This window comes from Ruditapes philippinarum, unplaced genomic scaffold (genome assembly GCF_026571515.1).
Source record: "Ruditapes philippinarum isolate M1 unplaced genomic scaffold, ASM2657151v2 ctg2835_1_1_1_1, whole genome shotgun sequence".
NCBI lineage: Eukaryota > Metazoa > Mollusca > Bivalvia > Venerida > Veneridae > Ruditapes > Ruditapes philippinarum.
In genome coordinates, this window is record NW_026854598.1 from 340134 (window position 1) to 484312 (window position 144179).

Sequence of the window (144179 nt, forward strand, 5' to 3'; positions counted from 1 at the left end):
AGTTATTAATGTTCTCTCCCAATGGTATCTTTAAAAATCACTTTTATAAATAGGCTAAGTCAAAATTTTGTCGTATGAATTTTACGAATATTGAAATTTCAACTACCTTATCTCAGAAATGTTTGAATTTTTGGAGAAAGGAACAGTTTCTTTTAACAACCAATTTCAAAAATCTGATAACAAAAATATTTTGTCTAGCTTTCAAAATGCTGATCATATTTTTATAACATTTTTAAGTGCTATAAATTGTAACACAAATATGCATGGTTTGTTATTTGAGTTTAACTTCATTGATATGTAAGGGCTATTTCGTGTTTTAATAAATCAGTCAAAAGTCACTGCTTGTGATATTTCGCCTTTAGATTATGAAATTATGCGCATGGTATTGTCCATACATTAGCTTCAATCATTAACATTAATCTGTTGTTTAACCGAGATTAAAATTATTTCCGTAGAGGAAAGAAGACTAGCCATAAAATTTGCATTTCAAGTGATATGTAGCAATTAAAGAAGTCTGTACACAGCATAAAGATAGCTATCATTACGTAGCGGTGACGAGAATAACATTCATTCTGACGCAATTTAGTAATTTTGTCTTATTTTGCCATTATGTACAATTTAAAGATCTTCAACGATTAGTTGTTTATTCAAATGTTACATTATCAGCTCTCATTCGAATTCATCAGTCAAAATGAACCTTTTTTTGTAAAAGGCTTTAAACCATTAAAAATAGTTTTTAAAATTGCACAAATCTTACCAAGATCAAATTAATAAAGGTCACAGTAAACCAAATGCATTTAAATTGTGTACTGTTTCTTGGTGTCATTAATAAAAACTGTTTTTAATAAACATAAATTTAACTTTTTTCTTTGAAAATTGTCTTTGTATATTGGTTTAAAAATGCAGTGAATCACCCGTTAAGTAAATTTTCATACAAATATTATTTTCAAGTAAAATCCGATTTTTTTTAAATATTGTTCTAGGTACTTATTATGTGATGTGTTTAAATGTCAACATATTTGAGACATTGAACCTTACTTGTGTTAATCATATTTTCTTTTAGCGTAATCACTAACAATGACATTATTTTCAATATAACAATGTAATTGCACAAACCGAAGATTCTAGTCAAGCATCTTTATGACTATGATTTTTGCAAGTTAATTACTTTTCAAATGAACAATGCAGTACTTTGACTATTAACTACAATCACCATAAGTCCATAACAGACATGACTAGCAGTCGGTACAAGTGAAATTTAATAATTTGAGCCGCGCCATGACAAAACCAACATAATGGGTTTGCGGCCAGCATGGATCCAGACCAGCATGCGCATCCGCGCAGTCTGATCAGGATCCATGCTGTTCGCTTACGAAACCTTTAATACAAATATATAAGAATAATTAGATATCTTTATAAATGTACATGAAATGCCTATTTTTGCAAAATGTAGTTAATGAAGAGAAATTTTTTATGTTAGTTCAGTTTTGATTGTCATTTTATCATTTTTATGACTTCTCTCAAAGCAGTCCAAATGTCAAATTAGTAATAAACTGAATTAAAACTCTCTCATATCTTTTATATGTTTTAAAGGATATAGCAGTGTGAAATATAAGTAACAATTGGAAATATGATAACTGACATGCTTAACATGCATGGCGTAAGCTTAAAAAAATTATTGTAGCAGTCGCGTAAACATATGACATATTAATTATGGTCAGACGGTTCTTTATATACCCATTGTATAAACTATTTTCAACTTTTCAATGTTTTTGAAGTAAGACATGCTAGATTATATAAAATACTTTCATATTGAATTAATTACAAAATGATTCACAAATATACTATCCTATATTATCTTTTCCCAGAACACTATGGAAATTTGCAAGGATTTATCTTTTTTATGAAATTGACGTATTTGCTTAAGTTTTATTTATACCGAATACATTTTGGAATAAAATCATTATCAATAATGTAATTTGCAAGACTTTATCCAACCAAGTTACACATTAAACAATATTTCACTTTCTCGTGAAATTTTCTTCTCTACATATTTCAATGATTTTTCCATTTATGCATTTTCAAATATGATAAAATCTGCTTTTAATTTCTAATTGAACAGAGACAAAAGATTATGACATATATAAGTTAAATTATATGCGCAAGGAGCTAGTTAGCTTCTGCCAAACCCTCATTACCCTCATCACAGTCATCGGCCTTATGTTCATTGTATGAACGTCATGAAAAAGTGTCAAATACACACATCTGTACCTGACATCATTATATACATATCGGCAACACAAACAAGCCCATATGTCATAAAAAATGTATATAATTTACGTAGTGATGGCAAACGCAAACAAAACGATATCCAGTACCTGTCAATGAATTCTAAAAAAAATGGGTAAACAATTGCTGGACAATGAAAGAGAAATTATTTCCGAGATTTGATGCTTAAACTGTATTACATAAAACCCGCGTCATTTTCTTTCATATACATATATGATATTTACACATTATAAAAGATTTAATGTTGAAGTAGGTTTTTTGTTTGTTGTTGTAGTTGTTGTTGTTGTTATTATTGTTATTGTTGTTTTTCTTGCTGTTCTTGTTCTTGCTGTTTTTGTTATGTTTGTGTTTTTTAACTAAAACATAGTTAAAGTATTACTATAACAAAGTGTGATATTCAGGTTGTCATTATTTTTATTAAGTCGTGTTTTCTTTCTATTTTAATTTACAATGCAAAACAGTTCAAGTATACAACAGTGACAAATTGGTCTGGGAACACTTCAAATATATTTTGCTTTTCAGATCTGATACGTAACTTATAAAAAGTCTTTTATTCTATGAAATATATGATTTTCTAGCTGGTTAAATGTAGGAAAATGAAAATAAAATACATATTGCTTTCATGTTATATGAGATTTCTAAGACTGAATCATTCTTTTCTAAATTATTTATTCTTGACAAAATCTACTTTTTATGGCACATTTTTGGGAAAGATGGTGCATGCTGAAAATAATAAAATGACAAATAAGGAAAAACTTGATAAGGAATTTGATAGAAAGCCTTTTGCTTCTTGCAATACCGCGGGATTGTAAGCAGTCTCAACAGCAACCTTTTCAAAGAAAAACCTGTTTATATTTTCTTTACAAATATCTTTATCGGCACATTATGCCTCAGTAACAAAAACAAATAACTACTTGAGAAAGGGCAAACATGAATATTAAAATGTTTAAATAATGCTTTAATAAAATGCTAGATGCTTGTTACTTAAAGAAAGTAGCGATAAATGTGAAAATATTTGAAATAATATTATCAAAATATAAACAAAGTAGTACTTTGACTTACATAACTGTACCTAATACAAAAAAAAACCAACAGATAAATATGAACAATAAAATGGTTCAGGTAATTCGCCAATGACTAACTTTTTAAATACTATAAAATATACACCAAAATAAAAAAAAGCTTTGGAGAAACAAAATTTAGGAATATCTGAGGCATAAATGGCCTAAGAAATAATGATCAGTGGTTCATTATGAACGTCTTAGGGGAAAGGAAAAGAATAACAAAAGGGGCCAGAATCAAGTTGTAAAGATTGTTGAATAAAAATAACATTTCCCTAAGTGTGTATTTGGTAATTGCACTCGTCTCAAATTTCAAAGCTGATGCCCGCTCAGCCTTGTTTGTTTGGTTCATGTTTATTGACAACATGTTAAGAGAGTTTGATCATATATCGAAAAATGTGACAAAACCAGCAGGTTACTTACAACAAAACTGCTAACAATAGCCACATGTATTGAGAAGTTGACAAGTCTTCAGAGGAAAACATTTCATAATAATAAACAACATATCTTGAAATATACACCGATAGTATTTGGTAGTAAGACTTCCAGTCTCTCTTCATTTTAAAAGGTAAAAATTAAAGTTTTATATTTTTATTTTGATTAACACATAACAAACATTAGTTTCTTATTTTGTTTCTAGGTGTTCATATTTAGATACTTTGTTTTAAGGTATGTTTTCAGTGAAGAAATATGCAACGTATTTGTAAAGAATATTATAATATATTTTGTTGAAAGAGGTCCTTTCAATTCGATTTTGTATTGCATATTTTATTAGTTGAAACCATTATTCTTCAAGCAATGTTTAACAAAATTCATATTATTTTAAATTCTTAAAGTAACAAATGCTCATTTTTCATTGTCAATTTGGGCTGAATTGTCAATATTGACTGTTTTAATTATGATTGACCAACAGTAAATATTTGATAATATTAACTATAAAATATAAATTTGTTTGAATATAAAAAGACTGGTCGGCTCTTTTTATAAAACTTAGTTATGATATTGAAAGGAATTTTGGCTAAATGTAAACTTATTTTGACTTTCGCCTGCTCCCTCATTATACCATAGGACTGATATACTGTAACTTTAAGGAAGGCATGTTTATACATTAAAAATAATATTTTGAGTGTTTTAAGATGTGAAAGCATTTGTGTAATTTCCTCAATTGCATTGCATGCAGTGATCTGCTATTTTGTTATGAACTATCAATGTTAGACTAGGGCTTCAAAGAACCTTTAAAACATTTTTCTCTGCTGGTTGTTACTAATTTTATTATGTATTTTTTGGTTAGAAACATTAACAGTTTTCAAATAAGTGTAATAAATTTTTTATGATATATTATAACATAATTTCGATTTCAATCACAAAAACGTGTCAAATATTTTTTTCTTCAATATACTACGTTTTTAATGGTTTAACTCAATACATCATTTTTTCATAGAGTTTAACGGGAAGAAAACATTACATTTAATCACTTGTCATCTATCATCTCTTTTTGTTTTTATTGTTACAGTAGTAGTTCTAAGTGCAAGCTTTCATTACTTTCCCTTAATAATATTTAAACACACTGGAATTTTAATTCATTCTATAAATGACAGTATAAATATAATATAATAAGAATTATTACGAGGTACTCATAAGTCGTAACAGCAAAGAGTCGTATTTTATGTTTCTAATATCCCAGATAAACTCGTACTTTAGTGAATCCTCTTTTATCGGTAGTGGAGTGAATCGCATATTAATCACAAACACCCCCGCACGTTTTTAAATTTTCATAAAAACATGCAATTTTCTCAAAAATTTCTAAATCAAAGGAAATATTTCCCGTAATCTTATAAATACATTATTCATTAGTAGCGCACGCCATTTCAAATCATGATAAACTATACATTGATATTGGGTTTTCATGGAATATATTCAGTATTAAAATATGATCGATTTATACCTTTTTAATGAGCAATAATATAATGTCACTATGTAAATCAAGTCGTGAAAGTTTCAGTTTTAACGATTGTGTCATTCATATTTATTTATACGGGAATTTGTTGACATGGTGAGCTTTTATGGTCGTTTTTCGCACGGCGTCCGTCCGTCGTCCGTCTGTTCGTAAACTATTGATTTAAACGATATCTCATCAGAAACCGCTTAGCTAATTTCATCCAATTTTCACAGGAATGTTCCTTTGGTAGTCAACTTTCAAAATTGTTCAAAGAATTTAATTCAAAATAGAATTCTGGTTGCCATGGCAACCGAAAGTAAAACAACTGAAAATCTTCTTTTAGAAAACCGAAAGAGAAAGAGTTTAAATGTTTGACATGAAACATTATCTTGTCAGTGTCTACCAAGTTTGTTAAAAAAAATGTCCTTGGGTAAAAATTGGTCCGCCCGGGGGGGGGGGGGGTCATTCATTTTCCGTATTTGTAAATAGTAAAATCTTAAAAGTCTTCTTTTAAAAATCCCAAACAGCTAGAGCTTAGATATTTAGCATGAAACATCATCTAATGGGTGTCTTTCAAGTTTGTTCAAATAAAAGTCCTGTGGTTGAAATTTGCCCCACCCCAAATGTCATTTATTTTTTCTTATATGTGTAGAGTAAAATCTTTAAAAATCTCCTTATAAACAAGAGGGTCATGATGGCCCTGAGGTCGCTCACCTGTATATAGCCCCCCCCCCCCCATAAGAAGATGTTTCATGCTAAACATCTAAGCTCTAGCGCATTGGGCTTTTTAAAAGAAGATTTTTTTAAGTTTTTACTATATACATATAGTTAAAAACAATGACACCCCTGGGGGGCAGTTTTGACCCCAGGGCTTTTATTTGAACAAACTTTGTAGACACTTACTAGAAGATGTTTCATGCTTAATATCTAAACTCTAGCTATTTGGGTTTTTTTCAAAGAAGATTTTAGCTTTTGCTATACACATATAAGGAAAATCAATGACCCCCGGGGCGGGGCCAATTTTGACCCCAGGTCTTTTATTTGAACAAACTTTGTAGACACTCACTAGAAGATGTTTCATGCTTAATAACTAAACTCTAGCTATTTGGGATTTTTCAAAGAAGATTTCTTTAAGTTTTTGCTTATAATACACATAAAAGTAAAATCAATGACCCCCGGGGCGGGGCCAATTTTGACCCCAGGGCTTTTATTTGACCAAACTTGGTAGACACCTATTAGAACATGTTTGATGCTAAATATCTTAGCTCTAGCTCTTTGAGTTCTTTAAAAGAAGATTTGTTAAGTTTTTACTTTATGCATATAGGGAAAATCAATGACCCCCTGAGGTGGGCCAATTTTTACCCTTGGGCTTTTATTTGAACAAACTTAGTAGACACCCAAGAGAAAATGTTTCATGCTTAACATCTAAGCTCTAGCTCATTGGGCTTTTTAAAAGAAGATTTTTTTAAGTTTTTACTATACACATATAGTTAAAAACAATGACACCCCTGGGGCGGGGCCAGTTTTGGACCCAGGGCTTTTATTTGAACAAATTTTGTAGACACTTACTAGAAAATGTTTCATGCTTAATATCTAAACTCTAGCTATTTGGGTTTTTTCAAAGAAGATTTTAAGTTTTTGCTATGCACATATAAGCAAAATCAATGACCCCCGAGGCGGGGCCAATTTTGACCCCAGGTCTTTTATTTGAACAAACTTTGTAGACACTCACTAGAAGTTGTTTCATGCTTAATATCTAAACTCTAGCTATTTGGGTTTTTTCAAAGAAGATTTCTTTAAGTTTTTGCTTATAATACACATAAAAGTAAAATCAATGACCCCCGGGGCGGGGCCAATTTTGACCCTAGGGCTTTTATTTGAACAAACTTGGTAGACACCTATTAGAACATGCTTGATGCTAAATATCTTAGCTCTAGCTCTTTGAGTTCTTTAAAAGAAGATTTTTTAAGTTTTTACTTTATGCATATAGGGAAAATCAATGACCCCTGGGGTGGGCCAATTTTTACCCTTGGGCTTTTATTTGAACAAACTTAGTAGACACCCATGAGAAAAAGTTTCATGCTAAATATCTAAGCTCTAGCTCATTGGGCTTTTTAAAGAAGTTTTTTTTTAAAGTTTTTACTATACACATATAGTTAAAAACAATGACACCCCTGGGGCGGGGCCAGTTTTGACCCCAGGGCTTTTATTTGAACAAATTTTGTAGACACTTACTAGAAGATGTTTCATGCTTAATATCTAAACTCTAGCTATTTGGGTTTTTTCAAAGAAGATTTTAAGTTTTTGCTATACACATATAAGGAAAATCAATGACCCCCGGGGCGGGGCCAATTTTGACCCCAGGTCTTTTATTTGAACAAACTTTGTAGACACTCACTAGAAGATGTTTCATGCTTAATATCTAAACTCTAGCTATTTGGGTTTTTCCAAAGAAGATTTCTTTAAGTTTTTGCTATAGTTTAAACATATTTTATTTCAAACATTTTCACACAAACATATATTACATACAATCAATAGTTACATAATATACAATGCTGAAAAAGGATTAGATCCGAAAGCATACAATGCTTATAGATGTCTTTTCCTAACACATAATTAATAACTGTAAATTTGGCGGTAAATTACATGTTCGAAATAGTATATAGTGAAGAACATTTTATTGATGATAAATGAAGAAAGATGAGGACAGCAAAAGTGTCTATTCAGAGCTAAAAGTAAAAAAAAATATATAGAGAGTTGAAATACGTTAGATAGGCAATCATTCTGTAATGTGTTTTAAAATCAACATACAATGCTAATACTGTGACCTAGTGTAATGAAACAGAAAAATAGCATATTGAGATTAATGGTCAGAAAAAGGTGAGATTGATTCAGTAGAAATGGTGCAAATACACTATTAAAGAAAAGATATTATTATAGAATCTATTCGTTATGTCAACGGAGTAAGTAGAGTTTGCAAAGGACTATGGAAAACGTTTGCTATCTCGGATATATATTTGAACCGCCTGGAATATACTGGTGTTTATGACGTCACTTAAGTTGTTATCACCTCTCAGTAATATGGGGAGAGTAACATAACAATAAGCCGATAAAGTGTGAAAGAGGCTTTTTCGAATATTATAGTACTGTTGACATTCAAAGAAAAAGTGGTGATTTGTTTCTGGAAGACAACATTGGCACAGTGGTGAGTTTGTTATATTTTTTCTGAATAAGTGATAGTTGAGAGGACAACACTCAGTTCGTAGACGAGCATGGTATATTTGCCATTTTCTGATACCTGTATAAAAATATTTTGGACATTTTGATACAGTCCAAGAAATTTGTGAAAAAATTGTGCACCTTCTGTGAAAAGCATGAAACTTGGCATGGTGTCAAGAAATGGTATTTCAAGTTATTTCAGCCTGGGATCCACTTTTTAAAAATCCAAGATGGCCGCCAAAATCCAAGATGGCCGCCAAAACTAAAATGTACACAGGGCATGTCAAAATGAAGATATTTATGACTAGAAAATGATATAAAGTGACTTTATAGGTCAAAAATATTAATTTCTTGGAAAAATGCTTCAGTAGCATTGGTAGAAAATTCAAAATGACGTCAAAATCCAATATGGCTGCCATTAAATGATGATTTTTTGACAATTTCTATAATAAAGGTAATTTGTATCATCAACACTTTTCATACATATAACAAACTAAAAAAGTGGCAATCTTGCATAAAAACTGCATACACAGATGCACATTTACAGAGAAAAAAAACTTGCATTTATGGATAAAACCATGCGAGCACATTATTTAGCTTGATATTTAAATGAATAGGGAGCGACTGATATTGTACACCAAAGGCGTCAGCTTTACAATTTGGCTAAGTTTTTTCATGCAAGTTGGTTTTGTTGGAATATGTTAAACCCTAATAGACTTATTGTTTAGCATTATAGAAGGTCACCGTTAAAGTTCAATAACTCTTATCATGGATTTTGACAGAATTATGCCCCTGTTAAATATAGAGAATTCTTCATAATCTAGGTTCTTGTTTAGCTTTAAAGCACCGAGAACAGTCGAGTGCTCTATGATGTCCTACCGATAGCTCTTGTCAATGTGCATGATTCTGATACCATGCAAAGCCACTGATTTTAATAATGATCCCCAGTTACCTTATTATCAAAACATAACACGCAAAAATTAAAGTTAAAATCAATACAAAACCAGTTTCTTTATGCGGAAAACAACATATCGTAGAATCACCGAAACAGAATGACTAATACATTATTTTGTGTATCAACATCTACAGAAATTGAATCCTGAGCCCATAGAATGAGGGCTCAGAATGCGTCCTCGAGCTTCTGTAGATGTTAATGCATGAAAAGGGTGAAATAATAATCTATAATTGTATTTTATATTTAAGTGCGCACAATTCCTTAGCTTATTCGAACCAAATGTTCAGTATGATTTATACTACATGTAGTAAGTGTCGGAGACGTAAGGGTTTTCTTCTCCTGTCAATTCTTTTAAATAAATTTAGTTTGCATCATCCTTGTGATCGTCTTACTGCAGCTGTGAGTTCTTTTTTATTAGTAATTTAAGCAGCATATATTTTGTGTCATAGATAACGGAATCAGACTCTTATTATTTCATTATTTTGGCAAAGTCTTGTGAATAAACAAGAAAAGCAGAATGATATTGAACAAAATATCTTTGGTTTTTCTGTAATCAAACTTAAGTGTTTAGCATTATGAAGATTAGTAATTCCTGGCTTTATATAAGATCAAGTTAAGACTTTTGCAGCTCTTTCTATTTGATAATTTTAATATGAGATTATAATTGTAAGATTGAGATGCTAACTTACTGACTTACTGCGAATTTCGGGGCTGCATTTCAGGGGCAACGCTCTTAAATTTCTTGTTAATTTTTCCCTTTTATATTTAAAGCAGTTGAAATGTCTGATTAAGCCTTACATAAGCATATGTCTTTTTTTTATAATCTCAGTTGTTTTTCGTTGTTTATTTTTGTATTTTAAAATCAATGGAAAAATTTAACAAATTATAAATTGTTTACTTAGATTAAATTATTTCTGTTTGGTTTCCAAACTGTCATATAAGGCCTGTACACAAGAACTAGTGAAATCATAATTCATGAGGTTGTCATTTGTTCAGCTTATTTTTATTTTATTTTATTTTTTATTTACTCCTTCTAGAATCACAATAACAATGAACAATTGACCTTAACTTGACAGACTTTCAGTACTAGATCAATAGGTGTAAATTATAAATAATTCAAATTGACTAAAGTTTTCTTGTTTATACTGATTAGTATTAGTTGATAACACTTTAAACATTACCTTGCTTAAGTTAGTATAAAACAACCTGATGTACAACTGTTAAAATATCATTTTTTTCTAACATTTTCAGCAATTTACCAGCCTAGTATCGACAATTTTTTTAAGAACTGGTCAATTTTGACTCTGAACATAAACTACCTCAAGTAGTCTTGAGTTACGTTTAACTTTTGATTCTTATCAAAATACAAATTACATTGTCTGGAATTCTCTGAAATTATTATAATGAAGTGTTTTCTTTTTAGGGAAAATTACATAGCTGTTGGTAAAAATATACAAAAGTTTCTATACCATTCCTTTAGCACTTGCACAATGACCCAATAGGAGGTCAGCTTCATATTATATCATGGAATAAGGCTCAGCTTAGTTTGTTTGCAAGTTACTTGCCCTTGAAATTACCTAAAATTAGCAAAAAGATTTTTATTCAAGGGCAGATAATGAAATTATGAGATGGTTTAACTTCCAGTTTTTGTTTTAAATATTCTTTTGTTTCTTTTGAGTTTTCGTAAATCAAGTAAAATGCTTTTAAAAAATAAATCTGGGCAATTTAATTATGAGCATGTTTCAATATGAATCGGGTGCTTTAAAACAGTTTCATAACTAAATGGGTTTTTGTCACAAAAACATATGTCTCCTAAAACTATGCATGGTCAATCATGTGAAGTATCATTGAAATCCCACCAGTAACTTGACCTGTGAAAGCCGGACAATATTTTTTTATTAATAGCTCTGACGACCATTTTTTGCAGCGAAGCGAAACGTGCTGGTGATGTGTGTGCACAACTAGGGATGGTACTGCTCTCTCCTGTAAAGTTTGGTTAATATTCAACCAGTAGTTTGACCAGTGAAGACCGGGCAAGATATTTCTGTTTTTAGCTCTGGTGGCCATTTTGTGCAGCGAAGCGGAACGTGACGGTGATGTCCACAACTTGGGATGGTACTGATTACTCCATCGTCGGATACCCACGGCCGAACCATTAACATTTCTCAGTTATGTGACATGTTTATCAATCGTGGGTATCCGACGATGTGATTACTCCTGTAAAGTTTAGTTGAAATCCCACCTGTAGTTTGACTTGTGAAGGATGGACAAGCTTAATGCGGACGAACGGACAGACAGACGGCGAAGGCAAATACAATACGTCTCAAAAAAATTTTCTTCATACTGATATGTTTAAAAAACATGTAATATAATGTATTTGTGCTATTTTATACGGGGAAGTCAAAGACCGGGCCCGCGAAGCGGGTCCGGTCTTTGGCTTGCCCGGCTATAGACTTCACGTGTATATTTAAAAGAAAATCAAATAAAAAACAATTCAAAAATATATAGAATTCTATATATCAATAAAATTTTCAGTGTCAGTTCTAGTTGGGCGCCGCCATTTACAATGTAACTCAATGATAATAGGCGGGGTATTCCGATAACGGAACAAATCTCACCTTTTCGGATAAATAATAAACGTCGAGTGTTCCGAGTGAAAACGGAAGCGGTGCATGTAATACCGAATGACACCTTTAAAACGGAAAGAATAAAAGGAATTTCTTAACGACTTCCCCGTTCATAGGCTTTGCCTAATTTCATATTACTAATTGTAAAATGATTACAGCTGGTAAGCTAACATAATCTGAAAATTTCAACATGGTGGCCATCTTGAATTTTGGAAAGCATGTTGGATATGCAAAACCTAGATCCGAGGCTTGAATATAAATATATATGCAATACCAAAATTTTAAATTGGTGCTATTTTATACTGTTCTGTAATGACGACAACAGCTGAAAACTATTACATTCTGAAAATTTTAATATGGTGGCCATCTTGGATTTCGGCAGCCATCTTGGATTTGCACAACCTGGATCCGAGACTTGAATATATATAAATGTGTAATAAAATAAAGTGGTGCTATATACTGACCTGTAAAGAATACAGCTGAAAAACTTTAATATTTTGAAAAAAATAATAAGTGGCGGTCATCTTGGATTTTGCGGCCATTTTGGATTTGCACAACCTGGATCAGAGGCTTGAATATAAATTAATCTGTAATATAATGAACTGATGCTTTCTTTTTATACTATTCTAGGTATGACTACAGCTGAAATACCCAAATATTCTGAAAATTTAAATATATGGCGGCCATCTTGGATTTTGGCGGCCATATTGGATTTTTAAAAAGTGGATCCCAGGCTAAAATGAATTGAAATACTATTTCCTGCCATCATGCCAAGTTTCATGCTTTTCACAAGAGGTGCACAATTCACCATATTTTATGCACGGATTTCTTGCACTAATAGGTCACTATTCAGAAGACTCTTAAAGGATGATAGTGAAGGTGCATTTTGTAATTCAGAAGGGAGGTCGTTCCAGTCTCTTAGAGCAGAAGGAAGAAAAGCATTATAATACAGAGAAGTTCTTGTTCGTATACCGTTAAAATCGTTTGAGTTGCGAAGATTGTATCTTGATGTCTCACCTACTGAAGGGGGGACAAGAGATGAAAGGTAGTTTGGGGAGAGTCCATTTTTCATTTTGTAAAGAAGAATGAGTTTGTGTTTCCTTCGTCTAGACTCTAAAGATTCCCAAGGGACTTCTCGTTTGAGCTCATGCAGAGAAACAAGTTTACTGGCACCAGAGACAATTCTAGAAGCTTCGTATTGGATTTTATCAAGTTCATTTTTTTCATATTGAGTACAATTTATAAAGACAACATCGGCGTATTCTAAAATAGGTCTGATGTAAGAAAGATAGAGAATTTCTAGAGATCTACGATCAAGTTGAAATTTAAGTCTACGCATGATATGTAAACGTTTCCAAGCTATACACATATAGGAAAATCAATGTCCCCCGGGGCGGGGCCAATTTTGACCCAGGGCTTTTATTTGAACAAACTTGGTAGACACCTATTAGAACATGTTTGATGCTAAATATCTTAGCTCTAGCTCTTTGGGATCTTTAAAAGAAGATTTTTTTAAGTTTTTGCTATATGCATATAGGGAAAATCAATGACCCCCTGGGGCGGGGCCATTTTTGACCCCAGGGCTTTTATTTGAACAAACTTGGTAGACACTCAATACAACATGTTTCATGCTAAATATCTTAGCTCTAGCTCTTTGGGATCTTTAAAAGAAGACTTTTTTAAGTTTTTACTATATGCATATAGGGAAAATCAATGACCCCGGGGCGGGGCCAATTTTGACCCCAGAGCTTTTATTTGAACAAACTTGGTAGACACTCACTAGAAGATATTTCATGCTAAATATCTTAGCTCTAGCTCTCAGGGTTTTTTTAAAAGAAGATATTTAAAGTTTTTTCTTTCGGTTGCCATGGCAACCAGAGTTCTGCATGGAATTAAATTCTTTGAACAATTTTTAAAGGTGACCACCAAAGGAACATTCCTGTGAAGTTTGGATGAAATTGGCCTTGTGGTTTATGAGGAGATGTCATTTAAAGTAAAAGTTTACGGACGACGGACGGACGACGGACGGACGACGGACGGACGCCGGACGAAAAGCGATCACAAAAGCTCACCCTGTCACTTTGTGACAGGTGAGCTAAAAACAAAAAGCTAGAGTTCAGATATTAAGCATGCAACATCTTCTAATGGGTGTCTACAACGTTTGTTCAAATAAATGCACTTGGGTCAAAATTGGCCCCTCCCAGGGGATCATTGTTTTTCCCTATATGTATATAGTAAAAACTTTTAAAAAAACTTCTTATTACAGCCCAAAAGAGCTAGAACTTATATATTTATCATAAAACATCTTCTAATGAATGTCTACCAAGATTGTTCAAATAAAAGCCCCTGGTTTGAATTTGGCCTTGCCCAGGGGCTTATATGCAGGTGAGCGATTTCGGGACCATCGCGACTCTCTTGTTTAGATATCCACCAGTCGTTAAACAGAATTATTTTTATTTTTATTTTACTTATCCTTTATTGAAACGAATAAAAAATGAGATATAATTATGTAAACTTCTGTTTTAATTTTTCAATATTAATTATCAAAAATTAGATACAATTAAAGCAAATTAGTTTTTAAAAAGAAAACATTTTAAATCATATTTTGTGCTTCAATAACTATTTAATATAGTGAAAATAACACATAATGAAATAATATAATAGAATTATATTTGTTACGTACATACTTAATATTTGTAACGTGCATACTTGATATTTGTAACTTACATACGTAATAGTTGTAACGAACATAGGTTATATTTGGAATGTACATACATTTACCGATAGTTCCGTCATTTATGTGGTAGTGAGAGAGTGTTGTTCCTTCTCGTCATGAAACACTAAAATATTTACGATAAAGTCATATGTGTCTTAAATACAACTATCTAAAATGAATTATTCATATTATGTAAAAGATAATTCATACAGAAGAAATTTAACAATCAACAACAACAATACATTTTATTGATTAGATCAGTTACATATCATCATCAGACAAATCACATTGGCATACATGTATACGTGAAAGTAGGAGTGTAAAATAAAAAAAAATATTTAAAAAAAATAAAAAAATGATTATTATCGCTCCACGAGTGTTAAATGCAGGTTGAATATTGTATATATCAATTCCTTCCATCCTACATTACATACAGAATTGCAATAATTAAATAAGTTTGCTTTTAAGTTAAGTTGTATAGTTAAAGTATAGTAAACAAATGGGTTAAAATAAATCTTCGCATACGTGCTATTTCTATAGATTGCAAAACAGGAATATATATTTTGAATTCATTTTTGTTTTGCAGATTGTACTAAATCGTCATGTTATATCAAAGCTCATGTAATCTGACAAACGTCATTACAACAGATCCATGTCAATAACAGAATATTCCTGATGGCATGTGTATTCACTTGAAATGATTCTTTGGTAAATGGGAAAGTAGCTCATACACTTTGAGGTTGCTCACGATACGTGTCTTATAAAATTACCAAACCAAAAGGTTTTAGTAAACAAGATATAAACAAAGCGTGGTTTCACATGACATTTCGCTTTGGAGAGGCAGAATAATATAAATATTACAATAAGACAAAATACTATATAATAATATGGATTACAAGGTAGGATGCTACAAGATAATATATTAATATCAGTTAAGGATTTTACTCTTTCTTAAAAAGGGGCATTATCCACAAATGATACATAGTGTTAAAATTGATACATTCACCAACGTACAAGTTCAAAATTGTATTCATTTTCAAATTATATTACAAATATGACACAGTCGTTCATTAAAAGTAACACATTCTGGTTTTCTGAATCTACCAGACTCTGAAGCTAATCTATGAGATGGCATGCGTTAACGTGCTTAAGCTATTCTGTACTTACGGATATTTATAACATTTAGATAATTGCTAAAATTAAATCTAACTTATGTCTTAAAAACAGTGTTCTTGTGGTGTTTTCTAATCTGTTATTAAGGACAATCAGCAAAATATATTTTATCTTTGCTTTTAAATCAATGAAAAATAGTTATTTATTTTCAATACCTTGGTTTAAATCCTAGTTTTATTAGTAAGCTCTTTCCATTAGCAAACCAGTAAGTTACATTTAGTACGTTATCTGCGTCATTCTTTAACATCAAAAAATATTTCTAAGCTATTTTGATTCTGGACATATTAATATTTTAACCAATATTTTATAACAATAAACATTCTATATGATATCAAACTTATTCTAGTAAAAAGATTTGGAAGCAAGGATAAACTGTTGACTTTTAAGATTTTATGAATTTTTCGTTCGTGTTAAGGCTGAGGCGCTCATCTCCGTACAAGAGATTGTTAAGTGTCAGGTGACATGGAAGGGGACGTAAATGCATGATTTCTGATAATATTATAACGAGGGCATCAAATAAAAAGTGATGCACTGTCTTTATTTCGCCACACAAAAAAAATGGAGACTGGATAATAAACTTTCTATGAAGGTCCAAGTTCATGGAGCTACAATCTAAACGAAGACGTGCGTGCATTATTTGGCTTATACAACTTCCTACATTAAATAAGGACTCGTTGTCTTGAGTGTCAGATCAGAGAGATAGTTTGGAGTAATTCCATTGTATATTTTAAAGAGTAAAACTAGTTTATATGGTTTACGCCTTTTGGCCTAACTTAAATCAAGATTTTAATTTCCATCACTTCCCGATAATATTGTGTGCAGACATATATTCTCTATTCATTATCTTAATTCAAAACTTTATTTAAATATGTTGTCTCTTTTTTCTTCGAAAAATTCTAAATAAAATCATCTGAAAAGATTTACTTAAATTGAATATTAGTTTAAACAATATTTTACTTTGTAATAAAAATTTCTTGGAGTAATTTTCCAATATTATCAAATAATCTTGCTAATTCTACTGCTGTAGATAATAATGTTCTAACAAATTTATTCAGTTCAATAATTTATCTGAATTCCTTTTTTCTGTATTATTTTAACTAAGAATGTGCATATTTTGTATTGCAAGTAGCTTATCTTTGAAATGAATTTACGTAAGTCACATTTAACTTGTTTTCCAATCCACGAAATATATAAGTGTGATTGTATATGCTTACGGTATATATTTATGCTGTAAAATAGAATATTGTTTAAACTTAACTTATTCTACCAAGCTCGCCATATTCAAAATCATTTTTTGGGTACATGTAGATGCTTTAACACTAAACAATCATTACAAAAACTTAAATTTGTTCTTTCTACATGTGGCACTTTATTAAACCCCAAACCTCTGATGAATACATTAAAATTGGCATGATAAACTTATCAAATAAATCAAGTGTATGTTTGGGTAATAGATCAATATTTATTCATCTTGTAAATAACTTTTAGAGCTTGTCCAGCTAACAACTTATCATGCTGAATTTATGAACCACCTGACGTAAATAACACACTTGGATATTTAAAGCGTGGTACAAATCTAACTCCTGATCATTATACAAGAAACGCAAATTCTGTGGTCAAATTTTGGGTAAACAATGTGCCAAATTTACTCATTAATGTTTTTACCAGGTAGTTTTCCACGGTAGTTTCCATGTTCATTCTTATCACTAGACTTATGGATCGGAACAACAAAACCCTGACTCCATTGCTCAGGAAAATAACCCATGCTTAAACAACAATTAAATAACACATGAAAGTAACTTTTTAATTGATCAGCACCATTTATAAAAAATTCATTTAAAAACTTTTCTGGTCCACTTGCCATGTTACACTTTAACTGCTTAAACGTTTTGGTAATTTCTGAAATTGTTATTTCGACATGTTATTCTTCGAACATAACTTGTATTTTGTTATTAAGAATCATATCGTTAAAATATAAAATATCATCATCAGCTTGATGGCTATCTGAATTATTAATTGCGCTAAAATAATTCGCAAATGTATCTGCACCTATTTTGGGAGAACTACATTTACTTACAGATCCCTTAAGTAACTTCCAATAAAGTTTTGCATTTCTATATCTTGACTTTATAAACTTATCAATATTTTCTTTTCTATTTCAATATTGTTTGCTTCTTATTATCTTTTTATATCCTTTCTTGTATCAGCCATCAAGTTACGATTGTCATCTGTTTTATTATTATTGAAAATATAAACATTGTTATAAAACTGTTTCCGTTTTCTTAAACATTCCCCATCAAACAAACCATGGGATTTAGTTTTGTATCCCATTTATGAAAAATAACGTTTTTATTTTCATGAACATTTTCTGATAAAAATGCGTCGATCATGTTTACTTTATCGTTATAGAAAACCTTATTATTTTTGTTAATTACTTTATTTATTTATTTATCTATTTATTACTTTATTTATTTATTTATCTATTTAATTTATTTATTTATATATCTATTTATATATTTTTTTATTTATTCATTTATCTATTTATTCATTTATTTATTTATTTATTTATCTATTTATTCCTTTATTCAGTCATTTAATAATTCATTGATTCATTTATTTATTCATTAATTCATTCATCCATCATATATTTCTTGTTTTGTATCTAACAGTGCGATCATAAATTATGATTTGATATCGACATGAACTTTACTCACCTTTCTATTTCACTCCAGGAAGGAACAGAACATAATTGTGTCTGGAGACACGATGGAAAATACTTCAAATACAGATGCCGGAAATTTCAGCAAAGATGCTCACATCAGAAAAGCTGAAAACATGATTGCATCAGTTGAAATGTTTGCTGTACCAGTCATATGTTTGCTAGGTTTGACAGGCAATACGTTTTCAATAGTTGTGTTTACTCGAAAGTGTTTGAGATCAAAGTCATGCAGTGTATTCCTAGCAGCAAGGAGTTTCAGCGACAACGGATTCCTGATAACTCTTTTGGTTATGTGGATATCATCAGTATTTGGTCTGCAGCTTAGTCGAATAGATGGCGTCTGTCGGGTTATTGTCTTCCTCACGTACGTTTTTGGCTGTCTCTCCGTTTGGCTCATGGTTTTTGTTACAATAGAAAATTACATCAGGGTTTGTAAACCATTCATGGTGAATAAATTATGTAATACATCGACAGCAAAATATGCCGTGATATTGTTATTTGTAATAGTCATATGCTGCTACAATTTTCCATTGTGGACAATGGCTGAACAATGTGCTCCACACCCTAATCATCACAACATCCTTAAGATCATGCAGTATGTCGATAGTTTGTTTACACTTTTTGTCCCAATCGCAGTTATGTCATTTCTGGTCTTTAGAATAGTAGTGTCCTCGGTTGTTCTGTATGAGCGGCGGCGGCGTCTAAGTTCAGTGTCCTCACAAATCAGCAATGACCTCACAATGAAGGTCAAAACAATGCTGCTTGCAGTTATTCTTATTTTTATCATCCTGAACCTTCCCTTACATGTGGTACGAATACGCCTTATCGTCATATCATTTATTAAGGATCAAATAGATATCACCACACCCATTGATGTAATAGTTCAATCAATAGCACAACTGATATACTATTTATCATTAACAGTCAACTTTATTGTGTACTATCTTTTTGGCGGTTTATTCCGACGAACTTTTATAGGTCTTTTGTGCGGCAGAGGAAAGAACCCTCCCGCTCAGGCAAACTACAGCGCTTTTATTGCTTTACGAACTAGAAATATCAGAAACTGCTACAAACCTGCATTAAATGATAGATTGGGTAATAACTCATTATCAAACACTAGTTCTAAAGATTTTCCCGAAAAAGAAAGCAGTGATAAAAGTGCTGCCACTTGATAGAAGATTATGAAATACAAGTATAATGTTGTTTTCGTTATTTTTGTGTAAAACATGTGTCGATATTCAATTTTTGATGGCAGTTTGTTTTGTGTGTGTGTGTGTGTGTTTTTTTTTTGTTTTTTTTTGTTGTTTTTTTTGTTGTTGTCTTATTCAAGGGCTGCTTTGTACTTTATACAATAAAGATTTTTTATGTAACTTACAGAACCATCGCAAAAAATATGATTTTTGATCACTCATCATAAAAGGAACATTAAAAAAAGAGTTAACTGTTGCATTTAACAAACATGCAGAAATGGACAAATAATCGAAAGAACAAAGTATTACAATGTATTTTCGACAAATGAAAAGTATATATGTGAAAATAGGTTGTTTCTTATAGACATTGTATTACTTTGATTTCGTTCACCACCATAGCTTGCTTTCATACAAATGTCGATTTATTTGTTAAAAATCTAGTTAAACAAGTGCTGGTGTGCTGTAATGAAAGTCCCAATGGAGTGCTATTTAAAGAACCACTTAGAAATGTTTTAAAGTAAGTGCTATTTTAATGTATGATTAAGATTATTTTTTCAGTCTGAGGATCATTCTGACAGTCGACTAAAGAATTATATCAGCATTGCTTTTGGATATGATATAAGATCTCATAAAAAATAAGCAGAAAATATTAAATGTGGCTGTATTATTGTATCTTTATTTGAATATGTAAATATGATGATATTTTGTTGATATAATAAATTGTTTTATTATTGAGTGTTGCTCACCTATCTATCTTGCTACGCGTCCCTCGACATTAGCGTGTTTGTATTATTAAAGCAAACACACAATATCATAGAAATTTAATACTCTCATTAAAGTGAAATTAAAATGCCAAGCATAGCCTTATTATAACTTTTATGTTTAATGCAATTATTGAACATATTAAGCATATGTTCTCATAACAATAAGATTAGCTGCCCCCTTAGTTACAAGAACACATTGGTTTCGAGCGGTATATATTATTTAGCTGACAAACATTTTCTTCTATCCAACGGACACTATTCCTGGTATAAAAATTGTCGTCAATTATGAAATAGTATTGAACCATTTCAGACATACAACAAAGTGACATATCTATGATGAAATAATGGTATGATAACACTGAATGCATTTTATATGTATTTGATTTTTATATCACCTAACGCTGATGTAAAAGACCACATGAAATCCGTCATAGAACAGGCAACAAAACCATTATAACCGATAAAAAACCTGTACCCGCAGCAAGAGCTTAGCTGATCGCAAGATATGGATGACGGGATATTCTCATCCGTGATACAATAACACAGAAAATTAATGTATCTACATTTTACAACCAGGGCTCAATTTTTTTGTCCGTATGCAACGTACAATGTATATAATTTAATAACTAAAAATAATTAAATTAATTATATAAGGTTCGATTAAGCGAAATAGGAACAACTTTACCCTTTCAGTAGCGCCCGTTGAATGGAAAACATTCAACACAAGTGTAATGCATATATACAAGATTCCCGCCTCGCGAAAAATCGTCCAATCTTCTTAATAATATTACAGCTGTAAAATGACACAAGGCAGTCTGAATGACTGCTTAATCCCCTTCCGAGTGAACATGAATGAGTATTTCTTCACCTTTTGACAGCCACGACCTTGATGATATGCCATGCATATCATAAGCACATAGTTTCATGATGGTGATTATTTATGTCATGTTATTTGAAATCTTCCATAAAGTAAAATAGTTATGGAGAACATCTAACCTTGACCTTGGGGGTAGCAACCTGGATGTTGAACGCTGCAGATTGTGTCATGGTGGTGATCATTTGTGTCAAGTAATTTTAAAACCTTTGAATTGTCAATAAGTTATAAAACGGACATTAAAAATATATGCTTTTTACATTGGACCTTTGAGTGTGACACTGACCATCAGGGTTGTGATTTGATTATTGTGCTCTGCCAATGGTATCAAAATGGTGATCATTTCATAAGTTATCTTAAAAACATTATGTTATAGACACGAAATGTAGACGTTTTAACATTTGACCTGTAAGTGTGACCTTGACCTTGGGTGTAGCAATTCAATTATTGGGCTCTGCACATCGTCTCATAAAGGTGATCACACAGGTGCCAAGTTATTAAAAAACAAACTTTCCGCAGTTTTAAAGTTATGGAGCGGACGCGAATTGTACCCCTCTTTACACTTGACCTTGAATGTGACCTTGACCTTGGGGATAGCAACCAAATTACATGTATTGCCTTCTGCACATTGTCTCAGAATGGTGATCACTTGTGCCAAGCTATTTAAAAAAAACAGAGGTTTAAAAGTAAGGAGGGGACACGAATTGCAGACTTTTATACATTTGGCGTTCAAGTGTTACTTTTACCTTGGGGGTGGCAACCCAATTATTGCCCTCTGCACATGTTCTCATAATGGTTATCAATAATGCAAAGTTATTTTTAACAAATTTCAGCTGTTAAAAAGTTATGGAACTGTCATGAAATGACTTTCAACATTATTCCTTAAAGAATGACCTTGACCTTTTTGGTTACAAGCCAATTATTGCGCTTTGCACGTCATCTTATTATAATGATCAGTTGTGACAAGTTATTTCAAAAAAATTTCAGCGGTTAAAATATTGGGAAACGGTCACGAAATAAAGACTTTTGATATGAAAAGAACACTTTTTAACATTTGACCTTTAAGTCTGACATTGCCCTTGGGGGTAGCAACCCAATTACTGCGCTATGCACATTGTCTCATTTGGTGGTCACTTGTGGCAAAGTATTTAAAAAAAATTAAGCAGTTAAATAGTTATGGAACGGTTACGAAATGTAGACTTTTGATTATGAAATGAAGACTTTTTAACATTTGACCTTTAAGTGTGACATTGACCTTGAGGGTAGCAACCAAATAATTGCGCTGTGCACATCGTCTCATTTTGGTGATCACTTGTGGCAAGCTATTACAAAAAAAAATGAGCAGTTAAAAGTTAGGGAGCGGTCACGAAATGTAGACTTTTGATTATGAAATGAAAACTTTTAACATTTTACCTTTAAGTGTGACCTTGACCTTGAGGGTAGCAACCCAGTTTTTGCACTCTGCACATCGTCTCATTATGGTGATCACTTGTGCCAAGTTATTCTAAAACATTTCAATGTTTTAAACGATATGGAGCGGACACGGAAGTGTTACAGACGGACGGACGGACGGACAGAAAGACGGACGGACTGACAGACGGAGGCCATTCCTATAACCCCCTTTCCCTATGCAGAAGGGGATTAAAAATGGTATGTTACGGAAGTAATAAGACAGCACGACAGATAGAAATATAATGATATAATGGTTTTATCATACATAATTGAGTACAATTCTGAATTTTACTGGACACGTACACAGCTGTCTAAACTATATTGGACGAGTCTGATGTAGATTTTACAGCTGTGTACGTGTCCAATATCACAACAATGTGTAATGACCTCTATATGTTTTCACCAACATTTTGTTTAACATTTTGACAGAAGTTTGTTGTTCAAAGTTAGATAAAGATTAGATATAAATATTTGGACTTGAAATGAAAACAAGGCTACACGGAGAACGATATCCATTTGATATAGATATTTCGGACTCTGAAAATGAAAACGAGGCTACTGGTATATGGTGTACGGTATGTATTTGACACGGATTTTCGGAAAGTGGAAATGGAAACGAATCAAAGCAAATCAATAATAATCACTATCAATTAAAATAAATTGACGATAATAAAATTATGCGATTTTAACCGTATAACTATATCATCGTGTACAAGTTTCAAAGTATTTAGTAATTACAACTTTATGTTAGTTATATTATGTTGGAAGCTACACGCTTATAAATTTAAAGATACTCTCGAATCCGTTCCTAGAACTAACCGGTACAAAGCAATAAATGTAAAGTTCCTTGCTCAATGAAACAACGGCTTGCCTCTGACAGGGTCAATACTCACACGGCCACAATCCTTATATTACAAATCCTACGCGTTTAACAGCTCAGCCACGCCACCACTCAATTGACTTATCAAAGAACTAGATGTTGCATGTTTATAACGCTGCTATTACATTTAATATGACGAAAACACCAGAGAAAATGTTAGTAAAATGTAAATGCTGCAACCAGTCCAAATATTAAAAGCAATTAACTACAAGCGTGTGTTGTCAGTGGGTAATTAATGGTCCTTAAACATTTAAACAAACGCTATTTCAACGCAAACTTTAAGATACATGATACAAGTGAACTATCACAGCACGCAGTAGCTGAACAATAAAAATAGGAAAGTGTGCTAATGAACAGCGATTAAAGAGATGTTTAAGACAGAAAAAAGTCAAGTGTCTTCTTGTCTCTGCATTTCTAAGTGGACTCTTATTATGCGATTACGTCATTAGACAGGACGAAGTTCAATTTATACTGTATTAGACTGTGTCAGGGTATTTTTATCTTTTCGAACCACCTACACTTTCTTGAGTTCTTTTAGAGACAACATTTATGTTCTGAAATCCAGTCAGAAAGATAATTTCATTGATAAATCATTAGTTTTTAATTAATTCAAGGCACATTATGCCCCAAAAAATTCATTTTTATTAAATTCTTTAGAAAATATCAAATATGTGTTTAATTATGGGTTTACACATGTTAGGTTGAGAGTAACGCTGAATGTGCAGTAATTTGTCGAAAACATGTAAACAAAGTAAAGGTAGAAAAAATGTAAACAATCTAGTATTTTGACTTATTCACAATTATTATACTAAGTGCCAGCAAAGCAAAAGGAGCATATACACATGTATAATTAATCTAAATGGCAAATGAGTATTTTTGGAAACTGTTACAAGATACTTATAAATCTATGCTTTGTTTTTCGTCAAAGTAAGTCACATATAAGTTAAAATGTATTTTGACTATCATTTTAAAACATGCCGCTAAAAAGCCACCTTTTCGGAGAGCTTATCATCAAAAATCGTCACTCTTGTGGGGTTTATTATGACAATGATTACCATGAACGGAATTTCGGATTATGAAATATAAATTTCAGATAATTATAGTAACAAATAAAAAACTGTCAGTATCTTTTTATTTTTTCATTTCAGTCTAAACATGGTATGATCTAGTGATTATCGCACAGACTAATAATATAATCAGTATTACCTTAACCTAAACAATTATGTGTTTGTACTGTCAAGCAATATTTTAATCGGTATATATCGTACGAAAAAAAGGTTGTTCGTGACAAACGTTTTTCTATTTTTATTTGTTGTAACTCTTAAATTTTCATCTCACCGTGCATTTTTGTTGATATGACTATATTTGCTTCGAATGATTGATAGTCAAGAATGGTAACTCTTACTTGGTCGTTTCTTTCTTGTTGACTTCAGTTACGTCCCATTGATTACCATTTTCAGCCTGTCTGAGCTAAAAGTCGGTCCCAAATCGGTCATTTGCTGTCATGATCGGTTGTCATGCGTGAATTTATTTCTGGTTTTCGGTATAAACGGCCATCGGTGACAGGAAGCAAATCAAAACGGGTTTGGATCGGGGATAAAAATGCTGAAATACTATCGGTTTTTATCGTTTGTAAATCGGAGCTAAATCGGGCGTTAAGCCTGCGTCACATTACCCTCCGATTATGTTTACGATGGGGTACCGATGTCTGAACGGGCTGAAATTGTCAATTTTTTAAAGGTCTCCGGTCGGTGCCCTCTGGTGTCAAGTGACCGGTGGGGCACCGTACGGGTAATCGGTGAATTTTAGTGCAGAGTTATTTTCTTCCGGCATCCGGTGCATCGCCAGCTCACTGTAGCAGACACGGTTTAATACCCGCCGATACCCGGCCAGGCACCTTTTGTTATCGGTTACATACCGGTTTAAAGTTTCATCTCCTGGGCGCCAAATATTCCTCCTGATTCCAAGCGGTATCTTAGCGGTCACCAAAGGCGTCTCGGCAGGTTACTGACCGGGACCCTGATGGACGCAGTACGTTGCATGTATGGTCCTCAGGCGTCCCGCAAGGATGGCGTTGGGGTTATTAAACAGACCATACGGCAGGTAAAGCCTTTGGACTGTGAATTAGGCGACCCGTGTTCAATTCTCGGACGACGGTGAAGGTCACTTTCGTTGTACAGAAGTTGTCAGTACCTTGTGAAAGTGAAAGAGATTATTACTATTTAACTGCTTGGAAGGATGAGGTGGCGTAACTGTGCTCTGGTATGTATATTCAAGTTGGCTTACTGTCAAAGTTCTCAATACTACCACCATTCTCTTATTAGCCAGTGTGCAGTGCTGAATCGGTAAAATTATTAGACTTGTAATCTGGACATTGTGGAATCGATTCCCGGGATTACCAACTGAAATATCTAAAAGTATTTCGAGACTTTAAAGCGAAGTCCTGTGTATGAGTGCTTAAACACTTGGATAGGTAAAGTTGTTTGGTGTCCTGATTTATTGATCTTGTTTTTCATATTTTTTTCTGAAATTGGGACATTTTGCTATCTGTATCTTGCGCTGTCCTCCAAAATCTAAAACGACTAATACTCTTCTGGAGGGGCAACCGATGTCGAGTATTAAGAGACTCAATTACACACACATGTTCAATCAGTTTTCACACACGTCAATGGAGGTTTATAAAAGTTTTAAAGTTTCATTTACAATATTTGTGGAAATCTTTGATTTCAGAGTGTAATATACCTTCCAAAACAGAAAGCAAAGGGGTGGGGAAGAAATCAGAGGGGAGGAAGGCAAGTAAATATGCCAACAAAAGAGGGGGTGTGAATAACGGCCGGAAAATGGGATATTATGTCATACGAAAACCATCCGACAGCCGACTGGATATCGCACGTAAACTTTACCCTCACTGTACGATTGTTGCAAATAGGCCAGATAACGGAAGGCAATTGGACATTTAACGTACGGTAGTCTGTCGGTTACCTTTAGAATATCGACCGGTGTCAGGAAAGAAGATGCCAATGGTTTTCACCGGGTGACCGGCATTCGGAACTGCCTCGGCTATTATCTATAATAACCTCGGAAACAATACGGATTGAAAGTAGTTCTACCACGTGGTTTCAGATGTGATAATGTAAAACGATTGTAATGTATTTGACATCTAATGTCTGTTCTGGCACTCTTATGCTTGAAAATATGTCTGACAACAATTTGTTATTTAAAAATGCCCACTGATGTTCTATTTAAAACAAATCCGACTAAATGTCAACAGGTTGTTTTTTTTGTACTTTCGGTTTCTACAACCATAATAATAAATATATAAATAATGTATTGTTTGCTTTTCTACCTATGAATTCACTTATTTTAGGTGGACTTTTACTACATATATTGAAAATAAACATGTCAACAACCCCCTGCATTAAAATACTATTTGTTTACATGTTTAGTTTCTTAGCGTAGTTTAGACCAAAATACCGCATCCGTTCTGTGTATTCATACATGCACTATTGTGTTCGAGGTCCTTATCCGAAGACTGACGGAAAGGGCCGAGTAGTTGCGATTGGGTGACTGGGCGAGTTACTTTTGGAAACCGTCCGAATACCTAATACCACAGAGTAATAATGATCGCCCACTTCTTCCCGGACATGATTGAAATGTTTCTCTCCGATCTCAAGTTATCAACGCTGTCCCATCGATCCCTCTATACCAGTCGGTCCCCGCTTGTAATGTGACGTAGGCATAACACTGATTAATCGGTGTTTGTTAGCTAGTCATCAGTGGTTAAACACTTTCCGTAAGATATGGCCGGTGATCTTTATAAGATCGGCGATATTGGTGATTAAATTAAGAGCTTGCATATCTCGTGATATAGGTTGCTGTAGGTTATTTGTAACATATTTTCACCAAAATCGAGAATTTTAAACATGTTTAAAAATCCCTATCGGTAATTTTTCACCGATAAAACTTATCTTTCCCCAATAGCAGTTGATAGGTGGAAAACAGGTCACCAGTAGGTGATATCGGTGTTAAATACGTTGTCATCGGTTCACTCCATAATTTGGCTAAAAAACTACCGATCAATCACCGATGGCTCTGTGTAACACCCCAGTTACACAGAGCCATCGGTGATTGATCGGTAGTTTTTTAGCCAAATTATGGAGTGTATTTAACACCGATATCACATATTTGTCACCTGTTTTCCGATTATCATCTGCTATTGGGGAAATATAAGTTTCATCGGTGAAAAATTACCGATTAGGATGTTTAAACACGTTTAAAATTCTCGATCGGTGAAAATATTTTAAAAATAATCGACGGCACTTTATATCACGAGATATGCTTGCTCTTAATCAACGATATCGCCGATCGGACAAAGATAACCAAATATGAATCACCGGCCATATCTGACGGAAAGTGTTTAACCACTGATGACTAGGTATCAAACACCGATTAATCAGCGTTACGCCCGATTTAGCTCCGATTTACAAACGATAAAAACTAAAAGTATTTCAGCATTTAATCATCGACTCATTCCCGTTTGATGTTGCTTTCTGTCAACGATGGCCGTTACACAAAAAAACAGAAATAAAATCACGCATGACAACCGATCATAACAGCGAGTAAATTTAAAATAAAATGACCGATTGGAGACCGCCCGTCTGTGTAACTGGGCCCTAACTGGGGTGTTAAAATTGCAATATGTACAACAACGTAATGTTTATTTTTTCATAGCCATGTATGTATAGTCTTTGTCTTTGTCTACTGTTAGCAACAGATTCTACCCATGTAACCGAGGAAAATCAAGTTCAGACTGTAAGCTTAATTGGTAGAGGAATTATTTTCTGTGGGAATTGCTGTTTTGTTTTAATTTTGATTCTCTCTGTAAATATTATATTTGTATAATACATTATGTAAACAATTTATAAGAAAAATTGTTTAAACCAAATACCGGTATCATAAAATTAATTTACATCATTTCTGAAAAGGGAAAAACAAATTTGTTTCTGAGGCATTATGTAAATTTAAACTTCGTAAAAGTCAGTATATCAACATAATACTATTATATAAAAAATTGCATTATCAGCAATTGCTATAAAATTGGCAATATCAGATACAGTACATGAACTATTAAATGCCAAACAGTTTGTGAAGTGTGCTAAGTTGATTGACGTCAATGGAATTATATAAGTGCCCCAGATTAGAATATTGTTTTGATGTTTACAGATAAAGTCTTACATAATGATAATCAAAACGATGTATATGTATGTACGATATTGTGTTTGCGAATTTGAGATGTATACACAGTTGCATAAAAGTATGAACAATGTTTACAGGAAAATTTTGAATACTTTTTAAAGTCAAATTTACTGGTATTTGGTATCAAAATTTGCAGGAAAGTATTGACTCCACGATGCTTTACATTTAATAGAGGTCTGATTGTAATATACAGTGATCACATATAAACTGCTGACGGGGTGAAAAAATAAAAGTTGCAGAATTATTATTATTAATATTATTATTATTTTTTTTTATTTTTTTTTTTTTTTTTTTTTTTTTTGTTAATGCGTGTTTGGCTTTGAATCTTTGAATACTTAGTTTGTTCATGGAACATCACTCAAACCCAATTCCATATGACATGACGTGCATTCAATGCAGTCTCGAACATGTACATTGAATCACTTGCGAGATGGACGCAAAAGACAGAGAAGCGTTAAGATTTTCAATTCTGCAACTGAAACCACAACTCTGACAATTAATAAATTTCAATACAAAGTAAACCTTTTTGTGGTCAATACATTTATGCAAATCTTAATAGGAAATAACTAATAGTTTGCTCAATAAGATAACCAAGTGCATGTAGGTAACTTTGTGCATTGCGTACAATTTACGCACACAAACCTCCGTGGTTTCCATAGCAACCATTAAACCAAATTTGGACTGGGAACCATGCTGAGATTAGGGGAATAATAATTCATCGCAATTCCTTGCATACTAATGCATTTTTCAATCGATTGCTTCCTTATATTTTAGAGTCATTGTAGATAGAACACAGCAATGCACAACAAATATGAATAATTGTAAACTTACATAATAATTTTAAAAGCAAAACGTTTAAATTCAGTGAAGAAACGTGTAATTATGCCTCAGTGAGAGGGCAATTCTTGACACTATATATGCCAGGTGGATTTTGGTACTTTTTAATGCGAATTTATTTTGCTTCGAGCAGACCTTTCAATCTTTGTCGCAACAGACAAACATTGGTTTATTCAGAATTTCAGACACGGCATTACTTTGTGAATATATGCATTAGTTTCTACTTTTCACAAAAATATGCAACTTACTAAACACGAGCACATACCAAGAAAAAATTATTACTGCTTAGGATATTTAATTATAATGGAGAACAATTGTCAAGGCGGATTTTGTACATTACTTGTGACTGTTCACATCATATGGCGGCGTCTTCGACGTGCATCATCTACTTTGTTCAAGTACCTTTTGTACTACTAGTATTTCAGAACATTGATGTAAACTAATCTTATTTTCTTAGTTCCCCGACAACGATTTATAGTGCTCGAGGAAATAACATTTTTCCTATTTTACATGCTTTTTACTATTAAATAAACATCTCACTTTGGATAGGCAGTTCTTGTCATTACAACCACTATAATTCCCATCCTTTACATTAATATATGTTATATCATCAAAAAGCATGTAAATCTTACAAAATATTGAATGATACACGGGTCACTGATAAATATCCATGGAAAACGTTAACTACAACACCACCGTCGGTGTAGTACAGTAAAAAGTAGTTTAAAATTAAAGGAACTCCACCGAGACATAAAAGCCTTAAATAAGTTTTGAATATCTAACATAGATGCATAGGGCACTTTAGATAGAAAGAAAAGCAAACGATATTAATAAATGTACTTAGTTTTAATTAAAAATCGTGTATGTAAACAACAAATTATTCTGGAAAAACAAAGTAAGCAAATATCTGAAATAGTCCACACAACCTATTGGTCTAGAACTACATCAAATGGAGCATTTATCTCCAAAAATTATTTCCAGAACATGCATTTAAAAACCTCGTTAGTGAATCCTCTTTGATGACGGTGTGTACTTGCACATTCAATTCTATGACTTGTAGGATTATCCATGGCGTAACGACTGCGACAATCCTGACTAAACAAAATACATTTAACTAAAGAAGAACAAAATACAATGGACAATCCTTAAACGTTATTACTAATTGGCTTATCAGATCAATATATTAAATGTATAACATGTATATAGTGTAGTATTTGATATATATCTTCCAACATCCCACAAAGAACATCATGGTTTTATCACGGATGACATAAACACATACGAAAGACCATGTGCCCCTATTCGTACCATTGTTTATCACAGGCCACAGAATGGAATCGATGATCGTTGGTTTTATACGTCGCCAGTAGTCGCAAGTAATCGTAAGCTCTAGTGTGACTGGGGTTTAAGATAGCCCAGCAAAAAAGAATGTTGTTCACTCAATAACATGGCCGTAATAAACTTGATCATTGGGTCAAAATTTAAAATAGATTTTTGAAATAATCTTACCCTAAATATCGGAAATTTAAGTAATAATAATACCAATTGTTTGAAAATATACTATGCTCAAATTTGATATAAAAAATTGATAATTATACACGGTCTCTTTGTAAAAATAAAAAAACATCTTTTAACTTCAATCTGTTAAGCTTTAAAATGTACACTCTATAGGTGGTTACAATATAAATATATAGTGTTATTAAAAACACTCGCAGTTTATTAATTAATTAATTTATCTATCTATTTATTCATTTATTTATCTATTTTTCAGAAAAGACCAACATTACTTGATCTGTAAAAGGGGGCGCAGTTTCCAAATACAAAATTTATTCATTCTTTTATTCACATTAGACATATTCGGTAATAATTTCGCATATTTCAATACATTTCTGTGATTAAAATGTTTTGCTCATAGATACTCATAGAAGAGCATAATATATCTATTGCAATTACATAATTGGTTATCTTGGAAATCATATATTGGCAAAACGTGCGCTAAGTTTGTTTTGAAAATAACCCGTTGAAAACCACTTGTACCCCTGAAATGAAAGAAATATTTTACAATGCTTTTATAATGCTTTTATAGTCCAACGCATAAATTATGGTTTTATATTTTTGTACCAAAGTAACAAATCAGACCTAATTAGAGTTACGATAATGAAAAACAAAACGCCAAAATTGTTTTAAAGAGTTATTTCCTTGAAACATATTGTTTGATAAAATTTACATATTCTGGTAATGAGATATTGACCAATTTTCCTTTAGAAATAAGAAAATCTACAAATCTGAGTAAAGTAGGCAGGGAACTAGACAATCCTATTTTCTCTTGTTGTCGTGGGGCTAAGGAGATGAACTTTACATAACATTTCTTCACAGAAATAAACTTGTTTAATAGATTTTGAACAGAAAACATCACCATGATCAGTACGAAGATTTTTGTATTTGTAGAGCTATAAACTGACCTATAACCTGTGGGTAAACTAGTGACTTACTCGTATTATTTGGGAATTTGATTGGTTGCTGCATACTTGTCACTATGTAATGATTTTATTTTACATATCACTTCAAATTATTAGTGCCACTCTTAATCAAATGTTTAAAATGCATTACCATTGGACATGTTTATGTTTATAATTCAATCAAATTTAGGATGTTAGATAACGTGACGTGGTGGTGATTATTTGACATTGTGTCAGTACTTCAAAAACCTTCTTTATAGTCAATAAATGATGGAATGGACATTTTAACGTATGACTTCGTACATTTGACCTAAAAAAATGTGGCACGGACCTTGGAGGTAACGACCTATTTTTGCCCATTTCGATTATGTTATAATAGTGATAATTTTTGCTAAGGCCCAGTTACACAGACGGTCGGTCCCCAATCTGTCATTTAATTTCAAATTTACTCGCTGTTATGATCGGTTGTCATGCGTGATTTTATTTTAGGTTTTCTGTGTAAACGGCCATCGGTGACAGAAAGCAAACTCAAACAGGAATGGGTCGATGATTAAATGCTGAAATACTTTTGGTTTTTATCTTTTGTAAATCGGAGCTAAATCGGGCGTAACGCTGATTTATCGGTGTTTGATAGCTAGTCATCAGTGGTTAAACACTTTCCGGCAGATATGGCCGGTGATTCATATTTGGTTATTTTTGTCCGATCGGCGATATCGCTCATTTAGAGCTTGCATATCTCGTGATATAGGTTGCTGTCGGTTATTTGTAAAATATTTTCACCACTCGAGAATTTTAAATATGTTTAAAAATCCCAATCGGTAATTTTTCACCGGTGAAACTTATCTTTCCTCAATAGCAGTTGATAGGTGGAAAACAGGTTACCAATAGGTGATATCGGTGTTAAATACGTTGCCATCGGTTCACTCCATAATTTGGCTAAAAAAGTACCAATCAATCATCGATGGCTCTGTGTAACTGGGGTGTAAGGTATTTTAAGAATTATCTCCATTCCTATAATCACCTTACTGCTTTGCGGTAGAGATTGATTTGTCTTGGTTAACGTTCGTAGTGTAATGGGAAAGAATTCAGAAGATATAAATAAAGAATACCATGCTGGTGTAAAATAATAGAAAATGTATCAGACAAGGCTAAGCAAGAGCAACGCCCTTCATTTTTTCTTGCCCAGCCGAATAATTATAAAATATTAGACACTTGGTACATTTGTATTCTATTTATCATGTTTGCAATTTTAAAATGCGTTTTTTGTTTCCTTTAAATTTTAAATGAAATAAAAAAGCTGTCAAGCGCTTCTCGAGTTCATGACACATGCACTAACATGCAATGGGTCATATTTTAAGAAATGGTCCAAAATGTTCTTAACCATTTAAAAAGGTCGAGGTGTTTTAATCTGAATTTTCATTATTAACATGAAAGGGAAAAATATTAGCTGCCTCTGATATTGAGTTTTTAACATTTTTTCTAACCCTAGAGCAGATAACTTAATTTGACTTTACTCTCTGTCATGTACCATATCTGCCAATTGTTATGTGACAGATTTTATTCAATAATTGCTTGTACAAAATTATAGAAATATATTTTGTTCTAGTTATGTCATGCAGTTTTTGTTTAAGACAACTGCTGTAAGCTTACTTATTCACGGTGATAGGGCGTTTACCTCAACGTCAAAATATCATATTTCTGACCGAGACACCGTATCTTTCTGTCATACAAAATGTATGTCAAGCCTGCATACGACAAGAAAACCGATGATAATTTGCTAAAGATAAGGTAAAATCCTCGCATTTTACATTTCATTGAATGTGTCTTTTAAATGATGCTTATTACTCTTTACTAAATGCTAAATGTTTCACTATCTAAGTCAAGATAGTGAAAACAGTTGGGGCATACTGAGAAAAATATTGCTTTGATTGCGAAAAATAACGACTTTCTAGTCTGTATAGTTTCCTATGACATTATAAATATGTACATTATTGTCGTTTGAACAAGTTACACCACTTTAATAACCTGATTTTTCTATGGTCAATATGGTTTTCATGTTTCCACGTGAATACTTTAGGCACCGTACGACTTGGTGTTGTGCGGTGCTCCAATATTCGTATCAGTAGGACTTTTTTTCAATACATATTCCCAGAAATTTACAATAGAAACACATCTCTTGTATGGAACTTGAATTTATGCTTTTTATTTATAATATTTCTTCGAAATGTGTGACGTTTTGCTCATTGCGCTGTGATAGATTAACGATGAATTGTTTCAAAATTCGATGGAATAATTAAAAAAGTTGGAATAATTTTGCAATGTCTAGCAGTAAGATATCTTATAAGCTATTTCCTACGATTCGGTTAACCGCCATTACTATTTTGTCGAGAAATATAAGATGTCTCAGTCAGAAGTATGTTACGCAGAAAAGTTGTGGTAAACGCCCTATCACCGTGTTATTGAAGCAAAGTTGGTCATAACTTCACCTGAGTAGAACCATCAACGTTCCGTAAGCTAGCTGGATAGGTTTTGTCACATATACAATCCGACGACAACTTAGAATGTTGGTGACATGCAGGAGGTTTGAAGTCAACAACCTTAACCACTCAATTCCGGACGTCCCTTATTAATCATTCAATCGAGTTCTTCTTTCATTTATGTCTTAGAGTGATATATCATGCTAATACTTGGGTAAAATACGTTCATTGCAGAAATTTATAAGAATGCAGAAATTTCTATATGAAAAGGTCTAATCTGAATTAGAGAATTTGAGAAACTGCATGCTCTATTACCCCTTTTCCTGATTTTTGTAAAATATAGTCAAACCTGTAAACAAAGGGAATCCAAAGGAGAGGTCAAACAAGGTCCTCTATACACAAGTGGTCTTTATTTAAGAAGTTATATTGTTCTATTTATTCAATGCAAGACGAAGAAGTACTATGATACAGGATATTCTTTTTTGTGAGGTGGTTTTTAACACAGTTTCGAAGGTTAATTATACTTAAACAATGGAAAGCTATGTAAACATGTACTTAATAATATAATTGTTTACATTTTGTTAAATAAATTTTCTAAACTATCCGTATAAAAGGAATTTTTTGAAAATGCCTTTAAAGGAATATTATGCATCAAAAACGTTTAATTTTTTACATCATTAAAATGGGCAAAAATGATTTTTTTTTTATGTTAATTAATAAATAATGATAAAGAAAGTAGCAATAAATGTAAAATAATCTGTCATTTAAGTAGCAAAATGTAAACAAACTTGTCTTTTAACTTCCATAAAAAATACTAGATCACTGTAACTGTACAAGCTGCCAAAAGCAGCAGATGAAAAAAATGATGCGGGTATTGGCCAATGAGAAAACATTTTGGAAACTATAAAAAGTTACACAAGCATAAAGAATGTACGGGGCCCAACGCTAAGATCTTATTTATTTGTAGTTGTACAAACAATCAAAAGACATTCGTTGATAACAATTTTTTTTTTTGAGAATCGACCATAAGATTATGAAAGCAGCATGATTTTACGTTTTTAGATTTCACATATTTCATAATAAAAAAAAACTTAATTTCCTTCAACGTCATCTGTTTTGAATTATTACACAACAATTCTTTCTTAAACAAGCATAAGAAAGCATGGGGCCCAACGCTAAGATCTTATATCTATTTGCAGTTGTACAAACAATCAAAGTAACGCATATCTTAATGCTTTGACGTAATTAACAAAAATTAAACGTGTTCAAAGTACATATGAATCACCAACCCGAGAAATAATGTATTAAACAGTATTTCTATGTTGTTGTTGATGTTGTTGTTGTTGTTTATTTTGTTGTTTTTTTTTTTAATTATTTCTTTTTCTTGAAATTAAAATATATCCAATTGAATTCACATTAAGAAACTAGGAAACATTCTGCAACATTTGTATCTTTATGAAACTAAATATGTTTACGTGAGGAGAACACCATACTCAAAGAACTGGAAAAGTTTGCAATAATGTTATTTTATTCGACACCTTGCAATATTTATACCAGAAGTAAAATAGTTGTTCAAATTACTACCTGAAATTACTCGTAATTCTAATTGATGAAAAGAAACACATTTCATAAATCTAAGTGCAAAAAGGAGTTAATCATATCAATGACATTTTTGATAAATCATAATACTTATTACCCATTAACGCATTACTTCATCAGCTTTTAGTGATAAAGCTTCCTGTTACAAGTTCAAATTGCTATGAAACGATAAAAATGCTTAAATACTATTCAAAATTGGCACAAATCTTGACTGGACCATAGCCTATTGGAACTCGATCGTAAATTTCCTGTTTACATGGCAACGACGGGACATCTCATCACTATTTTTGCGTTAATTTTTTCCATCAAAACTGATTTCAAAGTGTTGCAACTTCACAATTGATTAGGATAGAGTCAAAAGCTCTCCCTCGTTGGTTACAGGTAACCATACAGGCAACCATATAGTGCACTTGAGGCGAGTTTTAGCAGGTCATTTTTAGTCTCTGAAAAGTTCAACATTTTCTTGGAGATGACGGAGGTCTGCCGATTCCCATTAAACCCCCCGTACAGAAGGGGCACATCCGCCCTCTGGCACCCCTTTGATGGATCTATTTCATAGGGGATGGCACCGAAAAAAGTGATCACTTTCTAATACCAATTCTAAAACGAAAACAAGTGTTGTGGGTTTAAATAGGGTTTTTATATCACTATTTGGTGCATCAAATGGGGGGAGGCGTGAAAAGACGTCTATATGAAGTAATGGGTTAAAAGTTATCAGAAATGATAAAAATATTAAAATTACCCAAACTCTAGTTTTTTTTCATGTTAAACATGGCCTTACACATACTTTGAAGAAAAAATGTAGTTTGCGGCATTTTGTTCATTAACCCATTTCTTCATGGGCATTTTGAGGAAAATGGCTTTTTCATTGAAATCATCCCGTTACAAGTTCAAAATGCAATGAAACAATAAATAATTATTCAATACTTCATACATTCAATACAATTATTAAAAAGCACAAAATAGTTACAACTTGGAATATCTTCCTATATGATATTTTCCTTAGATTAATACCTTTTTGTATAAATATATCAATTAAGGGAACCTGGGGCCAGGTGGTTGAGGTGTCTGCCTCTCAACCCTGGAATCATGGGTCGATCCCTACTCACCATCAATGATTCCTTATATGACAACAGTACTTGTTGGATTCGAAAGTGAAATATAAGTTGCTATAACTTGTTTCCCAATTGAGCTAAAATAAATATGTTTAAATTAAACTTATATTGATTATGTGAAGAAGAAAGTATTTGTTCAATGTGTTTACATCTAGGTTTCTTTTGAGCGTTCTTTAGGGACTTCGGGTTGTTTATAGGTCAAATAGTTCTAAATATAATAGTGACATTCTCTAGACTGGCGTTTTCACTTCAATGTGATCGAGATGGTTTCACTGACAGATGAAATTTTATATCATATATTCCCCTGCTACTGAAAGGTTAATGGCACACAAACGAAAAAAAGTGTTATTTTATACTGCAAATTAGAAGCTAATTATACTTAGTCTGATGGTATAAGTAATTGGAAATTATTCTCACTCGTATTTACTGTTGTGAAGTCAGATGAGTTGTTAGTTAACAAGGGTAATCACTTCATGGAAATATGACAATGTATAACAATTATGTATATTGATGCTAGGATCTGTCATGAGTCTAGACAGTAATTATCTTCATCGACCGTCTGTAAAAAAAAACAATTATTTTCTCTTTTCACCTTTTATATGCTCTCTTTTTTCTCTTGAACAAAGGGTTGAAATTTTGATCTTGTCATATATCAGGAGTACCTATGCACTTCTTTATACGCTAAAAGCAAACAGTGTATATGTTTCATATTTCATACTTTGCTTGAACTAATACGTTTTGGGAACAGAAAGAACATTGCTTAAATTCAATAAAGACAAACAGTTTTGTTATCATGATATTTTAATATCATAAATTTATCAAGCACAATATTGTGTACGACACGTCTTCACAAATCACAATCTTAAAATTCTAATGGACGGAAACATATAAAAAAGTATCTATGTTTAACGCAGTTTTAAATTAATTTGGAACGGTCAACTATTAAGGTTTTTTCTTGCCGAAGCTCTCGAGGAACCACCACTTTGAACAGTTTTCTATAAATGCATTCGGTGTAATTTCTTAAATATTATGTTATCTAAATACACAAGAAAACAAGTAAAAATAGAATTGAGATCTTTCTGTAAAAGTTCACAGACGCATATAATCACACAAATATGAGATCATTACTTATAAGTATTTGTACAAAAACAAGCACAAGTGTGTCCATATTTACAACTAAGGAATGTTTAAAACAATACAAATGCCAATTCATTGAATGAACGGGGTGTCCATGTCTACTAGACCCTTACCGCTGTGGGTTCAAATCCCGACAAAATTTGCATTCATCCATGTGATGGTAGGCTATCGTGCTAGCTAAGGAAAGACGGTGGTTCTACTCAGATGCCTTTATGTCTGAAATAATGAACGGATGGGGCACCATCAGTAATGCTTGAAAGTCGCCATATTACCTTTAGAATGTAGGTGCATCATAAACCCCAACCAAAATAAAATGTATTTAATACAAGAACAAGGCGTATTTGTTAAAGGGAGACACAGGCAAAATTTTCATTTCTTAGTTTTGAATTTTTTCATCCCTAATTCTGTAAATGCCCTCAAAATGAATATATTAGACAGTCAAAGGAACAAAACTTTCCTCCATATAAAGAATAAAATGGTGGTTTCCTAACCTGACCCGCGTGGGTCAGGTTAGAGCGCTAGGACTTCACAATAGTTGTAACAGTGAACTCTGGAAACGTTAAAGAACATGTCAAATGAATGATTTTGACTTGTTTCAATCATACAATATCCACAATATCTGTTAATGTAACTTCAATGATTTGTTCCAGTCACCTGACTTGTTTTAAAATTATTCGGTGATTCTATGGGCGTCTAAATTTTGTTCAACATATAAAGATATATTTATGTGTCAAATCCAAAATATATAGAATTTAAAGAGAAATTCATGCTGAAACTTTTAGAAATGTAATTTTAGCGCGAGTTGAGTACAAAAGATCATTTTAATATTTTTGTCATTATTTTGCCTGAAGACAATCGGACTATGTGAATATTTACAAAAATGAATGTATAAAAATACAAGTAAATAAAAAATACCTTTTTTTACATTTTCCTGAACAATATCACATTTATCACATTACTAGCGAAGCATTTATGGCCACATTGATTTAATAGCACTGTCAGACTATAAACTTTGCAAGTCATACAAAAACAAGCGTCTGCCGCTTTTTTTTAAAGAATCGAGCTTTCGAAACGCCGCAAAGGGAAAGCTTCCTCAGGATATTTGTCGTTGTTGTCCTTGTCAAGTATCTCCTCCATGGATATGTTTACCCTGCGCGTTGGATAAAAGACATCACGCACGTTATGTGTGATAGTTCTGTTTGTTGATTTCCTTTTGAAAATGTCCCTCAAAGTTTTCCGGAATTTTCCACTGAAAACAGAGTAAATCAGAACGTTTGTGGACACAGATAAATAATAAAGCAGCTGGGAAACGGACTGCATCACGATTTCAATAGACAACGAAGTATTCACGTTCTTCTCAACAAAAGCCAAAACCATCAGCCTTAGTCTAACAACGTGATGTGGTATATTCAGTAGGAAGAAACTAAACGTGACCGCTAAAAGCATAGTGGTTACTTTCATCAACGGGCTTTTGACATTGGTGCAGGACGACGTACTTCTTCGGCGGCGGCGTTCGCAAGATGCAATTGTTGTTGCAGCTATTGCCGACATCAGTAAGGCCATAATGATTGCCGGAACAATGAGTGTAAGCACCGCGTCTATGTAAACTAGTATCTGAATGAAATCGTAATATTTTCTGAGTGGAATGCAAGCTCCTCCAATTGTCCAAAATGGAAAGTTGTACGTCAAGAGAATCACCGCTAGAAGAATCAGCATAGATACCTTTGCATTCCTAGTGTTGCACATATTTTGTACAAGGAACGGTCGGCAGATCCTTATGTAGTTTTCAGCAGTTACGAAAACAACAAGCCATATTGAAAAACACCCGAAGACGTATGTTAAGAAAATCAACAGTTGACACATAGGAGGGATGTTTCCAAGGCGGAGGTCATAATAAGACGAGGCCCATATCGTAAGTAACGTTGCGAGAAAACCATTATCTGAGATACTTCTGGCCGCCAAAAACAAGCTTGAAGAGTTTTCCCTCAACGACTTTTGTAGGAAGACAATGGCAGAGATGGTGTTCCCAATCAGGCCACCAACACAAATGACAGGTACTGCATACGCTTCGACTACTGCTAGGGTATCTTCAGGACCGGCAAGTGTATTTGAATACACTGTTGTCATGTTGGTTTGATTCTGTTCAAAAGACGAGCTTTGAATGTATGATGATGAACTCATTTTTTCCGGACTATGTTTTAAATCTTCTAAAACACCTGAAGCAACAAGAAAAGCAGTTTAGTTTCAATTGATTCGAAATGTGATATTTTATTATTATTATTATTATTTAAATTACGAAAAGTTTATTGTATTTTGTTTTAACTAAATGTGTCGTATATCCAGATGATATAAAAGTAGCAAAAAGATGAAAGTACATGTGTTTTAAAATAACTTGAATTATGACCTTCGTGTTATAACAGTTACATTACCTATTGCACAATGGTTAATTCGTAACCAATTAAAACAACTTATTAAATGAGAATATCTAATGAAAATAAAATGTAATATATGATTTAAAATGATAAAATAATCAGCATTCCTTTACTTACTTTACAAGTTTCAACACCCTGATGTGATGAATGGAAATTCCAAGACAATGGTGATTTTCTGAATCGAAATGGAAATTCCAAGACAATGATGGTGGTCAAGTGTTGCTAAATTGTAAATGAGGTATCTTAACGTGCGTTGGCTTCCTTTATACAAAAACTGTTACCATGTGATGTCATCACCCTGTAGCAACCAATGCCAGTAGATAGTCCATCATTATGAATATGTATTGGATGGAAATCGATTTCATGCTGGTGTCCGTTGGTAAATAGCGCTAAATTCCAACATTGTCTATTCACATAATATTATTTATCAGTCATGTAGATTGATTCACTATAGGTGTCAGTCCTAAAGTATGTGACGTGTTCCGCATTAGGGCCGTGATTGGAACTTTTAGCATATTTTTACAAAGGCAAAGAATGATAATTTAAACAAGCGGTGGTAATTCTTTTTAAATAAAGCGCGTAAAGCAATATAAATTATGTTTTGAACTTAAAAAAATACTTCCAAAATGCTTGTATGAAAGAAAAATGGTATTTTATTGGCATGAAAAGCATATGACGAATGCACAAAATGATTGTTAATGGTTGTAGTCCTACTTTAATATCAGCTGGCACATTTTGTGTTCATGTGTTTGACAACTCTTTCAAGACTCGACCACATTACCATGAAAACAATATAATTTTGCTAATTATATTAAATGAAAATAATTCATCAGATATAACTTTATCTGTACCCTTTAAAAACTTTGCACGGTAAAAAATCATGATTTAAACAAAAAAGGTGAAAAAGAACGGGGGGTCATCATCCGCCCTTGAAGTTATCTCTCCTTGAATGTGAGGATGGTTCTTTGTAAAAATTAAATAAACATGTTTTGACTTCACACACTTTACCTGAAATTGGGAACACAGCTTCTTGTACATAGTTTATTCATTCTTTTATTCAAATTACACATACAGTTAGAATTTTATATATTTTAATAAATTTCTGTGATGAAAATATTTTACTTAAGGATGAGCTTATAGTATATCTTTAACTTGAGATTAATGATAGCACGAAATTAGTAACGGTGACTTTGCACGTTTCCGTTTCTTTACATTTGTTTAGAAGCTTAAAATGTTTGACAACTCGCTATGAGCCGTTAATAGTGTAAATTTTGTTAATTTACTCTATCACAAATATCGTATGAATATATTGAACCATCCTAGAAACTGTACGTGTCGGAAAGATGTTTTCCGGCAACCCGAATGTTCTGAAATAAAATGACTTTGATTTACAAAAAAAAAAGTTTTTGAACAAAAATACAGCTACCTCAAGAAATAATGAAATATACTAATAAGTTTGGTTGTATAAAACAAGAACTGCCTTATAATTGCAGGGGAAAGTTAATATTTGAATAGCGAGAAAGTAAGGACCACTGAAAATAATGATATAGTATACGTTTTATCTGGAATAGAGGTATCTCCTCATTTCTTACTTTTTTAGTTAATATTAAACCGGTTTGTCATGTTATTCTAAGCTAAAAACTACAAAAACACTCAACTCTAATGTTCATTATTTAGTGCGTGTTCGTGTGCGGTCATTATAAACAAGTGTTTTTCTACAGGAAAATGACTATTTTTTATAGTACTTAAGTGCAGAGTATGATATTCAGCTTGGTTACTCAGATATCTTACAGTTACGAAAGTATAAATTTTCTACAGTTAACGAAAGCTTAGATTTTCTACATAAATGGAAGCTTGGATTTCCTAAAACTGATGGAAGCTTAGATTGCCTTTAGTAAATCAAAACCAAGATTGCCTACAGTTAATGGAAACTTAGATTGCCTATAGTTAATGAAACTCGTACGAATCATGTGATCATTTATTTTGGCAGCACACATTTTATTTTTCTCCATGATGAACTATAATGGTCTCATTGGCATCCCATGCATCAAAATACTATCATCATTAAAATCGACTTCCATACATATTCAGTATCATTCAGTGAATAAGTGAATTCAAAATATATAGATCACTTTTGGTTGATAGTAACATTTAAGGACATGAATGGTGACAAGTCGAGGGTCCGTGATCTCAGTGCCGGAAACGGCGGATGGACCCTCGTTAAGCCTAGAATACATACACACGCACGCACGCACACACACACACACACAACACACTCACACACACTAGGTATTTAAACACTATAAATAGATACCGAAAATGGGCGCGAATTCCACTTAATCCTGTGTAATAATAAAATAGACAAGATGATATATTACCTATATTTTAGAACACGTTTTGATGAAATAATTACATAAGCCAAGACAACTAGACATGGAAAATAAGAAACGAACATTTATAATAATGTAAATTGGGTAAAACAATGATAGCATGGTAATCAAAATAACATTGTTTAGAAATAAGTTACCTCTTTTTACCATGCCCGAGTGTGTTATACGAATATTATCTTATTGATTATTCTTCAGTATGATATAAAATAATAATTCACAGCTGTATATCAGTTGTTAAATTATTTTATCCTCTTCTTCCTATAATCATCATTACTGACAAAGGTAATAATGGTGACAACGATATATGTGATGAAATTATCTCATAAGTTCGTCAACTTCTTGTATGTGACTTTACGGTAACTTTACTGATCTGCTAAGAAATTTATGAATTCGTATTTTTTCCGATACCTTTTTTTTTGGTATTTGAGATACCTAATATCATTCATCAAAGTTGTTATGATATGGTAAATTAATTCTAGTCTACTCATTAGAAAATGGCAAAAGGAAATAGATTTGGAGATTTATTATCTAAAATTATGATGATCTGCATTGCATATGTTCAAAGAGCTTCTGCCTACATTGTACTGATAACTAACCACATTTATTGGTGGTAGATTAAACATAGTTTATTGTACACGATACAGGCATTAAAGGATTTGGTCCGAGAGCTGAGCTCCTTATAGATTTACATTGCATAAAATACGGTACGACTACGACAGTTTACGTGACTAGCCAAAAATATATCTGATTTCACATCCTTTACTTTTTAGTATCATTATTGTGATTATCCCGTCCGTACACTGCCTTGCAACCTGTCCTATTTTTGTTTTGGGTTCTCCAGGGTTTCTTGCCGCTGGTTTTTGTTGCCATGTCGTTTGGGGGTTGCGTTCATTGAATGCCGCCTTTCCTTGTTGATCTTGTTTATCATATATAATATTTGATAGTGGTCTATGCACAGTCCCCATTTGGGACTATATGCAGTAAAAGTCTGGTAGAATCTGACAAAAGTTCAACTACCTTATAATGGGGAAAAGTTAGCAAACCTCTCCAAACAGTGCCGAATGTAGACAATATAAGGATCTTGGGCACAAAGAGCAAAAAAAATCAAAGACATATATTCTATTTATTCAGTATTTTCATAACATATTACCATGGTAATAAAAGAAAACTTAATAAATTAGATAAATTAGTATAATAATAAATTCAATAAATAAGTAAATAAATAATAACGTTATCAATTATTTAAAGTGTCAAATCATTAATATTTTATATAATTGATGTTATAAGACACACTCATTCCATTTTTTAAAGCCTTGACACAATGATGTATTTCATAGCATGTATATTTTGTTATATGTCTTTGTTTACATCTGAACCATCATAATACTTAAGGTTGCTACAGACTGAAAGATTCCATTTCAAAATGCTACACAACCTTGCAAAAACAAATGACACCAGGTAATTTTGATATTCACTGAGAAGACAAATGAAAATGTCTCCCTAAAAATCTATAAGATATATAAAGAAAAATAACTTATACCGTAACACTTTATCATTTGTTATCCTGAATATGATATAAACAAGAGCTGTCACAGGAGACAGCAAAGCTCGACTAATAAAATACTGGACGCAGTAAGGAGGACAAAACTATGAAAGAAAAATCCATTATGTATAATTATGTATTAAGTTATAGAAGAAAAAAAACATTTGTTAACATTAATTCCAAGATCAAGGGGAATAATTCTAGAAATAGTCATGCTAGAGTTATGGACCTTGTCACACAACATTTGTGTAATGATAAGAAATATATATTTGAAGTTTGAAGTAGATACCTTAAAAAGAAAAGAAGTTATTATATTTCTTAAAGAAAATCCTAAGTTCAAAGACAGATAAATCTGTAAATATTGCTTCAAGAGTTATGAACATTGTCACATAAAATGTAATTGATGATAAGGAATAAGTATTAGAAGTTTGAGGTAGATACCTTTAAAAATAAAAAAGTTATAATAAAAAATAACATTTTTCTAGTAAAAAAATCTAAGTTTATGGAGAGATAATTCTTGCAATATTGGTGCTAGAGTTATGAACCTTGTCACATAAGATGGGGATGATGATAGCGTAAATATATTTGAAGTATGAGGTTGATCCCTTAAGAAATAAAGAAGAAACAGTAAGAAATAGTATTTTTTTAGAAAAATTCTAAGTTCAAGGGGAGATAAATCTGAAAATATTGGTGCTAGAGTTATGAACCTTGTCACATAAGATGGGGATGATGATAAGGTACATATATTTGAAGTATGAGGTTGATCCCTTAAGAAATAAAGAAGTAACAGTCAAAAATAGTATTTTTTAAGGAAAATTCTAAGTTCAAGGGGAGATAAATCTGAAAATATTGGTGCTAGAGTTATGAACCTTGTCACATAAGATGTGGTTGATGATAAGGAACATATATTTGAAGTTTGAAGTTGATACCTTAAGAAATGACAAAGTTATAGTGAAAAATATTTTACTGCACCAAAACTTTAATCTAAAATCTGGACGCGGACGCAGACGCGGACGCCGACGCCGGGGCGAGTAGGACAGCTCTCCATATACTTCGTATAGTCGAGCTAAAAATCGTATATACATGTAGTTCTTAAAGAGTACATCATCTTTTTTCAAGAATTTGATCAATGTCTTTAATAGCACTTGAAGTTCTTAAAAGAGCTTCTCTCACTGAATTAAAACCTTCTAAACCAGAGCATCTCGATTCATTAGACGACCATGCATTCTTTGCCGGTTTAGAATATTGGCCAATAGGATTAATTCTTTCATTTTTTGGCCTGTTAAACGAACCTATCAAATTTGAAGAAACATTCACATGTGAAGATACACTTCCAGTTGGTCTAAATTTGTCAGATGGCGGTGAATGGATTTGAACTGTCCGGTCATTGGCTTGTCCACTCACCTTTGACCTCGATGTGTCTGAATTACGTAATATACTCGGCCTAGACTGGTTATCTGTTGTATTGTAAGGTTTAAAAGCACCAGACTGTGAATCTGCTCCTATCTTTTTCAGCACAGAATTATCAACGATATCTGGTTATCAGGAGTTAAGGAAAATATTTGAGCCAAGTTATTTCAAAATCCCTCAATGTATGACAAAGTTACTGTCCGGACATGAATGAAGTTGGGGCACATAGACGGCCGGACAGACGGTGCGATTAAGTTATGCCTCCCATGGGGGGGGGGGGATAAAAATTACTAATATATCATACCAGTGCAGATTGAAGGTTTGTACTTGTTCTAAGAGTTTTTTTAGGCAGGAGGGGTTGGCTTGGCAGTATTGTCGACTCCTTCACCACCATCGAACGAAGAACAGGTCCAGGAAGAGTCGGCATGAAAAGACGTCCGCGATGAGACTACAACAGTGGACCAGTAAGGACGCTGTAAAAATCTCGGACATATGTCGGCACTGAGTATAAACAATCTTAAACATATAAACTGGCTCATTTACATATAAATTTAATACATACCAGCACTGGGGCAAAATTTAAACAAAATAGAGTGATTTTATTGGCAGACAAACTATGGCGAACTGTGAATATACATATAAAAACTTCTTAAAATAAGTCAAAATTCATTTAGATTCGTTACCTGTACTTTTTGGCATATGAATAAGTTCAAACTAGCTTTGACATTTCAGTAACCTGTATTCTTTTTATCTGGTTAAAAATAATACAATGCAAATGTTAGTTGGTCATCTATTCTTGAAATAATGTCAAAGTTTATATGAAAATGGATGACATATATCGAAATTGATGACGAAATAATATTAAAGGTCACAAAATAAGAAATAACCTAGTAACTTTAAAAATAGTTTAAAATGTTTTTACTTCATATGTTTATAAATTGTGTATATATATACATATTTTTGGTTGGGTTTTACATCGCTTCAACACAGTATAGGTAACACAGTATAAGTAATACGGCGGCGATTTAATTAACTAATTATCTAATTAATTAATTCATTCATTCATTAGTTGGCCAACTAGACGACCCAATATAAAATCTAGAATAGAAATGTATTTGATTCAAATAATAATATTTAATGTTATAAAGGATACAATTAAAACATTGAATCTTCTGTAGCTCTCTTTCAACAGACCTGAATAAAATTACAAAAGAATAATCATGAGCACAAAGTTTTTGTTTTGTTTTGTTGGGTTAAACATCACACTGACATGACAATATTCCCGCTTTACTGGTGGAGAAAGACCTCAGGTGATCCTCTGTGCATTATTTTCAGGCAAAAACGGGTACCTGAGTAGAAACACTGACATTCTGTAAGCTAGCCGGATAGCTGCCTCACATGAAAAAATCCAAAGTCCCTGTTGGAATCCGAGCCTACAGCGTTCAGAGGCAAGTGGTTTGAAGTCAAAAACCTTAGCACTGCCACAGAGGCCCCTTAAATAAAGGTGGTACAAAACTAAACCAATATATCAAATATATCGGTAGAGATAAACAAGAGGGCCATGATGGCCCTGAGGTCACTCACCTGTATAAAGGCACCCTGAGCGGGGCCAGTTTAAACCCCAGGGCTTTTATTTGAACAAACTTGGAAAACAACCATTAGAAGATGTTTCACGAATTTAAGTTTTAACTACACACATATAATGAACAAGAAGCACCGCAATGCGACGAAAACCAGGTTTTCAACCACCAAATTTTGATGTGACTGCAATCAATAGGTCAAAGTACACTGAAGTTATTGAGTAGAAGCTGAAAATTCTATTGTAAGCAAATGACCTTGAACTTGCTCCCAGATTTCTAAGAAGCAATCCAAAGCTGCCACTCAGCAAGTTTATTGTCAAAAGGTCAAAGCAAACTCAAGTTATAACATGAAAACTAAATACATTAACCTTGATCACAGACACCTAGGTAGCAATCCCAAGCTGCCTCTTGATATAAGCTACCCATTCATCAAGTTTGGTGTCAAAAGGCCAAAGTAAACTAAAGTTATTTAGTGGAAACTGAATTTCTATTTTTAATAACAGTGACCTTGACCTAAATCACAGACACCTGGATAGCAATCCCAAGCTGCCTCTTGATATAAGCTATCCATACACCAAGTTTGGTGTCAGTAGGCCAAAGCAAACTCAAGTTATTGAGCAGAAACTTAATTTCTATTTTTGGTAACCGTGACCTTGACCTTGATAACAGACACCTGGGTAGCAATCCCAAGCTGCCTCTTGATATAAGCTATCCATACACCAAGTAAGGTGTCAATAGGCCAAAGCAAACTCAAGTTATAGAGCGGAAACTAAATTTCTATTTTTAGTAACAGTGACCTTGACCTTGATCACAGACACCTGGATAGTAATCCCATACTGCCTCTTGATATAAGCTATCCATACACCAAGTTTGGTGTCAATAGGCCAAAGCAATCTCCAGTTATTGAGCTGAAACTGAATTTTTATTTTTAGTAACAGTGACCTTGACCTTGATCACAGACACCTGGATAGCAATCCCAAGCTGCTTCTTGATATAAGCTATCCATACACCAAGTTTGGTGTCAATAGGCCAAAGCAAACTCAAGTTATTGAGCAGAAACTTAATTTCTATTTTTAGTAACAGTGACCTTGACCTTGATCACAGACACCTGGGTAGCAATCCCAAGCTGCCTCTTGATATAAGCTATCCATACACCAAGTTTGGTGTCAATAGGCCAAAGCAAACTCAAGTTATTGAGCGGAAACTGAATTTCTATTTTTAGTAACCTTGACCTTGATCACAGACACCTGGGTAGCAATCCCAAGCTGCCTCTTGATATAAGCTATCCATACACCAAGTTTGGTGTCAATAAGTCAAAGCAAATTCAAGTTATTGAGCGGAAACTGAATTTCTATTTTTAGGAACAGTGACCTTGACCTTGATCACAGACACCTGGGTAGCAATCCCAAGCTGCCTCTTGATATAAGCTATCCATACACCAAGTTTGGTGTCAATAGGCCAAAGCAAACTAAAGTTATTGAGCGGAAACCAAAAGTTGACGCCCGCCTGCCCGCCGACTTCGGCATTACAATAACCCGGTTTTCGTTGAAAACCTGGTTAATAACAACTGAATTTCTATTTTTAGTAACAGTGACCTTGACCTTGATCACAGACACCTGGGTAGCAATCCCAAGCTGCCTCTTGATATAAGCTATCCATACACCAAGTTTGGTGTCAATAGGCCAAAGCAAACTCAAGTTATTGAGCGCAAACCAAAAGTTGACGCCCGCCTGCCCGCCGACTTCGGCATTACAATAACCCGGTTTTCGTTGAAAACCTGGTTAATAACAACAATCTACCGCTTTTATTTGAACAAATTTGGTAGACACCCATAAGATGTTTCATGCTAAACATCTAAGCTCTAGCTTATTGGTTTTTTTTAAAAGAATATATTTTTTAGTTTTTACTATACACATATAGTTAAAACCAATGACACCCCTGGGGCGGGGCCAATTTTGACTCCAGGGCTTTTATTTGAACAAACTTTGTAGACAATAACTAGAAGATGTTTCATGCTTAATATCTAAACTCTTGCTATTTGGGTTTTTTCAAAGAAGATTTTTAAGTTTTTGCTAAACAAATATAAGGAAAATCAATAACACCCAGTGTGGGGCCAATTTTGACCCCAGGGCTTTTATTTGAACAAACTTGGTAGACACTCACAAGAAGATGTTTCATGTCTAATATCTAAACTCCAGCTATTTTGTTTTTTTCAAAGAAGATTTTTTAAGCTTTTGCTATATATATATAAAAGGAAAATCAATGACCCCCAGGGCGGAGCCAATTTTGACCCCAGGGCTTTTATTTGAACAAACTTGGTAAACACTCACAAGAAGATGTTTCATGTCTAATATCTAAACTCTAGCTATTTGGGTTTTTTCAAAGAATATTTTTTAAGTTTTTGCTATACACATATAAGGAAAATCAATGACCCCCGGGGCGGGGCCAATTTTGACCCCCGGGCTTTTATTTGAACAAACTTTGTAGACACCCATTAGAACATGTTTCATGCTAAAGATCTTAGCTCAAGCTCTTTAAAATCTTTAAAAGAAGATATTTTAAGTTTTTACTATAATATTATGCATAAAGGGAAAATCAATGACCCCCCTGGGGCGGGGTCAATTTTGACCCCAAGGCTTTTATTTGAAAAAACTTGGTAGACACCCATTAGAACATGTTTCATGCTAAATATCTAAGCTCTAGCTCTTAGGATTTTTAAAAGAAGATATTTAAAGTTTTTTCTTTCGGTTGCCATCGCAACCAGAGTTCTGCATGGAATTAAATTCTTTGAACAATTTTTAAAGGTGACCACCAAAGGAACATTCCTGTGAAGTTTGGATGGAATTGGCTTAGTGGTTTATGAGAAGATGTCATTTAAAGTAAAAGTTTACGGACGGACGACAGACGAACGACAGACGGACGACGTACAGACGCCGAAGTAAAGCGATCACAAAAGCTCACCCTGTCACTTTGTGACAGGTGAGCTAAAAATACAGGTACAAATTAACTAACTTTTCTCCGAACTTATAAATAATACTTACATATTGTAATTGCTGGCAGACTTGGCCTTGTAAAATTGTTGTCTCTGAGATGGAGAGCTATTGACCCATTCTGCCCATTCATTTGCTATATCAACATATCTGGAAAAAGGACAATACGTTAAAATCATTCATCATAATTCTATAACTGCATCATATATATATATATATACTGGTGTCTAATAATCTCCGTGTTACTGTTATTTCAAGGTATTTGGCATAAACAGCCTCAAGTGCCCCATAGACTTTATACATGTTTGTCAGGAGTTTTACTTTCACTTTCTTATTGTATTTTCATCAATTTGTTCCATATACAACTTAGAAAACTTATTATTTTATTCAAATGAACAGCAAAATAAATTATTTCACCATTTTACTTTTAGTACCGTTTTATAAAGCAGTTGGTAAACAATCAATAAAATGTTTGAAAAATGCCATAGAGAAAATCCCTACAAACAGACAATGCAAGGTATAGATGTACTAAACAATAGTAAGGTAACTCTTGTTTTTTTGCTTTGGAAACTGTTAAAATGTATTTCAGGTAAAAAACTTTACTCGCTTGGCAGCAGATAGGTGTTTGCAGCCATGTTGTGTACATGATTGCCAATTATAAACATTAAATGAAATAAATTATGATTGAATATAAACATGTCTATCATAATATTTTCCAGAACTTTAATCTTTATTCTTCTAACTTTTGCTGTGTTTGTTAAACAATAAACTACAACAAAAATATGAGGCGCAGGTGTAACTAAACTTAACTGATCAGTTTAGTGGAACCCCATTGTATCGTGCTTTTCATTGTATTGATCTATTTACAAATCTTTAGATTTTTTGCAAAATACGTCAGCTACTGATTGTTAACATTCTCAATACAACAGTGTCATAAAAATCTTTCGCATTTATTTTTGTGCATTAAAATGATCAAAATCATGTTTCCAGTACTGTAAGACGTTGAAGATGATAAATAGACTTATATATAGTGTGCTTATTAAAAGTACATTTGCTGTCTGTTAAAAGTTCCTAAATTTATGCTGACACTTTAAAACAGACATCAATGTTTCTAATTTACTGAAATATCTAACATAAATATGAGTACGGCTTCCCAAACTTTGGCTAACTGAGCGATAATTCTCACAATGCATCGATATAATGGTGTGACCTTATTCATCAACTTGTTTGACATGTCTGTGAATATCCGTATGTTCCAAAGCTAACAAGAGCTGTCCGTAAGACAGCGCGCTCGACTTTTTTATTGCTTGCCAATAAAAAAAGTTTTTGCAGTAAAAGGCAATACAAGAATCTCTGTATTTTTAAAGTGAACAATGGCCATGAGCATTAAGATATTTAGTGAAGAATTATTTTATTATGACATAATTTATGGTAAAGTGAACAAGTGGATAGGAATGAATTTTTTTAGATTTTTTAAGTTTTTTAGTGCTTGCCTATAATACAAAACATTGACAGTTAAGGGCCATAATTCAAATAAAATCTTTGACAGAATTACCTTCTCCTGGACATGTTTGGGAATCATGATTGTAAACAAGTATTCCAACTTTCAAATTAATATCTCAAACAGTTCAGTCAAAAAGTGGACTGGTACTAAAAACTTAACCAAGATTCTAAGTCGATAAAAGGCCTTAATTTTTAAAACAAATCCTTGACAGAGTTACCTTCTCTTGCGTACAGATGGGGGTAATGATGTGAAATAGCATTAAAAGTTTCAAAGCAATATCTCAAAGGGTTAAGGCAATAAGTGGATTTTACCCATATTCAATGTATTTTCTAAGTCAAAAAGGGGCATAATTCTGTCAAAAACCTTGACAGAGTTATGTCCTCTTGTCTGTTGATGAAGGTCGTGATGGTAAACAAGTATGGTCAGTTTCAAAGCAATACCTCCAATGGTTTTGAAATAAAGTGAGGTGGTACAAAAAACTTAACCAAGCTCAATACACTTTCTAAGTCAAAAAAGGGCCATAATTCTGTCAAAAACCTTGACAGAGTTATGTACTCTTGTCTGTAGATGGAGGTTATGATGGTGAACAAGTATGGTAAGTTTCAAAGCCATACTTGTAATACTTCTGAAATAAAGTGGGGTGGTACGAAAAACTTAACCAAGGTGTGACGCCAACGCCGACGCCGACGCCGACGCCGGGGCGAGTAGGATAGCTCCCCTTTTCATAGAAAAATCGAGCTAAAAACTATATATCAGTGATGTTTGTCATGTAAATATTATGGCAATAAGATCAAAATAAATATTCAAGGAGATTTGAATTTTCTAAAAGCAGTTGTGATTTATGGGTAAATAGATCGACTCAACGGGGTTCCAGGCTACAAGATACAAGAAAAAAAGAAAAAGTTCTCAATAATGGATGCCAGGTTGAAATACATGATGTGATTTTTAAAAGTACATGTACTTTATCTTGATTCAAATACCTGATTCACTGATGAATACAGTACATTTCTTTTACTGTTTACTTTAGAAACCACAGAATTGCACTTTTAATAGTTATATACTATGCTCAAATTTGATATTAGAAAAATATTGATAATTGCTACACAGTCTCTTTTTAAATATAAAATAACTAGAAATGTGTCCATAGGACACGGGTGCCCCCACCGCGCCACTGTTCTGTCAATCTTTTTACTAAGTCAAGGGAATTAACTCTACAAATACTGGATAAATCCACAAGCGAAACCCCAGGTGCAAATCTAAATATGCTGAGCAACCTGCCCAATGACTATGTCAAATCCTTTTTTGAGTAACTTGCGACACAAGTTGAAAATTGCAAAAAAATTTTAAGTGAAGGGCAATAACTCTAAAAATGCTAAATAAATCCAGACGAAAATACCTGGTGCACAACTGCACATGCTGATCAATATTCCTGTAAAGTTACATGACTCTAAGTCAAATACTTTTTGAGTTACGTGCGACACATGTTGAAAATTGCAAAATTTTACTAAGTCAAGGGCAATATCTCTGAAAATACTAAAAAATATCCAGACGAAAATACCCAGGTGCACAACTAGGCATGCTGATCAACATTCCTGTAAAGTTTCATGACCCTAGGTCAAATACTTTTTTAGTTACGTGCGACACAAAAGAGAATAATGGACGGACAGAAAGGACAGACAGACGGACAAGGGTAAATCTAAATCCAAAGACCCGGAATATTGAACCCATTGAACCCAAAGCAGTGAGAGGCAATTGGTTTGAAGTTAATGATCTCAACAACTCTGCAGCAAAACATACCCTTTTAGATGACAATATTGTGAACAACAAAAGAGTATTTGAGCACTCATATCATCATAATAATTGTTATTGAACACGGCAAAATGTATTGTTTTGCCGATGAGAACGATATTGAACAAGCAATTATCATAGTATTGCAAGCAATCCATAAGTCCCCTACCGGTAAGAGCCCAAGCAACATTCTGAAGGGCCATTGGCCATTCACTTATGTTTCTATTTTAAGTGATCACAGTGAACAGTTTTTATGTACAGAAAGACAGACAGACTGAAGGACATTCTAAAGTTATTTTTTTAAACATCCCTGTTATCAAAATATAACATTTTTAAAGCAAAATTTTTAAAAAGGGAGATAACGATGTCATACATGATGTGAGTGTAACAAAGAACAATTAGTAATGAAGGTATGAATATTGAATGTTTTTTTTGAATTTGAAGTAAATGAAAGTTAAAAGAACGAATAGGAAAAATAAAAAGTTTAAGGAGGAGATAATTCTGGAAATATGGAAGCTAGATTTATAAACCTTGTCATATTATTGTCATATTATTATGATGTGGGAGTTTGAAGAAAATCCTATCATAATTGAAGAAAATAACCAATTTCTCAAAAAAAGGTCAAGTTCAAAAGGGTCATAATTCTGGAAATAGTCTTGTTAGAGTATTGAACACTCACAAATGTTGAGTGATAATAAGAAACATTTATATGAAGTTTGAAGTAGATACGTTCAGAAAAAAAGAAGTTGTTAAAAAAACAATGTTTTTTTCATGAAAATTTTAAGTTCCAGGGAGATAATTCTGATAAATTTTGTGCTAGGGTTGTAAATTTTGTCACATATGATGTGGTTGATGACTAGCAACTTATATTTAAAGATTGAAGAAAATACCTTAAGAAATAAAGAACTTATAGTGAAAAAACTGAAAAACTAGAATCAGAAATCTTGAAATTCAGTCTATTTGTTGCCATAACAACCAGAATTTTCAAAACAGGAAGATAAGAAAAGAATGTGCATTATTTCCATACTGCCATCTACCAATATGTCAAGTTTCATAAAAATATTTTCAGTAATTTTTGCTTATCACTGGATCCAGGTTATGTGTAAAATTTGCCATATTTTCAGTCTATTTGTTGCCATAGCAACCAGAATTTTCAGCATAGGAAAAAAAGAAAAAGACGTGCATAATCTCCATACTGCCATCTATCCATATATCAAGTTTCATAAAAATATTTTCAGTACTTTTTGCGGTATCGCGGGATCCAGGTTATGTGTAAAATTTGCCATATTTTCAGTCTATTTGTTGCCATAGCAACCAGAATTTTCAACATAGAAGGAAAAGAAAAAGACGTGCATAATCTCCATACTGCCATCTATCCATTTATCACGTTTCATTAAAATATTTTCAGTACTTTTTGCGTTATTGCGGGATCCAGTTTTGTGGACGGACGGACTGACGGACGGACGGACTGACGGACGGACAGACGGACGGAGGGTAAACCTAAAGTCCCCTCCGGTAAACCGGTAGGGGACTAATTACATTTTACAGTAATCATGTAGTGTACTCGATGGACAGTAGATATGAGCTGCATCATGACAAAACCAACATAATGGGTTTGCGACCAGCATGGATCCAAACCAGCCTGCGCATCAGCGCAGTCTGATCATGATCCATGCTGTTCGCTAACAGTTTCTCTACATGTATTAGGGTTGGTAAGTGAATAGCATGGATCCTGATCAGACTGCGCTGATGCTCAGGCTGGTCTGGATCCATGCTGGTCGCAAACCCATTATGTTGGTTTTGTCATGGCGTGGCTCTTATAATCAAGTCTCCATATGTTTTCAATGTGGCTAAACATTAAAACTTTAAAGGCCCATTATACCCAAAAAATGTTTTTATTTTTATTTTCTCAAAAGCTTTTAAAATTTAATATCCTGTTATAGTTTCAAAAAAAGTTACTCATTGGGAAATTTCCTGAACCATCCTTTTTGCTCCTGTTACCTTTTGGCAATTAGTACAGTTATAGTGATTTAGTATATTGTGTGGAAGTGAAAATACTACTTTGTTTGCAATTTGATACTTTTGCGACAAATGATTTCACATTCAGCGATATTTTATTCAGGTGATGAGCATCCAACATGCTCTAAGACAATTATTTAGACGTTATAAAGCACATACATGTAACACCTTTATAAAGAAGGAAAAAAAGTACAAGTATTCGTTTCTGAGGCATATAATGTGCCTTTAAAGCTACTATCCCCTTTAAAGCTACTATCCCACATATTGTAGTTTGGGTTATAATTTTTGAAATAAAACATTATCAAAAGATAAAATTTTACCAAAGGCTCATGTATTTATATGGAACTAGATGTTTAATAAATGTCTTGTGAGAAGAAGAAACATAAAAGTAATGTATTTGCTATTTTGCTATGTTTATGGTGCTGTAATTTTAAACTGTTGCAATGTTTTATTTTGTAAATATTGACTTAAATTACACACACACGTGTTAACTGTTTGCAAGTAGACCAATATATCGTAAAATTATGTCTATAAAAAGAAACAAACAAAACAGAGGTACATAATATTGGTAATACAGTTTAAAACTTAAGTTCTACCTGCATCAAGCTGTCCTATTTGCTACATGTTCACAGTTTTATAAAAGGGTTATTTATATCTCTGTCAAGTGAAACATAACAACCATTTGTTCACATTTATCTCGTTAAAACTGCAAACTTTATGTCTATACATATCTAATTACTTTAAACATAAAAGTTTTATATTTTTAGACACCTTTTGTGTGGGAGAGTAGACTTATAGCTATTTTTAAAAATCAAATTCAAGAAAAACTAAGCATCTAAAGAAACTTAACGCTGGCAAGTAATTAAATTGTTATTGTTCAGACTATTTCAAAATAACTATTTTTGACAAGGGAATTGCCTCCTGCTGCTAAAGGATAGGAATAAGTCAATAATCATAAACCTGTATTGGTCAAAACAACGGAAGCAAGGATTGACCATCTGCCAAACATACATTGTATAATTAACCTCCCTGAAGGGAATCCTTGTAATTTATCTGTCAATAAAACGTGATTGTTCAAAATATCCTATATGCAGTCAAAGACACTGTCAAGTTCTCGAACTTACAACTTTTTTTTCAACATAGAAAAAAAAACTCAAAAAATAATGATAAATGGTGACTTTCCAGCTATAGTGACATACAAGTCATACCCAAACCAAAAGGAAAGCTTGCGCAAGCTTAGATTGGCTATTTATGCTTGCTGTAAGCTTGCACAAGCTCGCCAGTAGTTTCATACAGAATTCTGCAAGCTTGCGCAAGCTTACAAAACAATTTTTATCGCAAGCTTCTTCAAAAGTTTGGACTTAGAAAATTCTGTTAAAGCAGGAAAATGAAAAGTAGTGAAAAATTTCTAAGTACAAAAACTTGGAAATGTTTATAAAAATCATTTTACTCAAACTAATTATCATTTATATAATATAATGGGATTCAAATGAAAACATTTATTTTATAGATTTTATTTGCCTGTCTATAAGATTCATATAACTTTATCAATTTTTTTAATTACTCACTAGTGTTATTAAAATTCTCATTACTTTCTCAAAATTATTAATTATTGCCAACTAGTGCTTGAACTGCAGGAAGCTTGCATCCTGTTTTCAAAAATGCATGCTTTAGATTTGAAAGGCACCACAAGCTTGCGAGAAGCTAGTTGCAATATGTAAAAAAGGACATTGCATTTTCTTTTTCAAAAATGTATAATGATTTTTAAAATTTACATATCTATTAGTTATTTGATTTTTTTCACATTCAATGATTGTAAAATTGTAGAAATGATGAGTGCTTTGATTTTTGGATTTACCCTGTTTTACATAATATTGGACCTGCCCAGGTACACAGTTGTAAGTCTAAAACATTTAGGTTAGCAAGCTGGTGGAAATCACAAAGAATCTACTTGATGTTTTAGGAATTTGAGAGATATTGTTTTGTTTAAGATGTTTAAGTATAGTTATGGTTAATAAGAATGACAAGAAGAATCACCTTGGACAAGAAGATATACAACAAAATCAGGTAAATACCTTTGAGTTACATTTATACAGATACAGGTAATATATTAAACAAGCAAAGTAAGATGGCAGCAAACTAAAATTTGTAATTTGAGAGATCAAGGCTGTTTTTATATTCTAAGCTTCATACATTAGATTTACTAATACTTGAAATTGATTTAAATCTAGAGATTTAATCAGTAGTTTTAAGCAGCTGAAAAAGACGAGGTCATCATAATCATTTAACATTTTATTGTTGTTTTCAATGGAGAAATCTGATATTACATTTTACATACATTGCAGGCTAGTGGGACCAGTTCTTACTTTGAGATGCAAGGTGAATAATGATATGCAGTATTGAGCCTGAAAAGGTATATTTTTCAATCTCTATACTTACTGCTCTAAATCTTTCCCAGAAAATAGCATAATAAATGTTGTTGCAAATAGTGCAGTTAATCAATTCTTATAGAGACTTTTAGCAATTCTTAAACAACAATGGTGACTTGTGCACTAAAATGAGATACTGTGTAACTTTAGTATATTTGTATATGCATAAGCATAAATAGCTAATATAGTTTGATGATATAAAAAACAAGCAATTATCATAGTATTGCAAGCAATCCATAAGTCCCCTACCGGTAAGAGCCCAAGCAACATTCTGAAGGGCCATTGGCCATTCACTAAATAGGTTCCTATTTTAAGTAAATTTGTTGAAAAAGTTCTTTAAAAGTGATCACAGGAAACAGTTTTTATGTACAGACAGACGGACTGAAGGACACTCTAAAGTTATTTTTTAAACATCCCTGTTATCAAAATATAACATTTTTTAAAATCCTATCATGATTGAAGAAGTTGGAGTAAAAATTACCAATTTCTCAAAAAAAAGTTAAAGTTAAAAAGGGGCATAATTCTGGAAATAGTCTTGCTAGAGTATTGAACACTCATAAATGTTGAGTGACAATAAGAAACATTTATATGAAGTTTGAAGTAGATACATTCAGAAAATGAAGTTATTAAAGAAAACGATGATTTTTTCATGAAAATTTTAAGTTCAAGGGAGGTAATTCTGATAAATTTTGTGCTAGAGTTGTAAACCTTGTCACATATGATGTGGTTGATGACAAGCAACTTATATTTAAAGTTTGAAGAAAATACCTTAACAAATAAATAACTTATAGTGAAAAAACTTAAAAACTAGAATCAGAAATCTTGAAATTCAGTCTATTTGTTGCCATAGCAACCAGAATTTTCAACATAGGAAGATAAGAAAAGGATGCGCATAATTTCCATACTGCCATCTTCCCATATGTCAAGTTTCATAAACATATTTTCAGTACTTTTTGCGTTATCGCGGGATCCAGGTTATGTGTAAAATTTGCCATATTTTCAGTCTATTTGTTGCCATAGCAACCAGAATTTTCAACATAGGAAGAAAAGAAAAAGACGTGCATAATCTCCATACTGCCATCTATCCATATATCAAGTTTCATTAAAATATTTTCAGTACTTTTTGCGTTATCGCGGGATCCAGTTTTGTGGACGGACGGACTGACGGACGGACAGACGGACGGACTGACGGACAGACGGACAGACGGACGGAGGGTAAACCTAAAGTCCCCTCCGGTAAACCGGTAGGGGACTAATATGAAATATATCTGCATATACAATAGTACAAAATTTATTCCACATCTTTTTTAATTAATTATGAATTTTATCTTTGAAGGTGAACACAGCCACATGAAGTTTTCCGAGAAAACAGAATCAAAGGACTGAAAAAGAAATCAATAAAAGAAATAGTAGTTTAAATAATCAGAAACATTTGAACAAATTTATGATTTGAACAGTTCCTCACCAACAGACTTCCAGCAAAATCATTGTAGAAATAAAGTGTTTGATTCCAAGAAAACCAGTACCTACAAAAACTTGCTGCTAGAAATAAATATTGTTTTTGTTATAGTGAATGTGAGATGATTGAACTGAAGGATATGTATGTTGTATTTTGTATTTTGCTCATTTATATGACTATGATTAAATTCATAAACATTTTTGAAATTAAATTTCTAAACTTTTATTTTCATTCTAGCTTTTTTGACATCAAGCAACATATATATGACTTACAAGTGACTTATATCTTACTTATAAGTGACTTATATTAAGTCATTTTTATATATAACATATAAGTCACTTATATGTAACATATAAGTCACTTATATATAACATATAAGTCACTTATATGTAACATATAAGTCACTTATATGTTACTTATAAGTTGAGCATATCTTTGACTTACATGTCACATATTTGTGACTTATATATAACTTATACTTCACTTATATGTCAAAATGCCAGACATATACTGCACTTACATCTAATTTGCATTTAAAATAAATATACTTGACTTATAGGTAAATTGACTAAGTGAAGTATAATCTACATATAAAATAGCCTATAAGTGACTTATAAGTGAATTCTGTAAGGGTTATTATCTTAATATCTGTAAATATCTTATACATGACTGTCATAAATTTTAATAATTCTATAGCATTCATTAGCACTTACAATACTGCACCCATGTAAAGTCATTTTTCATTAGATAATCATAATAAAACTTACATACATATCTGCAGACAAAAAAGCATGGTCATTATATAAACCGTACATGTGACAAATGAAATGGGTCAAAACTGGATTATCAGCTCGATTTAGGGCTCAAAACTTTATTTTTCTATTGTCTAGAATTTCAACAAGTGTTCGGCTTATTTGGTATAAAGAACCCATATTATTTCTCTCATAAGAGTTTTTATGATCTTATTCGTGATCAATATAATTTTACAATGAAACAACAAACAAGAGGGCCATGATGGCCCTGAGGTCGCTCACCTGTATATAGGCCCCCTAACCCCCACCCCCAACATTGCAGGGCCAATTTAACCCAAGGGCTTTTATTTGCACAAACTTGGTAGACACCCATAAGAAGATGTTTCATGCTAAACATCTAAGCTCAAGCTCATTGGGCTGTTTAGAAGAAGATTTTTTATAAGTTTTTACTATACTCATACAGTAAAAAACAATGACACCCCTGGGGCTGGGCCAGTTTTGACCCCAGGGCTTTTATTTGAACAAACTTTGTAGACACTTACTAGAAGATGTTTCATGCTTAATATCTTAACTCTAGCTATTTGGGTTTTTTCAAAGAAGATTTTTTAAGTTTTTGCTAAACACATACAAGGAAAATCAATGACCCCCCGGGCCAGTGCCAATTTTGACCCCAGGGCTTTTATTTGAACAAACTTGATAGACACCTATTCAAACATTTTTGATGATAAATATCTTAACCATAGCTCTTTGAGTTCTTTAAAAGAAGATTTTTTAAGTTTTTACTATATGCATATAGGGAAAATCAATGACCGCCCATGGCTGGGCCAATTTTGACCCCGGGGCTTTTATTTTAACAAACTTGGTAGACACTTATTAGAACATGTTTCATGCTAAATATCTTAGCTTTAACTCTTTTGGTTCTTTAAAAGAAAATTTTTGAAGCTTTTACTATATGCATATAGGGAATATCAATGACCCCCCAGGGCGGGGCCAATTTTGACCCCAGGGCTTTTATTAGAACAAACTTGGTAGACACCCATTAGAACATGTTTCATGCTAAATATCTTAGCTCTAGCTCTTTGAGTTGTTTAAAAGAAGATTTTTTAAGTTTTTACTATATGCATATAGGGAAAATCAATGACCCCCCGGGGCAGGGCCAATTTTGACCCCAGGGCTTTTATTTGAACAAACTTGGTAGACACCCATTAGAACATGTTTCATGCTCAATATCTTAGCTCTAGCTCTTTGAGTTGTTTAAAAGAAGATTTTTTAAGTTTTTACTATATGCATAAAGGGAAAATCAATGACCCCCCGGGGCAGGGCCAATTTTGACCCCGGGGCTTTTATTTGAACAAACTTGGTAGACTCTTATTAGAACATGTTTCATGCTAAATATCTTAGCTCTAACTCTTTTGGTTCTTTAAAAGAAGATTTTTTAAGTTTTTACTATATGCATATAGGGAAAATCAATGACCCCCTGGGGCGGGGCCAATTTTGATCCCAGGGCTTTTATTTGAACAAACTTGGTAGACACCTATAAGAACATGTTTGATGCTCAATATCTTAGCCATAGCTCTTTGAGTTCTTTAAAAGAAGAATTTTTAAGTTTTTACTATATGCATATAGGGAAAATCAATGACCCCCCCAGGGCGGGGCCAATTTTGACCCCAGGGCTTTTATTTGAACAAACTTGGTAGACACTCATTAGAAGATGTTTCATGCCAAATATCTAAGCTCTAGCTCTTATGGTTTTTTAAAAGAAGATATTTAAAAGTTTTTCTTTCGGTTGCCATGGCAACCAGAGTTCTGCATGGAATTAAATTCTTTGAACAATTTTTAAAGGTGAGCACCAAAGGAACATTCCTGTGAAGTTTGGATGAAATTGGCTTACTGGTTTATGAGGAGATGTCATTTAAAGTAAAATTTTACGGACGGACGATGGACGGACGGACGCCTGACGAAAAGCGATCACAAAAGCCCACCCTGTCACTTTGTGACAGGTAAGCTAAAAACCAGTCATATAGCCGATGCCATTTGCAATATAACTCTAGCCACTATATATGCAAATAACTGTGTATATAGGACCATATAACCTGCCAAATATAGGGCCATATAACCTGCCAAATATAGGGCCGTATAACCTGCCAAATATAGGACCATATAACCTGGGGGGAAAAAATAGGGCCATATAACCTGCCAAATATTGGGATGTACAACCTGCCAAAAATAGGCAGTGATTTTTTTTAGTTTTCAAAAAAACCTGTGGCTTTCTTCTGAAGTGGAAAATATAGCATAATAAATCAGAAAAGGGGAAAATCAAATTCCAACAATTGAGAATTTAAATTCAATGTATGGTACATAGCAGAGGCTATCTATAGGGACAGTTTCCTGTCTTCTAGCTGATATTAAGTCATAGTTCTGGTGAATAATGTGCACACGGCATTTTAGGGGAAAATATTAGCAATTTTATGGGACAATATACCTATTTTGGGCTAGGGGAAACAGTCTTTATTCAGCTGTAAAAAACAGGGGGAAAATCACTGATAGGGCCATATAACCTGCCAAATATAGGGCTGTATAACCTGCCAAATATTGGGATGTTTAACCTGCTAAATATAGGACCGTATAACCCGCCACACATAGAGCTATAAAACCTGCCAAATATTTGGATGTATAACCTGCCAAACATAGGGCTATGTAACCTGTCAAATATAGGGCTATATAACCTGCCAAAATGTATGGCTATATAACCTGCCAAATATAGGGCTATATAACCTGCCAAATATAGGGCTATATAAGTTGCTACATTTAGAACCATTTAACCTGCAAAATGAATGGCCATATAACCTGTCAAAATAGGGCCATAAAACCTGCTAAATATAGGGCCATATAAACTGCAAAAAAATCTCTGTATCTAATAACTTGATAATAATTACAGTCTCTTATATTTCCAAACATTTGGGGAAACAAGAGAGCCATGATGGCCCTGAGGTTGCTCACCTGTATATAGTCCCCCGCAGGGGGGCCAGTATAAACCCCAGGGCCTTTATTTGAACAAATTTGGCAAACACCCATTAGAACACCCATTATGTTTCATGATGTGAAGTTTTTACTACACACATATGAAACAAGAGGGCCATGATGGCCCTGGGGTCACTCACTTGAACATAGGCCCCCAGGGCCGGGCCAGTTTAAACCAAAGGGCTTTTATTTGAACAAACTTGGAAGACACCCATTAGAAGATATTTCATGATGTTAAGTTTTTACTATACACAAATAATGAATAACAATGACTTTTGCCCCCCCCCCCCTCTCCCTGGCAGGGCCAATTTTGACCCAAGGGCTTTTATTTCAACAAACTTGGTAAACATCCATTAGAACATGTTTCATGCTAAATATCTTAGCTCTAGCTCTTTGGGTTCTTTAATAGAAGATTTTTAACTTTTTACTCTATGTATATAAGGAAAATCAATGACCCCTGGGACAGGGCCAATTTTGACCCCAGGGCTTTTATTTGAACAAACTTGGTAGACACCCATTAGAACATATTTCATGCTAAATATCTTAGCTCTAGCTCTTTGGGTTCTTTAAAAGAATTTTTTTAAAGTTTTTACTATATGCATATATGGAAAATCAATGACCCCCTGGGGCTGGGCCAATTTTGACCCCATGGCTTTTTATTTGAACAAACTTGGTAGACATCCATTAGAAGATGTTTTACGCCAAATATCTAAGCTCTAGCTCTTTGGGTTTTTTAGAAGAAGATTTTTTTAAGTTTTTACTATATGCATATAGGGAAAATCAATGACCCCCTGGGGCGGGGCCAATTTTGACCCCAGGGCTTTTATTTGAACAATCTTGGTAGACACTTATTAGAAGATGTTTCATGCTTAATATATTAGGTCTAGCTCTTTGGGTTCTTTAAAAGAAGATTTTTTTAAGTGTTTACTATATGCATATAGGAAAAATCAATGACCCCCTGGGGCGGGGCCAATTTTGACCCCAGGGCTTTTATTTGAACAATCTTGGTAGACACTTATTAGAAGATGTTTCATGCTTAATATCTTAGGTCTAGCTCTTTTGGTTCTTTAAAAAAAGACTTTTTTAAGATTTTACTATATGCATATAGGGAAAATCAATGACCCCCTGGGGCGGGGCCAATTTTGACCCCAGGGCTTTTATTTGAACAAACTTGGTAGACATCCATTAGAAGATGTTTTACTCCAAATATCTAAGCTCTAGCTCTTTGGGTTTTTTAGAAGAAGATTTTTTTAAGTTTTTACTATATGCATATAGAAAAAATCAATGACCCCCTGGGGCGGGGCCAATTTTGACCCCAGGGCTTTTATTTGAACAATCTTGGTAGCCACTCATTAGAAGATGTTTCACGCTTAATATTTTAGCTCTAGCTCTTTGAGTTCTTTAAAAGAAGATTTTTAAATTTTTACTATATGCATATAGGGAAAATCAATGACCCCCTTGGGCCGGGCCAATTTTAACCCCAGGGCTTTTATTTGAACAAACTTGGTAGACACCCATTAGAAGATGTTTCATGCTTAATATCTTAGCTCTAGCTCTTTGGGTTCTTTAAAAGAGGTTCATTTTAAGTTTTTACTATATGCATTTAGGGAAAATCAATGACCCCTGGGGTGGGGCCAAATTTGACCCCAGGGCTTTTATTTGAACAAACTTGGTAGACACTCACTAGAAGATGTTTCATGCCAAATATCTTAGCTCTAGCTCTTTGGGTTTTTTGGAAGATGATATTCAAAGTTTTTTCTTCTGGTTGCCATGGCAACCAGAGTTCTGCATGGAATTAAATTCTTTGAACAATTTTCAAAGGTGACCACCAAAGGAACATTCCTGTGAAGTTTGGATAAAATTGGATTAGTGGTTCATGAGGAGATGTCATTTAAAGTAAAAGCTTACGGACAACGGACGGACAGACGGAAGCCGGATGATAAGCGATCACAAAAGCTCACCCTGTCACTTCGTGACAGGTGAGCTAAAAAGGTGCAACCAAGCATTGCTATGCTAATTTTTTTAAAGACACTACATATTTATTGTATCGTGGCCTTTCATATTATGACCATCTATAGTGTGTAGAATTTTAAACAAAACAAACCTTTCTACTTTGTGTGAAATCAAAACATATTTATTTTACACCTAGAAAGAGACATTGTAGCAATTGTCTGTTAACAATTTGTTCACTTCTCAATTACAACCAATAACTGTTAATCCGCTAGTTTAGAATGTGTGTCAATATCAACAAAGTCTAATATACGCTGCAAGGCAAGATATCACTATGTATATCTTTCTCATTTTGTATTCATGCGATTGGAGAATCAGAACACATGTTATATCTACAGCAGTTCGCATTGACCACGCATTGACCAATCAGTGACACACTAACATACTGCAGCTATTGTTGACAATAATACAAAATGGCGACAGATTCAATCAATTTTCCCCGATTACATGATTAATAAAGACACCTGCATATACATAATTGTTGATAATTGTTGCGGTGGTATGGTGAGTAAAGATAAACAATGCACAACGACTTTAAGGCGTCAATATGTACGAAATAGAGATGTCATCTGGAGCCGAAACGGCCATCCGGATATCCGAATCAAACATCCGGATACATCGGGATGTTCGGATCATTGTTATATTCTTAGTTGGCTGATATGACGTAACCATTTTTACTCGACCTTTATCAAAGTGTAGTATTTCATTTCATTTCCTTTTTAATTGAATGTTACGGATCAAAATAATTTTGGTATTGATTTTATCTTTTCTATATAAAATATGACTGTTATCGATAAATTGAGTGCGTATGATACTTACGATTTCAAATGAAATTCATCGCCGATTGTCTAAATTCCTTAATTAGTGCTTAAATACACAATAAAACTTGCTCACATTTGTGAAAACAAAATAACACCCATAAAAAAATTAAAAGTTTCCATTGTTCAATAACATGTATACAATTTACACACGATGATCTTTGACAGGTGTGTAGTCCGCTTTTCAAAAGAATCTGCCAATCTTTGATGTTTACCAACATGTAGACCTGGCTGTTTGATTTGAATCATCAAAGAAGTTGCCGAAACTTACATGAATTACACATATTTTAAGTGTTCATAAGTGAAAAAAATAATGTGAAAAAAATAGTTTTTAAAAAAGGCACATGTTTGATTAATACTAAAGGAGAAAGTCATTTTGTCGGATAATTATCGTATCAATTTCAATAAAAGCTGTGATTATTAACATATTATCATTCGTAAGTGCATTTCTTTATTTGCGAATTATATTCTGCAGATTTTTCATTTTCTCAAAATAAGGAGACGACGGGTCGGAAAGCCGAAATATATGAAAAAAATTGCCTAATTAAATATTTGAATTTGAACATAAAAAATGTGAAATCGTTGCCGATGACAATCGCACGGGACTCAGAATATTCATCTTGAATCCTACAAAACTTAAATTTGTTTGGTGTTCATTAACAACATGTGTCACATACAACTCGTAATTATTATAGTAATTACTGATTTTTGGGGGGCCTGCAGAGATTATGATGTGTATTGTCAAATTAAGGTACAATATGCAATATGGTGTCAACACCAAGTCTACGTCAATTATCTCAGCGCATGTGACAGTTCATGTATTTTTCACATTTTCTCAATATTCTGAAAAATTTTATACCAACATCCGGATCGGCTCCGGACACCGAATCGTGATCCGAACGTTCGGATATCTGGACTCCGAATGACATCCCTAGTACGAAAACTGGATCGTTAATACTATTGGAGCACTTATCTGTAGAAATAATGTGAAGATTTGGGTCTTTTACTTTATTAATACATTAAACTCCGTAAGGTAAACACTTTACACTTTTGGTCAACACTCATTATACAAAATTAAATGTCTCTAACATTTTGGCTTGTGGGCAAATCGCTAAACGAAAATTATAGACGATGACCAGTCTGACTCACTGCCAATGACAAGTGGCACTGCTGTATCTGCCTTGAATATTGTTACCAACTAAACATATTCAATACATGTATATGCAGTATATGTAAATATTGTGTTTGCTATTGGTATACATTTATGACGAGTAGATTTATAATAGAATTGTTTTATTTGAGAGGTGTTTCTCATTTCTTTTCTGGTTTGTAAAGTTTCCTAGCTTATAATTCTCCAAATGACGACGCCTTATATGTCTCCCAACTTCTCCCTAAAGTCTCCTCACTTCTCCCTAAATCAGCTGGAGGGAGAAGTCACTTCTCCCTAAAATTTTGACCTAGCTCAAGCCCTGTCAAATTTGAGCAAAATAGTCTTTAAGCTAGAAAAAAACATACCTTTTATAGACACCAGGATGACTTACATCAATCATTTGATACTGTCCGTTAGGTAACAACAAACGACAGGTACCTGACTTTTTATCAGCTAACATCCTGGATGATTCCTGTATTTAAGACGAATCGAAGGAGTGAAAAAAAGTCATTTTGAAACATAATTAAGAAATTATATATCCCTATCAAGGATTTAATCGCTAAATAGAACCACTCACTATTTGGAGTTCAGATGTGAAGAATTATATCACAAAAGCTTAGCACAAGTGATGTAATGCTGCACATCCAAACGACAAACAGTGATTTTATAAAACGATAAAGTCCTTGATAGGGATATATTATTTCCATTCTAACTGACATCGTCAAGTAAATGCTGCCATACCTTATATCAAGCTAAATTGTGTCTGATTTGTTTCTATACTTATATCAATTTTAGTGCATGGCATTTTTTATGGTTACGTCAAATGACAATAAAAACAAGAGGGCCATGATGGCCCTGAAGTCTCTCACCTGTATAAAGGCCCCCGCAGCGGGGCCAGTTTAAACCCCAGGGCTTTTATTTGAACAAACTTGGTAGACATCCATTAGAAAATATTTCATGCTTAACATCTAAGGTCTAGCTGGTCAAGTTTTTTTCTTTACACATATAGTTAAAAACAATGACACACCTGGGGCAGGGCCAGTTTTGACCCAAGGGCTTTTATTTGAACAATCTTTGTAGACACTTACTAGAAAATGTGTAATGATTAATATCTAAACTCTAGCTATTCAGGTTTTTTAAAAGAATATTTTTAAGTTTTTTATATACACATATAAGGAAAATCAATGTCAGCCAAGGCAGGGCCAATTTTGACTCCAGGGCTTTTATTTGAACAAACTTTGTAGACACACACTAGAAGATGCTTCGTGCTTAATATCTAAACTCTAGCTATTTGAGTTTTTTCAAAGAAGATTTTTTAAAGTTTTTGTATAACACATAAGGAAAAGGAATGACCCCGGGGCGGGGCCTATTTTGACCCCAGGGCTTTTATTTGAACAAACTTGGTAGACACTCACTAGAAGATGTTTCATGCTTAGTATCTAAACTCTAGCTATTTGGTTTTTTTCAAAGAAGATTTTTTAAGTTTTTACTATATGCATATAAAGAAAATCAATGACCCCCTGGGGCGGGGCCAATTTTGACCCCCAGGGCTTTTATCTAAGCTCTAGCTCTTTGGGTTTTTTAGAAGAAGATGTTTAAAGTTTTTTCTTTTGGTTGCCATGGCAACCAGAGTTCTGCATGGAATGGAATTCTTTGAACAACATTGTTAAGGCTTCACACAAGTAACATCCTTGTGAGGTTTCATTATGATCTGCCTTATGGTTTCAGAGGAGATGTCATTTGAAAAGTGTGAACGGACAACTGACGACAGATGACGGACGAAGAGTGATCCTAATAGCTCACCCCGAGCATATGCTCAGGTGAGCTAAAATGATCGTCAACAGCAATTTTATTGCATATTTACACTCACTTTCCGTTCTTCTATTTTCAATAGGGAAAAATGCAGGTCATGTAAGATTATGCTTAATTTTATGCCAATCAGACAACTTTAAATATAAGAAATTTTCATCTGCCACTGAACATAATGGATTTGCTGCAATCAAGTGCTTATTTGTTATTTTTAGGAATTTCAATATCAATACCAGAGCTATCAGTATTTCTATTTTTAGCTTAAGCGGCCCCTAAAGAGGCCAATCAAATTAATATGAGCAAACTTGATAAAAGACTACCAAAAAATGCTACAGACAAAGTTTGGTGATCATCCATCCATAAGTTCTGTAGAAGAAAATGTCTAAAGGTTTTCCTATTTTTAGCCCAAAAGACCCCTAGAAGGGGCCAATCAAGTTAATATGAGCAAATTTGATAAAAGACTACCCAAGAATGCTACAAACAGTTTGGTGATCATCCATCAATTAGTTCTCTAGATATAGATGTTTACAGGTATTTCTATTTTTAGCTTAAGCGGCCCCTAAAAGGTTGGGATCAAATTAATATGAGCAAACTTGATAAAAGACTACCCAAGAATACTACAGACAAAGTTTGGTGATCATCCATCCATTAGTTCTGACGAAGAAGATGTCAAAAGGTTTTCCTATTTTTAGCCCAAAAGATTCCTTAAAGGGGCCAATCAAGTTAATATGAGCAAATTTGATAAAAGACTACCCAAGAATACTACAGACAAAGTTTGGTGATCATCCATCAATTAGTTCTCTAGATATAGATGTTTAAAGGTATTTCTATTTTTAGCTTTAGCGGCCCCTAAAAGGGGCTGATCAAATTAATATGAGCAAACTTGATAAAAGACTACCCAAGAATGCTACAGACAAAGTTTGGTGATCATCCATCCGTTAGTTCTGACGAAAAAGATGTCTAAAGGTTTTCCTATTTTTAGCCCTAGAGACCCCTAAAAGGGGCCAATCAAGTAAATATGAGCAAATTTGATAAGACTACCCAAGAATGCTACAGACAAAGTTTGGTGATCATTCATCAATTAGTTCTCTAGTTAAAGATGTTTAAAGGTATTTCTATTTTTAGCTTTAGCAGCCCGTAAAAGGGGCCAATCAAATTAATATGAGCAAATTTGATAAAAGACTACCAAAGAATGCTACAGACAAAGTTCGGTGATCATCCATCCATTAGTTCTGTAGAAGAAGATGTCTAAAGGTTTTTCTATTTTTAGCCCAAGAGCGCCCTAAAAGGGGCCAATCAAATTAATATGAGCAAATTTGATAAAAGACTACCCAAGAATGCTACAGACAAAGTTTGGTGATCATCCATCCATTAGTTCTGTAGAAGAAGATGTCTAAAGGTTTTTCTATTTTTTTAGCCCTAGAGCCCTAAAAGGGGCCAATCAAATTAATATGAGCAAATTTGATAAAAGACTACCCAAGAATGCTACAGACAAAATTTGGTGATTATCCATCAATTAGTTCTTTAGTAGAAGATGTTTTAAGGACTCAGGGTTGCCAGCACTTTGGTGAAATAAAATTCCCTGACTTTTCCCTGACTTTTCACTGACCAATTCATGTTTTTCACTGACCAAAATCATCAAACACATAATCCGCCTCCTGACCTCCCCTATAGCCGTCCAATCCTCTCATTATATTTTTGCATGTAAACTTGTATTTATTTTCCAAAATATAAAACATTTACATCAAAGTAATGATTCAAACATTGTGTTCTACTATTCTTAACTATTTCTATTCAAACACAGTGTGACTGTTGGTCAGTGAAACATGTGAAACATATGACATGAAAATCAGAAGAATCATAATATAAGCATCTGTATTAGAAATCACATAAGTCACTCTTTCCTTCCTAATAGTAACACATAAAACACCAAGACTATAAGAGTAATACTTGTATGACAAAACTTAAAATTCAAACATCTCTAAACTATAAGAACAATAAACATTTAACACAGTTACTTGTATAAGGCATCATGATAAACTCCACTGATTGTGAAAACAAGAACATAGGGCTCATTTTGGCATATCATGAAATAATCACTATAAAATTAAAGACTTTGAATGAGTGAAGTAAGTTAGTGTGAAAAACATAGCATTGCATAATTTAACCAGTTTCCATCATGTTTGCAAGACAAATCCTCTTGTACAATTTCTTAGTGTCAAAGCAAAAAGCAAAGCAGGTTATATGCAAATATGGTAGTTTGGTATACATGTATACTGACTAGATTTTGTTTGTAATTAAAAGCCCTTCTAGTGATCATGCACAGAAAAAGCTAGACCAATACAGAATACAGTGAGTGGCATGACTGTTACATTCAGTCTTTAGGCTGAATGATGTTCTAAGGTAAATAATGGGTATTATAATCACTGAGTTAACATATAATCCTTCTTAATATCACAGTTTACTGTTATTTGAATTTAATGCTTAACTGTGAGAGTGATAAAGCCAAATATTAAATGCCTAAAGACTGCCATAGCCAAGAAAGACCTTCAATGTGTATATTTTTCGACCTTTGAAATAATTTTTCCCTGACTTTTCACTGACTTTTCAGGATTTTCATTTTTCACTGACCAAATTTCAAAATTCTCTGACAATTCCCTGACCTTGAAAAAATACCCAATTTCCCTGACTTTTCAAGTCCGCTGGCAACCCTGAAGGTTTTTCTATTTTTAGCTCTGTTGACTCCTAAAAGGGGCCAATTGAATTGACATGAGCAAATTCAAATGTGACTTCACAAGGATGCTATAGACCAAATTTAAAGCAAATCTGCCCAGTAGTTTCAGGGAAGAAGATGATTGTTGACGCATGACGACTGAGCAACCCCTTTGATACTAATAGCTCACCCTGAGCCTTCCGCTGTGGTGATCTAATAAGTTTTATTTCCAGGGAAAAGAGTGATGATGGCAAAGTATTTTTCAAACCAATTCAATCCAGATTTGTCAAGGTAAAAATTCCGACTTACCGGATATGTAACATTATTCTCAGAATAATTTAAGCTACGTTGAATTCTTCTAGTGAAATCGTAACTCATATCTAAGCATGTTCGATCCTTGAATGCTATACGTATTTGTCCATTAGAAAGAGCAGTAAATTTACCGTAACCATTTATCTCACATTCATCCAACACTGTTGTCGACATAGGTTCCAAGATATCGACTTCCTGGTGCTTAAAAAAAATAAGAAACAGGTCTTATTATAAGTTAACAATTGCATGAAAGAATTTCCTTATAATCAATTAAAAAAATCGAAAGTAGTAGAATAATAAATACAATAAAAACTTGACCCAGTGTTGACAGTGGTTCCTCTTTCTTCTATTTTGTGTATGCTTTAAAGCATGACCTTCTGTCATAATTGAGTAAATGCATAAAAAGGTAAAATATTGTGAAGTGATCGAAGATAACAATTACCACATTGCAAACAGCACTTACAACCCCTGTAAATCAACAAAAATAAGTCAAAATGTGCAAAAATAGCCCTTACTGCATTATTAACACAGTAGAAATATAATGAAAAATTCTGCAAAATTGGTAATAAATTGCACATCAAATATAATTATTAGATCTACTTTAATATTGAATCTTTTACTTTTCTTAAAATCTCAGTACTTTTTTCTCAAGTTTGATTTTCTTGAAATATCTTGGTTCATATGGAGGCATGCAGCTTTTATAAAAAAGAAATGACTATTACTTCAGCATGACTAATACCTTAACAATACCTACATACGTCAAACTCATAAATAAACAAATTTTAAAGGAAGGTTTTTCTCAGTGGGGTATTATTATCATCATTCACTGCATTAACAGTGATAAGAACAAAACATCGCTGCTACATGGCCCACCTTAAATAAGGCTACAACTTCTTTATTTTGAGCTTTGGCTGTGAGTGTTATTAAAAACATTATGAATTATGGAAAAGTGTAATTCAAGTTTCAACGCAGTCTTTTGCTCTCAAGCATATAATTACATAGAAATGCAGACTTGGTTTGATTAAGTCAGTATAGGAAATGTGCAACATTCCTCATATACCCCTAGCACCTGCTTGAGCGGTACTCAATTGAAAACACTTTAAAAACATAGATGATGGGTAATGTATAGATTGTTCAATTAATGCACAAGTCTTACTCTGATAATGAAAGACCTTTCAAGCATGTAAGAGAAAGGCTAGGAAGAATATAATGAATGCTGTACTGGAAAAATGACACCTGACTGTGCAACCTTCAGAAGAAGGAATGTGGTGTTGGAATTATTTTAAAAGTGCATTTCCATGCAATGGATACTACCGTTTCAAACATTTGAGCTGTGTCATGACAAAACCAACATAGTCACTTAGTGTGTTTGCGACCAGCATGGATCCAGACCAGCCTACGCATCTGCGCAGTCTGATCAGGATCAATGCTGTTTGCTTACCAACTCTATTACAAGTAGAGAAACTGATAGCGAACAGCATGGATCCTAATCAGACTAAGCAGATGCGCAGGATGGTCTGGATCCATGTTGGTTGCAAACCCATTATGTTGGTTTTGTAATGACGTGGCATTTGTTGATACTGTGTGTTTTCTTTGTCTTGGCATACTATGTGAAACCACTTGCCACAGGTGTCACAGTCACTAGAGGGATTATCATCAGTGACCTGGGAGATGCTGCACTTCCACAAGGAAAATCAGGGCCAGGATTAGTCTCAGTATCGCAGGAGATAGACAATGGTAAATTAAGCATCAAGTTTCTTGTTGTTTGGTCGTTGAAAAACATAATGACTCATCTGGTAAAATACTAGATGAACTTGTTGATGATGCATGAAGGTCAAGGTCAATGTTGTGAATATGACATGGCTTGAAAAAAACAAACCTACCTACAATCTACAATCAATGTTTGAGAAAAAATTCAAAAATATTATTAAAAGTACTAAAATGTTTCAGTTTTCTATCTAGTAAAGAAAGGAAGAAACAATATTAGTGAACAAATGATGTCTTTGGAAAGACTTTAGACAAGCTTTGTGTTGCAATGTCAGCGTATCCAACGCATGCACCATACGAAAGGACATTAAGCTATATCTAATGAAATATTTTTAACAGAGTTCACAATGCCAAATGGTATCCCTTTAATAATAAAGGAACAATTTCTTGCATATAATTATGCCTTTCCCTCCTCAAATTTACCTTACATCTGTAAAATGAAATCAAAGGTCCTTTTCTCCGGCCGGAATACATATTTCTTTCATGTAAAAAATTTGAAATTGTACCTTACAACATTTTCTAATAATTTTTTTAATTTTTGTAAAAACTCAAGCAGCAGAAGCCAGATATATACATGACTTGTACCTTCATACACTTCAATGTTATTTACAATTTTTATGGCCATTCCCTCTTTTGGAAATTTACACTTACATATTTCTTTCATGCAGGAATTTAGGAATCAATCCTTTTCAAAGTTATCATATAACATTGTTATTTGTATAAACTACAGGGAGCAGGATCCTGATATATTTACATTTACCTTTATACACTTTAATATAAATTATTACAAATTTCATATAAAACAAACAAAATGCAAATAAAAATGCAAAATATCAATAAAGGATCCCTTACATTGGATAAAAACTGTAAGGTCATGTTTCTTAAAACTTTAAAAAATACTAATTAATTCTAACAGTATTTAACTGACCATAAGATTTGTTTTATTCAGGTAGACATAAATTCCAATTTTGAGAACTCAGTAAGATACGAATCATTGCTTAGCAACAAAAATACAATATAATATAAAATGTCTCGGTATAGAAGTACTTATGTAACAGAACAATGCCTGCATGCGGTTATACGTAAGAAGTATTTCAGTTTAAATTAATCAACAACAGGTTTGTCAAGCAGTTTGCCAAATGAGTCACTATGGTTTCCAACTATCAAACAACATGAAACTTAATGCCTCATTTAAATACGTATTTAATTAATTTTTTTTGCCACAGGAAAAAATACAGAAATAAATCCTAATATGGTTTATTTTTCTCTTCTGTTACATAATTATTATGAACAGAAAAATATGTTATGAGATTATTATACAAAGTAGTTTATTAGTTTATACATATTTATTTTGCCTGATTATGAAACAAGCTCTTGCAACTTATATTAATCTCTTTCAAATCTACATCCTGGGACCAACCAGTACTAGTGTCATATGAAGAAACATGGTTATGACCTGAGTAGGACTATAAACTATGATTTTTTCGGTTGAGAGGCTGACAACATGACAACTAGGACACCATTCCCCTTTATTAAGTAAAGTAAAATCCGGAATTCAATTGCACGGATACAAAGATATCAAAACTATATTGAACGAGGTGCAAACCAGTAAACTAGCACTGGTAAACTGTTTGACAGTCTGCCCAAGAACAATGTGGTGGCAGAACTATGCAAAACTATGGGTAACTGCTGTGATAAGGACGATAAACTACCAACACCACCACCATAACAAAAAACCCCACATTTTTTGGAAATATTCCACTGTTTGACTACTTGGTATATTGGTTTTGGTTTTTCTAAAAAGAAAACAATCTTACCTTCCAACAGCAGAGACCAGCTGATGCCGGTAACACAGTCTCTTCTTGTCTCACATAGCCTAAAAATCTGTGGGCTCGACTGATCAAGCTCTTGATAGAGTAGCCTCCCTTGTCAGTAGATGGTGGGGACTTTATAGAGTATGTCCTGTGTTCAAGCTAAGTGAAACAACAAAAGCAAATTACACACACATATATATATATATATATGTAGTTTATAAAGCATTTTATCACATACCTGTTCCCCTTTTTTGGACTCTGTAAAAATGGTTTTGCCAAGCCATGCATATATTTTGACGTAATGTCATTTGTACAAATATAGTGTAAAGACACTCTATACGTAAACGTGTCAATGGAAAATAATTCTTTTTCACTTTAAACAGTCTTCATTTTGGGTATGTGATGAATAGTTATTATATTGGTGTAAGTTCATTACTGAATTTATTGAACTTGTTCAATGAAATAATATTATGCTCCCATAATATAACTTCATTTAGCTTGTTCAATAACTTCAGTATCGAACTTACACTCATTCAATATCCTCTATATATTACTGTTACAAGAGTCCCTCAGATGTAGTTCATAAAGCATTTCTTACTCATCTTTTTTAAAAAAGTACTATAATTATCTTCATACTGTCCTTGGCTGAAACTGTTATTGTAAAACCTTTACAAATACATGTATCATGAATCAGATATAAAATGAAATTAATTAATAAATAAATAAACAATTTGGGATTGGGGATATGTTTTTACCCAATAAAGGATGGGAATTTTATGTTAAATATTTTGACAGAAATGTTGACCAATATATTCATTAATACATGTCTATATTATATTGATATTTGTGATCAATTGGCTAACTTTCAATTATAAATAATCATCATTCAAACAGTGCACTAATTAATACAATTTGTTCAACACTCTCAAGATAACATTCCTTGCTTGCCATTCCATTAATATGTATATCAATATGCTATGATTAGATAAAAAAAATCTTTTACAATTTTACAATTACGTATCCACATGATTGTATGCTGATAAAACTAATTTGATATTGGTGCTGAAATAATTCTAATTTGAAATAATCTATTCTTATTATGCCCTCCAGTGCTGGTGGGAAGATTTAACCCATTTCATTTGGTAGTTTTGGCGATTTAACTTTGCATGCAAAGACTTAACCAAAGTGTGATGCCAATGGCCCAGCAAGTACCACTGTTTTCCCTAATCTTCTAACAGTCAGGCTATTTGATGGTCTTAAATATTTCATAAACAGAACCTTTCAACAGAAGTTGTTTACAGATGATTTTTATCATGCAAATTATCCTTTAACAAGATTGAATTAATATGAATCTAGTGGCCAATCTTACTATTCTTCTCAGTTACAATATTTTACAAGATTTACCCATTTTCTTTACTCAGTTATGCAAAATTGCCCAAAAACTAGAACTGTGTTCAAAGGACACGGATGCCCCCATTGACAACATATATATGGTATATAGTGAAAAAATCAACAAAGGGCCATAATTCTCTTAAATTTGGTCGCAGTTAAAATTCCTTCCTTGACTTCCATCTACACATTAGGGTTGTTCATCCCTGGAAGTTTAAGCAAAATCTACCATCTGGTTTAAGAGAAGTTGGGTTCACAAAATTTCTATATGGTATATAGTGAAAAAATCAACAAAGGGCCATAATTCTGTCAAATTTTGTTGCAGCAAAAATTCCTTCCTTTACTGCCATCTACACATTAAGGTTGTTCATCCCTGGAAGTTAAAGCAAAATCTGCCATCCGGTTTAAGAGGAGTTGCGTTTACAAAATTTCTACATACTGTAAAACACTTATTTTTCAAGAGAACCTTATTTCGCGAATTTGAGGCAAAATGTCCAAAATAATTATTTTGCGTCAACATGAATTTGCGTCTTCCTGAAAAATGTGAAACAGGAAACCCGATGTCATTCGGATAATTTCTGTCCTGTCCATTCACTAACTTTGCGTCGTTTATTGTGCGACAATGCATTTATATCCGTATCGATTTTTCTGATAGCTTGCTAATCTTTTTGTTAAGTGAAAATGTATGTCTAAATATATGTTTACAAAGTTTAATAATTATTTGATATGTGTTCACTGTGTTTGTCATGTATTGTCCCTGATTATACTCCGTGCCTCTAGCATTGATACTAGTAATGCAAAGTGTTAAAGTTTCACTGATTAGCCATTCAAAAGCAAGCAGACGCAAATCAATTAAACGGAACTATAATTTGCCTAACCTGTAGTAAAAAATTATGTTTACCCTGGGGCTTAAACTGTTTGAAGGTTACATATATTGTTTTGTAAACATTTGACAGACTTATGTCTATTAAATAATGTTAATAATTTGCATAAAACATTTGCCTTGTACCATACATCAATTAAACTCCAATTACATACCAAAACAGTTATTCTGAAACACTTGAATAGCTACATGACGTAACTAGAACTGGCTTCGATACTTTCCCGCAGATATATATCCATGCGTACGCATTTTCAGATAGTGTTCATTTTCGGACAAGTGTATAGAGAAAGTGAAATATTTGCGAGAAATAAGAATTTGCGTCTTAGAAAAAATCGCGAATATTAGCGAAAATAAATTTATCGCAAATAATAAGTGTTTTACAGTAGTATATAGCGAAAAAATCAACAAAGGGCCATAATTCTGTCAAATTTGGTTGCAGCAAAAATTCCTTCCTTTACTACCATCTACACATTAAGGTTGTTCATCCCTGGAAGTTAAAGCAAAATCTGCCATCCAGTTTAAGAGGTGTTGCGTTCACAAGATTTCGGGACGTACGGACGGACAGATGTTAGGACGGACGGACGGACAAGTAAAACGCTATATGCTCCCACTTTGTAGGGGGCATAAAAAAAACCCTACAGAGTTTACATAACTTTACAGAGTCATGTCTTTTTGTTATTGTGATAGATGTCAGCTAGCCTGCCATTGCTTTTCAATGAAAAGTTGAAAAATATTTACTTGCTGTTTTAGCTTAACCTTGTTCAATTACTATATGCCTGGGGAAAAGAACAAGTTAAAAAGCTTTTTAACTTTTTAGAAGAACTTTTTATGAAGCACAAAGAACACATAAATCTATGTGAAGTACATACCTTGTCTCCATGTGGTATTATATGCAGAAAAAAGTGAGCGGACATTCCTTGGGAGATAAGAACACTACCATCGCCAGGGTAAACTTCAACAACTTTCATTGTGGGAAGGCGGACAATCCTATACAAACAAATATGTTTAAAAATGATCAGATGTAACAGACAAAAATGTATCACTCATAGACTAGTTTGATAAAACATATAAAACAAGAACATGTTCGGTATACATATGCCCCTGGCCTAGATTCTTGTCATTAACAAAAATTTAAAAGAATACAGTCAGGACTCATTACAACGACACTGTTGGTTCCCAAAGGATATGTCAGTATATCGAATTTGTCAGTATAGTGAATTTCATTATTCAAAATATTGTAATTGTAATGATATGCTTATTCACTGGTATCTGAACATTATGTATTTAGATCTGTAATAAACATCTAAAGTGAAACAGACGGACGGACACCAGGGGGTATAACATAATATGCCCAAAATTCTTATTAATATCACTTTGTGTAACATCATTTTTACTTTCTTTATATGAAATGATTTTGTATTTTTGTTCAAAAGTTAAATTAGTCTGTCAACGTTTAGCTGGAGGTTCTGCCATTATTTTAATAAAAACAAGTTGGCAAGTGTAACAAAATTCAGCTGACACGTTGGTATTGTAATACATGTAACAATCAACTGACCAAGGTACAATACCTGTTTTAACACCTTGCGACTTTTGTTCAAGGCTCATTGATACACGCGCTTGACTGACCAAGTGTCAGTTTAACGGGTATTGATTGTATAGAAAATAACAGGTTTGGTTACCAATTTTATTGTGTCGGAGTCGGAATACAAATTTTCCGTTATAACGGATAATAATAACGTTGAAAAAGTTTGGTTCCCACCAATTCACTGTCGTTATTTGAATTTGTCAGTATAATGGATTCCGATGTATTGAGTCCTGACTGTACCTATTTACTCAAATATGGATAACAAAATTTGCCAAAAGAAAATTGTCAACACAGTTATATAACTTGACAGAGTCATGACCTTTTGTTATTGTGATAAATGTGAAATGGCATGTTATAGCTATTCAATGAAGTTGAAAAATATCCAACTTGCTGTTTTTGGTTTACCTAGTACAGACAGAAAGTTCAATTAGTATATACCTAGGGAAAAGAACAAATTGATTAAAAACCTTTTTAATTTTTTAGAAAAATCTGAAATACTAAGACTATATAAAAAAATTTAATTTTTGACTTAATTAGATCTTTTCAATGACATGCCTTATATAAAAAGTGTGTCCAAGATGTTCTTTGATTAATCAGTTATCACTTTTTATACCAATATAAGGCCTTGTTTCTACCATGAACTTTACTCTAATACATAATATATAGTTTTGTAAACATTTGACAGACTTAAGTCTATTAAATAATGTTAATAATTTGCATAAAACATTTGCCTTGTACCATACATCTAATAAACTCCAATAACATTTGTGGGGATCGAGGTGAATGTCTAGATTGGACATGTTAAAGCTGCATAAAAAAAAATGTTCACAGATTTTTTCCGTCCACTTAAAAACGAAGCATTCTATAGTTATGTTAATGTTTTTAGCAGTATTGATGTATATTTCATTGAATATTCTTCATAAGTTATGATTTTGAAAGGACAACCCCGCAGTAACACTACAGTTCATATACGAATTTTAACATGCAAATAAAGCCAATAACAAGCTTGTGGCACTATGCGCTACATCACAATGGTAAAATCAATTGTTACTATGTGGATCACAGCAAATATGAGATATTCTTGTGTAAAACAAACTTTTAATGTTTTAGTTTCATGGTGCATTAGCCCTGTTGTTCACAAAAAGGTAATCATCTCATAAAAAAGATTGAATTTGTATGAAAACATCCGTAATATAATGCCAAATTATACCATTAAATTTGGACTGCTCCTTTAAAATGTTTGTTATTTTCTTGTTATGTAAGGATGACCAAAAGGCCCTGAAGCAGAGTATCTCATGCAAATAGGAATTGTACTTCCGATTTCGCCACAATGAGGTTGCAAAATTTTAGGCTTATAAAACTCATTTCGGTTGTCTGGACACCAAAATAAGAATGAGAGTCAATATGAAACACATTGATTGTTTTTTGACATGTCAGGACTGGAAATAATTCTTAAAGATTAATGTTCCATATGATGTAGATCCAGACTAATAACTAGTGTGCAAAATTTCAGATCATTCGCTCACTCCGTTTAAAATTTTGTGAAGAGTGACCAAATTTTGAAAGATGTTACAATGCTTTGCACTTACATTGGGCAAAAAATAGCACAAAAATATGATTTTCAATTTATTCACCTGTATGACTTGATTATATTTTGCAAATCTTTCAGTTTTAACTTTTAAGTGCCCCACCGGATCTATGTAAGAAATTAAAATTTCGTGTTTTTAGGCTATTGCACCTGAGTCACTCACCAGGAGTTCCTTTAAGTTAGTTTTAGTTAAAGATAAAACATTTTTTGAATAAACACTCCTCTCTTACAACATTGCATTTGAAGGTTACATTTTAAGATAGATACAACTTAACTTCAACACAGCAACAGATGGAAACAAGAGATGTCATGCAAGTGATGAATGCCCCCAAAAAGATTTCTTAAGCATGCAGGTATTATAAAAAGAAAAGAGAATGAAAGTAACTAATTGCTTAATATTGTTTTTGTGAAATGAAGTGCTATTTATAGCAAACTTTACACCTTGGGACAATGGTCTTGGATGCGACACATCATCTTGATGTGGTAGACATTTACACCAAGTTATTTCAAAATCCTTCAATGCATGACAATGTAACAGTTTGGAAACTAATGTGTACCTTCAAACTCTTCTTATGAGCATAAGTACCTTCAAACTATTAGAGTGACGTTGACCTTCGAGGTAGGAACATTGGTTTTAAACACAACACATCATCTTGATGTGGTTGACATTAATGCCTAGTTATCCTAAAACTCTTCAATGCACGACAAAGTTATAGTCCGGACAAGAATGTGTGTACCTGTAATCTCTAATTGTCATAATGTGAAACTTCAAAATGTAAGTGTGAGGTTGACCTTTGAGGTAGGGACGCTGTTCTTGCACGGGACACATTATTTTGATGTGGTAGACATTTGTGCCAAGCTATTTCAAAGTCCCTCAATGTATGACAAAGTTACAGTCCGGACAATACTGAAGGGGGGACGCACAGACAGACTGACCGATGGTCAATTTTAATATGCGGCCCTTCGTGGGCATAAAAATAAACACTTCAAAATCAGTTTGGTTCTGGAATTTAACACCTTGTATTATATCCCATCTCCACAAATTTATAATAAGTGTTATGAGTGGAAACAAATTTTGTGTTTATTGATAGACATATTTATGACTATTTCTTTACAATGTGTTGGTGCCCCCCAGGCCTCTACAATGTGTTGGTGCCCCCCCCCCCAGGCCTCTACAATGTATTGGTGTCCCCAGGCCTCTACAAAATGAAAATTACTAAACATGTACCTGTAAATCACACCATCTATAAGAAGCACTTTTAGCCGACCTTGAGAAAAAGTTGTTGGATCTTCCAGAGGGTTTTTTCCATCGTCATACGTCATTTTAGCATGCATTTTATGCAGGTGCTGTCCGGGGCATGACAACGGAAGTGACTGTGGTAACTGTGACATTATACACATCCTACGGTCTATTTGCCGCAGTTTTGAAATCTCTGTCTCTTTCTTTCCTTTTACTCCCTTAGGCACTATTTTCCAACATGAAATAAAAGCAAATTAATACATGTACATCACATAGAGTACTGATAAATTATCATACTAAATTCTTACATATTTTCAATTCAAAGTAAGGGGTATAAAGTTTCTTCTGTATTTTTAAACATTCTAAAATCTGTTGACTGAAAAATCATAGCAATTTCATAGAAATTTCTCATTCTGTTTTATATTGAATTCATACATTAGAATAATTGGATCCTTATTTGGTAGAATCAAGTTTAACATCAATCAAATTTAGTCAAAATTTAACACAAAATAAAATTTAGTGAAACTTAGTCATAAAATGAAATTAGACAAGGAAATGTCCTGTTTCTCTAAATAAGCAGTGACTATTTTTACTTAGAATTTGAAAATTCTGGAAAAAAGAGATTGTTCAAGAGCAAAGAAAACAAATAAAGGTGAACATTTCAGACTCAATTTAAATGATAGTATTCATGATATACAATGGTGGTGGTGGTAGTAGTATTCACTGCGGATCACGGCAGTAAGTCGCATTTAATTTACCAGAGCACACATCAGTCACCACATCATTCCTGGGCAGGCTGCCAAGCAATTTATCAGTACTAGTTGCCTTCACTTTCCCAAGGATCTGATCACTTCTGAGCACATGCCAGAGCAGATGTACATTGCGAATGACCGTAGAAAGGATTTCATGATCAATCACAATGATAGTGACCTGCACCATCTGGGAATTGAATCTGGATTGCCCGATTCACAGTCTGACGCTCTACCTATTGAGCTAACAGGTTAAATTTTCCATGATAGACATTGTAAAATTAAACATATGATTATACAAATATAGTGTGGAAAACATTATATAGATCATTTCAAGTAAACACAAGAAGCACTGCAATGCGACGAAAACCAGATTTTCAACAACCAAGCATTGATATGACAGGAATAAGGAATGAAGTATGAGCATGTTGCATGCTTGTTTCCTGAAAAAAGAAGTGCTATATAAAATATCTGTCATAAATGAAAAAAAATGTAAACTATTATTTCTATGGTGTTTATAAGTCAGTTATTGGTGTGACCTTTACCTTTGGACTAGAGACAGGAAACCACCCCAACTAGAAAATATCTGAATACCTGACATCCTCTTAACTTATGGTAGTGTGACAACTGATATTTAAATCCCACCATACATGGGACATATATTTTTTCTAATATTGGTGCTCTAAGAATTTCTCTCACAGTCATGTTAAATAATTTGACTATGCACTTGAATCATATGTTTACTGCATTAATCATCCCAATGTCAACCATTTTAAATAGTTTATTTACCAAAGCAGTGTTAGAGCATACAAAAATTCATTCTTACCACTTCTTTTTTGAAGGTTACCACCACCATTTTCTGCCACATCTTGAACCATTTTTACAACTTGACTCCAATTCATAGGGCATTCATCACAAGATATATGTCTGGTCAACCAACAATATTTACATCTTGTCTGCGTCTCAGTTTCACAACTTGACTGTGATGAAGAACTTACAAAACTTTCTTGTGATATTATTGTATTATCTTCACGTTCATGTGAATTATGAAACCCAGGAAGGTCATATTCTCGTTTATAATTTTGCTGATTTTTTTCTCTATAACTTAAACTGCTTCTTTCAATTCCATTTTGTTCATATCTCATTTTTTCACTTTTATTTCCGGTTGAATTCTTATAATCTTCTCCAATAAAACTACCTTCTATATTTTCTTTTTGTGCAAATTTTACAGAGTTATGTCTCTTTGTTTTAAGGTAATCATTAAACACGGCTGTATCACCATATGGTGTACAAACTGGCGATTCATTATCTTCCAACCCTTCTGTGGGCGTGGAAAAAGGACGGAATTTAGCTTCATCATCTTTAACAAGATTCTGAGGTGTAATTGGGCTTCCACTAGCATTACTCATTGCACGTGGACTGTCTGCACAACTGGCTTGAGTGATCGGTGAAATGTTCAAATCTTCACAAACAACGTCGTCACCGACACATTTATCACAAGAAATCACATCCTCATCGAACCCATGTTTCAACTTTGGCACGACATCTGGCATATTGCCTGAACATTTACTTTGGTACTTACTTCCATCGTCTATCAGTCCTACTTTACGTGGATGAGATTCTATCAGTTTTTTCCGTCTTATTTTAGCTTTTTCTCTACATTTGTCTTGGCTTACAAAAGATAAGTAGCAGATGGTAAAATCTCTCCTATGGGCAGAGAGAATGAGGCTAGCAAATTCATCCTCAGATGTGATGCAAACACTTCCATCCTGGAGGATCTCGATATTATCTCCGTTGGCTGTTTTAGGCCAAGCGATCTCTTTTATTCTGGCAAACAGCGGCTAAATAAAAATGAAGGGATTATGTGAAACTTATAATACGTGTATTATACAGTATATCGATAATTTTTCTTCTTAAAGCTGCATGATACACGATCAGCCAAAATATCACACTTGAGAAAAATGTAAAAGATTTTAAGAAAAGTAAAATTATTCAAGATTCAAGAAATAATTGATATGTTATGTGCAATTAATGACTGATTTTACAGTATTTATAGAATTTTTCTCTACTGCATGACTAACAGAGTAAAGGACACTTTTGCATATTTTTACCTCTTTTGGGTAATAAATGGATTGTACATGTGCTTTTCTCAATGTGTAAATTTACTAAATTACAATGTACTTTGTCTTTGTTCACTTCACTGGAAGCATGCTGCTTCAATAAGCAGTAACCCCTAAGAGCTGTCAGTAAAACAGCTAATTCACTATTCTCAGTGTGTGGTAGCAAAACAAGAGACTGACTAATGTAGAATTTTGTAAGTTCAAACAAAAGCGATCAGTAATCACATGTGTTGCCTCATGATGGCCAATTTCATGTTGGGACAGGTTTTGTGACAGACAGACAGACAGACAGGACAGTGCACAACAAGACTTGGTACTGATCATTCCTGTAAAGTTTGGATAAAATTGCACCAGTAGTTTATGATAAGTAGTCCAGACAAGCTTTTGTGTATCTGGCAACACACAGAAAAAAAACACCTTTTTATGAATGGGCCATAACTTGGCCAAATATCATTCAACCAGAAAACCCATACAATATGCGCAAGGACTTGAGCTACAGATCAATCCTGTAAAGTTTCATTCAAATTGCATTAGTGGTATAAGAGAAGTAGTCCGGACAAACTTTAAAAATAGAAAATATTAAATGGCTATAACTCTTACAAAAATCATTGAACCGGAAAATGCTGACAATATGCACAATTAGACTTGGTACTGATCATTCCTGCAAAGTTTGGATGAAATTGCACCAGTAGTTTATGAGGAGTAGTCCGGACAAGTTTTGTGACGGATGGACAGACGGACGGACAGACGACGGAGAAGTGATCCCTATATGTCGCCACTACTCCATATAGACGACACAAAAAGAGGCACAATTCTGTTAAAATTTATGTTTAGAGTTATGGATCAAGACTGCAAAAAATCAAAGATCCAAAATTATAAATGTATATACCAAAAATGTATTACAACACATCTACGGGCTTTTAAAAATACATTTATTGTCAGTGACCCACCCCTCTTTTATTTTTAAGAGCCAAATTAAAGGGCCCCTTTTCCCCTTACCCCAAAAAAGGGACAAATTTTCCCCCAAAAAAGCCATAATAAAAATCCCCTTCCAAAAAGCCCCTGTCCCACTTCACCAGAAATGGGTTTTACAGCCCGGCTGCTTGTATCAGCTTTTTTAAAAAATTCAATTGGGTGAAGAAAAAACCTGGGCCCAAAAGGGACCTTTTGCTATTACCCTGCCCTGTTTAAAAAGAATGGCCCAAATTTAAAACTTTTTCAAAAAAGGTGTTTTTTTTAGTTTCCTCAGTTATTGGAAAATTTATGAAAGGTTTCCCTCCCCCCTTTTTTTAGATTTACCATGCTTTTGAATTTTTCCCCTTCAAAAAAGCTGCAAGGGATTTTTTTATAATTGAAAAAAAAACACTGATATAAAATAGAAATTTTGAGAAATTGCCCCACCCAAACTTTATCTGGCTCTAGAAGTTCCTCACAAATATAAGGCTGTTCTGCAAATCGGTTTCTAAAATCAAGGGCAGATAACACCATATCTTTGTATGCACTTGTAACATAACAACATCTCTGTTGTACCATTGCCATTCCTGTAATTATTACATTTACTCTGTTTTAAAACCATTGCCATTCCTGTAATTATTACATTTATTCTATATTAAAATCATTGCCATTCCTGTAATTATTACATTTACTCTGTATTAAAAACCATTACCATTCCTGTAATTATGTCATTTACTCTGTATTACAAACCATTGCCATTCCTGTAATTATTACATTTACTCTGTATTAAAATCATTATTAACACCTGTAATAATCGACTGGCATCTAACAAAAATTGTAATAATGACTTTTTATTTATCTGAAAAAAATTACACAATACATCATACCTAAACTGATCATGAACACAGCAAAAGTGGGGTATTCTAATCCCAGGTTTCAAACAAATTTACCATTAAAGGCACATTGTGCCTTAGAAATGAAAAAAAATTCATTCATAAGAATATGGGAAACATTAATTTCATAAAGTGTTTTAGAGCATGTTGCATCCTTATGACCTGAGGAAAGAAGCGTTGAATGTGAAATAATTTGTCATAAAAGTAGCAAATAGTTGTATTTTGACTTCCTAATTGCTATACATGTATCTGTACATATTGGTAAAAAGCAAAAGAAGCGGTGGATGGTTCAGTTGGCCAACATGTAACTTTTTGGAAATTATAACAGGAAAACAGAATTAAAGATTTTGAGAAATAAAAAATAAAAGCATTTCTGAGGCATGATAATGGGCCTTCATGGTGCAAAACCTGTCTTAAAAGATTTGTGAACTAGTTAAGCTTACTGGTATTATTGATATATTTACTAAAGTGTAACTGTAAAAGTTTCTTTGTACCCAAGGATAAGCTGGGGAAAAACCCAACATTTGCAGAGTACCTGAGGATATCTCTATTACTGTATTATTTACAGCAATTTAACAGTTCCGTTAACTTGGTTGAGGAAAGTTCAGAAAATAAAATAATCATTCAATAAGAGAACAGACCTATTACAGTATATTGGTATATAAATAGATTGGAAGGTTATGATTGTAAAACAATAAATAATTATGTTGTATTTATGTAGTATTAAGATACAGACATAAAATCAAACCATGAAAGAATTATATGAGCCGTGCCATGACAAAACCAACATAGTGCGTTTGCGACCAGCATGGATCCAGACCAGCCTGCGCATCCGCACAGTCTGATCAGGATCAATACTGTTCGCTATCAGTTTCTATACTTTTATTGGATTTGTAAGCGAACAGCATGGATCCTGACCAGACTACGCAGATGCGCAGGCTGGTCTGGATTCATGCTGGTCGCAAACCCATTACGTTGGTTTTGTCATGGCACGGCTCATTTATATGGATGTTGTTGGCAAGAGTGAGATACATGATTTGACATTACATAAATCTATATAGCAGATTAACATTTGACTCGAGAATGAATACAATTCAAGTGTGTCAAAAATTAGACAGTTTACAACAAAGTGAATCACCAACAACCAAACATAATAAGCAGTATAAGGTAAGTACTGTGAATTCACTCAATTTCATGGGCCAGAAATATTAAGGTTTTGTCCAATAAGGAATATTTCATGATTCATTAAATTCTTGGTAGTCTGTGCACACAAAAAAGTATAATGCCAAAAAATGCGATTCAAAATAATCTTTATGCAGACAAAATAAAACTTTGTTGGATTTTAAATTTGTGGACTGATCAATCTACAAAAATAAGTGGACCGCAAATTATGATGATGGGTATTATTATTTATAATGTATTTTAGGGATTTCAATTTTTCCACTTATATATCATTTTCCTTCCATCAGAAAAACTTAAATGAATAAGCAAATGACATTGTATTACCCCCAAGTTTTTTTTTCTCACACTCATTTCATCACTCACATGGCAACCAATGTGCATCCTCTCATTAAATAGTCTATACATTAATACACATGACAATATTGACAACCATATATACAACAGCAATTTTGATGACCATACATGTATATATATAGCAGCAGTTTTCACAATTTACGCTTACTTATCAAGTGTGATTTTAGAAAAAGCCCATTCACAATATGGTACTTTTACGTCAATGTGTCATGCATCTGCTACTCTTATAATGTTCAGTTGTAATTATCCTTAAATAAGACAGATTCCATTATGATTTATGACTTAACAATTATTACATCTTTTGGTAATTGGTTTGTGGATGTTTAGGTAATTACTTTAAGCTCAAGACATTGTATAATTTTCCACAGACAAGGTGGCATTCCCTCCAGCAGTACCCTATTCTGTGGCAGAAAGAAAAAGGCCATTGGAAAAACTTGAAATATGATAAATTCTGTTTATAACCACAGCATTTTTCTGGCGGTACTCCAGTATTAAACATATATTGGGATTTCTAAGATAATCGATAATTTGGGGGGAGGGGGGGTACAAACAAATTTTTTACAGTTACAGCTTCAAAATTAAGCACAACATGTTGATATTAAATTTATTTTGAAGGGTAGTGCATCATGAAAATAGTGCATCATGAAAATATATTGTAATGGTAAAAGTTCAAATGCACCGAGGTAATTAGCTTGGAAAAACCCTGATTTGCCACATGCCAGATTACAACTATTGTCTTGACAGAAAACTTTATTACGTCAATATATTCATTTTGAGGTACACCTTAAGTACTGGTCAGCTAAAATAACAATGCAGTAATAACAAAGAATTAAATACTTAACATGAAAAAAATTAATCACCATTTGCAGGGTGTGAATCTTCATGTGGTTTACAGTATGTAAAAGCACTTCCACAGGGTAGTATATTGAGCCTCGAACCATCCTTGTATCTTACTTCAACAGCATCATTTGTATATAATACCATTAGCTGAGGTCGTGCTGGCATTTTTACACGTCTACCAAATTACAGTGTCAGTAAAAAAAAGACTGAAAATATAATTTAAAGTGTGGTGTTAATGAAAAAACTAACAAATTATTATAATTTATACATGTATAACAATTTACTTGAGTACAAAATATCAAATACTAGTCAAGAGAAATAAATTCAAAATATCAATTGAGTTACAGACATTAACTTACTTTTTTTTAAAGTGAAATAAAAGTAGCTCCAATAGGACCCAAAGCCAAAAATTATTTGAATTTCTTACAAATATCAGCATGAACACTTAAAACAGAAAACTGTGCATAAACTAATAAAGGAAAATACTCAAAACCAGGTTGAAATTGGTATTTTTGCACTATTTTAGCCCAATTTCAGTGACAGACATTGCAACAACTTTTCAATTTGGGTCATTTCCCGCATTTAGAATAATCATTCTGGAAAAATGTTATTGGTCTAGACTTAAATCAAATGGAACATCAATCTCAAAAAAATATTTCCAGTCTTGTCATGTCAAGAAACTTCAGTGGAGCCTCTACCAAGCAAAATTTTGACCAGCTGAAGTTCTTCAGGGTACCCGTCTAGACGATCAGATGAAAAAAAAAACATCAACAAGATATGTTTGTAAAACATGTATGCCCCCTATCAGCAGCCAATTATTCATGTGATAAGGTAATTATGCATGACTTTTGACCCAGTGATCAAACAATTAATAAGGGTTATCAAGTATCTACTGGTCATGACCTTGACCTTTGACCCCTTGACCCAAAACTCAATAGGGTCATCTACTGATCATGACCAATCACCATACCAAGTTTGAAGTTCCTAGGCCTTAAGGTTCTTTAGTTATTGATCGGAAACCGTTTTTGCTTACAAGGTCAATGTGACCTTGACCTTTGACCCCTTGACCCCAAAATCAAAAGGGGTCATCTACTTGTCATGACCAATCACCATACCAAGTTTGAAGTTCCTAGGCCTAAGGGTTCTTTAGTTATCACTCGGAAACCATTTGGTCTACGGACCGACGGACCGACAGACCGACGGACCGACAAGTGCAAAGCAATATACCCCCTTTTCTTCGAAATGGGGGCATAACAAATAAATGCTGCTGTACCTAATATCTAGTCAAAAGATATTGATGTGCCAAAGCTAGATTCTGAGATGTTTTTGTTCTGGGTCAGAATCTCACTAGATATTGCCCATACACAAAATATCACAATATCTCTGACATCCCGTAGTATACTCAGTTCGTATGATATCATGGGTTCTATGATATCATGGTATTTACATTTTCTGTGACTGCAAGTGAAAGCAACACATGTTGATGATACTTTTCTTAAAACTGTGACACTGGTCTAAATGGCATAGCATCTGCCAATGAATTTAATTTTGTGAATAATGAATACATTCCTCGTGAAAAAAACTATTTATTTGACTACTATTTCCTTTAATTGTTTTTACACAGTCAATTGAAATATATTATTATCCAATATTCTAGCATATTGACTGTTCATATAACTTGAATTTTATAGTATGTTAGCTGTTGAAAGATTTTCACAACTTAATTTGAAGATTATGACACGTGTATCCTTCCACACATGCATTTTTGGGGATTACCGTGATACCTTAGTAACCTTCTCTGAAATTACCAAAATTGGCAGACAACAGAAATTGTTTAAAAAATGACATTTAAATTGGATCTTCAGAAATAAATTTTTGACAGTCTTGGAAAAGTGTCACTTACTAAATAGAACAAAAATCTCATTCATGTATGATTTTTATATTCAGATATTTTCTGGTAAATGTTATGTACCCTCAAAAATCATAAAACCCCGGGCTACCATCAATTGGACTACTAATATCGTGCTAAACAGCTAAATCTGTAAATTGTGCCTAATTTATTATACTTCGAGTCCTTGGATGTTCACTTACAAGCGAAAAATAACGGTTGTGTTAGAATCAGTAATTTTTGGAGAGAAAAGAGAATTTTATACATGGGCAGCATGGCGCTAAATATAAGATGGAGAAGAGACTGTGATGTCACACAGATAAAATCAGTATAGGCAGAATTGTGTTCACACAAGTTATCATATGTCACGAGATTTTGCGAGATTTGATGCATCCTGAGTAAAAGTAGCCAAATTACTGCCATATTGAATTCCCGGAGGTACATCAACAAACAAGAGCTGTCCGTAAGACAGCGCGCTCGACATTTTTATTGCTTGCCAATAAAAAAAGTTTTTGCAGTAAAAGGCAATACAAGAATCTCTGTATTTTTAAAGTGAACAATGGCCATGAGCATTAAGATATTTAGTGAAGAATTATTTTATTATGACATAATTTATGGTAAAGTGAACAAGTGGATAGGAATGAATTTTTTTAGATTTTTTAAGTTTTTTAGTGCTTGCCTATAATACAAAACATTGACAGTTAAGGGCCATAATTCAAATAAAATCTTTGACAGAATTACCTTCTCCTGGACATGTTTGGGAATCATGATTGTAAACAAGTATTCCAACTTTCAAATTAATATCTCAAACAGTTCAGTCAAAAAGTGGACTGGTACTAAAAACTTAACCAAGATTCTAAGTCGATAAAAGGCCTTAATTTTTAAAAACAAATCCTTGACAGAGTTACCTTCTCTTGCGTACAGATGGGGGTAATGATGTGAAATAGCATTAAAAGTTTCAAAGCAATATCTCAAAGGGTTAAGGCAATAAGTGGATTTTACCCATATTCAATGTATTTCTAAGTCAAAAAGGGGCATAATTCTGTCAAAAACCTTGACAGAGTTATGTCCTCTTGTCTGTTGATGAAGGTCGTGATGGTAAACAAGTATGGTCAGTTTCAAAGCAATACCTCCAATGGTTTTGAAATAAAGTGAGGTGGTACAAAAAACTTAACCAAGCTCAATACACTTTCTAAGTCAAAAAAGGGCCATAATTCTGTCAAAAACCTTGACAGAGTTATGTACTCTTGTCTGTAGATGGAGGTTATGATGGTGAACAAGTATGGTAAGTTTCAAAGCCATACTTGTAATACTTCTGAAATAAAGTGGGGTGGTACGAAAAACTTAACCAAGGAAGGTGTGACGCCAACGCCGACGCCGACGCCGACGCCGGGGCGAGTAGGATAGCTCCCCTTTTCATAGAAAAGTCGAGCTAAAAAGACTAAACATTTTTTTCTTATATAAGAAGTAATAGTTATTTATTCTAAAACGTACAAAACACGTACAAAACACACTTTTCCTCACAAATATTTCTCCGATGAAAATCCATGTCTAATTCACAGATATCGCCGAACTTTAAGCGTTAAAATCGGAGACTAGCGGGAAAGCCCGATTATCACCGAAGCACGCAAAGGATTGTAGGTCTGATTCGGACTCTCGTCTATTTTCAGAGTTTCCTATCCTTTGTTCATATATCTGTGATGGGCAGGTATGATGTTAAATATACTATAAAAGGCAACCGGAGTGGGGTCATCATTAGTCAAAATATATTGACGTGCCAAAGCTTGATTCTGAGATATTTTCGTTCTGGGGCAGAATCTCGCTTTGTAGAGGCGAGATATTGCCCAAACACCAAAATAGCACAATATCTCGTCGCGCAGTACAATTACTAGTTGGACTAGGGTCATCATTAGCAGACAACAATTAGGTATACAAAAGTAGGAATTACAGTCAACCCGGCCCCAAGTTAACCCGGCCCCAAGTCAACCCGGCCTCAAAATTGGTCAACCCGGCCCCAAAATTGGTCAATCCGGCCCCACAGTATTTTTATTTGGTCAATGCAGCCCCAAAATTGGTCAGTGCGGCCCCAAAATCGGTCATTCCGGCCCCAAAATATGTAATTTTCAAAGAAAACTATTCAGGTCATTTTGTTGTATAATGGAATAAAATTATTAATTGAGTATTATTAACTATAGAACAAAAGTTAAAAAACGCGAACTGGCATAAAAGTGTCGGTAAATTTAATTGCGCCGATTAAGACTTTAATACGCAATAGTGATAATGAATAATTATATTACATAAACAATTATATGTAACTCAACATTATTTCAGATGTGATAATCAAACAGTTTAAAGCAATCAATTAACAAAAAAGGTATAGCTGTGAAAACAAATCCTTTAAATTCGATGTAAATTAAAGATGGTTTCATAAGTGTTAATGCGATAATTAGAAAGAAATGCATAGAATTTTGAGTTAAAAGGTTTGCATAAATTAAGTTTACAACATTTTTTTTTCAGTTCATTTGAATGTTTTTATTGAATACGTTCATCAGTATAATTAATATTTGTTTCGTATTTTATAAACTTATTAACAAAGAATATTTACTGTGTAAAAAGCATTGGAATATCAATAAGTGTTTGAGAAATTGATAGTGTTTTGTGTTAAATCATTTTATGTCATTATGACAGATAACTGTATTGATTGTGGATATATTGTGCGTGACAGACAGGAGGCAGTGACTTGCGATACATTTATAATTAATCTTACTTAAAAACTGTTAAAGGAAACACTTTGGTGTGCTTTTGGTCATTTCTTTTTTTTTAACATACAATAACATAGTAATGATTAGAACACATGATTTGTCAATAAAAAAGTTTAGTTTTTTCTTAATACTTCTATCGTTACGGTAGAGAGGTTAAGGTTGAAGACAGACTTCACCTTATTTTCGCGACGGTAAAAACAGTAAACTATGCATGTATTGCTTGTTTGTTAATATTGATAGTTTTTATATAAAATAAATAATAAAAGATATCATCATTAAACTTTTGTTGTTGTTTTTGTTGTTAATTTTTATTTATTTCTTGATAAGTGTTTATATTCTAAAGCAAAATAAAAAATAAATAAATAAAAAATGGGGCCGGGTTGACCAGAAATAATATTGGTTTGGGGCCGGGTTGACCAATTTGGGGCCGGGCTGACTTGAGGCCGGGTTGACTTGTACCGCAAAAGTAGTACTAGAATATACAAATTGAAAGTTTATTATTTCAGCTTATTGCCTTTTAATCGTACATGAAATGCATTACATAGCAATCTTTGAACATTTGTAAGAACATTATTTTTTAATGGTTCGAAAATTATTGTGTACGAAAATAAAGTAAACAAACCTTAAAAAAAAACACAACAGAAAGATACAACAAAAGTCTATACCTACGAATGATTCAATGAATTTTCTTTCTGTATACCTTCAGTATAAAATGGTTGAATGCAGACTGATTTAAAACAGTTGCATTATTAAGACGAAATGAGTTTTCAAAATGTAGCGCTCATGTCAAAACAAGATTTAAGTCCAACAGAATTAATTCCCTTGGCAAGATACTCTTCTCAAAGAAGAACTTTCACAAAATGAAAACTTTTTAATTTTATTTTGAGCAGAAGCAATAGCCGGAATATTTGAGTTTTAAAAGAGAGAATTTAAACAAGTAAATATGAATTTTCCGTCAAAGTCAAATACGCTATAAAACAAAATCATAGGCCTATCTGTCAATTGTAATAAACAAGACTCCTCACCCTGCTCATAGCACAGGAGCTTGAAATTCTATCAATAATCGCTAAAAAGTCCGATTTAAAAAAAAAATCCATACCTATATATGAAAAAAAACACACATGTTTGATATAATTTCAAGCTCCTGTGCTCATAGTCATAATGCAAAACACCACAAAGTACTAAAAAGTCCAATATATCAGACGTTACAGGCTTGTTATTGTTTGTAATTAAATGTATCTCGGATTATTCATTTGGGCCAGATTATGTGCACTCTTGCTGGTCCAATGGTAGAGCCCACATCAACAGGGACTTTTCATGCAGACTCTTCCTTGACCAATTGACAATTCATCGTTAAGTTTGTTGGAGGTCAATTAATTACGGAAAAGTTCTAGCCGTACGTGATTTTAATCAAATCTCCGCATTTAATGTCCTAGTGTGTTCACTTTAATAAAGATGCTCCGCAATTTTGCATACACAAAAAATGAATACGAGTAAGCGTTGTATAATCTATCTTAATAACATTAAGTGTCAAAGTTGCATGTTATAACGTCCTTAATTTTCATGCTTATGATTTGTATGAAAGATGAATTGTTAAATCTGTTAATTAAGCACATGGATCGAATAAATAATGATCGGAGGGGAATAAATAAATAAATAAAAAGAGTATTAAAAAAAAACGGTGAAAAGGAAAAATAATTTAATAATGCAAACTTTCCTAATGATGGACGATGGACAAACTTGTATACCTTCGGTAATTGACGCAATTATCAGAGCCCGACAACAATTATTTTCGGTGTTTTTTTTTGTTTTGTTTTTTTCAATTTAAAAATTAAACTTAATGAAACAAAAAAGGATTATTATCAAAATTTTGTAAACTATTTCAATTGATGTTATTTAACTGCAACCGAACGCTATTGTTCTCGACGTCTTGAGATGACAAAGTACGTACATTCTTTACTGTAGCCAACACGTCGATTAATCTCTAAAAAGTAAACATTCTTGACTAAAATCCTCGCTTAAAGTGATAATTAACATATGCACTTTCGACTTCCATATATTTTTGAAAAGTGCCGTACGGCTAGCCAATACAGTGTGTCCTGGCTAGTCGTACGTGACTCACGTACGGCTAGAACTTTTGGCTAGCCGTACGGGCCCGTACGGCTAGCAACTTCCATTAATTACTGTGACCAGAAAGATTCCCAAATGTTCTTGAACAAGAATGACGAACATGAACCTTATCATTTATACAGTATATAAAATAGCTCACAAAAGTATAGAAATAGATATTTCAAACTATATAACTTACAAGTTACATGTACATTTATGATGGTTAATATTTGCTGGGTAAAATTTAACATTAGATTTATTGTAAATAATTTAGCCACCATGATGGCCAAAATACCGTATATGAATACAAAAGTGTTTTTTCTTCAATTTCTAACCTTTTTTTTATATAAAAATATTTTTGTCACTAATAAACACTGATAAAAGCCTGAAAAGCAGTGATTTTTCTACTTATATAACAGACTCCAAAAAAAGGCCTCTTCCCAATTGAAATTTTCTTCAAAATCATGCAGTTTTCCCAAAAATCTGAACTTAAACCAGCTTTTTCACTTCCCAAATCAGCAATTTTAGCGATAATTTTTCCCAAAATCAAGAGGCTAAGGCCTTTTCCCAATTAAGTGAGAAAAATCACTGAAAAGGAACATTGTTTTAACATAGATGACATTTTAAATTTGCTAAGTAATTTAGTTATTGTGACTTGCTATACTGTAAAATTTAATTTATATTTGTGAATAAGAACGAGGATACTGTATATGAATATTAAATAGATATAAATGAACTTTGTCGGAAATAGTTTCGTAAACAAAGACTATTATTATTTACTTGCAACATGTCATTGAATGAAATTAAATGAATTTAATGCATTGGTTTCAAATTATTGTGACCAGAAAGATACCAGAATGTCAAGAATACCAAATATGAACATTATTTTGATACCGTACACATATTAAAAATACAATACTTATAAAATACTATTTATACTTTATATTTTCAAGTAACAAATATTCACTAAGGTATGTTAATTATAGTGTGAATATTTGACCCTATGCCAAAATTTTATGAAAATAATATTCATATTCGGTATTAGGGCTGTCATTGAATATCATCGATATTCGTCACTCGATATTGATACACACTTTTAAATATTGATACAAGCTAAAATTTATTTATTTCTGTTAGTGAATATACCTTGCTATTTGCCTAATAAGACAAATCACTTTTTTCCATTTTTCTAAAGCCCCAGTCACATTAGAGCTTTAAATAATACGACCACTTAAGACCAGTTGACGATCACCAGTGACCTCTGGTTGGGGACAATCTTTAAAACGTCTTACGACTGTCATTTGTGATCTTTGACAGTCACAGGTTATCTTATTTAGGTCACAGAGAGGTTTTTTTGGAGCTTGCACAAAAACCTATCTGCGATCAAACAGGTAGCTAGTGATCTTATAAGGTCTTAGATTGTCGCACGATCGTCGTTCGAAAGTCTCTAATAATCTTCAACTAGTCACCGCCGATGTCTATGTCACTCGGTCGCAGGTAGTCTTTCCAAAGTCGTAAGAGCATTGTGCGATTAGTGGCGACCTGTCTTGCAATCACCCACGATTACAAATGACAACTAGCGACTTCATTACGATAAGTAGCAACCGTCGTACCATCTTTAGTAACTAGTTTAAGATTTCCTATGACCAGGCACAGACCACATGATCTAACATTATATAAAGCAGGCATTTTTAGGTTCATTCCTCATGCATAATTATGCACTTTTTCTTCCGTTACACCGGTATCACCGTTATGCCACCCAAAAAGTCAAAGTGTAATGGAAAAGTCAAGAAAAGGACCAAACACTTCTCTGACTCTGAGACTGATACTGAAGAGCAAGTTGTAGGCCAGCATGAAAATGCATTACCTCAAGACGTCCCTGCCCAAAACGAGGCTCAGCCTATTCGGCAGGTCCAGGAGCTAGTAGTTCCATCGGGTAGAACATGTCTGTGCCACATCACGCCATGCATCTTCTGTTGTAGGAAATGTCACAGCCATATCACCATATTCAGCAAGACTAGCCTCATAGACATCTTAAACGAACATCAATATGGTGTTGTGGGGTACCCCGAGGCAAGGTGTCGAAGCGTGATGGCCAGACCAGGCTCCAGCGGTTTCCTTAACCGAGTTGTTTGTTTGGTAATAATAATTATAATAATAATAATAAAGTCTTTATTTAAAGACGCTACACAGTTGCAACAAAGGCAATCTGCCCTCATAAAATGTACATATTTACAATCATACAGTTGTGAATAACATGAAATATTATGCAGAAACATTAACATAATTATTTTGATATTGCAAATAGAAAATAATGATAATAATTATATAAAGTGCACAAAAAATATACAGTGAAAGAAGGCATTTCAAAATTACAAAATTTAATAAACCTTTGACAATAACAATATTTCAACTAGAGCAGTGTTTTTCTTATAATTTTTTATAATATTTGATTTGTTTTTTTCCAATTTTCTATATATTTAAGTTTAAAGTTTTGAAGTGATTGTGCAGAGCGTATGCTGATTGGTATTTCATTCCAGATTTTTGACCCTGAATAGTTAAAACTTTTCTGAAAAATTCTACTTTTGGTTTTGGTTGATATATGTTAAGTTTTGAATCTGTTGAACGTAGGGTGGTGCAAGAATGAATAGTATGGTTGAAGGTAAATTTTTGTTTTAAGTACTGTGGGTAAATGTTGTTAATTGACTTATATACCATAATTGCTTGTTTATATTTGACTCGGTCTGGGAATTTCATCCAGTTTAATAAAATGAATAGATCATCAGACAGGGCATCATATGGTTGATCTAGTATAATCCTAGCTGCTCGTTTTTGAAATCAAACTATGGATTGTATTTGCTCCAAATTACAATTTCTCCAGAAAGAGCAACAATAGTCTAAGTGAGGTAGTTATAATGTAGGAGTTAAAAAATAGTTTTCTAATGGGAATGTTTATAAAATATTTAATTCTTTGCAGTAGGTACAATTTAGAATTGCACTTTTTTTAACACATGATTAATATGGTTTTTCAAATATAATTTCCTGTCAACATGGACACCGAGAAGTTTCTCAGAGTTGGAACATTCTATTAAATTATAGTCTAAATGTAGCAATTTTTGTTTAAATAATTTGGAGTCTGTTTTGTTTGATGGACAAATTGCCATCGCCTTTGATTTCTTTGCATTTAGTGACATAGAGTTCATTTGGCACCAAAAATTTACATTATCTAATGCAGTCTTTTTCAGGTTTTTGTTAATCGCAAAAATGTCGTGCAACAATCTTACACAAATTGCCACTTGTCACTGATAGTCTTGAGTGGTTTTTAGTAATTTTGCGATGGTCGTACAACAAGTTGTAGGTGATAGCCTGACTGGTCACGGGTAGTTGTAAATAATCCCAGACATTCTTGAGACCATCGTACGTTTGCTGATGACCTGTCGGGTGATTGTCAATGACTGGTCGTATGATAATCGCGGAAGTAAATTTATCTGTGCAAAGAGGGTTTGGTCTCAGACAATCGCGGACGATCATCGTTTTTACACGTCGCTGATAGTCGCAAGCAATCGTAAGCTCTAGTGTGTCTGGGGTTTTAGCTAACTTGAACTTTAAACTCCGTTTTCAAATATCACTGACAAAAATAACAGAAAAAATAAACTTCTTGTTAGTTTATATTAGGGCTGTTATTGAATATCGCAATATCGATATATCATCCATATTTTTCTTCTGATACAATATCGATACACACTTTCAAATATGGATACAAGCTAAAATTTATTTATTTCTGTTAGTGAATATACCTGCCTTATATGAAAAGTAATTTTTTCCAGTTTTCTTGGCTAACTTGAACTTTAAACTCTGTGGGATAGTAGTTTCAAATTTACTATGTAGTTTCTGTGAAAAGAGTATCTTTCACTCTTACAAGACAATTTATAGTTTCCAGAATTGTTGTAATAGACCTATAATTTATTTTGTAAATCATTTTTATACATGTACAAGTAAGTTTCCTTTTTTTGTGTTATACAGATGCTATAAAAATGGGATAGAAAGAAATTTGACACAATGGATCTTAAGAATTGGGTACAGGTGTTTGTCTTTCTTCAAGTTATGATAGGTATGTACAACCTAAAAGTTAAAATTATCTGTTGTTTTGAAAAAATAATCAAGCAGCACCCAAGTGATTTGCCTTTTATTATTACATCTCAGTGATTCTTATTCCTGTATTATACAGCTGAATAAAGGCTGTTTCCCTTAGCCCAAAAAAGGTATATTTTCCCCTAAAAATGCTAGTATTTTCCCCTGAAATGCCCTGTGTACTTCTTCACCAGAACCATTACTTTACAGCATCTGACTTTTCTATCCCTATACATGGCCTCTGCTATGTACCATACATGTTAACTTTAATTGAAATTGAAAATTTAATAAAATATGTGGATAAATTTTATTCTCCGTTGTTGGAATTTGATTTCAGATTTTCCCCCTTTTTAGCTCGACTATTCGAAGAATATGAGAGCTATTGTAGTCGCCCCGGCGTCGGCGTCAGCGTCAGCGTCCGCGTCGGCGTCTGCGTTGGTTAAAGTTTTTTGTAAAGTCAAATATCTCAATTATTACTTGAGATATTCAATTGAAACTTACAATACTTATTTATAGTAACAAGGTACATCAGATTGACAAGTTGGATAACTCTGCCTACAATATTGACAGAATTATGCCCCTTTTTAACTTAGAAATTTTGGTTAAAGTTTTTTGTAAAGTCAAATATCTCAATTATTGCTTGAGATATTCAATTGAAACTTACAATACTTATTTATAGTAACAAGGTACATCAGATTGACAAGTTGGATAACTCTGCCTACAATATTGACAGAATAATGCCCCTTTTTAACTTAGAAATTTTGGTTAAAGTTTTTTGTAAAGTCAAATATCTCAATTATTGCTTGAGGTAATCAATTGAAATTTAAAATACTTATTTATAGTAACAATGTACATCAGTTTGCAAAATTGCATAACTCTGTCTGCAATATTTGCAGAATTATTTGCCCCTTTGAAACTTAAAAATTTTGGTTAAAGGTTAACGGTCTTCAAATATATTTACTTGAAACTTTACACATGCACTTAGGGTCATAATTGGAGGGTCATAATTATATGTCACTGACCAAGTTCCATAACTCTATCTTGCATTAAGGCTGATTCATATCCCCTTTTCTACTTAGTTTCTTGGTTAATGTTTACATGCAAGTTTTACATATCTCAATAACTATTAAAGATATTTATTTAAAACTTCACATATGCATTTAGGGTCATAATTGTAGTTCAAATAATTCTATCTTGCATTTAGGCTGATTTTTCTCCCCTTTTTCAACTTAGAAATTCATGGTAAAGTTTTGCTTGTAAGCTGTTATCTTAAAAACTACTGAAGGGTTTGTGCCTTTTTTGGGACAATTTTATGCATTCATAATAATAAAGTAGTGATTTACTTGATAAAACATCTTAATAACAATCCTTTGTTCCTTTTCTGTCAAATTTATGTATTCATAGGTAATTAGTATTATACTCAATAAAAAACCCTTGTGACATTACCTTCCTAATAGTCAAGCCAATTCTGTATAATTAGACTCTCTCTAAGGCCTATAACATGAATTTATAAAAAAAAATAGCCCTTTTGTGAACTTAAAAAATTTAACAATTATAAGGCTCTTTTACTATCAAGCACTTAGAATAGTTGAGCGTGCTGTCCTACAGACAGCTCTTGTATGATTTATTGCATCAATGCATCTGTTGATATGATATTATGTGATGTTACTGTTTTAATATATCAATTTATATAAATATAGTAAAGACAAGTTGTTTATTATCAAAATAATGAACCTTGTACTTTTGTTATTTGTTAAACGATTTGGATTTGGAGGCATTATAACTGATCAATTAACATATTTTTTGTAATACTTTTTCTTCGAATTTGTAGGAATTGTTGGTCAGAATGAGATATGTACATTCTATGGTCTAGAGGCAAACTGCAGGTATCGTATTGATGCTATCTCCCTGTCACATATCAGGGTGGAGATCAATCAATGTGCCGACCCTGTTGAAGTCACTTTCTACATCAAAGTTAGTATCAGCTACATTACGGTGCATATCCATAATGGTACCCTCTTTGGGAAATCTACTTAAACAGTACACTCTGTGCAAATGCACAGGTCGGTCATTCTTTGCTGAAAACAAGTAGGCGACATACACCAGTTTAGTAAATGTTCATTCTACTGATAAAAGGCGGTATGTCAAGTGAAGAAGTATACTATGGAACACTAGAATGTTTTTACTATGTCTTACCTTGTACCGATATGAATAAGCACCGTGTACATGTATTAAAGTGGCATTATGCTCATTATTTAATCGTTGTCAAGTTGACCTTAATTGACAATATATTTCCAAAGATAGACTAATCTCTATTATAAATGGTGATTGACCAATAATTGAAAATGGTAAATGATTAATAGGATTAAATATAAAAAGATATGAAAAATCTGCCCCACACTTTATCAAGTAAATGTTACTGATGAATTGCAAAGAATATTTTTAAAAATTTCTGTTTGTAATGTGAATTTTGTTTCTTATCTTTGAAGCAGAATATAAAATAGAAAACATTTATGGCAAAATGTTAGTTATTCTGACTTTTACCTGTACACTTGAAATTTAGACTTCACTTGGATTGGCATAATGTCACTTTAAATAAATAGTAAACATCACTTATTGAAAGAATATATTTTTTTTTTAACTGGTGGAACTTTGATATTATCATTTGATTAGCAACTTTATGGGCCAATTAGCCTGGCAAGGGGAGCTTTGCATTCACATGTTGGTCACAAAAATGCCATGTGAAATACTTTGCTTTGCATACATTTTCTGTAACAATTTAGATGAATACAAGGCAATAAAGAACATAACTCTAACCAGGCCTAAAACAAAATATTGTTTGTTTCCCCTCCTGCTACCTACCCACAAAACTCAGAGCTACCCAAAAAGTTTTACTGCCAAACAAAAAGATTTTTTTTTACTAGATATTAAAGCAGAGTCTATTAATAAGAATCACATCTCATATCTGTCTCATGTTTCAGCTCTGTGAATACAAAAACTGTGATATATGTTAAATAAAACTTTGAAACTTAAGATATAAACTTCAAACACATGCTTATAATAATTATTCACAATTTATTTTGAAATTCATTTGATATTAGATAGAAAAAAACATTATGGTGTAAAGAAAAACATTTCCTACCTACCTACCCAAGTTAACCCAACCCAAACTGCCTTGGGTCGCAAGTTATTTCAAGTTAGGCCCCAAGCGTTATATAAAGAAGCTTGCAGTGACTTGGTGCTGAAGCCAAGAATGTTGCTAAATTAGTTACTAGCAAATATAATACTTGCTCTGATATAGATTTGGAATTATTCATTGGTGATTTCAATATCAAAATATATTCAAAGATTTTTTCAATACATCTTTGAATTGTACTATGAATTTAGGATACAAAAGGTTTATAATGATTAGACTTGATGATGGTGTTAAGTTTTAGATTGCAACCGCCTCCGTGGTCAAGGGGTTAGAGTCGATGACTTCTAATCAAGTTACCTCTCTGGAGTGGGTTTGATCCCGGGGAGATGCTTTGGTAGTTTAGCACGGAGGAAGGTAGTCTATTACTGGTGTAACTCTCCAGGAACGATGGTTAGGAAACTACCCACCTATATGACTGAAATTCTGTTTGGAAAAGGCGTAAAATGAAACAAACAAACAAACAAGTTTTAGATTGTTCTGTGTTTATGTTCAATAGTTTTCTATAATCTATTTTCAGAATGAGAGGCCTTATGTAGATTTCAGTCACACATTTAACAGAGCTGATACTCTGGTATCCGTGCCAAGATTCATGGTACGTACACAGCTCCGAGTTAGACTGACAAAGAAGAAAGATGATGTCATTAATATTGAGGTATGTTTCACTTATTAATGCAAAATCATTATTATTCGTGGTGCACTAATTTTTGTAGTATTCGTGAATAAGTCAATCCTCGAATTTAAGATCAAATGAAATTTCATTTTCGACTGCTGTAAGATTATTTTGCATTACATTATTTACATTTTACTTTTTGGGAAAATAAACAATCCACGAATTTAAGTACCCAAGAAAATGTTCTTGATGACATTAACATGAAATTTCATTCCTGCGCACAAAATTAAATGAATTCACTGTAACTTACCTTAATAAAACTGCTGAAATAAGCCTCAGACAGTAACAGTTAGTTTGAGATACTAATTCATTATAATTTAACATTGTTCAGAGGTGTTACCTCTGCTTATTTTCATAGAGTAAAGGACAGAGAAATCAAAAGTGTATGAATAGGTATGAATTATCGGTGTTGTTATTTCAAAATTACATGTATGACATTTCAACTTAAAGGTAACATTTGACATTCACAATATGTTATATATTTACATTAATTTAACAATATAGACAATGAGAAAGATAGGAGCAAAATGGTTTAATTTCCTTTATTTCATTTTAGTTCTCACAGATTCTCACCAAACCCAAATCAAAATATGAAAAGTTTTATCAAATACATTTCAGGCAGATTTCTTTGTATATGGACAGGAAAGGGCAGACTTTATTAATGATGATGTTAAACTTAGAGGACTAGAGGATCATTGTCCCTTGTGTAAGCTATTTTTGTTGTTGTATTTTAGCTCACCTGTCACTTTGTGACAGGGTGAGCTTTTGTGATCGCTTTTCATCCAGGGTCCGGCCGTCATCCATTCGTCATCCGTCTGTAAACCTTTTACTTTAAATGACATCTCCTCATAAACCACTAAGCCAATTTCATCCAAACTTCACAAGAATGTTCCTTTGGTGGTCACCTTTAAAAATTGTTCAAAGAATTTAATTCCATGCAGAATTCTGGTTGCCATGGCAACCGAAAGAAAAAACTTTAAATATCTTCTTTTAAAAAACCCAAAGATCTAAAGCTTAGATATTTAGCTTGAAACATTTTCTAATGAGTGTCTACCAAGTTTGTTCAGATAAAAGCCCTGGGGTCAAAATTGGCCCCGCCCCGGGGGTCATTGATTTTCCTAATATGCATATAGTAAAAACTTAAAAAAATTTCTTTGAAAAAAAACAAATAGCTAGATTTTAGATATTAAGCATGAAACATCTTCTAGTAAGTTTGTTCAAATAAAAGCCCTGAGGTAAAAACTGGCCCCGCCCCAGGGGTGTCATTGATTTTAACTATATGTGTACAGTAAACTTAAAAAATCTTCTTTTAAAAACCCAATGAGCTAGAGCTTAGATGTTTAGCATGAAACATCTTCTTATGGGTGTCTACCAAGTTTGTTCAAATAAAAGCCCTTGTGTTAAAATTGGCCCTGCCGGGGTGGGGAAGGTGCGGTTGGGGCAAGATCATTGTTTTTCATTATATGTGTGTAGTAAAAACTTAACATCATGAAACATCTTCTAATGGGTGTCTTCCAAGTTTGTTCAAATAAAAGCCCTGGGGTTTAAACTAGCCCCTCTCCGGGGGGCCTATATACAGGTGAGCGACCTCAGGGCCTTCATGGCCCTCTTGTTTTGTATTTATTTTCAACCGCTTAAAGGCACTTTATGCCTCAGAAATCCATTAAATTCTTTAGAAATGTCAAACATGTGTTTAATAAGTTTTAGTAATGGATTTAGAGTATGTTAGATGTTTTACAGTGAAAGAAAGTAGCGCTGAATGTTCAGTTATGTGTCATAAAGGTAGCAAAATGTAAACAAAATAGTATTTTGACTTCCATACAAAGTACTAAATTCATTATAACTATACCAGCTGCCAACAAAGCAAAAGAAGAAAAAATAGTTCATCAATATGTAACAATACAAACAATTTAAAGTTGCTCCAGCTCAGACATCAGAATTTTTTAGATTTATGCTCCTTTATCACTTGAAAAACAGGATGTGTTGAATATTTTTATGTGTTCTTGAACATTAACAAAGTTGTTCATCTTATTTATAAGATTTAAAAAAGGAGACTTCATGAGGTAATCTTTTTCTAGGTCACTTTATGTGGTACCGGTAATCTTTTTAGCTCACCTGTCACAAAGTGACAGGATGAGCTTTTGTGATCGCTTTTCGACCGGCGTCCGTCTGTCCGGCGTCCGCCTGTAAACTTTTACTTTAAATGACATCTCCTCATAAACCACTAGGCCAATTTCATCCAAACTTCACAGGAATGTTCCTTTGGTGGTCACCTTTAAAAAATGTTCAAAGAATTTCATTCCATGCAGAACTTTAAATATCTTCTTTTAAAAAACCCAAAGAGCTAGAGCTTAGATATTTGGCATGAAACATCTTCTAGTGAGTGTCTACCAAGTTTGTTCAAATAAAAGCCCTGGGGTCATTGTATTTAACTATATGTGTATAGTAAAAACTTAAAAAAATCTTCTTTTAAAAATCCCAATGAGCTAGAGCTTAGATGTTTAGCATGAAACATCTTTTTATGTGTGTGTGTGTGGGGGGGGGGGGGCTATATACAGGTGAGCGACCTCAGGGCCATCATGGCCCTCTTGTTTGAGCTTTACTGATCACCTGACCATTTGCATTGTTTTTGCTTTTATGTCACAAAAAATATTGACATGCTGATAAGAGGTTTATAAATCTCATTCAGGAGAAGTGCAGTACACCAAGAACAATTTAAATTCACTTTTATAACTGTTGAGTTATTGCAATTTTAATGAAAAGTTTACGTTAAGAACTAAAGAACAATTCTTGATATATTTCTAATAATTTCAATAGGCACACCATTTTCAAAATGTGAAACAGACAAGGTATATGAAGCTGAAGCTTATAACAGAATTTGTGATTATAAATATAAAAAAGATATCAGTTTACATGTATTTTTATAATGTTATTCATTTTGAAAGCCAAAATCTTGAAAATACTGGCATATTACATGTATTGTTTTGCTATAATAAGTAATGTTTACAGTTTCAGTGTGTTTACAAGTTTATTTTTATGTTTGCTAAATAAATTCCTCACAGGACTTCTTAACACACACACACACACAAATAATTTATCACTTTATCTTTTTATTTACATTTATTAATATACATTTGTAAATGCCTTACTATAAAATGTCAAAGTTAAAAGATTTTTTGTTATTTTGTGTCATGTTAAAACTATCAGTTTATATATTATTATTCTTACAGTGAATACAGCAGCAAAGATTGCTATAGGAGTGACGTGTGGACTGACAGTCTTAGTTGCCATTCTGATCTTCTCTTTGTTATATATTCGTTACAAAAGGAGAAAAAAGAGAGCAGCTTTTGCAGAGAACCAGCTTGTTAATAATGCTGCTGAGCTGGGAACCTCTACACCGGTTTCCTCATTGACAAATCTAAATGAGAGCCACATGGGAACCAGTCAAGTAGCTTCTTTAAATAGTAACAATATAAATGGTGAACAAAATGCTAGTGATAGTGCAGTTTCTGATGAAAGAAGAAGTTTAGACGATGATAGAGGAAATAATGCCAGTAGAAATTCAGTTACATCAGACAAGGACAATAATAGACCTGACATTAGATACTCAGATATATTAAAAAATGGAAATCTGAAAATTTCTGACTGTTAGATGATTATTTTAAGATCTTTTTGAAGTTTTTAGCTGTCAGTAACCTGGGACAAAATATAATGGGAAGGCAACTTAAGATAGCGTCACATTATCTTTTTCTCCAATCAGACGCACTTGCTGCCATTTTGTCATGTTTGTAATGGGAAAATTTGCAGTTTTTGTCAAGTAAATATTGTAAATAAGACAAATATAAGCCAACTGGCATTCTTTATTATTAAAATTGTTTTTAATAAAGTTTTATGTTCTTTGTCATAATAACAATATAGTTATAATGAATGAACATTTTTGGATTAGGTGCCAACATAAGTCTGCTTAACTGGTAAATAATTGCTTTTCCCGTTATATTACAGTATATGTCCCATTGTTAACTAAATACTGTTTGAACATTTTGATATGTGAACAATTATTGTTTTTAATATATAATTTTACTATTCAAGTACCATTTTCTCTGTTATTTTCATGTGCACAATTGCCTGGCTCTATACTGGGGCAAATGCTGCAGGGGCGCCAAAGTCAATTGTCTGTATTGGCCAGGTTGTCACACAGCCATTTTGGACAAGTGGATAATTTCAAGAATTTTCTGTACAAATATCATACAGACAAGTTAAGAAAAGCTTTACTGGTTGGAGACCATCAACCGGACACTTTTGGAAAAAATTTCCATACAGATTTTATAATTTTTAACCTAGAAACAAAAAAAATTGACACAGTTCAGCTAGGTTCTTCTCCTAACTAAAAAACTAGTTTGTTTATTTCTGATTGTATTGACACTTATATCTGAGGCTGATAAGGAGGGTACCAAAATTACCTAAATTGTCAACACTACAGTACCATGTGTCCGGACAGATATGTACATGATGTGATTAATTTAGATAAAAGCTTGGGTGTTTTGATTTTTGACTTTTTACATGATATAAAATATGTCAGCAACAAATGCTGAAGTTTTGGATATTCTATCATTCCCTCTGCAAATGATAATAGCTGGTATATGAGGTCAGGTATTGCTTTCTTGGCCCCCAAATTTCAACGTCAACATTCTTGAAATAGACATTAAAATATTACCATTTACAGAGGTTAAAATAAATTTATTTACTTAATTTTAAAAGAAACATGCACTTATTGTAGATAAAAAAAAGTGACTGACAACCACTGAACAAAGAAAATACTAAATTAAGCATTTTGAGTCCGTCCGGGTTTGGTGGTTGTCGGGTTTTGGTGGTCCCCAACCAGTAGATAAAAAACAGACAAGACAGACAGATTTTTGCCAGTCCTGCAGGCTTATTGCTGTTGGATTGCATCAGTTTAGGTATAGGTTAGGTTTATTCTCAGTAAAAATTTGTACTTTATTTATCATGTTTATATAATGTATTTCCAGAGAAGTACATTGATATACATGTATTTTACATTAGAACCTTTAAATATTTTTAAGTTGAGTATTTTGAAAAATGTATCGGTAAAAAATTGGTAGAACATAATTGAGGGGTAGGGGTGGGAGTTGTTGTTGTTGTTGTTTTTTTTTAGGGGGGGGGGGGGGGGGGGGGGGGGGGGGAAGGTTCTTGCCTCAAAGTAAAGTTGAAATTTAGACTTGACTTGAATTATAAAAATTAATGGTTTATGATTGACTTTTTTTTTACTAACTTAAATTTTAATGTTATTAAATCAATGCAAACCATATTGTTTTTACATTCCATGTTTATATACTAGTACATACATATATATATATAATAATAACATATCAAGTACATTGTGTGTTCAGTATTTTGTTAATGTTGTTATACCCCAGCACAACGAAGTTGTAAGGGGGATATACTGGAATCAGCTTGTTTGTGTGTCGTCCATCTGTCTGGACGTCTCTCTGCACTACCGAATAGGGATAGGGGGCCTGATAATAATCTAACTGTAAATAGATCAAAAGAGAACAATAGAGTTCATTTCGTAACAATAGAGTAAGGGGCCATTGGCCCTCTATTAACCCTTTCCCCCATGAGCATATTGTGAAAATGGCCATTTTCACTAAACATTGAAAAATGCTTCAATACTAATCAAACTTGGCACAAATGTTGACTGGACCATTGCCTTTGTAACGACATGTTCAGTCTTAAATTTCCTGTTACCATGGCAATGAGAGGACATCTCAAAATTGCCAAAAATCACTATTTTGCCTCGATTTCTTCCATCAAAATTTATTTCAAAGTGCTGCAACTTCTCAAGGGATTGAGATGGAGTCAAAGGCTTTTCCGCGTTGGTTACATGTTACCTTATGATGGACCTGGGGTCATTTTAAGCCTCTCACAAGTCCAAAATTTTCTTGGCGATGAGGGGGACTCCGTCCCCCTTCAAACCCCCCAAACAGAATGGGGCACATCCCTCTTCTGTCAACCCCCTGATGTATCTTTTGGATGGGGGCAGCGCCGAAAAAGTGCTCACTTTTTTTAGCAACATTTCTGAAACAAAAACATGTGTTTGGGGCCCAAATAGGACATTTTTTCACTATTTCAGGCCTATAAAAGGGGGAGGGGGTCGAAAGTGCGTTGTTTCACGTATATATGAGGTAAAGGGTTAAACAATAGAAAATAACAAAAGAAATGGCCCCTTATTCTATTTCCGCCAGATGTCTGTCCTGCCAGCTGGCGGTTTTTCCTTGTCCGCCCAATAACTTAAGATTCCTTTGACCCATAGTCTTCATATTTGGTATTTAGATTGATCATGATTAGTAGATGATCCCTATTGCTTTTGAGGTCACCAGGTCAAAGGTCAAAGAGATGGGGCTCTTGACTAAAACAAGCTTGTTCGCCCAATAACTTAATTTCTTTGACCCACAGTCTTCATATTTGGCATGGAGGTTGGCCATGACCAATAGATTATCCCTATTGATTCTGAGGTCACCAGGTCAAAGGTCACAGGGGCATTGACTAAAAAAACGTGTCCTCCCTATAACTTAAGATTCCTTTGACCCACAGTCTTCATGTTTAGCATGGAGATTAGTCATCATAATTAGATGACCCCTATTAACTTTGAGGTCACTGGGTCAAAGGTCAGGGGCTTTGACTAAGAGAAACATGTCATCCCAGTAACTTAAGATTCCTTTGACCCACAGCCTTCATATTTGGCTTGGAGGTTAGTCATGACCATTAGGTGACCCCTTTTGATTTTCAGGTCAGTGGGTCAAAGGTCAATGTCACGGCATTGACCAAAAAAAGCATTTCAGCTCAATTGTATAAGAATGCTTTGGTCAACAATCTTCATATTTGGTATTGAGGTTGTTTATGACTAGAAGATGACCCCTATTGATTTTTAGGTGACTGTGTCAAATGTCAAGGTCACAGGGATTTTTACAAAAATAAGCTTGTCTGCTCAATTGCTTAAGAATGCCATCTGCAGTGTATATTTGACATTTTCACATTTGAAGCATGTAGAATACGTAACTTAGAGATGCATTGGTTAAAAGTTACATCAGATTTGGCAGGGAGGTTGTCCTTCAGCTGTAAATGGCCACTTTTGCTTCTGACAAAGTGGTTTGCAGGGGTTTTCATGCCATGACAGTGGCAGGTTTAGTTTTTCTATAATTTTATATACATTACTTTGTTGAAAAAGTATTGAATCTGTATATTTCATTATTAATAATTGATGGAATATAAAGAGAGAAAAATATTACAGATTAATTTACCTCTGGTCTTGAACACATTTTATGTATAGATCTGAATTTGAATAAAAGTTTTATTTGTATATACTTTTTCGAAACATTAATATGTTATATTATACTTTCAATTAACATCTTATTAGTTCTTATTTGTTTTAACATTTCTCATTTGTTTGTATAATAATTTTATAATTGATAAACATAATTTAATTATAATTAACAGTACGATGTCGTTTTAAATTTTTAAATAACAGTTTTTGTAAGCATATATGTATAATTATATCCAAGGTTTTATTGGCAATGATTTAGAAGTTTTTAGATAATTAGACTATAAAGTAATCTTTTTCTATGTTTGGTTGCCTCCCTCCTGCACATTGTGTTTGATAGGCACCTAGAGTCCCTTTATGATGGGCCCATGCTATGATGATGGTGCTTTCTGATAAGCCTGTTTACTTGTTACCATTCCTTCTATAAGCTTAGTGTATGTAGTGGTAATGATAAGTTATTATAAATTTATAACTTAGTTCAGATTTTGTTAGGCAGGCTCGGTACTTATTTTAGGTATGTTCTTGTAAATCAGAATTAGTATTTATATCTATAATCTTAAGTTCTTATGATTTAGATTAATCATTTGTAACCTTATTGTTTGAATTGTAAGTAAGACTTGATAAAAAAAAACAGTAATTTGCTAATAACACTGACCATTGTGGATTCAAATTTACCAGTGTCTTTGGATTATCCAGCTATCTTATTGGAATGTCGGTGGTTCTACTCTGGTGCCTGCTTGTGTCTGAAATAATGCATGGTAGGACACCCGACGTCTTCCTCCACCAGTAAAGCTGGAAAGTTGCCATATGACCTCTACTGTGTTGGTGTGACATAAAACCAAACCAAATAAAAAAGTTCTAATAGATCATCCTTGTAACTGAGATACACTTATAATTCTTTGAAATAGTTTTGTAACTAAAAATAATTTAAAAACACCATATGTTCTTAGATTATTTACCAGAATTTCTTATAAATTAGACCTCACACTCAAGATAAGTGTACCTGATTGCTGAATTTTTTTGAAATTTTATCTAATACACTGTATCTAGATTGTTTTACTAATGTCACTATTGTGTTCAGTTAGTTGACCTCATGTAAAAGTACATAACTATTTGTTCTTATATCCCATCCCAATGACATACTTATTGCGTTTTTCTAGGTATATAATGTTAAGTAGACATACCTTAGTAATAATAGTCAGGATTGTTTTAATGAAACTCATCTTAATTGGTTTTTTATTTGTTGTTTTTTTATTATAAAATACTGTATACATGAGCTCTTCCATTTGTCTTAATTTACATGTTTTATTGGAAATTAGTTAAAGAATGGTTACATTTCAATTATTATGTTCTTGAGCTTTGTCTTGTACTGTATATAAATTTGTTGGCAAATTTTAAGCTCTTTATGGCCCAGAAATGCTTTAAATTGACATTGTATTTTTATTTCCTAAATCTTTTTATTTTTTGGTGTCCTGGGACAGTATCAAAAAAGTTACTCATAAAGGCCAATTACCTGAACCATCATTTACTACTCTTGCCTTTTGGCTATTAGTACAGATTAAGTATGTGATTCAGTATTTTGTATGGAAGTCAAAATACTACATTGTTTACACTTGGCTATGTTTTATGACAAAATAAATTAATGAGCATCTAACATGCTCTAAAACAATATAAAATTCATATTTGCCTTTTCTAACAGAAGTAAAATTTTAATTCATTTCTGAAGCCTTTAAAGATGTAGACATTTTTGTTATATAATTTTCATATTTTATATGTAGAAATGTTTGTTATGTAATTTTCATATTTTATATGCAGAAATGTTTGTTATGTAATTTTCATATTTATTACATATTGTATATCAGGAGATGGTATTTTTTGATATATTGAGATATTTTTGTTTAAAATAAAGAAATAAAGCAAATTCATATAAACTTCTTTCTTTTTACAAAAAAATTTCAAAAAATTATTTAAATTGTGCTCTTTTGGTTTTTAAAAAGTTTAAGTACTCACCTTAAAAGGGGGAAGTTTTCAAATCCCTAATTGGGTGCTAATTATGGGGTTAGGTCTTAAAAGCTGGGGGCTTATAAATAAAAAACCTTTTTTGATTTTTTTCTAAAAGATTTTATCCAACCTTTCTTTTTAAAATATTTTAAAAAATATTGAAAAACATTTTTATGATTTCTTTTAAGAAATTTGAAAGTAACCAAAAAATTTTGATCATGCTAAGAACTGTTTTTTTCTTCAATTGTTTATTTTTCACAACAAATGTCCTAAAAGTAAACATTATTAAGCTATTTTATTAGAGTCAAAAGTTCACTAGAAAATTATGTGATACCTGTTATATAAGATGTTTTTAAGTACTCAACTTTACATCGTATAGTTGAGTACTATTGTTCCTTACGACATTGTATAACAAAACTGGTTTGACACGGTTCATGAATAAGAGTTTATGTTTGGCGGGAATTGATTGTTTGAAATCAGTTCTAGCGAGATTTTCTATGTGGCAATTTCAAATTCAAATTCAAGAATGATATCATACGTGTAGTACCTTTGGTGATATTGATTTTCTTTTTTAGCATGTTCTGAAATGTTCCGTGATTCCTTTATCCTGAGGAATGAATTTAAACTTTTACGTTTAAATAAAGTCTAACGTGCATGCCACGGAAACATGTTTCCCCCTACAAAGTAGGTTAGGTTGTTCATGGGCGGCTGTCATTCCTAAGACGGATTTGCGATCAATTTTGTCAAAAATTATGCATAGGGTCAAGATAATGCTATCTGTCAATCAAAATTTTATATATTGAAAGACAAAATAATACAGATTATTATTTTCATATCTGTGTATTAGATATACATGTATACTGTAAGTAGGATGTGTATTCCTCCATTGTCTAAGTTTTGGTTTACATAAATTTGAAATATATGAAATCTATAAGCATTTCTCTCGCAAACACATAACAAAAGTTGTTATTTCTTTGGTTTTTGTAGAAAGATAGTTAGGACTAAATGTAAATCTCAGTGAAGTCCATGTGATGCTAGTTATATACATGTACTAGTATGTACATATTCACATATTAAAAAAAAGGTTTTGGGAAATGCAGAAAAATAAAAATTAAGTTAAATTTTTATATGTTTATTTCTGTAAGTGCTTTTACATATCTTCAGTAACATATTATATCATATATATGAAAGAAAGAAAGTCAGGAGCATAAAATTATAAACAGAAAAATGAAGTCACTTCTGAAATGAATTGGTCTGTATAAATATAGGAAGGTCTGTAATACCATAAAATATAATATGTAGTCAATATCATCCAAAATCATAATTATAAAATTAATATACTTTATAACAAACAAGAAGCGCCGCAATGCAACGAAAACCAGGTTTTCAATGACCAAGTTTGATGGAAGCAAAATATTTCAAAGGCAGAATTAAGGAAGAGCAAAATTCTATTAAGCAATTTTTACCCAACTTTCCCGATATAAGCTTCCATACACCCAAATTTGGTTTAAAGGCAAAGCAAAATCAAGTTATTTTCAAAAGAACAATAAAAATTTTACCTTTTCACAGACACTGGGGAGAACCCAAGTCCTCTTGATATAACTATCCAACCCCAAATTTGGTTCAATAGGCCAAAGCAAAATAAGTTATTTAGGGAAACCAAAAGGGTTTACGTCTTTCCGTCCCGCCCACCCACCCGGCATTTCAAAACCGTTTTTTTTGAAAAAAGGTTTAAAAAAGAGAAATTTAATTAAGTACTTTTAACAAAAATAAAATTTTTCATGGAAAGGATGTTGTTTTTAATTGTGAGATACTTGTATAAAAATATCTTATTAAAAATTTTTTTTAAAAAACATTGCTGCTCTTATATAAATGTTCATACTAAATCACTCAAAAACAAAATTTGTTTTTCAAAAATATCTTTCATTTAATCTAGGGACCTGGACCATATAAAAAACTTATGGAAAATGTGCCAAATGATCCTATACATGCAATACTTTAAGAAAATGTGCCCATTGTAGACCACTGTTTTAAATACTTAAAGAAAATGTGCAAAGTGTTGACCAATCCACCTTTAATCAGTTTCTAAGTAAAGCTACATGGTTGTTAAATAAAGGAGATCTAACCTCAAGTTAAATTTGGTTTTCTCTTCAATAATAGTTGCCGCTATTTTACATCTTTGTGAATGCCTACCTGCTAGTTGCTTTACTTGTTTTAAAGAAAGCTAGAAATGTAAATGGAAAATCTATCATTTAAATCTTCTGGTGAGCCATTGAATGGATCATCACAAAATTTGATTAGTTTAAACTAAACTAAACATTTCTTTAAGCTTGATTGTCAAACAGGTTGATGCAACTTATATTAATCACTTTAAAGTCTGCTCCCTGGAGTGGAACCAACCAATCTTGGTGTCGTATAAAGAAACATGGTCATGACACAGTTACGGATCGAACCCATGATCCATGGGCTGAGAGGCAGACCCCTTAACCACTAGGCCACTGCTCCCTTTAAGTAGCACCATTACATTGGATGTTGCATTTTCACAGTATATTTATTATATTTTACATATCTTACCATTTTCAAAGCCCAAGTTAATCCATGTAAGATATTCAAATTTTTTATTTTAGAGTTTTGGACCTCAGTGGAGCTCCTTTAATGGTTGAATTAAACCATATGCATCCCTTCATTTTGTTTCCAACCTGTGTAGAACCACCAACTTTAATTTATCTATATTTTCGTATAGAAAGTCTCAGCCTTTGTCAGGGTTCAAACCCACAACAAGAGGCATTTATACCAAATTAGGGACATTTATCATGATTATGAAGGTCAATTAGAAAATTATTAAAGTTTCTGGAACAGGAACTTGCAAAATGACTGTAGCAATAGCTCTAATTATTTTGTTCTTCGAAAAAGTTTTCTAAGAAAAATAACACATTGTTCAAGTTTTTTTTTATATTTTCTTGTGTACATTACAATACATTAATCATCAAATTATATAAAATATAAGACACAAAATATAACAGAATAAACTTAATTTCATACAAAAAAAATCATATATTTTCAACAGATATTCAGTGCTACACAAGGCTATGATTACTTTGAATCACATTTACATTAAGAACTTTTATTGTCTTACTTTAAGGTATCACAAAGCAGACAATTAATTAACTAAAATAAATTATTTACTTGAATGTGGTGGTGAATTTACACAGAGAGAAAAATAACATGAAAAATCGGCATAGCGCAGCTGGGACTCGCACCACGCGTCTCTGCGGCCTGCCAATTTTTCATTTGATTTTTCTGTTGATAGTTTTCCGCTCATGAAATTCTTTCTTTTACATATATGAATATGATATTAAACGTTACTATCTGAAGATATATAAATGTGCTTACAGAAATAAATGTATAAAAATTTAACTGAATTTATATTTTTCTGCATTTTCCAAAACCTATTTTTGATATATAAATATGTACATACTAGTACATGTATAAATAAACTAGCATCACATGGACTTCACTGAGGTTTACATTTAACATCTTATATAACAGGTATCACATAATTTTCTAGTGAACTTTTGTCTCTAATAAGATAGCTTAATAATGTTTACTTTTAGGACATTTGTTGTGAACAATAAACAGATTGAAAGATTATACAACATGTTGCTAGGCAATGACACAAATAATTTTGCTTACTAGTAAATTCTTTATATAAGAATCATATTAAATGTCATCATATTATATAACTATTACAAAGAAAGGTTGGATAAATATCTTTCAGACAAAAATACAAAAAGTATCATTTAGACCCCTCAGCTTATAAGATACAAATCCCATAATTCAGACACCTAACCCTAGGGATTTGAAACTGCCCTCCTTTTCAAGGTGCAGTAAGTCAAACTTGTTAAAGATGAAATAGAAAGCACGCTGTAAATAACGGCCATTCTTCAACAATCCTCATTGATAAATAATACAAACTTTCAAATAAAGGCCACTTGTCTATAAAGCCCATGTTAGATCTTTCCCTTGAATGACCTTTATTCACAGGTTATACTGTATTTAGGTTTTTAATATTCGTCATGAAAAAGTTCATATAGACATATATTTAATAGAAAACTTTTAAGTATCTGTATGTCATGGAAGTTTGTTTCACTGTTCATGTTTTACATAGAAATTATTTTTTTAATGGTACACTACTGCATTTACTGGAGGAAAAAATGCTTTCATTCAATGTTCGGCTATTTCAAAGCTGCCTGCCTCCAGATGAGCCAAAATAGTTCAACAAAATAAATATAGACAAAATGTACTAAAATTTTAAGAACAGTAAAAACATTCAAGATCAAAGTTACATTTAGAATGAACATGCGGTTTGAGACTGATTTTGCAGTATTTTATTACCATATTTCTACTGTGTTACAAACACAGTAAGGGCTGTTTTTGTATATGTTGACCACTTTCTGGTAATTTCTGTGGATTGTACGTACCAACTGCTATATATAAATTACTTTATTTCTTCAACTTATAATACTTTCTTTCTAAAGACATTTCCAAAATTTTCATGAAAATTAACACGAATCTGGAGGCATGCTGCTTTAAAACAAAAAGAAATATTAAAATACTTAAATTGTACAAACGCAGTTACATAAACACATGTATATGTACAGTCAAACCTGTAATTTAAGGTCACTCAAAGGATAGAGAAAACGTTGTCTTTCGAGACAAATGTTCTTTATTTGGAAGTTATTTTACTCCATTTTTTTCAATGAAGGCTTATCAAAAAGTAGCCTTTATTTGCAGGCTGCCATTATTCAGAGGTGGTATTTAACACAGGTTTGCCAGTACACAATAATTTAAATAACAAAATCTTTGCAAACTTCTTACTTTTTTTCATGCTTTACATTCAACTTCACATCTAAACAAAGGATTTCTCTATGTAACAATACATGTTGTTTCTGGCTACATATATTCTATTTTTTACAGTTTCACATTATGATACAACTAACTTTTAAAATAATACTCAATTTACTGCAATATTGATAAATATTTTCTTCTGGTTTCACAAAGGATATAAATATGAAGAAGAAAAAATAAATTATTGCTATTGTGTTGTTGTGAATTTTAAGGGAGTCCACCAAGGTTTTTTTTTACATGGCAAGATCCAGATTAATATTCCATGCAATTCTAGACCAGTAACTTGTGTGCAATATTTCAGATCATTCTCTCACTCTGTTTTCTTCCAGCATAAATATTCTAACTGTAAAAAACTGGTTAAAAAAATGACCCATTAATGTTTTCACTCAAATCTTGCTAAGAATAACATAAAAATATTATTTTCAATTTAGTTCCCGAGGGGGGGGGGGGGGGGCTGTTTCATAATTACTTTTTGTTTTAAGTATGTAAAAAATTCAAATTTTATGTTTTAAGGCCATTGTACTTCAGTGGAATTCCTTCAAAGGTTTATGTGATCTTTGCATTTATTGTCAATATATATTAAATTAAAGAACTATATTTTGTTTCATCAACAGAATCTGGTAAAGCTATGTTATGAAGTTTTATTTTTGCATGGGCAACATTCATGTTTAACCAGAAGGCAAATAATTTGCAAGCTGCAGTACTTACAACTACCATGAATCATTCATACAAATCATTTAAGAATTATAAATAAATCATATCACTTTACATAAACAATAATTTATTATATTCAAATTAATATACAAGTAATTTGTTATCATTTATACACAATATTATTTCTACTGTAGATAAAACATCACAAAATCAGGGGGCATGATTTTTAACTTACATTTTTCAGAAATATTTTCTTGTTATTAGTCTACACAGGTAGAAAAAATATTTATACACATGATTTGATTTGGACCAATTCGTAAATTTTCATGTCTGTTACTGCCGTATACCACTGATTTATTACTGGTACTATAAAAAGTTGACAAAATGATTATTCACTCTAAAGTTTATTGAAATATTTCTAAAAATTTAAGCCTGTTAAATTCAAAATTAATTCTTTAATATCTAATCAAAGAAGCAAAAATCTGGAGGCAGTTTCTTTAAAGAGTTGAAAAATGCTGACACTGTGTTTCTTGGTATTTATTTGTTAAATTTCTTTCCGTTATTTCTATTTTTGTTTATTGTAAGGCATAGATCAACCTAGATACAAGACATATATCCACATATTTGACTAGCAGGAATCAGGAAATCACATTTTTCCATTGACTTCATAGGAGGGAGTTTTAACACCTATTATACAGATATGGTGAAAAAGTAATATATTTGTTAATTTTTACACAGGAAGATTCTCTGTATAAGTCAATGTTCTTTCAAATATTATTGTTCTAAATAAAAGACACAAATAAAATATGCATTCTATATAAGGTAGTTACAGGATTTTTGTTCAATTTGCACGTGAATAATTGATAGATTAAGCATTATAGATCTGTCTTAACAGATTCATAAAATTCATAACAATGCAAAACTATTACTTTACAAATGGAATGTCATCTTACCCTTTTTGTACCTTTCACACATATATTCATGTGAAACTAGCATACAGTCCAAAGTTGTAAAATGGAAATTTGAAACCAGTCTGACAACCCTGCCCTGCCATTGGCCAATTTCAAAATGGTTAACAGAATAAGCCAATCAAAAGCTTGTGAATCCAGACAGGTTTCTATATGAAGTTTTTATAACCTTGAACACAACTTTTACACTAAAAATCCATTTAATATCTACTCTAGCACAGTTCAAGGGACATTTCTACAAGTAACTTGAAAATAAATGCTACAGATCATGAAATTTTAGTCTTTCTTCAATCTAGTGGTAGTCATTCTGTATATGATACTATCACGTCCTGGGTCCATGTTCCAGATACTGTAACACACACCAAATACTGTAATAGCTAGTAAAATCATTAGCCATAGACAGATATTGAAGGTCACTGGGTACATCTCGTCATAGTCCATTGCTAAGTTATAGCCGGTCACATTTTTTTTCTGTGGAAATAAAAATGACATTTTCATCTTCAAGAAAATTAAATATGTGTATAAATGTTTTTATGTGTAACAAAATATCATATCATTGGCTATAAGTTAGTAAGTTCATACCAGATCTTTATAATAAAAGCAATAAAAAGTTACTTAAGACATTTAGAATCCCATTAGAATTAAAGCTGTTGTAATGTTGTAATTAACTATACCATACAGTACGCTCAGCGCGGCTTTTTCAAAACCCGCGTGACCCCGCGGATGAGGTTTACCGCGGACTAAAATTTGCTCAGATATTGTCCGCATGACCCCGCGGACAGAAAATTTTCACCACCGCGGACATAAATCGGCGGCTGAAACCGTTTCCCCCGCGGAACACAGTGGTAAATTGTGGAGGAACGCTGCGGTCAAACACCGGTCAACGTGGTGGAAACCTTAAATTTTAAAAATTAATTACTGTATTTAAACATCAGTATACGTACGTACATGTACTGTAACATGTACTGTACATATACATGTAACTATATGTAAAATTTGTTTGTTTTCTTTCTTTTTTGTTGTAATAAAAGTACATGTACAAATGCAGTGTTTTTCTTGTTCTTCTTCTTGTTATTGTGTTGGGTAATGTATAATATGTATTCGACATCAAGATAAATCATTGTCGTCGCAACTTCATGGTAGTGAGAAACTTGAAGTCAAATAATGAAAAATTCGGCATATGACATTTATGAAAAAGATACTACAACAATTTATATGCCAGCTTTTGTTTCTTATTTAAAAACTTTGAAAACATAACCCTCAACAATTTTATTCAGGCAATATTCCAGGACGTCTCTTTCAATTGTCAGATGCGTTTTACTGTTTCTGTTTATTTGCATATTGATCATAAAGTCTTATATTTTATTTGGAACATAAAAAGAAAGCGTTTATTTCACCAAAATATACATTAAATGATATTCTTGATTTATCTAATTACAGGTGTGAGCGTAATGCATATGTTTTGAAGTTTGTATCAACTGTTGAAGTTTATTTTCATTTTTGTTTTAGTAGGTTGTTTGCTTGTTCTTTTTTATAGATTTTTTTTGCAGAATTTTGTTAAACTTGACGTTATACTTTTGTTATTTTATTATGAACAGTATGCATGTACATACATGTATATAAGGCAAACAAGCACATGGCAGTTATTTTCTAAGAACTTCCATCGACCGATTTTCAAGTTAAAAATATTTCATTTTATTTTTATCTTAAGATATTATTGTTCATAGGAATAATAGTATTTGTAGACAACATGTAGTTTTAAGTACATACAATTGAACGTAATTGTCTTTGCTTTCTTGTATTTATTATATTAAGTTTTCATTGAAATTAATTGATTCCGAGGATAATAATGTAATTTTATAATTTGTAAAAGGCAGCCTAATTATTATTAATATATGTACATGTATTTTATTTATGTCCTGTCTTGTATTCACACTCATCGACCTCTTACAGGACATGTACTGTAGCGTCAGTCATCATTGAGAAATCAGCACAAATGTCCTTTTTTTACTAAGTATCATATTTATGGCTCCCACATAGTTTAACAGCAATAATACTTATAGAACCACAAGGAATGAACAAGTAAAGATGACAGTGATAAATGACGATTTTAGTTGTAAAAATATTGGTATGTGGACGAATAGTTTTGTGGACGTTTATAACAAAAATATTAAAAACAACAACAAAAACAGGTACAGCTGTTATTATTTTTATTTCAAATTCTGTTCAAATAATTTAACGTATAATAACATTTAAGGAGACGATTGTGGTCAATTTTCAAGTCATTGTGTAAAAAAAAAGATGACGTTAAAAAATAATAAAACGTCTGTTATTTTTGGAGGTTAATTTATACTGACCAACTGACCATGGCGTTCCCCCGCGTGAAACGGGTGACTGATTTTATTGATAAATGAAGAACGGTTGTCAGAATTTTGTCCGCGGTGGAAACAACTGAACACCGGGGATCGCGGGGAAATTAGGCTTCTCATCGCGGACGAACCCCCGAGTTTGTCCGCAATAAAAAAAAATCGTCCGCGGTGGTATCGCGGAAAAAGCAAAACCCGCGGTGAGCGTACTGTATGTAAATAATTAACTTTAAAGTATCATAATCTCACAACTACTGGTAAATAAATGCAAACTTACAGTTTCTTCAACAGCTTTAAGACTTCTACTTTTTCTAATTAAGTTATCATGTGGGGAATGTACAGCAAGAACTTCAACAACTACATTGTCCTTATACAACGTCTTTAACTGTTCCGTCATCTGAAATCATTAAATGTTTTAAAACCATTAGAAACATGAGATTGTCAATTATCCTCTTAAAGTCACATTATTTATCCTGCTACAGTCTATATTATCAGCTGGATTATGCCTTGCCGGATAAACTTATCTATCTCCAGTCATTACGTCATATGATGACGTCACATGGTTAGCAGCAAAACAAAACTTCATATAGATGCTGCTTTATCAGGGAAAAGTAAAAATGAAACCATTTAAAAAAAAATTAAAAACTTGATCAAAATAGACAAAAGCAGGATAAATCAAATACATGGTTGATGTCGGGATAGGAGAATGTTTATCGCTAAAGCTCGCCAATATACACTTTACAGGTAACCGGATAAACCTTCTCCATCTCTACATCAACTATGTATTCCCTATGCCTATTAAGAGTAAAAATGGCGAGATTGTTGGTATGAAATTCATAATAACTCTACATTTTGTCACTGTTGTTTTCACTACGATCAAAGAACTAAAATGATGTGGTGGCGTGGCTGGGTGGTGAACACGTTGAACTATTAATCTAAGGATTGTTGACCGCGTGGGTTCAAACCCTGTCAGGGACAAGCCGTTGTTTCCTTGTACAAGAATCTTTCATTCATTGCTTAGTACTGGTTGGTTACAGGAACGGATTCAACAGTGTTTCAATAAGCTTATAGCTTTCAACACACTCAAACTAAAATAGATTTGTATAAACTAAAGAACTCAAAACTGGTCCCATTAGGCTATCAAAACTGTTTATTTGTAAGCATGATATGAGAAAATGGACAACAGGATATTAAACATTACCCTTTTGTACTAGTTCCATGAACTTTACGACAAAAATAATTGTTTACATATTCAAAGTTACTAACTGCCTTATTTACAAAAGTGTAAAATTTTCCTACTTCTAAATCTGTGGATTTACAGGTGGGTCTCCCTTCTTTTTTATGTATTTATTTTAAGGGAGGAGAGGGGAAGATGCTAACATTCAATAAAACTTGCCTACATAGACTGGTACAGGCATATAAGAAATTTGTTTCTGTAGGCGGAGGCCTCTGAAGATACTTGTTAAACCTAAGCCATAGGTTTTATTAGTTCAGGCTAAGGTCGGGCCGGAAATGGGCTATCCTCCCTCCCCAAAAACCCCACTCCCCTCCCCTAGACCCAATTCAAACATGTCTTCCACAGGTTAATCTTCAGCAAAGCCGTGAGTTTATTCTGAATATAATAACCCAGTTGTAGCAGTTTACAAAGCTCACCTTATTAAGGAAATCTGAGACAAGAGTTGAAGCATCTTGTGACTGGGTTGATTGTTTACCATGTTTATCAGCAACTCTCGGTAATCCACCAATCATAAAACTGTAGAAATCCGGTGTTTGAGACTTCATTAATTTCTCTTCTCCCTCAACCTGAAATTGAAATCTTCTATCATGATATATGTACGTATCTATGTCATTCACGGTGCACAAGATAAAAAACAAACAAGCATGGGAACTTCTATATAGTACTTGTATATGTATTAATTTGTACGTATCTAATTCATTCACAATAAGCAAGAAAACAAAACAAACTAGCCGTAATATGTTGTAGAATTAGGTAATTTTAATTTGGAGATATTATTCAATGAGTAACAGTCTTGACCGATTGTATAAAATAGCCAGTATGTTTCTTATTACATAATGTTCCTGTACTGTTAGAAAACATCACTAGTCTTTTCCTATTTCATCACCTTAGTGCAATAACTGGTCAACTCCTATCAAATTAAAAAGAACTTTACCCGTTACTGCACTAACGTGACCATTTTATGATTTTATCTTAGTTTTGATATTATCGATAATTCCCTCCCTTACAACACATGATGACATCCTAACTTCTATATCATCACTTAATGTTTATTCAACATGTAGTTACAACCCCTTAATTTGCTAAGTTACTGTATTTGAACATTGTTTTGAACTCAGAACTTTCCATCCAAAGCTAAAAGGATTTAAAATTTTTAAATATCAAAATACAAACAAGAGCACAGCATGTGGTGTTATCGCTCATCTGTGAAGTTCAACAACTATCAATAACCAATTCTGATAAAAATGTTAAAAATTAAAAGGGGGCATAACTCCAAACATCATCATCATTATTTTTTTTATTTTTATCATCATTATCATTAATATAATATTTATCAACTTTCCCTCAATAAAGATTTTATCATCATCATTATTACTATAAATATATTAATAAATATTATAATATAACATTATAATATTATTATTATCATTATTATTATTAATATAATTATTATTATTATTATTATTATTATTATTTTAGTATTTATCAACTTTCCCTCAATAAAGATATCATCATCATCATCATCATCATCATTATTTTTATCATTATAGTATTTCTACATCATTCAAATCTGGACCATTCCATATATAACCTATATATGGGACATCTAGAAATCATTCCTTTTTTAAAATTCAGTCTAAATCGGAGATGGTCCACAAAATGATTTCTAAAGAAATTTAGGATAATCTTCATACTGATAGACAACACACAACAAGCTTCATGTTTTTCTATACTTCCCTCTAAATTCTGTAGGCTCAATAAACTAAGGTTATAATATTGATCAAATGTTTATCAAATAACTAAAAGAATCAGACAATCAAAATGTCACAATATATCATAAGGAATGTGCTGACAATTATACCTTTTGGCAACTTTTTGTATTAACTAAGCAGCTGATAATTGACATTATATAATTCACATTGTTTATTGCATTGTCTTCAATCAGATTCTATCTACCAAAGTACATCACTTATTACGAAACAATGTTGAAATACAATGTACTTATTAAGTAATATTTTGCTTGGTTTTTCCTACACAAAACCTTCTTTGAAAACAGACAAAACCTTCCTTGAAAACAGACAAAACCTTCCTTGAAAATAGACAAAACCTTCTTTGAAAACAGACACATGCCCTGAAGACTAACCATGACCTTTGACTTTCAACAAAACATTAACAAATGCGCTCTCACATTCTCCTTGCACCCAATTATTTCAAAAAGCACCAATGAATGAATGACCATACAACTACATATTACCCTCACCTTCCTTCCTGTCAATTGCACATCACAAGTTTTCCTAATGTGCCACAAATGTATACATATACCTAATTATTTCAAAATCCATTCATAAATGACAGAATTAATAACCAGACATAACCATTAATGACTTATTATGAAACTAGAAATGTGTCCATAGGACACGGGTGCCCCCACCGTGCCACTGTTCCATCTAGGTCAAATATTTTTTGAAAACTAAAAATCTTTTACTAAGTAAACAGCAAGAACTTTACAAATACTAAATAAATCCACAAGCAAACCAAATGCTGCATAAGTACACATGCTGACCAACATTCTTGTAAACTTTCAGGCCTACAAGTGAAATACTTTTTAAGCTATGCATGAACAAGTTGAAAATTGCAAATTTATACTACTGTAAGTCAAGGGCAATTACTCTAACAAAACTGAAAAAAATCCACATGAAAAGTCCCAGGTGCATAGCTTCACAATGATGTGAATCATTATTCCTGTAATTTAGTGATGTTGATCATTATTCCAGTAAAGTTGGTTGATTCTAACTCAAGCACTCAAGGAACAAATAACAACATAATGAAACAGGTGCAAAACTAAATATGCTGAGCAACCTTCCCATAAGGTTTAATGACTCTATGTCAAATCCTTTTTGAGTTACATGCAAACATAATTGTAATGCTGGAAATAATGTCCGTTATTAGCTCAATCTGTTCAGGTGAAGTTATTTCTTTGAGATCTTTGCAGATAATGTCTATCTCTTGTTGAAGTTGTGTATGTCTGTTTTCCCAATATTGTAATAAAATTTCACACAATTTGTTGCCAAATTCTATATGCGCTTCTTCCCACTTGATTTGTAAAGTGGAACTGATGACCGGGACCTGGGGTGTGAGATTGACTCGTAGTGCTCTAGGTACTGATTTTGTGGTTATACACTTTTGTAAGTAATTTATGTGGTGCTCAGTGCGTGTTCTTTGTATATTGAGTTCCTTTAAAACTTTGAACCTTGAAACGTTTTTTTCGTCGATTTTTCGTGGAGAGTCGTCTTCTGTTTTTTTGCGTTTCTTCGTTGGATGATTAGTCTGAACCGGAAGCGTTGCTGTGGAGACAGACGGTGTTATCGAAGGTGTATCAAAGTCCGAATCGTCCTGAGGAGAAAGTTGATATGACATCAGTACAATTTCGCAGCAGATTCCCTTACCAAGGGCTCAACTATGCTTGTATCGGTGGATCCAATAATGGATACACGGCAGAAAGTGGAAACTGTAACTCTGCCCACACCGTAGAGTTGACTGGCTGGAAATCTGGTACTGACGGATCCCAAAGGGATACGTGTTCCCACTGGTAACAAACTAAGTAATCAAAGAAAGGATGAAGAACAACACGTCAGGAACACCAGAGTGAGTTTACGTAAATTTATTTATCTACCGGTTTCGATCATATAATGACCTTCATCAGGATAATACAGAAATATTTTGAAATTTAGGCCCTGAAGTATACTAAATGTGTAAACTAAAAAGTCACGTGACAATACTATATTTGGTTTCGTTCTGGAAGTGTGCCAAGAATTTTTTGGAATTTTGCCAATAAGTTGTTATTAAGTATAAAATGAAAATGTTGTTATTATAAGTCCTACTTAGTTACATGAAAAAATACCATAAATGGATCCAATAGAAATTATCTGTTCATTGGTGTGACTATACTGTCCATATTCATCTTCACACAAGGTTTCTGAGCTGTTGTTCTTACTTGGATTTAATGGAGATATAGGTTCTGGTATTGGAAAGTTCATAGTTTCAATGTCCATGTTGATCTTCTGTGTTTGGTTGGTGTTCTTAGTTTTTTTGTTCTGTTTCTTGTTAATTAGTTGTGGTGTTCCTCTATTGTTAATGATTCTAAATGTTGGCATCTTTTTTAATATCCTATATTTGCTTTCAGTTGGTTTGGGTGTTGTTCTTGGTTTATCAATTTTGATGTATTCAAACTTTGTTTCATTGAATCCATGTACGTTTATGGAGTGTCTTTTAAGCGAATCCCGTCTTGCGTAGTGCTTATTACACCATGAACAAATGAACTTGGTTATGTATTCAGCATGTGTTTTTTGGTGTTGGTACCATCTGTTTTTATCAGTGTAATATTTGGTATACCTCGGTTTTGGCCATTCTTCTTCAGTTATTTTTCGTGCATAATTTATTTCTTCCGATTTTACATAAGATTTAAGCCGCTTGGAGTTCTTGTTTTTAATTTCCTGATCCATACTTCTTCCGTTCTGATATTGATGTTTCTTTCGGTTGTTTGTATGATAATGACGTCGAATTCACTATGTCCGTTTACATTAAAATGGCGCGAAACGGGCTTGACGTTGTTTTTACTTCTAATGTCGGCTAAATGGCCGTAGAATCGATCTCTAAGTGAATTGCCAGTTTGTCCTACGTACTGTAATTTGCATTGTTTACATGCTATTAAATAAATTAAGCTTACAGTTTTACATGTATGATGTCCAAGGATTTTAAATGTTTCATTTGTAGCGGTACTTTTAAATTCTATAGTATTAGACATGAATTTACATGTAAGACAATTTTGTCTGCACGGGTAACTGCCATTCGAGAATTTATCGCTAGAAATGTCAGACTTAACTAAGATTCGTCTTATGTTATTTGATCGACGATATACTGCTACAATTTTAGAGCTCCTAATGAAAGTAGTGAAATCATTGTCACTTAATATATTAAGATACGAGTTCAAAATTTTTTGAGCTGGTGGGATGTATGGATTGAAAGTAGTTATAAACGGAATGATTTTCTTCTCTTGTGGTTGTGGTAATTTAGATTATTGAATAAATAGTAACAACAATATGTATCAATCATAAAACATATCAAGTATTAAAGCTACATTTAATAAATTTCATAAAAACAGAAATAGTAACATTTCATTAATAAATTGGGTTTTATATCGACTCCAGGTCTTATTTTGGTGTCCAGACAACTAAAATGAGTTTTATTAGCATACAAATGGGTAACCTCATTGTTGTGAAATGGGAAGTACAATTTCTGTTTGCATGAGAAACTCCGCCTTGGGATCATCCGTACATCAATATTAAATCAACAAACATGACCATAAGTAGCAGTCCTAATTTAACGGTATATTTCCGCATTGTAAAAGATGTTTTCATACAAATTTAATCTTTTTACGAGATGATTTCTTTCACTGAACCCCAGGCTTAGTGCACCGTGAAGCTAAAACGGTTAAAGTGTGTTTGCACAAGAAAATATCATATTTGCTGTGTTCCGGATAGCAACTATAAAACAGTGACGTAGCGCATACACGAGCTGATTACAGTCTTCATTTGCATGTTAAAATTCGTATACAAACTTCAGTGTTACCATGGGGTTTTCCGTTTAAAATCCTAATTTATGAACAATATTAGATGAGTATTACAACAATACTGTTAAACAGTTAACGAAACTGTAGAATGTTTGTAGCTTAAATAACAACACAAAAGGAGAAACAAGTGCTCCAAAGAATAAATTGCTCATAAATGTGTACATTTTAACCAGCAACTTTTTTAAAAAAGTAGTCATGACAGAAAACATGCAGTCAAACCTGTGTTCAAAACCACTTCAGAATATAGAGCATCCAGTAAATAAAAGCTTCTCTTACACAATTCAATAATTAAAAAGAGTAAGGTAACCTCCCACTTGTCAATATGTGATATGTTTTGTCCCTCCCTTTGCCCATATTCAGTCCCTCCCTTTGCCCATGTTCAGATGTTCAGTCCCTCCCTTAGGCCATGTTCAGTCCCTCCCTTAGGCCATGGTCAGTCCCTCCCTTAGGCCATGTTCAGGCCCTCCCTAAGGTCATGTTTGGTCCCTCCCTTAGCCCATGTTTAGTCCCTCCCTTAGGCCATGTTTGGTCCCTCCCTAAAGCCATGTTTGGTCCATCTCTTAGGCCATGTTAAGTCCCTCCATTTGGTCATGTTCAGTCCCTCCCTTAGGTCATGTTCATTCCCTCCCTTATGTCATGTTTGGTCCCCCTCTTAGGTCATTCCCTCCCTTAGGCCATGTTAGGTCCCTCCCTTATGCCATGTTTGGTCCCACCCTTAGGCCATGTTCGTACCCGTCCTTAGGCCATGTTCAGTCCCTATCTTAGGCCATGTTTGGTCCCTCTCTTAGGCCATGTTCAGACCCTCCCTTAGGCCATGTTCAGACCCTCCCTTAGGCCATGTTCAGACCCTCCCTTAAATGGATATTGTTCACAGGTTTGACTGTACTTTGAACTTACAGTTTTCAAAACATCTTGAATCATCTGTAATTCCCCCATCAATGATAGATCGCTGGTCAAACTAGTGTTCAAGGTCCCAGTAGTGTGTTCTTGGGCCACAGAATCAGCATCTAATAACCTGTCTGACATTCTAAGCAGCGTGTTTGGCAATTTGCGGAACACATCAAATTCTGACTGAATGTCAAATATCTGTGAAAATAAAGACATTATAATTTCATTATGTGATTAACATTATCAAACTTATTGGAATGAATGTGAAATGGTTAATTCTTAATCAGCAAAGTTTGTGTTTTCGGCATGCCCAGCTGTAAATTTGGAACTGTTCATTTGAATCCTTTCTATGGTTTTTAAGTTTTTTTTTGACACTGCACTTCCTCTCGAAAGTCTCTATCACTGTACATTTTTTTATCAAATTCCTTCAATACTTTAAGTTATTCCTTGGACAAGAGTGCCACAGAGGGACAAGGTGATGACAATATTTTTGTACATGTATGTTCTTCCTTTAGGAGGCATAAATTGAGCTCCCACCAGTGAAGAGATTGGCAAAACTGCATAAATAAACAGGTAGGTAAAAATTTGACCCTTGATTATGGTTGCTGATTTGGTACACTTTGCACGTTGCGTTGTCCATAGCGACAACACAACCTATATCATTATCGCCTTTTCGTCTTGTCCCTAGCGAAATTTGCCAAACGGCGTGTTGTCGCACTGTCATCTTGTCGCTAGCAAAGCACGCCAAATGACGTGTTGTTGTGTGGCCCATGTTGCAATGTCACCCTGTCATTTGGCTTATAAGGCAATCCTTCTATTTGAGCCGAGCGACAATGTGCCATCACAACAATATGCCGCAAGACAACATGCTGTTTGGCGTGCATTGTTAGCTACAGGACGACAAGACGAAAGTCCGACAACTCGCTGTTTCATGCCTTTTCGTGCTGTTACTAGCGACAACAAGACAAACAAAAGCGTTCCAAATCAGCCACCATACTTGATACATTAATTTTATTATTATAACTTGTATGTACCCACTCAAAGTATTTCATAGACATGGAAGACAATAGCTGTTCAGCTTTCATATTTTCAAAATACTATTAAAAGAACAGAAAAGCAGGCTGATAAATGATTAAATTTGGGGATAACAAAGATGAAAATTAGAAGGTAGCCAACATTAAAGTGCCAGGTCAGACTGCACCAAAGTCTGTATCTAATTTGTTATAAAATTTACCATTATTTTTTTTTTTTTTTTTGATTTATCATTACGTACAAGGGTTTTTATTTCTGATCAGGGTATTAACCAGCCAGTACTGGTCCCTGGCCTTTGCACAGTGATACATTAACTACTTACACTATTGTCAAGACCAGCATCCAGGAGAAGAGGATTTTTGTCTAAAAAGTTTCCCTGTAGTGAGGCCATCAATCCACTTACATCAACACCAGCAACATCCTATATATAATATAGAAATAAAATATATATATATAAAAAAATAGATTTACATAAAACTTAAAGGGATGAAAAATATTTATGGGGTTACAACTTCTTTTGATTATATGACACCCTGACACATTAGAAGTCGTATATCAGATTTCAAGCTTTACTGGCAGAGGAACATCTAAGGTGCCCCCTCTGTGCATTAAATCAGGCACAAACGCCGGCCTGAATAGAACCACAAATATTCCATAAACTAGCTGGATTATTATGGATAGCTTCATCATATGAAAGAATCCAAAGTCTCTGGAGGGATTTGAACTTACAACAGTGAGGGACAGAGGTTTGGAGTCAAAAAATTTAAGCACTAGGCCATGGATACCTCCTGAAACTACAATAGCATTAACACATTTTTGTGACTACAACATAGATATTCTTCACTTAGCCACTAATAGTAATACAGTGTATCTGTAAGACAATTTTAAGATATAATAACTTAATTTATAAATACTAGAAATGTGTCATCATGACACAGATGCCCCCGCATGCAGCCAAAATTTCAGATGGTGCATTAATTATTTTTTTTCATTTTAAGTTCAAAGCCCTTAAAACTTTTCAATGTTAACACAAACCATTTTCATACAATGTTCAAGGCACTGAAATTATTCAGTCTTAACCTTTTAAAAATAGCATATTGCATATTTGTAGCCAAAATAATGGCTAAAAGTATGAGTGCTGAAACTGAAAGTTCAAAATTTTTCCAACATTCAGGAAAGATAAGTTGGTCTAAAATCATTGAACCACAACCAAATTCAAACTTAAACTACTTATTCCTAAGATGTATCTATATTATTTTCAAAGTGAAAGGGACATAACTCTGCAAAAAATCATCAAACCATGACCAAATTCCAACTTGACCTGCCCATTCCTTTGACATATTCATATGTCAAATTTAAGTTAAATATGTAACACTGTTGGGTAGATAATGAACAGAAACTGTAAATTTCATATTATTTTCAAAGTGAAAGGGGCATTACTCTGCCAAAAATCATTGAACCATGACCAAATTCGAACTTGGCCTGGGCATTCCAAAAACATATCCATATGTTAAATTTGAGTTGAATGTGTTGTACTGTTGGGGAGATAATAAACGGAAACTGAAAATTTCATATTACTTTCAAAGTGAAAGGGGCATGCATAACTCTGCCAAAAATCATTGAACCATGACCAAATTTGAACTTGACCTGCGCATTCTTTTGACGCATCCATATGTCAAGTTTGAGTTGAATGTGTTGTACCGTTGGGGAGATAATGAACGGAAACTGAAAATTTCATATTATTTTCAAAGTAAAAGGGGCATAACTCTGCCAAAAATCATCGAACCATGACCAAATTCCAACTTGACCTGTATTTTGTCCTGACATATCCATATGTCAAGTTTGAGTTGAATGTGTTTTACCGTTGGGGAGATAATGAACGGAAACTGAAATTTCATATTATTTTCAAAGTAAAAGGGGCATAACTCTGCCAAAAATCATCGAACCATGTCCAAATTCGAACTTGACCTGTTTTTTGTCATGATATATCCATATGTCAAATTTGAGTTGAATGTGTGCAACCGTTCTTAAGATAATGAACGGAAACTGATGATGACGGAATGACAGAAGGACGGAAGGACGGAATGACGGAACAGGGTAACACTATATGCCCCGGCCATTACATGGCGGGGGCATAATCAGTTAGTTCAAACAATATCCCATTTCAATCAAACATATAGACACAATATACAATCAAATACAAAAAAAAGGATTGAGTAGAAGGTAGTATTCAAATTCTTTGACCTAGTGAAATTTAAAACTATGGGAGCAAATGATTAAAACTAGTCAACAAAGAATGCCTCACTATACATAGATAAGATACATGTACTCACCAAGTTGACAGGAAATTCAGCTTTGCTAACAAGCTTCAGGTCAGGCTGTCCTTCCACCATCTGTACTGTAACGAGAACATTGGCTTTTGGGCGCTGAAAGACTGACCCTTGCAAGAGACCTTTCCATTTTATATCCTTAAAAAAAACACAGAAAACAAAAATTTATAGTTTTAGAACTTAAACTGTCTTCACAACTATTCACAGAGTATAATAGTATGTAGGATTTAAAAGCAATGTATCAAAGGGTGTAGTAGAATAGTTAAAATGCTATAAGGTGGTATGAAAACAAAAATTGAAATTGTAAGTTGAAAGAACGATAATAATCACACCAGAGTCTATAACAGAATTATGAAATATGAAAAACAAGATGAACAAGTAATGGGTGGTGTTCAATGAACACGACCCAGCAACACAAGAACACCGACCAGGAGCCCAGTATGACACAACAGATTAAAAACAGGACCGCCCTTATAGACTAGAGGAAATGTGATGGTCATAAACAAGTGAAGTATTCTTTGTTTCAAAGCAAATACTCCATTGGTATAACGAAACAACCGGACTATACAAAAAACTTCACCAAGACATGAACAATGTGAAAGAGTATATAGGGAAGCTCTCCCAGTTATATGTATAAAAGTTAACCATCCTATTGCATAATTCACAGCCCTAAGAAGCTCTAACAATTTTCATCTTAAATTTTTTTTTTGGCAACATACATCATTTTTTTAAACATCATTTAAATGATATTACATACTCAATTGAACTTTTTCTGATAGAAACTGTATCCTGACAAAGGTCTGAGAAAGACAAAACATACAAAACCTAGGTGTTCTTGAAGTTCTTCCCTCTACCTTGTCATACCTTCTGTTGTCAAATTTATCAGAAAAAATATCAAAAAAATAATATTTAACAACTAGGTATTGCAATTTAAACAAAACTTATATGATTGTCACTTTGTGTGACTTCACAGCATGCTTTTGTCTACTGTTTACATTCACTTACATTATAACAATTGTGCAAAGATTACCCGAAGCAAATTGACTTACAGAATGGCTAGGAATGCCAAGTGTATGAGATATCACTTTAGGAACTTCACTGGTCTGGAGTGGCTCTTTCTGTTCCAGAAATTGTACATAGCCTGGTGCATGTGTTACCACTAACTTCTGGCTAACAATAGCCTTACATAAACAACCTGAAAAGAAGAGGTATAGTTGACAGATACATGTATATTATATTGTGACATTTGAGGCTATTATGTTGCATTGTATTACCTTTACTAATTCAATTTTTAGTTTTAGTCATCATTTACTGTTATTTTTAGCTACTTAACTAGAATTTTAAAGATATTTTCTTTTTTGTACATGTACATACAGTAATTATGAACCATTCCAACCTGGGGACTAGTATTACCTACAGTAACCGCGTTTATTTTCTCTACTTTGGGAATGGTGTCGGTACCAGACTGATTGGGAAAAAAATGCGTTATTTTGACTAAAATTGGGATTTTTTTTAATGCATTTTTTCAGCTACAAATGAGATTAGACATCATAAATAAAGATAGCTAACAGCTTCTACTGTCCAGATAGAACTATTGAGTGGTGATTTATATGAATATGTTGGATTTAAATGATTTTAGAAAAATCACTTGGCCTTGTGGGCATTTTGAACAGCCATTTTGGGAATTTAACATTGGAAATTGGGAATTTTAATGTCTATTTTCTATTGGGAATGGTACCGTTTTAGGGTAGTAGTTATATAAAGAAAAAAAACACTGAGTAAGTACTCATTATTCCCTATTATTTTACACTGCTGCTTATGACAGTCACTGCCTAGAATAGATATATTTCCCTAATTTCACTTATATTAACAACTGTCAACTTTCATTTGTATTGTTTACACATGAATAAAATTAATGTCAATGACAGCTTTACAAAAATCAAAGTTGTATTATAAAATTGTGATAATAATCCTGTTTTGTTTCAAAAAGTTTAATTTTCAACCCCTTTAAAAATGAAAAAGCACAGAAAATAATTGTTGCTGGGCTCTGATAATTGCATCAATGCATGTTCTGTGAAAATCATTCTAAAATTCTATTGTCAGTCCCTAGAAAGGCTTTAATTAAGGCTAACTGACTGTGCTTTTATGTGCAATATTTATCTACTGTATTTACAAATTGTACAATTGTTAAAGTTTTGTATTTTACCTTTTTTTTTTCAATGTTCTTTTTTTAATTCTGCTCTGATCATGCCGTTATGAAAAAAGCTTCTTTTGCTGTTATGATTATTTATTCAATCAATGTGTTTAATTAACAAAAAATGATTAAATAATGCATCTTTCATATACAAATAAAACAACAAATCATAAGCATGAAAAAACAACCACGTAAAAGTTGTTATATTAAAGTTATAACTGATAACATCATTACATGCAACTGTGACACTTTTATCAAGATTACAACACTTGCATTACCTTCTTATTATTTTTTTTACAAAATGGCGGAGCATATTTATTAAAGTGAACACACAAAGAAAAATGCAGGGACTTGGACACTTGGTTAAAATCCTTGTTTAAAGAAACAAAAAAAACTTATGCATTTTCAACTTTCATATGTCACAGGGTGAGAAAAATATGCAGCCTGACCGGGACTCGAATCCGAGACCCTAGGAATACCGTTCTGCAGCTCTACCGACTGAGCTATCCGCCGCTTACACATCTTCTTCCCTATTTAGTGAACAGTTCTGAACTCTGACATACTCCCCTGCTTTATTAAAATTTGTCCTGGAATTTCACAGAGTTACGTACAGAGCAATGTAAATTAAACTCTGAGCTATATCAGTCACGTCCCAAATTTGGGCGCCAAATGTCACAGGGTGAGAAATATGTGCAGCCTGACTGGGACTCGAACCCAGGACCCTTGGAATACCGTTTTGCGGCTCTACCGACTGAGCTATCCGGCCGCTTACACATCTTCTCCCCTATTTAGTGAACAGTTCTGAACCGTGACACATATAATTTTGAAAAGTGCCATAGGGCTACACAATACAGTGTGTCATGGCTAGTCGTACATACTCACGTACGGCTAGAACTTCCTTAAAAAAAATCTAGAGTTAACTCAACAGCACGATTAAGCAACGAATAAACACCTTTTTGTTACTAAGCTAAAGCACATGTTCAATATTAGGTACGAAATAGTTAACCTCACAACAATGATGATATAAGTCTATAAATTTTACCCCACCCACTAAAACTGCACATAAAAGAAAATACAATTATGCACTTGTACCAATTTGGTTTGTTGTACAAATAACATGACTGAGCCAGAAAACATAAGAAATGAAAAGAATACAAATTGTGCTTTAGAGCAATAAAATATGAAGCACTGGAAACATACTGGCAAGAAATAAATATATTATCATTTTTGCCGGAAGACTGTCCTCCATTTTGTTTGCATGTGACGTGACGTCATACAGGAAGTTTACTTTGTAATATTTTGTGGCCCCGTACCATACCGGATAAAATGCGGTACGATACGGAATCATTCTTGATTTTATATCATTTAAGTTAATTTACCCACATGCAGAAAAAGACAGAAAAAATAAACGATAATATTGATATTGAAGACGAATATATTTTCATGATAAGTAACCGAAAACTAATATACTGACATTTAGCAAAAGTGGAAGGCTGTCTAGTATATGTATAATAATGTAATGTTCTCAATACATACATATATAAATATCTTGGAATATTATTTTCATCTTCAGGAAGTTTTACTGAGTGCAAAAAGATTTTGTGTAAAAGTGTATTAAAATCAAATTTTAAATTAGTCAAAGCTTTCAATAATTTTAATACTAATCTCCACGTCTAAATACAGCAACTACTGAATAAATTTAGTGGAGTTTTGTCTATTTCATTGCTTAAATAATATATGTGGTTCAAGTCAGAAGATTTTGGCTTAAAGCTGGAACATACGATACGTTATAGTACATCCCAGCTTAAAGCAACACGCCTCCAGATTTATAATAATTTTCATGAAAATTTTGAAAATGTATTAAAAAGTATATTATTGTTAAGTGAACAAAGAAAATAATTTAATATGGTGAAAATTACTGCAAAATCGGTCACATGGAAATTAGTACTTTTATATTGAATAATTTTACTTTTAACTTCTGATTTTTTTCTCCAGTTTGATTTTCTTGAAATATTGTTGGTTCATCTGGAGGCACGCAGCCTTATTTCTAGTTTTAACAAGTCACAGTATGATTTTCTTTTGTCGTTTATCCTCCGAATCATGCTGAATTCATCAGCTAGAGAACAGTTTATCCACTGGGACGTTCCAGGCAGGCTGTCAAGCAGCTCACTAGTTTTAGTGCCTTCACTTTCGCAAGGAACTGATATTCTTTCTCTGTACATGCCAGAGCAGAGGTACAGTTCGAATCACAGTAGAAACGATTTCATGAACAATCACAACGAAAGTATCCTGCACCGCCCGGGAATCGAACCTGGGTCGCACAATTCACAGTTTAACGCTCAACAATAAATAGAGGATATTGAATGAGTGTAAGCTCCACAATAAAACAATATAATAGCATATCACTGTATTTTGTCAATTAGTTTCATCACATATGTATCAAATCGTCATATTCTTCCACTGCAATATGAAACTTTTATATTTTTTCATAAATTCTGCAATGCTTCTGTCAGGGCCTCATAACATTTACTTACTAGATTGAAATGTATATTTATTGGGTTTACACCACGATTTTGCTTGATGCGTATTCACTTGATAAATTTCATTTATTCTATGTTTTCGTGCCGGTTAGTTCAATAGGTAGAGCGTTGTACTGTGAATCGGACGACCCGAGTTCAAGTCCCGGACGGTTCAGGTCACTGTCGATGTGATTGATCATGAAATCTTTCTACGGTCATTCACACCGTACCTCTGGTCTTAAGGAAATTGCCTCTCTTCACTTGTTATTAATGCTATGTTTCATTATATGTTTTGTGTTTTATTATTTCATGTAAATATTTGTATTTTTTGTATGTATATATGTTATGCTCTTCAAATATTGGAGGAAATAAAAGAATATAACATAAAAAAACTTACAAAAGATTTGCAAGTATAAACATCCGGAACAAAGACAAATTGTATTTTAAACAAAATTATTGACACCACTTGTACATATAATCAAGGTCCTATAGAATGTATTTTGAAAGACCCTGTTATTATGCTGTTCATTTTATTAAAAAAAGAAACTCTAGGTATACATAATTTTGTTTAATAGTTAATATAAATTTGTACGTGTACGCATAAAAGGGCCTTAAGGGCCTTAAACTATGCCGTGTTCTAACTTCGCTTAAACCCAATAAGGTTCACATAAAATATCAAAATGAAATATTGACAGCATTTAACATTGGCGTGTATGCGACATTCATCTTTATTTTCACTTAACCGTGACCGTAATTTGATCGTATTCTGGTTGACTTAACCACAACATGTGTGTTTAGTATTAAACATATAGAAAGTAAAGCTTTAGTTAAGGTATTAACAAAGGATCAACTTAAGAGAATATTACAAAATCTTCTTTGTGGCGTAATTACTAGACTAAAAAGTATATTTATACAGGAATATACAAGTTGACGGGACGGTATAATAATATTTAATGTATGTATCTAATGTATACGTTGTGTGACAGTCGTAAATATTTTCATTCATTTTCCTTGAGGGCAATTAACAGTGTACAATAATGATACCGCAACGCATAAAAGTCCTTCACTTTAATTAGAAGTTGACAGTGACAAAGAATGATCTGACGAATTTGCTGAAAAACGGATATTTAACTAACTCTTTAAAAGTTAAGTTATAACTAGATCTAGGATAGAAATTAAAGGATGGCAAACACTGGAAAATCGACAAAGGTGGATCCGTTTATTCTAAAATACATGGGAGTGCAATTCAATCCAGATAAATATGTGTTTCATTTATTACTAGTGTTGACTTTGATGTTTATGATACTATACACTGTTGGAACTTCTGTACCCGCGTGGTACGTGCTAGAAGAAAACGTTAACAACGTGAGCACGTGCAGGTCTGCTGACCGTTACTTAGAGCCACACGTGAGACGGTACTGGAATAAAAATCCGAGCAAACTGCTTTTGACTTCAAGTCTATGGTTTATAAATGTACATTTAACTAGTGACGATGTAAAATACACTAAATTTGTGCCATTCATTTTTGCACAAAAAGAAAATTTAGCCGAAGAAACTCGCAATGGTATGTATTTTATTCAATATGTGAAAATATAAAAGTAACCTGAAGACGGAATAATTAGTAACCGTACCAAATTATTTAACGCTAAAATGTATTTTATGTGTAATGTTTTCTAAGTGTTTTTTTGGTATTCACTACTCAAAACTTAAAGGGCGTATAAAATTGTAATATGCGAATAATTCAAACAGCGAATAAAGGGACCTTGTATTTGGGAATCTTATACACGTTTATGATGCATGTATTATTAAGTCATCTTTTTCTATTTGATTGGCAACTATAAGTATAAACACGACATAAATGTTCGTCTTTTTTAATCTGGATTAAGAATTTGTTTTTTTAAATGTTCAAAAACATTTGTACGTTATTCAACACCTATAGTTGTAGATTTAGGGTAATCCAACCTGGCGTTTTATTGAACACGTCAATTAAGCTGGTGGTTTTATATATGCATGTATATAATAAAAAGGATAAATTACCAGTTGTGTACCCGAATCAAAGTATTAAATATATATACAAATACATACATACGAAACAATTTCCTTCCTCTGACAAAAAAAGCCATCTTAAAAATCAATTTTAATTCATAAACTTAAAAATCAATTTTAATTCATAAAGATTTCTTTACTTTTGGCATTCATAGTTTACTTTGAAAGTTAAGATTTTATTCAACAAACAATGTAGATATCCAATTTGATTTATAAAAAAAGTGCGTGTTTGCGTTTGGTTTACAAATATTCAAACCGAATATTTGCATTTGTTTTTGATGCTTTATATCAAAATTATTTGCTTTTTTTTTTGCTAAATATACCTGTTTTCATTTAATAGAATATGCAAATTACAACATTTTCAGAACAACATTCCTATGTTTCCTTCTAAAGTTTCATTATATATTTATATTAGATTTGTTTATAAATTTAGAGTTATTAAGTGCACATTGAAACCGTCCATCTTATTCAGAACTTAAAGTGAATTGTTTTATTATGAAAGGTGTGTAGTACAATATATAATTACTTTTACAGCATATAGTATGAGGCATAATTACAAACCATGAAATGATTGTATATTTATATTGTTGGAAAGTGTGAGATACACAATCCGATATAATATATATTTATATAGCAGATAATAAAACGTTTTAGAACAAAATATTATTATTTATCATATAAATATTCATATAAAATCAGTTACAATTTTATAAGCATTTTTCTTTTTTTTTTCCAAGTAAAAGTTTATAAGAATACCCAAGTGATTTCTATTGTTTTTTATCAGTATTTGAAATACTTTTGGAAAATTTGCCCATTGTAGGCCAATCCAATTTAATGACACACACACATAATAACTTAGTACTACTTATTGTCAAAAAGTTAAAGCTTTAAGTTTCTGGTCGAATGACAGTTATTGTTATTCTTCCTATATGAAAGAAAATACATACATTTACTGAATATTTGTATATATTTTGTTGATAACTTTGTCGATATTTAATTACAAGACAGACAAACATAAAGCTGTTCCTCCAGGATATATTGATGCATTGCATGTGGCAATGTATAATTATTACTCTATGATGTTATTTGATTTTATGATAAATACCGTATAGCACTTATACAAGTACATGCTTATCAAAATTTAATATACTATTATGCTCGTATTAGCAATCATTTTCCAATAAAACATTTTTTTGTACATGAACAAATATGTACATCGCTTGACTTATTATTCATGAAACTTCATGAATAAGTTACCACGATTACCCATCGGTCATTTTTTAACCGAGAAAAATTTAAGTCATTTTAATTAACTCTACGTTAGTAACGAGATGTCAATACGATTAAGGGCATTGGTTTTGAAAATTCTAAACAATTGTAATACTCTAAAGAATAGAGCAATTCATTACAGATACAACTTTTATTTTTCTTGTAAGGTTGTATAATGATCTAATTTAATTCACATAGTCATTCAACATACATGTACATATTACAGTCTTGCTACTCGTCTTAGATTTCTGAGAGTAATTAAGGATGAAACAAACCAACCCCATCCTCCCATCTTCGAACCACATCTCCGTCACACTAGAAAATAATAAAAAAAGACAAGCAGTAAAACAAACAAAACAACAGAATGATCATGTTTATGCATATATATACCGTTTATTGTCTTCAAACGACATATGTCTTATCTTCAAACTACAAATCTGGGGACAGAGCATTTCTTCTTTAGAAGAACCATTGAAATCCCATTCTTTCATTCTATCAGCAATATATTCATTTGTAAGGGGATTTGCAACACAGGTATATCACATGTAAAGAACGATTTTTATTATGTCGGAACTGGACTTGTGTGTACTATATAAGTTTTCTTAATAGGTTCTGGTTGTATTGGTTAAAGTACCAGGGTTCAAAGATTTTATATTCGTTATAAAGATTCCTGACAGGTTACATGGCCGTATTTAAACGGTTGTTTGCAATATAACACACACCTAGGGGATCGGGCAATATATACAAACAATTGTTTATATTATTAGTTATAAAGATCGTTGACAGGTTATATGGCCCTATATAAACGGCTATTTGTAAATATAACCCGAGCCGTTAGGCGAGGGTTATATTGCAAACAGCCGTTTATATACGGCCATTAAACCTGTCAACAATCTTTATAACGAATTTATAATACAGCAAGCATCATTTTTAGAGAAAAAAAGTAAGATTTCTTCATGAATCGACAGCAGCCGTGTATATAAAACTATATAAACGTCACGATTATCCAATGAAAAATGACGTTACAAACGTTTGCATAAAGGGTCATAATTATAACATGTATAAATCTTCACAACCATTAATACATTGTATATACCAGGGATCAAACACTTTTTATCGTCATTGGTACGATTCTTACTTCAAAGTCGTTTTTTACAACCTTCCTTTACAGAAATAGGTTAAAACCCCTTTCCCAACTACACATGTATCTATCTTCACATCTTACCCCTTTAAGACATTTATTCTATTTATCTACTTTCCCATAAAGATCAAAAAGGATATACATGACTTTAAAATTTATAATAATATGACAGGGAAAGGAGGAAACATTATTGCACTTAGTTCAGATGTCAGTTAAAACTAAATGATTTATTATTGTACGATGACAAGATGAGATGGCAAGTTTAGCCCGAGGCCATTTTCAATTGTTTCAATGAGAGAAAATATAAACGTTTTCTCGCGGGCATATCTTTTTCGTCAAAAATATATACATTGTACTTTTCAAACTTATGAGGAAAATGCCAGAAGCAATTTACGTCTCATGAAAGAGGAAACATTGATATGCATTTTTTTTCTAATCTTAATTTGATCAAAACTAGGATTTTTATATCAGATAAAAACACCGTTGTGTTTAAAATACACATCTTTAACAATCAGAAAGCGGTCTGACCTAAAAGGAGGAAGAAAAGACATATGGTTGATCATGCAGTCCCTTAATTATTTGATATGATAATAAAAGTGTAAAACAGTTAGGAAATAAAAATAAAAATTAGGAGTTTCCACATTTTTTGAATGAATTTATAAGAAAACTGACAATTT

At 32.9% G+C, this 144179-nt stretch overlaps 6 protein-coding genes across 6 annotated transcripts in view; 3 read left to right on the forward strand and 3 right to left on the reverse strand.

Annotated features, from left to right (window-relative positions):
* Positions 1-18745: 18745 nt before the first annotated feature.
* Positions 18746-19870, forward strand: LOC132740547 (FMRFamide receptor-like). The gene has a single exon (XM_060728466.1). The coding sequence runs from the start codon at positions 18746-18748 to the stop codon at positions 19868-19870; it is 1125 nt and encodes a 374-aa protein (XP_060584449.1).
* Positions 19871-39678: 19808 nt separating this feature from the next.
* Positions 39679-40873, reverse strand: LOC132740540 (neuropeptides capa receptor-like). Its single transcript, XM_060728461.1, has one exon. The coding sequence runs from the start codon at positions 40863-40865 to the stop codon at positions 39789-39791; it is 1077 nt and encodes a 358-aa protein (XP_060584444.1). The 5' UTR covers positions 40866-40873; the 3' UTR covers positions 39679-39788.
* A 5304-nt stretch (positions 40874-46177) lies between these two features.
* LOC132740542 (uncharacterized protein C5orf34 homolog) lies at positions 46178-90638 on the reverse strand. Its single transcript, XM_060728462.1, has 11 exons — positions 90246-90638; positions 87404-87543; positions 84709-85723; positions 83122-83359; positions 79590-79707; positions 76452-76607; positions 72865-73068; positions 68399-68505; positions 51135-51233; positions 47667-47707; positions 46178-46638 (listed from the first exon to the last, which is right to left on the reverse strand). The coding sequence occupies exons 1-11, from the start codon at positions 90388-90390 to the stop codon at positions 46208-46210; spliced, it is 2694 nt and encodes an 897-aa protein (XP_060584445.1). The 5' UTR covers positions 90391-90638; the 3' UTR covers positions 46178-46207.
* Positions 90639-95530: 4892 nt separating this feature from the next.
* LOC132740543 (uncharacterized) lies at positions 95531-110146 on the forward strand. Its single transcript, XM_060728463.1, has 6 exons — positions 95531-95812; positions 101006-101095; positions 102947-103089; positions 104829-104963; positions 105600-105687; positions 108212-110146. Exons 2-6 carry the CDS (start codon positions 101044-101046, stop codon positions 108631-108633), a joined length of 840 nt encoding a protein of 279 aa, XP_060584446.1. The 5' UTR covers positions 95531-95812; positions 101006-101043; the 3' UTR covers positions 108634-110146.
* An 8405-nt stretch (positions 110147-118551) lies between these two features.
* LOC132740545 (renin receptor-like) lies at positions 118552-137834 on the reverse strand. Its single transcript, XM_060728464.1, has 8 exons — positions 137728-137834; positions 135383-135528; positions 134337-134471; positions 132326-132424; positions 130981-131169; positions 124871-125020; positions 123495-123614; positions 118552-121322 (listed from the first exon to the last, which is right to left on the reverse strand). The coding sequence occupies exons 1-8, from the start codon at positions 137774-137776 to the stop codon at positions 121128-121130; spliced, it is 1083 nt and encodes a 360-aa protein (XP_060584447.1). The 5' UTR covers positions 137777-137834; the 3' UTR covers positions 118552-121127.
* A 1973-nt stretch (positions 137835-139807) lies between these two features.
* Positions 139808-144179, forward strand: part of LOC132740546 (uncharacterized) — a 9471-nt gene continuing 5099 nt past the window's right edge. The window contains exon 1 of the mRNA XM_060728465.1: positions 139808-140610. Within this exon, the coding sequence (XP_060584448.1) occupies positions 140229-140610 (382 nt within the window). The 5' untranslated portion in view covers positions 139808-140228. The remainder of the gene's footprint in view (positions 140611-144179) is intronic.

What these genes read in the sequence shown, in the direction of transcription:
- LOC132740542 (XM_060728462.1), bottom strand. Translation starts at nt 90,390, where the DNA reads ATGCCAGCACGACCTCAGCTAATGGTATTATATACAAATGATGCTGTT. An exon ending in ATAGATGGTGTGATTTACAG is followed by an intron (nt 79,708 to 83,121) that starts GTACATGTTTAG and finishes TTGTTTGTATAG; the next exon opens with GATTGTCCGCCTTCCCACAA. An exon ending in GAAGATTCAATGTTTTAATT is followed by an intron (nt 46,639 to 47,666) that starts GTATCCTTTATA and finishes CCTGATAACCAG; the next exon opens with ATATCGTTGATAATTCTGTG.
- LOC132740540 (XM_060728461.1), bottom strand. Translation starts at nt 40,865, where the DNA reads ATGACAACAGTGTATTCAAATACACTTGCCGGTCCTGAAGATACCCTA.
- LOC132740547 (XM_060728466.1), top strand. Translation starts at nt 18,746, where the DNA reads ATGGAAAATACTTCAAATACAGATGCCGGAAATTTCAGCAAAGATGCT.
- LOC132740545 (XM_060728464.1), bottom strand. Translation starts at nt 137,776, where the DNA reads ATGGAGGACAGTCTTCCGGCAAAAATGATAATATATTTATTTCTTGCC. An exon ending in AATATATTTATTTCTTGCCA is followed by an intron (nt 135,529 to 137,727) that starts GTATGTTTCCAG and finishes TCTTCTTTTCAG; the next exon opens with GTTGTTTATGTAAGGCTATT. An exon ending in TCTCAGATTTCCTTAATAAG is followed by an intron (nt 123,615 to 124,870) that starts GTGAGCTTTGTA and finishes TAATGATTTCAG; the next exon opens with ATGACGGAACAGTTAAAGAC.
- LOC132740543 (XM_060728463.1), top strand. Translation starts at nt 101,044, where the DNA reads ATGGATCTTAAGAATTGGGTACAGGTGTTTGTCTTTCTTCAAGTTATG. An exon ending in CTTTCTTCAAGTTATGATAG is followed by an intron (nt 101,096 to 102,946) that starts GTATGTACAACC and finishes TCGAATTTGTAG; the next exon opens with GAATTGTTGGTCAGAATGAG. An exon ending in AGAGGATCATTGTCCCTTGT is followed by an intron (nt 105,688 to 108,211) that starts GTAAGCTATTTT and finishes TTATTCTTACAG; the next exon opens with TGAATACAGCAGCAAAGATT.